The 103,278-nt window shown below is 35.8% G+C and overlaps 2 protein-coding genes across 7 annotated transcripts; one reads left to right on the forward strand and one right to left on the reverse strand.

Annotated features, from left to right (window-relative positions):
• Window positions 1-4,950: 4,950 nt before the first annotated feature.
• Window positions 4,951-80,275, forward strand: ohgt (E3 ubiquitin ligase component cereblon). Of its 4 annotated transcripts, none has more exons than XM_069837235.1 (11): window positions 4,951-5,338; window positions 19,480-19,592; window positions 36,377-36,579; window positions 52,502-52,645; window positions 55,722-55,984; window positions 56,402-56,559; window positions 60,888-61,084; window positions 63,767-63,959; window positions 66,642-66,852; window positions 73,881-77,092; window positions 77,336-80,275. In XM_069837235.1, exons 1-8 carry the CDS (start codon window positions 5,278-5,280, stop codon window positions 63,927-63,929), a joined length of 1,302 nt encoding a protein of 433 aa, XP_069693336.1. In that variant the 5' UTR covers window positions 4,951-5,277; the 3' UTR covers window positions 63,930-63,959; window positions 66,642-66,852; window positions 73,881-77,092; window positions 77,336-80,275. The 4 variants fall into 4 exon arrangements, with proteins under 4 accessions (XP_069693336.1, XP_069693339.1, XP_069693337.1 ...); XM_069837238.1 differs by having other exon boundaries at window positions 4,951-5,182; XM_069837236.1 differs by lacking the exons at window positions 73,881-77,092; window positions 77,336-80,275 and adding exons at window positions 70,237-70,535; window positions 70,636-71,270.
• Window positions 80,276-86,051: 5,776 nt separating this feature from the next.
• Window positions 86,052-102,579, reverse strand: LOC138707596 (ankyrin repeat domain-containing protein 16-like). Of its 3 annotated transcripts, none has more exons than XM_069837220.1 (5): window positions 102,495-102,579; window positions 99,906-100,030; window positions 97,323-97,586; window positions 94,901-95,293; window positions 86,052-88,586 (listed from the first exon to the last, which is right to left on the reverse strand). In XM_069837220.1, exons 2-5 carry the CDS (start codon window positions 100,024-100,026, stop codon window positions 88,519-88,521), a joined length of 846 nt encoding a protein of 281 aa, XP_069693321.1. In that variant the 5' UTR covers window positions 100,027-100,030; window positions 102,495-102,579; the 3' UTR covers window positions 86,052-88,518. The 3 variants fall into 3 exon arrangements, with proteins under 3 accessions (XP_069693321.1, XP_069693319.1, XP_069693318.1); XM_069837218.1 differs by having other exon boundaries at window positions 102,426-102,552; XM_069837217.1 differs by having other exon boundaries at window positions 86,053-88,586; window positions 102,076-102,554.
• Window positions 102,580-103,278: the final 699 nt, after the last annotated feature.

Consider the following 103,278-nt stretch of genomic DNA (forward strand, 5'->3'; position numbering starts at 1 on the left):
CATTAAGACTATTAATGCTATCATTTAGTGCATCGGGACGGGCTGAAATATACAATTGAACGTCGTCTGCATATATTTGATATCTGCAGTGCTTAAATAAGTTAGAAATTCCATTTATATAAATAGAGAAGAGCAATGGGCCTAATACTGATCCCTGAGGAACTCCTGTGTCTACAGTACGCCAGGATGAGAAACGATTATTAGATATGAAACGCTGCTGGCGGCCAGTAAGGTAGGAGTACATCCAGGTGATAGCACTATCAGAAAGGTGTAGTGTTTGTAGTTTAGTCAATAGTAGATCAAAGTCAACAGAATCAAAGGCAGTGCAGCGTAAAAGGTAAGCAAATAAAAGTAGTAATGGCGTTGTGATAAGCTTCATAATCTTATTTATGTTCAGGGTTGGTAAACTGTAGTCATTTTTATTTCATTAAGTTTTTATGGAAATCAGACTTGTTTATTAAAATTATTTTTTGCTTCCTTTTGTAATTAGAACTTTATCTGTGCATTAGTTCCTACGTGCTCGTATATTTTTAAGGTACTGATAATATTGCTTTAAGTATATCTTTAGTATGTTTACTCATAGGCCTAATTATAAATACAGTACCGGTACTTGAAAAGTTACAGCACCAATAATCTACACTTAATGATATTAATAATTAACTTACACTTGAGCAAGATATTATTCGAAGTTAAATTGTATTCTACAGAACAGAGTTAAACTAGGTTCTTAGATAGACTAGGCCTAATATTATTACAAATAAATTTATGAGAAGAGCTTACCATTACCCTTCAAAATAAATACGTCATAGTGTATTTAACATTTGTGCAACTGTTACTTTGAATATCGTTAAGGGCTACAGCTATTCATTTCAGTCCTCAGCATCATACCATGTGTTCTGTTGCTCCTTAGTTAGGAATATACATATCTTTTGCTAATATTTTTAAGAAGTGAGCAGAACAGCCATATGTAAAGACGTTTATATTTTCTTCTTTAGGATGTTCAATTCTCATATCAGTCATGTTAGATGCATATTTGAATGTGTGATTATTTAAGTAATAAAAATTATCTGACGTAATAATGAAAATTATTTGATTTACATCATGATTAAATCATTAATTAAAATTATGGCCAACCCTGGTTTGTATAATTTTTTCTAAAATAATAATAGAACCTTGATTGTAACAGGTACCAAATATGGGCAGCTGTGGCAGAAAATCCTTACTCTAAGAGAATGGCCTGTCTCTGTGCAAGCCATTTTCACAGCAATCAATTTGAGGATGCCTTCAGGTACAACTTACTAAGAGGGGCCATTCCATCAAGAGATGCTTGGTATCCTTACTTGGGAACTAGACACATTTCACCATCTGTTGAACTACCATCCACTTCATCAACAACCCTACCTTTTTCTTTACACCAACACAATCGTTTCATTCATTGCACTTCACCATGACAGTGATATGAACCTCCAGTCCAGATCGATGGCATTTAAGTGTGCTTAAATGCGACAGGCTCATGTCAGTAGATTTACTGGCATGTAAAAGAAGTCCTGCGGGACAAAATTCTGGCACATGGTGATGCTGATATAATCTCATATATATATATATATATATATATATATATATATATATATATATATATATATATATATATATATGTATGAAAAATTTCCTCTGATTTAGGTTCTGGCTGATGTGTACATTTATTATCAGGCAGTACATCTCACTTGACAATATGTGTCAGAGGAAGAACAATTGTTTGTATACATCTGAAGTCTGATTAGTGTAATATGTAGCAGAGTTCTGCATTTCATTAAGAACGACTGACAGAGAGTCATGATAAAATGTGCGATTGGTCACTCACTCCACAGGCTGGTTGCCACGTGTCCTGACTCTGCTGAAAGCAAAACACCCAACTGACCCAACTGAAGAATCATGGATGGCCAGTCGACCCAGCCATATGAAGGGTATCATAGAAAACTGTATTTGATCGATGTGTTTACAGTTATACGCTATGGAAATTATTAAACTGCCTAATGCCCTATCACCTGATTAGTGAACATATGTTGAAGAAACCAGGGAGGAAATTCTAGTTAAGATTGATAAAAAGTTATTAATTTTAAAACCTTTTAATTTTGGAGTAACTTCAGCACGAATTTTGTTTGCTCCATCCTTGACATTTCGTGATATGGTCGTTGAATGTGGAATAATAGAATCTGCATACACCTTATCATAAGTAGCTCCAATGTCAATCATTGTCTGCGATTAAGGATATCTTATTATACACTATTGTAAAAATGTTAAGCAAAGTGGACATGTATTTGGTTTATTTATATTAAATACTGTGATTGAAATAGATTATATCTGCTTTTAAAGAAATTTGAGATGAACAAAATCTCTGTTCTTTTTATACAATCACATATTTTCTACACTATATTAAATACTTTCGTTACTGATATAATGAGTTCGACAAGATCGATGCTGAATAACATTATTGACAATATAAAGTATTATTTAATTTAAAGAATTGTGTTGTTTAAAAATTATGTTTCCTTATTTAAATGTTCAAATACTTCCTAATTTTCGTGCTATTTGAAATAAAAACAGAATGGTAACCACCTTAGGTAGGCTGTTTTGGGTATCAGTAATTAAAAGGTGATGTAATTTTAGTGCAAGAATCTCGAGCACTCGAGACCAACCGAGTAAGCGTTTCAGCTGACCGGTTATAAATTCTCGACTGGATGCACTTGACTGCATCATTTCCCAACTGCCTTCTTCACAACTGAGGGCTGATCGACGAGATCGGTCAGCCGTTTTCAAGAGAATGCAGAGGTCTAATAGGTATACCTTGTTTTATTTCAAGGAGTGCAGTTCGGTGGCTCCTTTGAACACCCACTTACAGATTTATGACTTCCTACACAAACAACTCTGACAATTCCATCCTGTCCCCTCGTCCCAACATTGCACATTTGCCACAATCTTGGTGACCTTCGAAATTATGCAGTGAAACTAACAGGATTCTTGGAATTCAGAAAAGATGTGATAACTCTGCCTCCACGTGGATTTGACGGGAGCCTGTCAATTCTTCTGAACGAGGGTTGTGATTGGTTACTGACAGGAGAAGACAAGATTTCCGTCACAGTAAGGAAGACATTTATTTATGACAACCAATTAGTAGTGGGCAGTAGAAGGTCTGTCGGCAAAGTCTTTTCTATGAAACTGCACTCCATGAAATAAAATAAGGTTTAGCTAGTCAGTGATGTATGCAATGAAGGGGGAAAGAAACTGGGTATCTTAACCTATTATCTCCTGGCTTAGTTGCCTCATAAATGGTACCTTGTTGGTATCACTTGTGAGGTTCAGTCTTCGGATAGTTGACTAAACATATGAAAAATACTAGCAAGTGTTGATATAATGGATACCTGTAATACCGACCGGACTGCAATGTTGGTATAATGGATACCTGTAATAGCGATGAGGCTATGTAGCATGAAATGTTTCGATTTTTGCCACTTACGTTCCTATTGGCGCTTTAATAGTGTGTCGAAATTCTCTGTATTTGTCAACGAGTTGAACTCGTTGGTATCAAAGACATATATATATATATATATATATATATATATATATATATATATACACATATACACTACAATTATTCGTTGTGATAAAGTACAATTATCACTGCATGGTGTACCGAAGATTTTACTTCATGTTTTCATTAAATTGACATATCATGAGTGACGACAGAAAACAGCTGAGGGGAGCGAGATGCAGATATTACTAAAAATGAAATGGGGATCGGGGAGAGCAGATGGCCATGTGCCTATGGGCAAAAAAAAAAGTCCCTGAGATTCCTGAGATATTTGTTTATGTTTTGGGAAATGGTCAAATTCGAAAACAATTTCTAATCACATATATTGCAGACTAACTTCCTTATTAATTTAACTCTAACTCCTAATTTAAAAACTGTTAACACACACTAAAATATCATAGCATTTGCTATTACTATCCACTACAGGTTAATCAGTAAACCTATTAGATATTTATTTCACCATTGCAAGGTGTGCAAGAAAAATCGCGCAATTGTACTAATCATGTATTGTGACTGCTGTTTGCATTAGTAAAAATCATAACACTTCAGCATATCAAGATTTCAGGTATAACTCCCTGTAAAGTTGATTTGAATAATTTCGAAATTGATTTGCATAATACACGTCACTGTTCGTTAACAGAAAAACCACAATTTAAGTGACACGGCGTTAATGTATACTCGAAGTTGGTTGCTTGACGGTTGTCAGCCCACTTTGAGGTCTGTGGATATAGAGGGAAGAATTGGATCGGTGTTGAGTAGAGTTCTCGGATAGCTCAGTTAGTAGAGCGTTGGTATATTAAACCAAAGGTCCCGGGTTCGATGCCCCGCCTCGGAACAATTTTTCGCTCGAAATTATTCATAACACTTCAACGTCAATATATTTTTAAAAAGGAAAGGGATAAGTTAGGTCCACTGACAAATGATTAAATAATGAAGTCAGGGAAATGGAAGATATAATAATAATAATAATAATAATAATAATAATAAATGCGTGAAAAGAGTAGACTACAGTGTTCATGCAAAATAAATTATGTTTCATTATTTCCGAAAAGGTACGGTGTATGAATTGAACAACAGCCATTCATTTTAATAAAATTGAGACGTAGAAGTTTTGAAATTATGTCTATTGGCCATAAATTATTGTACGAAGCATTTAATAAGCAACGATGAATCCTTTAAATGTCCCAAATGTCAATGTCATTTAAATGTTCTGCTATGAATATCTAGGAACTAACAGCGCTCCGAGCGGCGGAATTGGCATGACGAGGGACCCATATTTCAAGCGCTATGCGCCAGCTTGTATAATCTCGTAAGCAACGGGTAGAACGTAGTTATTCAGTTTCTTACAGATACAGTAGGTCATGTCTGTTGGATGTGAAGTAGAGTTGTGTTACTATGTTACATCTCATAGGTTATGGTTTTAGTAGAGTCGGCAAAATTTCGGATCGGATCTTTCGGTGATTTGAAGTTTGTCAGTGCACTTAAGCTTTAGCTGCGAGATATTTGTATATATATATGTGACTGTGATTGTAGTTGCGATTTATTGAAAAGAGACCATGGAGGGTGACTATCTTGATAGTAGTTCAGCTTCAGGTATTAGATTGTTTTGTTGAACGTTCTGTCTCTTTCTCTCTATATATTTGGTTGGTCTTGTAGTTTTAATACATATAAGGACTCTACAACTGAAGATGGGAACGTTTTGGAGTAACGTCAGAGGACAAATGGCCAGATTTTTACATGGAAATCAAAGTACGAATCATGTTGGCTATTTGGGTCTCGTTCGCCTTTGTTTGACACCACAGTAACTATAAATAGTATTAGAAGATTGTCTGTAAATGCCATCAAATTATATTAAGCACGGAAATTTTCATGATTAAATCTTCACTATGAATGAACTGCGTTTGTATTTATTATGGAAATTATTGGTTGCTTTGGTTACGGAAGTACTGACAGTTTACTTCAATAATACTTTATAATTATTTCAGTAATATTTTAAAATACATAGCCTGTGTGAAAAGAAGTACTTGAATTAAATGTAATTGAATGTGTTAGGCTTACCGGCTTATATGTAAGTAAGATTACTGTGCCATGTTAGAATTAAGTTTTGTAGAATAGAAAATTGACATATAGGCTACGCCCACATTGTTGCACCCTTACTCGAAATAGCTATAGTTATCCACAGTAATGTTTACTTAAGCCGTTTTTACACAAATTTGAATGACAGTAAAATCATTTTTATTCCAGTTATATTACTGTATTTTTGGTCCAGGGAAAATAATTTATAGTAATATCTTATTACAAATAATTGTAGGCCTATGTGACACCTTAGGAACAATGAGTGCAAAGTTACGGAGAATGTGCTACAAATATGTCGCTGGCATGAGCTGTATTAAATCATAGTTGATCTCTGAATTCCGTACCTTACATAGTATAAAAGTGAAATTATACGTAGCAAAGCGACCTGTTAAGATGGTTGTTTATATGTAGTAACTGAATTGTATTAAATGACCTTGGATACAGACAGACGTAGCCTACATTTGGTATGATATTCTTCATCATCAAATGGAACAGTCTTGAATTTCAGAGTTGTTTCCGATATAGTCTCTTTAGAGTAGTGTTACCTATGAGTTCTGTTTTTTTCATCGACGATTTTCCACCAGATTTCACAATTATCTCGTGAGGATCACACACTCCCACAATAAGTGGTGCACTGTTTCTATGCTGCTTCTGCACGCACATGTGTCCTCTAAAATTTTTCAACCATGAAAATACGCACCGAATTTCCAGAGCCCTGTTAGAAATGCCCCGAGGTTACGACTTAGATGATCTTTGTCATTAATAGGCCTACATTTTCTTATGATCGGAATGCATGTATTCGTGATTTGCCCATTTTTTTTTTCTTTCCCATTTGATTTCCCATTTTTAGATAGTATTTTCCCTTAATTTGTTCTTCAATGCAATTGAGAATATTTATTCGAAACCTTGATGCGTGTGTGTATTTTATATGGTTTGCCGCATGCTCCATAAAAAGTAGTAACACAACATGCACTTGTGATACTAATTTTCACTGTTTATTTCATGTAATTACATTTAAGTTATTACATATAAACAATTTCTGAGAAGTTTGAATTCAGTCTGTGAACTGCGTCAATCTCTACTTTTCTACAAAGTTTTGAAAAAGCTTTAAATAATTAATTATGAGTTCTGTTTTCTCCACCGGCCGTCTTCCAGCAGATTTCACAACACACACGAAGTTTGGCTCTTTTTTTTCATCAAGATCACGCACTCCCACAATTTATGGTCCATTGTTTCTGTAACTTATCTGCACCCCCATGTTGGTTCAACTACAGTTCTGAAACAGTGAAAGTGGGCACCGAATTTGCCGTGTCCTGTTAAATCAGCAATGAGGTTATGGCTTAGAGCAATCTTTGTCCTTAATCCATTTCTAATGCTCGGTATATATGTCTTTGTGAATTCCCCTTTTGTGTTTCTTTGCCATTCTCTTTCCCATTTTGCGATATTTTCCGTTTTTATTCAATATACTTTGGGTTTTGATTTTGAACCTGTGGGTGTGTGTGTGTGTTTTTATAAAAAAATTTATTTGCTGCATGCCCCATTACAAGTACTAACACTACATGCATTTGTGATACTCATATTCACTGATTATTACATATAATTATATGTACCATATACAATTTCTATGGCCATTCTGTATATCTTTGTACTGCATCAAAGTCTATATTTTCAACAAAATTTTGAAAAAAGCTTTAAATAATTCTGTGGTAATATGGCAGAAGCAGATATGTTCATTTTTTTCATTTTTTCGGATTTTTATGCCGACATGTCATTAACACTAAAATTTTCAATTTGCAGAAGCATATATGGCTATGTGAACAAGAATCTTGTAAAAAACGAACATATAATAATAAGTCCAATAGATGCAGCCTGCAACTCTGCCAAAAGCAGATATGTTGAGTTACCAGTACTTATATTAACACTATGTCTATGGCAGAAGCAGATATGTCAACATATGTCTTTGGCATAGTCAAGAAATAGTCCATACACGCAATCATGGTGATATATGTTAAAATATCACTTCTTATATTAATACTATGTCTATGGCAGAAGCAGATACAGTAGCTTGCAAATTAATCCGAACAACGTAATTACTTATGCAAAAACACTCAAACGGGATAAAAAAAGGATCTAAGACATACCTCAGTGAGCAATGTGGCCTCCCTTGTTCCTAATAACAGCTCTGAGACGATTTGGCATGGATTCCACTAATTTCCCACAAATATTCTTCATTTCTTCATCGCGAAACCATACACCAATGAGGGCAGAAATCATCTTCTCCTTTGTAGAACAATCCATTTTTTGCATTCTTCTTTTGCAAATTGACCACAAGTTCTCAATGGGGTTGATGTTGGGTGAGTTGCCTGGCCAGGGGAGTACCTGAATATTCTTCTTGTTGAAGAATTCTGTAGTTTTTCGAGACTATGGCATGGTGCCAGGTCTTGTTGGAACACACCTCTGCTATCCGGAAATGAATTTTGCAGCTGGGGTACGATTCTGGTTTCCAATAAGTGAATATATTTGTCAGAATTCATCATTCCCTTGATAGGTATTAATGCTCCAGGCCCTTCATGTGTAAAACAACCCCAAAACATTACTTTAGGGGGGTATTTGGGTGCTTGTTGGAGATGAGCTGCTGTTACTTTTTCGGATCCTTTCCATACGTAAGAAACACGGTGGCCATGGACCTCGAAATGAGACTCATCGGAAAAAAGTACATTCTTCCAGTCATTCACTATCCAGTGTTGATGTAATTTTGCCCACATTAAGCGTTTTTTGCACATAACAGGGGTTAGCAGTTGCTTCTTAATAGGCTTACGAGCCCTTCATCCAGCTTCCAAAAGCCTATGCTGCACTGTTGTGACGTGAATATTCGCCCCAGTGGTAGCCATTAACTCGCGGGTTAAGTCGACAGTAGTTAGTCTAGGATTTAATTTACTTTTCCTGACAATTAAACGATCATCTGCAGGTGAAGTCTTCCTTTTCCGGCCACAGTTTCCTTTTTTTCTGGGGTGTGATGGATCCAGTCTCCCTGTATCGTTTTATGATCGAATTAACAGTAGCCAAACCGATGTGACATTCTGCAGCAATTTGCCTCTGTGTTATAGAAGAATGCTGTGCTAATGTTATAATTTTAGACCGTTTTCATGGAGTTGTATCCATTTGTGAAGACGACAGAATGTACACAGGATTGCAGTATTAAATCTTCAACACAACTGAAATGCTTATAAGTACAAAACGACAGGCAAAATGTCACAAATTATAAAAAAAATAATGACAGACCTTCAACAATGGAATTACACGTACTACAGATGTCAATTAAAGCGGTATGAGCAGCTGTGAGGCCAACAATGACAGAAAATGTAAAAATATGTCGTGTTCGGATTAATTTGCACGCTACTGTATATCAACAATGCTTAGCATTGACACCTGTCAAAAATGTGACAAATTTAGGATGAGGATGGAAAATGTTAAAAGTTCTAATCTGAAAATGCCAGACCAGAAATTCCTTGAACCAGGTCATACGAGACTTGAATGTGATTCAGATCACTCAAAAATTGAAAGAGACAAAAAAACATCATCCATTGAAATCAGAATTCTTCATGATTGGTTTCAGTTTGTAAGGACGGTCCGTGGACCATTCTGCTTCTTTTCCCAATGCGTGGGTCCCACATGGTCCAGGCATATGTCCACCTGCTGCAGTCCATCCTACTCATGTGTCCGCCCCATTTCCATTTGAGACGCGCCAGCATCACTGCATCCTGCATACTGCTTCTTATTCAGATGTCGGAGTTTCTTACCCTGTCTTGCAGTCTCAGCTGTAGGAGTTTTCTTTCCATTTTCCTCTGGCACACACGAAGGAGATTTTTCTGTTGCTCTGTCAGAGACAAAACTTGGCATCCATACAACATTACTGAGATTATGCGGATTTCTAGAACTTCAAATTTCAGTTTGATACTGATATTTTGGTTTTGCAGGATGAATTTCAAGCTCCAAAATTTTTTCCATGCCAAACATATTCTTCTTCGTATATCTCTTTCTCTCTCCTACAGGAGAGTGACACAATTTGTCCCAGGTATACATACTCGGCGACGTATTCCAGCATTATGTTGTTAATCGTTAGTTTTTTCTGGGTTGATTTGGAGCCCAACTTCTGAGCTTTCCTCGCAGAGTTCAGTCAGCATTTGTTGTAGTTCATGTCTTGACTTGGTGAAAAGTATTTGGCGAAGCTCCCACTATATATGGTCCGGTATTTCTGTGGCCCATGTGCACGCAATTCTGAAATGGTAAAAGTAGGCACCGAACTTGACGTGTCCTGTTAGAACTTCCGTGAGGTTATGACTTAGATCAATTTTTGTCCTTCGTTTATGTCTTACGCTTAGTGTATATGAGGAGCATCGTTTCAAAACGTATTATGTGCAACTTACAATTTTTTTACACGAACGACGAAAAACTGGATTACTCATAAACAGAAGAAGTTATCAAAAAACTACATGAAACCATTTTTAAGTACTGGTTTAACAGTTTACAAATATGACGATTTGGAACGATCAGACTTTCACAGCATGAAAGATAAATAAATAGAAAGTAACAAATTTAATTTCGTCCGCTGGGGGACTTAATACGTTTTGAAACGATGCTCCTCATATGTCTTCGTCATTTCTTCTTTTATTGTTCTTTGCCACTCTGTCTCCCATTTTCCGATATTATTTTCACTTGCCATTCAATATATTTTTGGGTTTTGCTTTTGAAACTTTATGTTTTATTTATATAAGAATTAGTTGCTTGAAATAATTTCTTTCTCTCTCATATTAATAATAGAAATGTTTTGCAGCTGTCTCGGAATGTCTGATAAAGGCATAGTATGAATGTGTAAATTAATTTGCCTTCAATTGAGCATGAAATACAGCTTTTATGTCTCAAAGAAAACCAAGTTGTAAGATTTGAAATTACCTTAAATGTTAGAGCTGAAACAAATATGGAGGAACACAATACATTTTTTAGCAGATTTGTGAACATGATATTTTTGGTAATTATGCATAACAACTACAGAAGCGATTTTAAATTTTATTCTTTCACAAAACCCTACATTTTTACCCCCCTTTTCAAAAACACTTGATAACAAAAGTAGGAAAACAACGTAAACTGCAAAAACTTAATGTAATATTTTTTTATCAAAAACCTTAATTTTCACTCCTTGTCAAGAGGACAAATATAAGCAGCAGTAATCTAAACTAACCTAACCTAACCAAAATAGCCACACAAAGACTGAATCAATTTCACAAATTCGTCAAACAATGTCAAACATGATGAACCTTACCTTAATAATTCGTAGGATACAGGGCTGCAGCTGCTTTAAAGAATGCACACATTCTCTCTTCCATTAGATATTTACACTTTAACATATATTCTCCCAAATATCCAATGACGCAACCAAACGAAAAACGTCCACAACACTAAGTTTACTACGTGCCAGAAAGGTACCAGAACGACCAACTTTTTTCCATTTCGCATACTTCTGGTATAATCTCCAGCAACGGAAGTTCAAATCCGTCTTACTTACTCTCAACTTATGGCAACACACTTCGAAAATCATGCAATCCTTAATAATACCGTGATTCACGAAGTAGTCTACAATATCCTCCTCTCTCAACTCTATACAGACAAAAAACGAAATTCTACATCCATTACAACTCACAGCGATAGACCACCTACAAGAGAAGACTAATACATGCACCAACTACGAAAAACTACAATCATACAGCCAACGACTTAGAGAAATTCTAGCTCGTAACATTCAGCTATCACTTAACCACAACCATCCAATCATACCGAAAAAATCATCACCCAATAACAACACACAACTCTTTATGAATTAACCACAACCATCCAATCATACCGGAAGACATCACCCAATAAGAACACACAACACTTCAGTCAATCAAATCACAATACATTAAAAGTTATGCACTCAACAACATAGTCTTCTAAACACGAGAAAAAAAAAACAAAGTTCAATTCTACTTCATATTTTAAAAAATCTACTCTACCTCAACCGTAAGTGACCTATGCATAATATACACATACTAATAAACGAAATTCAATACTAAACACTACCAGACCACCAAAAATAACGAAATCGCTTCTGTAGTTGTTCTGCATAATTACCATATTTTTATTCAGTTTATATTTACTTTCACCATGAAAGCATGTATATACATTGAAGTTAGTCTTTCAAGCAAGGCAACCAGGTTTTTAGACTTTCTGTAAAATCTTTTACTTGTATTTCATGTTTCATGAGATGTCATTTTTCACATTTCGAAAATGTTTAGTATCGGTATCTATGAAATAAGAAAAAAACATTAGTAGCATTAAGTATCTCTTCAGTAAAATGATGATACTGAAAATTAAAGGGTGCGCTTCCAAACAGGGGCAGCGACATTTCCCCTAAGGTTAGAGCTCAGTTTAGGTGTGTGTATTAATCGAAAATTAGGGACTAGAAAATATTGAAAATAGGACGCATGTTTATATGACATTTTTTTTCGATTAATACACACACACCTAAACTGAGCTCTAACCTTAGGGGAAATGCTGCTGCCCCTGTTCGGAAGCGCGTCCAAGTTAAATGATATATTATTGTTTCCATGTTACTATTTCCGTGCTTAATATCTTGGATTCTGTTACATGTGAACATTTGTATAATTTTAATGGACTGCCCATGAGAATGTAAAGAGAGCATCTCTTTGCTGTATTGTAAAGTTTATATGTTGAAGTTCACTAGAGAATGAAAGGAAATCATGGAAAGAAATGTTTATTGGGTATTGAATGATTGTAAGAAAGTTTGTTAAAGAACAGAAGGACTGTTTCAATTCTCTGAATGCAACTTTTCAAAGAAGATATTACGTTTTTATTTCATTAGAATGGCGAAAAAGGAAACTAAATTTATCTACATTTTCCTCATTCACTCTCGAAAATTTAATACTACTTGAGACGCAAATCACCATTACTTAATACAGGGTGTACAATTTCTGTAAAGTCAGAAGTTGCATTTGGTCAGGGAAAGGGAAATCTTTCTAATACTTGAAAAGCCAAGGAAATTTTACCAATGATGGAACCTGAGGGGAACTTTTTATTCTCAAACCTCCTGTAATCCAGGTTGTAGTAGCTTTCCCCCCCCCCCCCCCCCCAACACAAGTGAATTCGCGTTCACTTCAATTGTATAAATGCATTCATACTTAGGTTTCATTTATGCAACATTTGTTTAAATTGTTCATTGTTGAAGTTCGACAAGTAATATAATTATGTGTGAGTAGGCCTAGTGTACATTTTTCAGGCAGTGGCCATAGCGCCTTCAGAATAAGAAGGCATATGGCTTAAACCAGTAGAGTGCTAGCAGCAGTACGTTGTTGACATATGGTGCAGAAGTGAAAGACAGAGGCAGGAGACACGTGTGGGACAAAGTCAGAAAATTTCAGTTACTGGAGCTGGCTGTGCAAGCAATTTGTTCCATCATTTTGTGTTAAGTTTAAATACTTCGTAGTCCTGCGCCATGGCATCGTGGTCTAAGGCATCCTGCCTAGGACTCGTGTTATGGAATGCGTGCTGGTTCGAGTCCTCATGGGGGAAGAAATTTTCTCATGAAATTTCGGCCAGTGTATGGGACCGATGCCCACCCAGCATCGTGATGCACTTGGGGAGCTACGATAGGTAGCGAAATCCAGTTGTGAATGCCAGCTATAACGGCTGGGGGGATCATCGTGCTAACCATACGATACCTCCATTCTGGTTGGATGATCGTTCACCTCTGCTTCGACATGTGGGCGTGAGGCCGGCTGGTCGGTCTAGGCCCTTCACGGGCTGTAGTGCGACGGATTATTATTATTATTATTATTATTATTATTATTATTATTATTATTAAATACTTCGTTCTTCAAAAATACTAGAGCAACAAGACTGCACATCCCACTAGTTGCTTACAATATTTTATCCACAGCTGCTTAAAGGTAACCATTCACTACATCGTATCGCACTCCTCGCACAAATCGCATGCAACGGATATTTTGAGTGCAGTGCGTTCACTGTAACGGCTTCACCTCATCGCCTCATCAGATTCCCCTATCAGCTGTTTAAAACATGACGTACGATATTGACATAACTGAAAGCAGAGGAGTTGAGGTTAGGTCTATTACGTCTGTTACATCTGTAAGAATTTGTAATTGCTTCATGCGTCTTAATTGAAGAGGAAGAAACGAAAGAAATATTGGTTACATAATATATTTGCAAGAAATGACTTGATTACTGTAATGGGAACGCCTCAAATTATATAATTCTTCGCAATTTTCTACACGCAAAATAAGTTTTCCGTCTGCCATTTTGGCGCGACACTGAACATGGCACAACATAATAGTAACAGTTGACCAATTAAAATTGATTTATTAAAGAAGGCCATGATTGCACGCATCGGAAAAGTTGCCCATCCGAGAAACGTGGATGGATTTGCCGAGAGGCGATGCGTCCGATACGATGTAGTGAACGCGGTTACATAACAATTACAGCAAAGAGAGTCTTTTTCCAATCCGTGCGATTTGTCCGATGCGTGCGATATGATGTAGTGAACGCTTACCTTAATATTATTTTTGTTTTAAAATAGTAATTATTTTTAAATAAATATATTACTCAATATAGGCTAGATCTTGAAATCAATCATAGTAAGTTATTGGTTGCAATTCCAACCTCATAATGTTTATTATGTTTACAATTACAACTCAAAAATATTAATTCTTTTGCTGAAATTATTGATTCTGAAGAAAGCTTTCCTTCAGACATTGAAGAAGCAGCTTCAACTGTTACTACATCCCTTCAGTATCTTTCACATAAACTAAATTACAATCAGGGGAGTCATCTAAATTCCATTCTTTTCCTTGATTAAATTTAAATTTATAGGGTTTGTTCCATGAGTATATTTCCATTTCAGATTTCAAAATGTAATCATTTCTCAAAATCATTGGAATCTATAACCCTTCTATGACTGTAAAAGAATACATAGATTGATCTTAAAATGATACAAAACCATACTATCAACAGCTACTACATGACCATCAGTTGATGACAGATTTCTTTGATCTTACTTTGTCCATGTATCTTTCAGTCCTTATAACATATACTATTGCCTCCATATTACTACATTGGAGATTACATTGTCGTTAAATTTCAAAGACATCCATGGTAGGGAACAATCATTAACTTTACTCTGAGATATTTGGTCAGAATGGAGAATTGACCTACTTGGTGACTTCTCCCAACAGCACTCCATCATGCGAATTCAATTCAGAATGATGTCTACACTTAATTCTGATATGTCCAGTTCTACCACATTCCCAACAGGTTATCTGTGTCCTTGAACTATTACCCCTTTGCTAGATTTCCTAGATCTGGTTTAGCTCTGTCTCAAAATTGCCTTTCTTGGGGGGAACAGTCAGACATAACAATTCGCCTCTGATCTTTGGCAACCAATTATTTAATCTGTGCCCTAAGTCATATAATTCTTTAATAGAAGTCGTCTTTGATGAAAAAAATTTGAGCTTATAGAAGCACTCATATTATATGTATCACCAGCTCTGTTAATTCAATTTCACTGGACCAAACCTGGACAGCCACCGGTGTGGCTCAGTCAGTTAAGGTGCTTGCCTGCCGATCTGAAGTTGCGTTTGGGCGCAGGTTCGATCCCAGCTTGGGCTGATTACCTGGTTGGGTTTTTTCCGAGGTTTTCCCCAACTGTAAGGTGAATGCCAGGTAATCTATGGCGAATCCTCGGTCTCATCTCGCTATCACCAATATCATCGACGCTAAATAACCTAGTAGTTGATACAGCGTCGTTAAATGACAAACTAAAAAAAAACCTGGACAGGTAGGTTCAAACCTGTTTTCGCATAGTTGACTAAACAACATATATACAAAAAAATCCAGTGGACACAAATTGATAACATCTAATATGGAGTATTAGTTCACACAGTTTTTACAGATGACTCCCTAGTTTGAATTTCCCAGAATTTTGATTTCCTTTGTCAGACACAAAATTATAAAGTTCTAGGCTGGTTGAATAAAATCTTCCACTATTTATTTCTCTCCCATCATTACTTTTCTGCCATCTTTGAGTTCAATTTTATTTTTTCCAGATCAGTTACTTGTTCCTACATTCTATGTTGAATAAAATTCTAGAGAACTAGTTTTTTCTATTATTTCTGTAGTCCCTGTGTTCATTTGATCTATGTATATTCATTTATCAGACATATTATTAAAAAAATTCGTACTTTTATTCTTCTACAATAAATATCTATTTCAGGTTTACATTATATAGGTATTCGTTGACTTACCTTTAAAATCTTGTACTACATTTGAGGAATTTGCAAAAAAATAAAATAAATTCTAACTTGAATTTGAAGATAAATGGAATCTAAGAAACTTCATTTTTCTGAAGTTAGTCAGCAATATGAAAGGGAGCTTTAATCTCACCTTCGATTCCCTCCACCTCCCCCTTTCAAATGTTCGTATTCAATAGTAACATTTAACATTTTAGATTGAAACTAAAGATTTACATGTAACTTTTATTAGAAGATGATTTTCTGATATTTGATTGAAATTCAGGTTTCTTCCAAAATAACTTATTCAACTATGACAAAATTCGTAAATAGACATTTCTTTTGTTTGTTTTTCATTATTTCCATTCTACATTACTGAATGCATGAAAGCCAACATTTCAGCCATGTTTAATTAGATATGTATGTTTGTATATATACTTTGGATCATGATATATGTTTACCGACAGCATGAAAAATTACACGTATTTCGAAATTCATGTAGAATTTTTCCAATTTGATATGATCTAGACCTAGAAATTGTTGCTTTTCTAGTTTCGGAAATATTTAATAACACACTTGATTATGGGCAGTCCTTAAATGTAAAGTAATATAAATTAATGTTTCTTTAGAATAAGTATGGCAATGACAAATTCTAGAGATTGTAGTTGTAAGTTAACGGGAATGAATTAATATTATATTATCTCACTGTGATTGAAATGGAAAGGACGCAAATAGCCATAGTAGCTGACGCGCCCTTTTTAAACCCCACTAATTAATTTGAAATGGACATACCAGTTTACAGAAAGTGGCAAGAGTCTGTTATTTGAGTGTATCAGAAATAGGACTATATGTTTGATTGCATCGTGTGATGACAGTATTATTGTTACAGGAAATATGACATCACTGTTGGAAAGGAAATTCTTCAAGTTAAAAAAAGTCATTTACAACAATACTAACAAAGTCACTTTATTGTCTCAGACTGTTCACCATTCACATCCAAGCATAATCGGCAACACTTTGGGAAGTCATTCATTGATTTATGATAGATGTCCATTGGAATGACATGAATTTCTTACTCAATTGCAATTTTCAGCATGTTGAGATCTTGCAGTTTCTGAGCATAAACCTTCTCCTTCAAATAACCCCACAACCAATAGTCACAGGCTGTGAGATTAGGGGAACGGGCTGGCCATTCTGTCGGTCTTCTTCTTCCCACTCACCTGTTTTACAAATCACGATTCAAAATTTCCCTCGTTGCAATAGCATAATGATGGGGTGCACTGTCCTCCTGGAATAAGGAAAAGTTTGTGTTCAGCACTTTGCATCACTGGCACCACAATTTCATTAAGGAGCTTAAATGCGACAGGCTCATGTCAGTAGATTTACTGGCATGTAAAAGAACTCCTGCAGGACAAAATTCCGGCACATCCGGTGACGCTGATATAACCTCTGCAGTTGCGAGCATCGCTAAATAAAACATAACATAACATTTCATTAAGGATATCACAATACCGATCAGCATTAACAGTCTCATCCAAGATTCGCATTCCTAACAATCCTTTCCATCCTATCATAGCTCAAACTGTGACTTTTCCAGATCTTAAACGTGTCTCTTCAATGACTTAAGTATTCTCTCTAGCATAATAATGACAGTTGTGTCGATTAACATGTCCATTCACATGGAAGACTGTTTCATCAGGATGGTGAACAGTTTCAGACAATAAAGTGACTTGGTTAGTGTTGTTGTGACTTGTTTAACCCTCCTGCTACCGAGGGGGGCAATAGGATTATCCTAATGTTGATTTTTCAATATTATTTTCATTTTTCTCCATGTTTATTTTTTAAATTTCATGTATTAGTCCGTTACATGTCTACTAACATTTTGCAGTAAGAATAACATAATTAATCTACTTTAATCAGTAATTCGCATTATTTAAGTGGGGTGATTTTGTTACCCCCTTGGTAGTCTGTGTCATGAAAAAGTCCAGGATATGAAATTCAATTTGTAGATTGATTTTCTACATTTTTGAGTTCGTTTGCTTCCAAATTATTTTATTTTCTGTTATTCAGATCATGAGTATCATGACGTTTGCTTCCAATTCTTTTAAATTTTTATTTCTGTGTGTTATGGTTATTCTGAAAGTGATTTTGTTAGTAATTATTATTATTAGCAGAGCCTTTTTCCGACTTGTTCATTGTAGTATAGACGGTGTTCATATATTTGAATTTCAGCAAAAAAAATAAATAAATAATATTTATTTTCTTTGATTTATATTTTTATACATTTTTTAAATTTTTAACGATTTTTTTATGGATTTTATTTTATTATACACAAATGTCTTGAAGATGTAACCGAAATTATTTACAGTTTCTTTTATAATACTGTGATTTTCATTGTTTGTGGAAGATACAACCTCCAAATATTGGGAAGTAAGAAAGAGAATAACTTCACAGTTAACTCTTCAGCATTAGATACATATATAATGCTATATCTGTCTTGAAATCTGTGGAGGCAAATTTTACTTCTGTTGAATTCAGTTAGTCCAAATCGCCAGGTAAAAGATTGCACTCTCTCACATAGAAGACCACTAATAGGTATCGCCTGGATCTTGCATCGAGAAACCACTTGTACACAGCACTGTCCACTTTTCATTATCAGTACTTCGATCTTCTTCTTCTTCTTCTTCTTCTTCTTCTTCTTCTTCTTCAGGATGCAGTGCCATCAGAAGTACTCTAATTTAATCCTCAGTTTTGATCTTTGGGATATTTTGATAGTGTCAGTGCATTTATACCGTATTTTCTTGAAATGTCTGTTTTCTCTTCTCTGGCTACTGTTTCTAGAATTTTTCTCTCGTCTTATGAAAATTGTTTACATTTAATTTTTTCCATACTGTTCATACTTTCTCAAATAAATGAAACTACTATCAATTTGCATTACATTCAGTCTTCTTTCAAAGAATACATGTGATTGATATAGTTCTGCAATTGATTAATTAAAATATTTATTATATCTTTCTATCACCCATTATTGTGTAAATCAATCACAATCGAACAAATATCCAAATCACTGCTCATATATTTAACAACAAATTTACTGATGGGTAGAGATTTTTTATTTTTGTTCATTAATACAACCTGAGTACAGAATATACTAACAAACTGTGCGGTATAACATAGTGTAATTTCCAAATGCTTATTGTAAAATCGTTTTGTCATTGTGATAATTCTTTTGTAGTGGTATGAATTTTCATTATATTGAATAGAGAAGATGTTCGTTATAGTGATATTTTTTGAACTGAAAATTTTTACGTTAAAATGTAAGTAAATTAATAGGGACCAGAAAATAATTTCGTTAAACTGGAGATTCTGTTATTTCATTGTTCACTATAACGACATTTCACAATTTACATATTGACTAGCTGCAGCTTTTACAGATGTATAATTTCTTCTTGACAGATGATGGAGGACCTCCTAGTACATCATCCAGTAGCAGCCTTACCAGTGTTGATCTGGCACAGGGTGACACTTTGCCATTTGATTTTGATACGGCTCTGCCAATGGAACATAACGTGAGTCTGTGTTGCAGTCTGAGAAATGCCACTGTTTTCAGTACACACAAGGATAACCACAGTAGCTTCTTAACATATGTTAAATTGAATTATACATATTGTTGTACCACTACTTATTTTTTACACGAATCAGTGCATGTGCATCAAATTGTATTGTTAGTAACAGAGAGCTTTAAAGTTAGCATTTTCATATTGCTATTAGCTTTGACCTGTTCAATTTTATAGACTCATTTAAGTTATAATTAATTTTTAAGTTATAATTAATTTGAAGTTATAATTAAGGGTGATATATGGATATTAAGTTAATTATGCATAAAGTAAATATGCCATTATAAATGTGTTAAAGTGTTCCATGTAGTAATATGTGGAGCCCAACCAATCCAACTGTACCCTTTGATTTCATTGTCGATTCTGGATTGATCTTCTGACAATAGAAGGTTGCTACCTGAGTATATGATATGTTAATGAAATTAAGTCGAAGAAACATGCACTATAATCTTTTCGCTGTAAGAAAAATCCTAATGTAAACAATAGCACGTGACTGAAGTGAGGCTTCATTGGCCACTGTTTGGCGCCATAGATTCTCAGTACGTGTTCCCGCCTACTGTTGTACATTCTGTTTCATGTTAAACATTTCCCGTTACTCATCAAGTAGGCCTAACCTCACTACTATGCATTCGTTTGCTTAGGAAACATTTATTTTATAATTACTGTAATTAAATTATTTTTAAGTCTTTATGTCTTCACAATGGACAGTTGAGGATGCAAAAGCCATACTTCAGTACCACGTACTTACGTAAACAACTACGAGCTCAAGTGACGCCAGCTTCTTACAAGAACAGACTACCTCGGTATTACTATTGGTATTCATCCGCATTCGTAGTACATAACAAAATATGAAAGTAGCTTTTCTTTTACATAGCGTTTTACATATGAGTAAAGTTAAATGTTTCATCGTATTTAACAACTATAATTCAATACTTTATTTTCAAATAACAGAAGATTGTGGTTTCCAAATATGAACTATATTTTCCTGCATCATATGAGTGTTTCGACTGGGAGCCAATCACGCGTATGACAGCAACGTGCTTATGTTTACATTAGGATTTTTCTTACAGCGAAAACAGTATAGTAATGTTAAGTTCGATTTGAATTACTTCTTTAAAATAAAACATTAATCATCATTTGTTTAGTGGCACCTTTATTTTTAAACTGAAGAAAGGATTTTCAAGGTTTATGATGATCACTTGATTTCTTTCAGTGATGTGAATATACGAGGGTCAGTCAAATGAAAACGAGAAATAATTTTTTTTTCCGCAGGGAAATTTATTTCTCAAAATAACCTCCACTAGTGTTTAGGCACTTATCCCACCTGCTCACCAGATTTTTGATACCTGGTTCACAAAAGTCTTTTGGCTGCTGCTGGCACTACTGCTTCACTGCCTCAATCATGTCACCATCCGTCATAAACCGGCGTCCTCCCAGGTCACTTTTGAGCTTGCCAAAAATCTGGAAGTCCAAGGTGACAAGTCTGAGCTGTAAGGGGGTTGTTCGAGCACCTCCCAGCGCAAGTCCCGAATGGCGTCCATGGTGTGCTGAGCTGTGTGTGGTCTCGCATTGTTGTGTAACAAACTGAAACCTTAACGCAAATGTCCATGTCGCTTGTTTTTGACAACACGACGCAATTCAGTACAGAGGATTTTGGAGTATTGAGCAGAGGTGACAGATTCACCTCTCTCCATGAAGTGGCAGAGTAATGGACCCTCTGAGTCAAAGAACAGCATGAGCATCACCTTGCCTGCGGTTGTGAAATTTCTGTACTATTTTGGGTGTGGTGGTATGTCGTGCTTCCACTGCATGCTGTGTTGCTTGCTCTATGGTTCGTGTTTCTTGCACCATGTTTCATCCACTGTTACAATACGTCCCAAGAAAGCCTCCCCCTCCTGTTCATAACACATCAGATGTTGCAAACTCAGTTCCATTTGGTGTTGTTTCTGCTCATCTGTGAGACATTTTGGCACCCACTTTGCACACACTTTACATTACTTAAATCAGTCGTGGATTATTGAGTATGCAGATCCATGACTGATATTCAGGTTCTGAGCCACTTCGTCCACTGTAAGTTACACCTCCAATCTGCCCGGATGAGATTGTCTGCTGCAACATTTTCTTCTGTGATGACTGTGTGAGACTGGCCAGGGTGGAGGTTGTCCTCCAGTGATGTTCGCCCTTCTTGGTATCGCATTGTTCACTCATACACTCGGGAGCGCGATATGCAGTTGTCCACGTACACCTTCTTCATACAGCGATGAATTTCAATTAGTGAAATGCCTTTGGCGGCTAGAAACTGCACCGCACTATGCTGCAAGAATTTGGATGCTCCTGTTAATGTGAACGTCATCTTCGTCTTGCTGCTGCGCATCACTCTCTGTGCATGCAGGTTGGCCAACCTCGGACAATACAGCTCTCAATTAGTAGTATCAACTCCAAAACTTTTCCCCATGGCGGCGCATAACCTAATTGTTGGCAGCCAATTTCTCGTTTTCATTTGACTGACCCTCGTACATTAATGACCACATGGATTCAGACTTTTCTCATAAGAAATGCTTTATGTAACAAAATTTAATAAAAATATAGTAATGATGTTAAAAGTAAAATGAAACACCATAGCACATCAAGTACACTTCGTGGCATAAAGAATGGGCAGAGTCTTGGCCATTAGAAATTCCTTCATCATGGGTCATAGTTCCTACACCACTAAAAATTTGTAATGTTTGAATTTGAATAGTTTTATATCAATTTACGCAATACTGTAAGATATACACATTTCCTGCAGAAGATAACAAAAAATTTTAGGAGACTTCCCCATGTGATGTCCAGTGTCTTCCAAATTTTCGTCAGTGTACACAATATGCCGTCTTTTGAGTTCACCTGTAGTACTTCCTGTCTGGCGGAATTTATTCTTAGATTATGGATTGTTATAAGACTTGGAATGCTATTACCTGGGAATTACTCCTGACACGTAGTAGAACTACACAAGCTGAATTTGTTGGCACATAATTGAGGGGTGCTCAACAATAACAAGTTATGTGTAAGAAGTTGGGTTTTTGGCAGTAAGTAAAAGTAACATTGTTTTCATTAACAAAGAAAGGTCTCTGCAAATCTGCGTTTTGAAATTAGTATTATTGAGAGTTTAGATGTATAAGTTTGATGTATTATTCGTCAAACGCTCTACTGACTGAGCTACCCAGGAACTGTACTAGACACATACCTCAGAGTGGGCTGACAAACCATAAAAAATCCAACATTGAGTGCACACAAACTCTGTGTCTTGAATTGTGATTTTCTGTTAATGAACAATGACGTCTATTATGCAAATGAAGCTTTCTGGTATAGCTCCCTGTGAAACTTATTTGAATAATTTCAAGGAAAAAATTGTTCCGTGGCCGGGTTTCAAACCTGGGACCTTTAGTTAAGAGCGCCCATGCTCTACCGGCTGAGCTACTCAGGAACTCTACCAGACATGACTCAATTTTTTCCTTTATATACACATACCTCAAAGTGGGCTGACAAACCGTCAAACTGAGTGCACAAAAACTCTGGGTGACTTGAATTGTGGTTTCCTGTTAACGAACATTGACATGTATTATGCAAATGTAGCTTTTAGGTATAGCTCCCTGTGAAGCTGATTTGAATAATTTTTTTTATCTTTTCCGAATTTTCTATAGGCATATGTAACACTTTTGTACTCTAAGCAAATACATATTTGTGCATCAAAAAGCTTATCTCCACTTCACTCGAATTTGAGAAAAATAAGTCTGGTAACACACTTGGATTTACTTCCACATCACCATCACACTCTTCTAGCACTCTGCTGATCTGTTCTTACATTGTATAATCCCTCATTTCTTTGCCATGATGTTTGCATCTTTTGTTTAAAGACACCTCCTTCCTTGTCGCTTGCTGCTTCAACTTATTTGATGACAGCATCCAGCAGCTTCAATTCTTCTCTCATCTCCAATTTCTGTTTCCAGTAGTTTAATGGTGATTAAAAGTATGGGGTAGTTCAGTTTTTGATGCATGCTAACTTTTTATGCACTCTTGAAGCAGCCATGGCTCTGTTTGCCTCTGCAACTACCATACCTATTTTATTTTAGAGAAATAGTCATTGTAAAATGCAGCACCATTAATCCAATTCCCCATCTTATTGTTCTGGAATAGGGGAACATGTAACAAATTTTTTCTGTAGTTGCTCATTTTGGAACGTGTTTTCAAAAATATTTCTTTGAGAGAAGATATGACATTTTTTGCATCTTTCACTGTATCACATCACAAGTAGCAGCATCTCACATCCACTCTCTGGCCACAAAATGCTTTCAAAAAGTCCAATAATCGTATATGCCAGCTTCATCATTATTAATTCAGATGGATCAAAATTATTGTCATGAACAGATTATAATATTCACTCACAAAAGTTGACTCTAATAGCTGGATCCCCTTGCTGTAATTGGTGAACCACTGTCACTCTATAAGGATAAAAGTGCAGTGCTGATTTTAGTGACATGTCGCATTCTTGTTCTAATCAGCATGATAATTTCCTAGGACTTTGCTGCATTCTTGCCTGAATATCTTCAGTTTCTGCTCTGTCAAAACTCTTCCCTTTTTGTACTCTTTTTTCTACATATAATAGTCTCTGTTTCTCACAAACAGTTCAGTTATGCACTGTCTTAAAGGGACTGTAAGTCCAGAGAAACGATGTCGAAATTTACGTGCACAATTGTAGCAGATAAGACTCAACAATGAATATTCGTTGTTGGACACTATATCACACTATTGTGATATTGTAACTGGGTGAGTTCAACAAGAAGTTGGATATGATGCTGAGGAATTCACCTCCACAGTGTGGCATTTCACTTTCTTCCCCTGAGAGAACAATCAAAGAATGAAATCAGGCTAGTGCTGAGTAAAATTCCATATGGAAAGTTGCAAAAGATGTTTCAGAATTTTCTATATCGATGTCATTCTTTTATCCAGAAAGGTGGACATCATTTTCAACATACACTTTGAGGAAATATAAGATCAACATACCTGGTAATGTTTTCTTATTACCTCTTACCAGTGCATTATTTGTACGGGACTAATGGACTAAATAACCACCGTTCACTGTTAATTCGTTTTCCTCCTTTGGGAGAGAGCGATACGATCTCCCCACTAAACATTTGTGCTACAACCAGTTATTATGCCAGTAAGTTGTATATGCCTTGCACTGTAATTCTATGAATATGAATAGCACCTATAATAACAAGGGAACGAATCGTTATTTTTCTATGTCATGGTGAGATTAAACATAATTCCAGCCAGTGCAGTTCATACTGTTCTGTGTGAATTGAGAATAGTAGATTCTGATGGAGGATATCTGCAAGTACTCTTTTTCATATTCTTTTTGTACAAATATATGATAGATTGCAAGTAATTTTTGCAATACATTGAGATAATTCATTTGCGAGCTTTCATATCTTTTATCTGATGTGAACGTGTTGCAAGCTGGCAAGATTGAGCTACGGTCTTTAGGGTACCTTGACTGTTCAGCAGTAAATAATATGTTCTTCACTAAATGAATAAGATTACATTTGCATGATTTTAGTGTTTATGTTTGTGTGAGATAATAAGTAATGTTATTTTACAGTGTGAAGGACTGGATAATGTGTATGGTTAAAACCTTTCTAATGAGAACATCGAAATGCTGCATACAAAATATTTCTTACAGGAATGAGTGTTAGGCGAGGCCATTTATAAGTGTGTGTTTTTTTTAATTTTATATATATATATATATATATATATATCTGCGCAATCAGTGAGTGCTGCCTTCATGCCAAGCTAATGCTGGAGACCTTGAGTTGCGTCATACATGAGAAACCTGTTTTATTGCAACCAGTTAAAACTATCTCCATATTGCACAGTCTTCCAGGCTAACTCTTAGCAATTAGTAAAGCAATAGAACGGTGTATCAAACACAGAAGCACAACCCTCATATTTAATGACTTCTAAGTTGTGTTTCACAGAATAACCAATAAATACGAGGCGCATCCAGAAAGTAAGTTTCCCGATTTTTCCCCCTTGAAAGTAAACGTAATTAGTCGTGTCAATTGTGCATGCATAACAGATCTATGACGTATCAATCATATGCCAGCCAGACAGGTCCCGCCTGGTGCCAGTAGCGTGGCAGCAGTGGTCCGAAATGGAAGCTCTTATTCCTTCTCCTGCCACCTGCGAGGTTCGGTCGGTGATAAAGTTCTTTAATGCACAAAGCATTGCGCCAATTGAAATTCATCGGCAGCTCTGTCAGGTCTATGGGCCGAACATCATGAGTAAGCAGATGGTGCATTGCTGGTGTAGGCAGTTTCCCGAAGGTCGTCAAAGTGTCCATGATGAAGAGCGCAGTGGGCGACTGTCCCTCATCAATGATGATTGTGTTGAGCTGGTGCGGCAGTGCATCATGGAGAACCGTCGCTTCACGATTACGGAGCTGAGCAGCCATTTTCCGCAGATATCGCGATCCTTGTTGCATGAGATTGTCACTAAGCACCTGCTGTTCAAAAAAGTGTGTGCCAGGTTGGTGCCGAAAAACCTGACAAAATGCAATGTTTAGGAGCAACACTGACATTTCTGCAACGTTATCACGATGATGGCGACGAGTTCCTCAACAGGATCGTCACGGGCGATGAGACTTGGATTTCGCACTTCACCCCAGAAACCAAGCAGCAGTCAATGCATTGGCGGCATAGTGGATCTCCGATCAGGATGAAATTCAAACAGACGCTGTCGGTACGGAAAGTGATGTGCACGGTGTTCTGGGACAGGAAGGACATTCTGCTCATTGACTTCCTTCTAAGAGGTGAAACAGTGAATGCTGACCGTTACTGTGAAACACTGCGAAAATTGCGACGTGCCATTCAAAACAAGAGGCGTGGAATGCTTACTACAGGTGTTGTGCTCCTCCATGACAATGCTCGGCCACATATGGCTCGGCGCACAGCAGCTGTTTTGACGGAATTTGGCTGGGAGTTGTTTGATCACCCACCCTACAGTCCTGATCTTGCTCCCAGCGATTTTCACGTTTTCTTGCACCTCAAGAAATTCCTGAGCGTTTTGGCAATGACGAAGAGCTGAAGACGTCTGTCACATGCTGGTTCCATTCACAGGCGGGAGAGTTCGACAGAGGGATACAAAAGTTGATCCCACGATACGACAAGTGTGTCAATTCTGATGGTGGCTATGTTGAAAAATAGCTGAAACATTGCTGTACCTGTTGCCAATAAATGTTTTCCTGAAAGTGTGTGTTCTTTTTTTTTTAATAGGGAAACTTACTTTCTGGATGCGCCTCGTATAACACTCACTCAACAGTGATAGGGGCAAGGAAATTACTTCACAAATTCTTGAATCACGTATGCCTCACTTGGGTCTGTGACCTTCATGGCACAAGACGAAGTAAAAGAGCTGATGAGTTAGCCAAAGCACCTGCCTCCAGTAGTAAAACTTTCTATCCCTTGTTGAAATTAAGGAACAAATAAAGCAACAGATTCTTCAAAATTGGAACAACAGATGGACGACAAGAAAAACTGGATCACTAATGAGACACCTACTTTCCAATAATCTACGACCAACTCAAATGCCATCACCTGACACCTACATACTTATGAACTTAGTTTGAAAGATTCAACATCCAAGCAGACATCGACCATACATGTTCCTGCTGTGAAGACTTCAGGGTGGGAAACACCTTCTGTATGACTGCCCCAATTTGAAATCGAGAGACATGATCTATTAATCAATTTTCTGGACTACAATGTCGACTACAGTACTGTTATGTAAAGTGTTTCAGAAAGTTTGCTGCTACAGAGAATTTATAAATTTATTGCAATATATCTTTGAAAGACTGTAAAGAAATCACTCGCCATTACTTAAAGTGGGTTTTTTTTAGTTAATATTTAATAATAATAATAATAATAATAATAATAATAATAATATAATAAACATACGATTATCATTTCTTAAGTCATGGCATCTATATTCATCATCATTGGCCTGACAACCTATTGAGGGTCCTAGCCTTCCTCAGAAGTTTACTCCAGTCTTCTCTGCTTCTAGCCTTAACTGTCCACATTCGTGTTGCAATAATTTTTGTATCCTCAGTTACATTATCCTCCAATCTATTCCTAGGTCTACCCCAGGATCTACTTCCTCCTGGGTTAGGTATGAAGGCTCTTTTTGCAGGTCACGAGTCCTCCATTCTTATAAGGTGTCCTGCCCACTGTAAACCACCAATTTTTATAAATGGTATGATATCTGGTTCCTTATACAGATCGTATAGTTCTTTGTTATATCTGATTCTCCAGTTATTGTTTACTTTAAAAGGTCCATATATTGCTCTAAGAATCTTTCTTTAAAAAATATTGAGTCTTCTAATATCCTGTTTGTTCATAACTCATGTTTCCGATGCATATGTCAGCACTGATCTGAGTAAAGTTTTATAAATTCTGACTTCACTTTGAATAGTTAGGAATTTGGATTCAATATGTTTTAAGAGTCCATAGTAACATCTATTTGTTATTGAAATCCTTCTCTTAATTTCATTACTGGTATCGTTATTATGATTTATCAAGGAACTGAGATAAGTAAAGTGTTTTACGCATTCAAATCTATAATTCCCGATTACTAGATGGTGTACCATATTATTTTGTTTTCGGCTGGAAATCATATGTTTTGTCTTATTTTCGTTGATTTTTAAACCCATTTTCTCAGCTGCTGGGCAACTATATTATATCAGTCAATAAAGCTGGAGGAATAGAAATTCACTATTTGCGATTGAATGTCACTGGAATGTGCTTCCTAACACTGGTATCAAATTGGGTCCAAGTATAGGAGGCAATGGGTAAGGGAAATTGAAAAATGCGTAAATAGAAATCATTGTTTTATTATGCACAAAAGGAAAGAAAGTACATTACTCATAGCTAACGCCCTTCAAAATAATTCCCCAAGGCTTTCTCACATCTTTGCCAATGATGATGCAGGCGTTGAATACGATTGACTGTGTGTGATTCGTTTATGTGTACCACCTCTTGTCGAAACGCTGTTAAGATGTCCTCCTGTTTGCAAACTGCTTCCCACGCAGTGGCTTCTTCAGTTGTGGAATGAGATCGAAGTCACATGTACTGAGATCAGGCTAGTAGGGAGGATGTTCCAAGATCTCTCACCCCCACCGCTGCAAAAAGTTCCTGACAGGAGCTGCAGTGTGGGCTGTTACGTTATCATGGAGAATTATGGCATTGTCCAGCGGTGCTGGAAGTGTCCTCTGAATTGTATGAAGTCCACGTCCAACGTCGATTATATGCTGGGTACCTTTGGGTGTTTCATCTCGGCCTTATTTCTCCGCCATTATCGTCCTCATTATCATCAATATTGAAAGCAACAAAATTACCATGTCTACAGTCCATTTCCCTAGTAAAGTCTGGTAGCTATCAGATGTCTCAAACAATTGTTTTGGACAGGTATAAAAAGAAGGCTTATTTTGCTCCATTCCTGACTTATCAAGTATGTATTAATTTCTTCAATTGACAACATTTGTTCTAGGTGTTTTGTATTGAAATGTTTGAACATGTTTTAGACATTAGCTAAAATGTGATGATATTAGAAAATTAAGGTGAAGAATGGGTAGAATGGAGAAAAGTCCTCTCCAGCACCAGGATTCGAACCTGAGTTTTCAGCTCTATGTGCGGACACTTTATCCACTACCAGATTCTAGTTCTGATACCAGATTGAATCCTTCTCAGTTTAAGTTCTATCTCTTTGTTTCCCTTTGGTGGCCTACCCTCATGTGCTGTGTCACAGAATATGTGAAAGTGGCACAATGTCCAACATTATGTACATAGGTGCACTCATTACAATTGACTAAGTGACTGGGGTCTGACGGAACAAAGCGCTGTCTTGAATCATGAAGTGATTACTTATGCTTATCATATTGCAATGATGTACCGAAGTACATACAGTAGAACCTCTATTATCCATGGTAATGAAGGAGATGGACTTAACGGTTAATCGAAAAAATCGGATAATCCGTACCATAAAAGATTTTCTTAAATAAAGTGCATAATATTTAGATCTATAGTTTCGTAATTTCCTCCGTGGGTTGTGTTTAACATGCTAGTTAGTGGATCAGAAGTTCACTAATTTAAGTCTGGTCATCAATGACGGGTTGTAAGGGCTAAGGGAACTCCTTGTGATGGTTGTCTGCCGAAAGATAGGAGTAGAGGTCTCGTGTTGTAGATTTACACACTCGTACTTTATACAATTTACCTCCTTTTTTATTAAATCGCGCAGAGTTATAACGCCAATCTCATATTCTGATTCGATATGAGATTAAGTTTTTGCTTTCCCAAATCTCTCAATTATTTGCTCTTTTTTATACTTAGAACAACACGTTTTCTTTCCACACCCATGGAAGATATTTACATATGTTATACAGAACTTCCACTCCAACAGTAGAACAAGGACTGAATTGTACATGGATTTTGCAAGAAGTTCTTGGGGTCATTTCCTTGAAAGCAGGTAGTGACTATTTTAAAAGTTGGGAAAAACACACCCTCCAACAAGTAACTGTATAGGACTTCATATTTTGTCCTGTAAAAAGAGATAGAGAAATAGTCGGATAATCCGCCAATCGGTTAATAGGGTGATGGATAATCGGGGTTCTACTGTATGATATTTCCTTGCGGGAATTCTGCATTACCATGTGGTAGAGAATGGGTAGAATGGAGAAAAATTCTATCTGGCACTGGGACTCGAACCCAGGTTTTCAACTCTACGTGCTGATGCTTTATCCACTGAGCCACACTGCATTCTAGTTTCGATGCTGGATTGAATCCTTCTCAATTTTAGTTCTACCTCTGTTCTCCTTTGGTGGCCTACTCTCACAGAATGTAAACAGAGCTGTTGTACTAGTAACAGTGGCAGCTGGTACTGTGCATATACTTTGCACACCTATTTTGATATATAAGAGTACTTATTACTGTAATAACTTTATCATCCCCATCTTTCTCAGTAAAATGGTCCGTAAAATGTATACAGGGTTATTCACAACGAGTTACAGCTACTTACGGAGTATATTCCCAAAGACATTTTGAGCAAAAAATGTATAAACATGGCTCCTATTCTCAGTATTTTCAGAGCTACACTAATTTTAAGTTGTTAAATATCTTTTTTCTTCTGTTCTAAGGGTAAAAGAATGTTACAAATAGACAATGAAATATTCAGAAGTATAATTTCTTTAATTGGCTAGTATTCTGAAGCTAAAAGTGTGTTGTTAATTCCATAGTTGCTTTGTACAGAAATTTGTTTGAATTTTTAACTACAAAATTATATTTTTCTTACGCATTTATCACAGTAATTGTTATACACTCTTTAAGACTGTACATTACTTACTTACTGGCTTTTGAGGAACCCAGAGGTTCATTGCCGCCCTCACATAAGCACGCCATTGGTCCCTATCCTGAGCAAGATTAATCCAGTCCCTACCATCATATCCCACCTCCCTCAAATCCATTTTAATATTATCTTCCCATCTACGTCTCGGCTTCCCCAAAGGTTTTTTCCCCTCTGGCCTCCCAGCTAATACTCTATATGCATTTCTGGATTCGCCCATACATGCCACATGCCCTGCCCATCTCAAACGTCTGGATTTAATGTTCCTAATTATGTCAGGTGAAGGATACAATGCGTGCAGCTCTGCGTTGTGTAACTTTCTCCATTCTCCTGTAACTTCATCCCTCTTAGCCCCAAATATTTTCCTAAGAACCTTATTCTCAAAAACCCTCAATCTCTGTTCCTCTCTCAAAGTGAGAGTCCAAGTTTCACAGCCATACAGAACAACCGGCAGTATAAGTGTTTTATAAATTCTAACTTTCAGATTTTTTGACAGCAGACTAGATGACAAAAGCTTCTCAACCGAATAATAACTGGCATTTCCCATATTTATTCTGCGTTTAATTTCCTCCCGAGTGTCATTTACATTTGTTACTGTTGCTCCAAGATATTTGAATTTTTCCACCTCTTCGAAGGATAAAGCTCCAATGTATATAGTTCCATTTCGCACAATATTCTGATCACGAGACATAATCATATACTTAGTCTTTTCGGGATTTACTTCCAACCCTATCTCTTTACTTGCTTCAAGTAGAATTTCCGCGTTTTCCCTAATCGTTTGTGGATTTTCTCCTAACATATTCACGTCATCCGCATAGACAAGAAGCTGATGTAACCCGTTCAATTCCAAACCCTCTGTGTTATCCTGAACTTTCCTAATGGCATATTCTAGAGCAAAGTTAAAAAGTAAAGGTGATAGTGCATCTCCCTGCTTTAGCCCACAGTGAATTGGAAAAACATCAGATAGAAACTGGCCTATATGGACTCTGCTGTAAGTTTCACTAAGACACATTTTAATTAATTGAACTAGTTTCTTGGGAATACCAAATTCAATAAGAATATTATATAATAAGACTGTACATTAGGATGCAAAATTGAACTGTAAAGACTCAAGTTGCTAGAAGTCATGTGATCTGTAATGATTGTTGTGATAAGCGTATAAGAATAATGTAATGTTTAGTTAAAAATTGGAAAAAAAATTCTATACAAAGCAACTAAGGAATTAAGAATACATTTTTAGCTTCAGAATATTAGCCAGTTAAAGTATACTTCTGAATATTTCTTTCTCTATTTGTAACATTCTTTTATACTTAGAACTAAAGAAAAAAGGTATTAGTGTAACTCTGAAAATATTGAGAATAGGACACATTTTTTGCTCAGAATGTCTTCAGAAATAAGCACTATAAGTGGTGGTAACTCCACATGAATCACTCTGCATACATTTTATGGACCATTTTACTTACATGGGAAACTTTTCATTGCTCCCCTTCAGATGACAGCTTATTTTATTGCTCTGGGAGACCTGAATCAGAATATAAAATCAAAACATGCCGAAGTTGTGATTAAGAGGGCCTAAATAACGTTACAAGAATCATGAAAAAGTTATATGGACATGGAATGGCTTTGGAAAGACATTGAGTTAGCTCAATGGATAGCTTGTTAAGTTGTTAAATAGGGGACCCATGTTCAAATCGAGTATATATTTTGTAATTTTTTTCTTATAATGTTTTGTTTTCTTGTGTAATCCTTTTTGTTAGTTTTTTATTATTCCATTATTTGGATTCTAATGACAAAAAATCGGTATTAGTACTCTAAACCAATAAAATGAGAGTATTTCTTACTCATTTTCTTGTGAACAAAACAACTTAATTCCACAATGAATGACGGTGAAAGGTTCCATTACTGAACAAATGATCAAAACCACACATATTGTTGGAAATGCTACAATAGATAAATGCCAGTGTGTCACACTTTCAACATTTGTACTATTAATTATTATTAAGTGTAATAAGCTCTTATACAAGTACTCGGCAATAGTGTTGTCTCTTGGGGAACTCGAACACCTAATTTTTTTCCGAAATTAACATGCACTAGTTTGCAAAAGTCACGAGCTGTATATAACGAATTCATCTAGCCACCAAAATCGTCTCCAATTCAAGATCTAATGCATTGTGCGTAATAAACAAACTGAAAGATCAAGTAGATGCACAGCAAGAATCTTCTTGCCCGTTCAGCTAGAAGCATCTGGGGGATCTGTATATTTCTATCAGTATTCAGAAGTCTTGCCCTCTACACGTTTTTGTTTTTAAAAGAACAAAAAGTAAAAAGTCGCCGTGAATCGAATCCATAACTTCTACTTGAAAGGTGCGTCACTAACCGGTTGAGCTACACAAACGATGGTAATGATAAAATATTGTAATATGTCTATTGGCATGTAGTGACTTTTAACTAGGATTTACGCCCTTTAGAAGCAACTTCGGCATATTTTCAAGGTTGTTTCTTATTCTCGTTTTCATGAGTTTCGAAATGAGCTGTATTCCGTTAATATGTAAAAAGTCTGTGATGAAAAGTTTCCATTGTGAGAAAGACGAGGACGATGGTAAAGTTATTACGGTAAAAAGTACTCCTATATACCAAAATAGAAATGCAAAGTATATGCACAGTACCAGCCGCCACTGTTACTAGTACAACAGCACTGTTTACATTCACGATCCTGGGCATACCTTACGTTGAGTCAATGCAAGGGACATGAAGCAGTCAGGATGCTAGTAACCACCACCTCCGTATTTGTTCGCACCTTTTGAGCACGAGTTTGACAGGCATGGCCTAGAGTTTCTCGATAATAATTGAATGTAAGAGTTGAGACACAGGATTCAAACATTACCTACCTTGTTTCATAATCCAGTAAGCATTTACAACTGCTTTAGTGATAAATTAGCTATAATAATAATTTGTGTATATTATAAAAATTAAGTATCAAATTTGTTTAATATCTGTAAACTGTGTGTGTGCGTGCGCGTGTGTGTGTACGCGTGCGCTCTTTCACTTTGACATCATAACTTCTTAATAATATCGTAATTCAAACAAAAAAATAAATTATAGACCAAAATCTGAGGTAATCACCTACCTCAATGGACTCTTCTAGGGACATGGGACACCTCTGCCGAAACTGGGACGGTCCTGGATAATTCGGGATGTATTGTAGGCTTATTATTTGGCCCCAGTTGTATGTTTGCATCAAAATTTCTGATATATTTAGAAATAATGCATAAAGTCTCACAGTACATTTATTTGCCTTCACCTTATCCTTTTTCGCTGACATTAATAAGAATGGATATGAAATATTCCATATTTACGATGTAAATATGTTGTGAAAAATATGCCTGAGAAATCTCTGGTGCAACCCTAGTACAAGGCAAAGCATTTCACGAGAACTCCTTTTAAAATGACATAAACACTTTAAAGTGAATAGGTACTTATTTAAAAATTCATCATCTTATTTTCTTCAAACATTAGAATTTGCTCTAATTTCACAATTGATGTTACTTAAAAAAATTACATCGTTCAGCTGACCTGCACCAGTTGCATTACTCAGCTACAATCACAGAAATTCACTGTGACACAAACCCGTAACTCTGTTATCAACTTCTCACCGAATCTTGTTCTTCAACACCTGAGTATTATTCAGTCATAAGTTACAGTAGATGTTCCTCCTAGTGGTAATATAACTGTGAATGCAGAATGATATTCACAAATATTGGAGAATTTCCTTATTTCCACATTAGAAGAGCTACAGTACCAGCCAGAAAACCCGTGATTCAATAAGATAGGGCAGTTGCCTTTACAGCTCATTGCAAACTTTGCTCAGATTGTTCTTTGGGCTCATCATTTCTTGATATGGTGACATAGTGTTGTCTTTCCGACCACCCACTCTTCCAGCTCCAGATATTTTATCGGGGTATTTGAAAGAAAGACTATTCTCTTATAGACTGATCAGTAGACCCCGGAGAAAGTATTGCTTACAGGGAAATGTGCGATGTAGTATAGCTAATATTTATGAACAGAGGACTCTTGCACGCATCACTGTGCAGGTAGAACTTGTGGCGGGGTAGCTTGGTACAACGCAGTCAAAAGCAGTCGACACGTGTCTTCAGAATACCTAGACCAAAAGTACGCAAGTTAGAAGCACTAAGGAAATATGTTCCTCAATATGGAGAAAATGTGTTTTCCATCCATGGTAATGAACTGTTTTGTATGACAATTTTGAATCTGTGAAGAACGTGATTCAGTCATTTCCTTCAAGTGATGCCGCAGCAATCAAGGTTTCTCAAAAACTCTTTAATAATACAGACATTGAACATGATCTAAAGTATATTACGTCAACTTTTGGGTTTTTGCCAGCTGCTATTGAAGCTTTAGAAGAATCTAGTGCAGAACTCTTGACTCAAATACACTTGGTAACAAATATTATTAGTAACTTGAATCGCGTTGAAAATGATGTTGGGAAACGTGTATCTGCAAAGATGAAAACAATGTTGGACGCAAATGATGGAGACCAGACCCTTAGTCAAGTTGCTAATGTTCTGTCAAATAAAATGTTCTTCTAGTAGTGTTAATATAAGCTGTAGTGATATAAAATATTTTTAATATGCTCCGGTTATATCTGCAGATGTGGAGCGTACATTTTCTATATATAGAACATTGCTGTCAGATAACAGAAAGGGATTTTCTTTCAGAAATTTGAAAATGATATCGGTAGTTCATTGCAACCTTTTAATATGTAAATAAAATTATTACCAGTATGTCAAGTGCAATGAAATATTTAGATCTCTTAATGAGAATAAATTAGAATTGCACTTTGTAAGCTTCATAGCTAATCACTGGAAACTAGTCAAAATTACGTACAAATAATGAGACTTTCATGTATTACTTCATTTCTCATGAACCAAACTGTACTACTGACAGCGTCACGCTGTCTATCGTTATTTACCCCATCCCTCTCAAAGCAGGTATGCTATGTTGCATACTAAGCTGATAGCAATACTTTTCCCGGGGCCTACTGATCAGTATCCGGGTGTTGGACAAGATTTGATGTGAAGTTAGCGACATTGATCCAGAGTTACAGGTTGTGTTATGGCGAAGTTTTGTGAGTGACTGCAGTGGTGTTTTGCAACTGGGGGAGCATAAATGAAGGATGTAGTTTTTAAAAGTTCTTTGCTTAAAATGTCACACATTATACAAATTTTCTTAGATCAGCCATAATTCAATGGAAAGACTAATGTCTATATATATATATTTTTTTTCAGTATCTGGGTGACAACCTAGAGGAGGTGAGAGGGCGAAATTACCTTGATGATGGATCATACCAGATTCTGCCATTGTTGCCTCAACCTGGCTTAGTTTTAGTTCCTGGACAAACATTGCCACTAATGGTATTCTACGCTCCAACAATGAGCATGTTGCGGAATATAATATCGACAAGTGGCACTTTTGGTGTTGTTTGTGTGAGGTAAGATTTCATTATCAAATTCTGCACATATCTGTCCAAAGAAATAGAACTGCTGTTGCCCAAACAAACACAACTGCTGTATTAGTCCTCTGTTTTGTTCATCATATCCTATTTCTAAGTCAGAAATGATGTTTGACATGTTTTTTTTTTTTAATGATTATTGCATTGCTATGATGTAAATGGCCCTCTCATTCTCAAAGATACAATAAGACAGGCATGTCAAGCGCGGGAATTTCTAGCCTTTAAACGAGGTGTAACAGTGACGTAGAATCTCATTTAAGTGTATGCTTGCATTCCATTCTGTAAGCAGAAGGTCATTAGACTCCCTGTCAAAGGCTACAATATGCCCACACTTTACATCACTGCAGTAAGATGTTAGTTTGTGTCACATCCAGAAACACATTTTTGCAGTTTCCATAAAGAAAAAAAAAATTTATTTGCTGCAGAATGTAAGGTGCGGACAGAAACTGCCGCAAAATACGTGGATTCATTAAGGATCTGTCAATAAGTAATTTGATGATAGGAAGATACGTTCTCAGAATGATGGTTATTTAGATAAATAAAAAAATTATATTATCAGATGGAGTAAAGTTCGAAATAAAAATAAAACTGCAGTGAAAAACACTTGAGCCTGTAATACGATCGCCAAATAAATCTCCAGATACGTAAACTGCAATTTTGCTATCTGAAAGATAAATATTATGTTCTGTACTACCAACGGATTTTAACTGCAGGATTGTTATCCGTAAGATATAGTAACATTTTTATTATGTTGACAATGAAGCTACTGAAAATACTATAGTGAATTTGATTGCGTTGGTGTACATTTCCTTGCGTATTTCATGTTAATGTTTCGTGTTTGTATGGTGCTATTTATTTTGAGGTTTTATTCTAAGCATTATTGTTATAATATGGAAGTTGAAGCCAAGAAAAGAACAGAAAATTGCACATATGACGAAACTTTTCATGGAAGCAAAAGGTAAGGTTGTAAAGGTTATGTTTCTTTTCAAATAATAATAATTTGTACCATATTATAGAATTTGGTTTTAATTACAGTGTGATCGAAAAGTCTCTCCACAACTCCATTAGTTCTAATAATCCTATAGAAAGTTGGCACTTTCCCATTAATTCCAGTTTGACAACCTTACATCCCCAGTCCATTATATGCTTAGCGGCTAGTGCATGCTGCCACTTGAATTCTCTGCCTAGTGGATTCTCAGCTACACAAACACTGCAGAGAGGCTTCTCGATCGCACTATAGTTAGTAGGCCTAATCAGGATGGATGCGGATCATAAAAGTGCGTTTGTCTTAATAATCATTGTCATAATCATTTTGTTTTATTTATGTGTAATTGTACATCAAATGTAGGTGACATTTATATTTGTTAGAAATAGTGCATGTTACTTCACTGATATAAGCTTCAAATCTTGTACTTGCTATTTGGGAAAAGGAAATTGTACCAGAACAATGGAAGGAGTCCACAATTGTGCCTATTTTTAAGAAGGGGGACAAGACTAATTGTAGGAACTTTCGAGGATTATCACTTTTGTTGACGTCGTACAAAACTTTGTCCAATATTCTTTTGAGAAGATTAACTCCATATGTAGATGAAATTATTGGGGATCATGAGTGTGGTTTTAGGCATAATAGATCGACTATTGATCAGATTTTTTTGTATTCGACAGATATTGGAGAAAAAATGGTTGAGAAGCTTTTGTCATCTAGTCTGTTGTCAAAAAATCTGAAAGTTAGAATTTATAAAACAGTTATATTACCGGTTGTTCTGTATGGTTGTGAAACTTGGAATCTTACTTTGCGAGAGAAACAGAGATTAAGGGTGTTTGAGAATAAGATTCTTAGGAACATATTTGGGGCTAAAAGGGATGAAGTTACAAGAAAATGGAGAAAGTTAGACAATGCAGAACTGCATGCAGTGTATTCTTCACCTGACATAATTAGGAACATTAAATCCAAATGTTTGAGATGGGCAGGGCATGTAGCACGTATGGGCGAATCCAGAAATGCATATAGAGTGTTAGTTGGGAGGCCGGAGGGAAAAAGACCTTTGGGGAGGCCGAGACGTAGATGGGAGGATAATATTAAAATGTATTTGAGGGAGGTGGGCTATGATGATAGAAATTGGATTAATCTTGCACAGGATAGGGACCGATGGCGGGCTTATGTGAGGGTGGCAATTAACCTGCGGGTTCCTTAAAAGCCATTTGTAAGTAAGGAAGTAAGTAAATGATAGAGGAAGTTCTACATCTGAATTTATTTTCAAATCACTAAAGCAATATTCACATTCATATTTACTGTCTGAAATAGCCGATATCGTGACAGAATATTTCAGTGCTCCTTTTGTTGGTGAGAGGGTTTCATGTGAATACGATCATACAACAGATACCTCTACCAAATCCCGAGCAAGTAAGTCCAATTTTCTTTCTTACAGGGTACAAAGTGAGTCTGTTCGGTGTTGCTTGTGAGCCATTAAACATAGTCATTCTATTATATGTGATACCTGAAAAGGTAAAAATACAGATGTATCCCTGTTACTTTAACTAGGCCTACTTGAATTTTTTTTACTAGATGAAGAAAATTTTGAGTTCCATGCAGACAACTGTGTGGGTCAAAATAAAATAGCGCTGTAGTGAGAGGTACAACACGTGGCAAATGATGACAAACAAAAATAAGAGCTGCAGAATTTCCTTAGTTCCTATAGAACATGAGAAGTTCCAACCTGATTTTTATTTTGGATGCTTTAAAATTTTATTTAACAAGAATGCATGTTCTGCCATTGATGATGTTATGGATGTGGCAAGAAAAATCTGTCCATCTACCAGTTATTCCATTGTCCCTACAGCATTTGGAACAGAAACAGTTTTTTACAATTCATTTTAATATATCAATATGCCTGGTAAATTATTAATAAGTATTTAATGAATTTCAATCTCAAGGCATATAAACTTGCAAATGTTTATTTGCTATTTAATAACAATATATGAACGTTTTCGCCGTTTAGGGCATCTTCAGATATAACAAAACATATTATCTGGACCTATAATAGTATATTATGCAAATAACAAGGAAAATAGAGAACAATATATGTGATACATGAAATTCATGAGCTTTATGTAGATATAACATGATACAGGATGAATATTGAGATAATCTTTGAATTTGAACTTAGACTGGACGAATGTTTTATTTTATACATATAGCTCATGTTACAATTAATATACAATGTTTAAAATTTGTCAATGATGTTAATTTTAAAATTTACAATGATGATAATAAAATATTTAAAGTAATCATGGCTGAAAGTTGTCGTAAGTTACAAGATAGTATGCATAGTTAATGTTCGTGTGTTTTGTAATTATTTCACTTAGAGAGGCCGTTGGCATTTGAATGAATGTTGTTTGACGTTGATGACTACTTTACATTAACATTGACTAATTTAATCACTGTATATCAATTGTAAAGTAGTCATCAACGTCAAACAACATTCATTCAAATGCCAACGGCCTCTCTAAGTGAAATAATTACAAAACACATGAACATTAACTACGCATACTATCTTGTAACTTACGACAACTTTCAGCCATGATTACTTTAAATATTTTATTATCATCATTGTAAATTTTAAAATTAACATCATTGACAAATTTTAAACATTGTATATTAATTGTAACATGAGCTATATGTATAAAATAAAACATTCGTCCAGTCTAAGTTCAAATTCAAAGATTATCTCAATATTCATCCTGTATCATGTTATATCTACATAAAGCTCATGAATTTCATGTATCACATATATTGTTCTCTATTTTCCTTGTTATTTGCATAATATACTATAATAGGTTCAGATATTATGTTTTGTTATATCTGAAGATGCCCTAAACGGCGAAAACGTTCATATATTGTTATTAAATAGCAAATAAACATTTGCAAGTTTATATGCCTTAAGATTGAAATTCAATAAATACTTATTAATAAGAAACAGTTTTTGTTTCAATTTACAAATGGCAGAATAAACTACAGGCAAGAGTGAGAAATATGTCTAATTTGACACAAATGCACTGTTTTGAATTCAGAAAGGATTGTCCCAATATGATGTGCATTAAAAATTCATTAATTCAGAAGAAGTAATATACAGCATTATTAATAATGACTAGCCCTATGACTTCAGAGAGCCTACTGAAATTATTAGAGCTGCAGAACTTTGAACTGACAAATGTACTTCTTCGAAAAAAAAATATGGTATTCCGCACCATCTGTGGCTACTGTAGGAGTTAGAACATCGGGATCAGATAGTAAAGGGACATACAATGTGCCCAAAATGCAGACTTGAGCAGAAATAACATGACTAGGCTATGGGTTGAGTTATATAGATAATTCACTACACCAGTACTTTTGATAGAGGTCTCGAAATGGAAGAACTTAAACTGTGCATTTATGATTTCAAATATTCATTATATATTTTATTTGTGAAGAAAAAATATTAGTAAATATGAAAAAATTGTGAACAGCGTAACTTCCAAGTAGAGTAGTAGTTATTTGCATTCAAACGTAACAGATCTATTAAGGGCTGTACTGTAGAATTGACTTTTTTACATAATAAAAGTTCTTGTTGATTTTAGACTTCTAAAATGCATTGGAACCAGATTCATCTATTCCTACTACTTCAAATACTTATCAAGAAATACTAAAGCACCGTTAACTCAATACCAGCCAAGTGCTCCCCTTTCATGTGCATATACACATTTGGTATACAAATTATTAAATATTAAGCAGAGAAAATGTTATAACATTATTTTGAAAAGCATTATACTTTCAATTCTTTTTCTTTTCACTTATTTATCTATTTATTTTTTTCATTTATTTATTTAATTATATATATATATATATATATATATTCATTCATTTACTTATTTATGTATTAATCCATTTATTAATTTATTAATTAATTTTTATTTATTTAATTATGTAGTTAGTTATTTAGTTTTTTATTTATTTATTGTTATTTATTTAATTTTTTTTTCGGCTGAATGAGGTTAGTGTGTGTTGGTAAATGAGAGCCAGAAGAAGAGATGATGAGCTTTACAGATGAAGAAAAAACTAGATTCTTACAAATGGTTATAAAAATTTAATTTAACATTGTATTCGATTATAGTCCTATTATTTATTTTTTATTTACAGTACCAATCAGATGTTTGTAGTGGAACTGGATGTGCCAACAATATCTCCAGGTAAATTTATTTATAAATACTACAAAAATTTCTTTCACAGTCTATGTATGATGGTAACTTTTTCAATCTGAAATAACTATAAAATATTGATACATTTTCAGCCAACATGTTCAAAATAAAAACTGATACACACACAGAGACCATATGAAATCTGCAGCAAGCAGTAGATAAATAAGATGTAAAAGTTAAATAATTATCAAGTTAAAACATAAATTGTACATAATGAAATGGTCATAAGAAATGGATATCATAAAATCTAAACATCTTTGCATTATAATATTACATGGGATTTGAGTGGGGATTTAAAATTTCTGTGTAAAAATGAAAAGTACGCTAAACTGAAGTCCTTTATTATGAAATTTTGCTGTAATAGGTTTGTACTCAGATTGTCACATTATGTCAAGTTGTAATTCAACTTTTCTGTGAGGATTTTCACTTTGAAACTTGTGAACTTAAAAATATCATTTCATAAAATAAAATAGGAACTGACTGCAGTTGCAGTTTATTTACAATACAACTTTCCTTTTATTTTTTATATTGGAGCTTCAATTTCTCATTGCTAAAAATACAATACAGTTACAACTGCTGACTTTGAAGTGTCCACACATTTATAATAAAACATCTTCTTTTTCCACAATTACAATAAATACTGTAATCCTTCTGCATCAGTGAACTATAAGTTTAATGTAGATTTAATTATATTTGAGATGTCAGAAATACATGAACTTCAATAGTATTACAATAATTCCTATAAAATATATTAGACTAGACGCTAGTTCGGAAGGCGGCCGGCTGCTAGCGTTTGCGTCGAGAGAGAGACAGATAGTGAGAGAAAGGCAATGTACAGCATTGCCACATCGTACTTCACGCGTGCGCGCAATACAAGTAGCTGAGGAGAGAATTTCAATTTTAAAAAGACAATAATGACCTTAGCCGTTGATTACTGCAAGCATGACAAACCTTTTATCAGAACATTATCAAATCTTATGTTCTATTAATAATGTTTATACCAAGTTTTATGATTTTTATGTGCGGTATATTATTATTATTATTATTATTATTATTATTATTATTATTATTATTATTATTATTATGTTATCACACAGTTTTAATTCGAAATGTATACGGTGTATTACTAGAAAAAAAAATGATACACTATTTAAGTTGAAATTGTATTTAGGTCTATTTCTAGGCGCAAATAATTTTAGCTAGTTAAAGACCCTAAAACAATAACTACGAGTACCATGTTATATTGTCACATTTCGGTCACATTTAATATAAATTAGGATTTAATGAATATTCAGTACCTGGTTTTAATTGAAGTCGCTGATTCCCTCATCAGTCCCGTCAGATTTTTCAGAGTCGGATTCTCGAAGGTACATATCTAATACTGTACGTCGCAGCACACTTTTATTAAAATCATCTAATTCAGAGACTGTTTTTTCACGACGAGGATGTTTTCCAGGGGAACGAAACGTGGCAGTTCCGCTCACATTAAAAGATTTGTTTCCTTCACTAACAATTCTTTGCACGGTTCGCAAACCCATACCACATGCTTCTGCAGTCGTCTCCTGTGGGTTGGCAACGTTGCGGCCAGCACCATGATGCCCGGCAGAGTTCTGCTCGTTAATGTTTTTAAAATAATTATACACCTTAAACACTATTTCCCGCGCCTGCCTGTACAGTACTTGTCTTTTTATAGCATCTCCTTCCATTTATTTATCTTATACATACACAGTATATGTTAGTTTTACTTATTCGATGTTTTGAAACACTCACACGTGAGCAAAGTAACTCGAGAAGCACTTGTTACTGACTGATTCTGATTGGTTCTCCTGTTCAAGCTTGTGACGTCACATGCCATACAGGCTATGGCGCATCCGCCTTCCGAATTGCCGTCTAGCCTAGTTGAAAGTTGGATGCTCATAATGTACTAAAGAATGATTAGAAATAAAAGTAAGTCATGCCATCATGTTTGGAAAGAGATGGGATTTGGCATATCAAAATCAACATTTGCGGTTTTTACATTACATTTTTTTCCTCTTTAATAGATGCCCATTAGAAGGATGTGTTCAATTAGTGACAGAAACTACATTTGTGGTTCACAGAGCAAACTTGTGTAGCCACCCTACAGTAGGAACTGTTAAATAAACAATTTGCCCAGAGGAAGAAGAGAAAGTGTCTATGACATAGAAATAAGAAAAAAAAATTTGAAATAAAAAAAGAGAGCACAACTTTTAATCTTAAAATTAGACATTAAAATTAAAAGAAATACTAAAAAATCTGGCTAAATGATATTAACATCTTAAGCAGTAATTTACTAATCCAATATAGTAGCATCATTATCATTAACAACAAAGATACCTTTGTCTCCATAGCTTTGATGATTAAATTCTTGGAATTCCTCTGTTTCAGGTCCTGATTTCAAGGCAGGTCAGAGTAAGAAGATGAGGAGTCTTCTCGTAAAAGTCTAAATGCAACAATTTTATTCTAAAAGTATTAGTGTGATTGTGTTCATTTTCTATAAATGGGCCTTATAGACAAAGTTAGTCCGGCCTGTAGTTTTCTAAACTAAAATTGTTCTGAGTTTTATGTACTTCCATTTGTATTTGTGTTGTGTTTAATTATAGTTATTATGTACTCTTATGTATTATATAAGTATTAGTTTGTAAATCATATCATATGTATATATTTGTAATGATCTAGTGGATGCAATAAATGATTATTATTATTGTGCCTCCTGTGAAATGTGTTACTATACGAGGCCTGTCTAAAAAGTATCCGACCTTTAGCCAGAAAAAATATTTCAAATACCTGACGGGGTTGGGACCCTAATCCCCTTCAAAGTAGGCCCCTTGTGCTTGCACACACTTAGCCCACCGATCCTTCCACTGCCGGAAACATCTCTGGAAGTCTTCTTTTGGAATGGTGTTCAGCTCCGTCGTCGCGTTATGCATTATCTCTTCTCTACTCTCAAAACGGGATTCTTTCAGTGGTGTCTTCAATTTTGGAAACAACCAGAAGTCGCAAGGAGCCAGGTCTGGAGAGTAGGGAGGTTGGAGAACGGTTGTAATTCCATGTTTGGCCAAGAAAGTGTGGATCAATTGGGATGAATGTGCGGGGGCGTTGTCGTGATGCAAGTGCCAGTTGTTCGCCGTCCACATGTCTGGTCTTTTGCGCCGAACTGCATCACGGAGTCGCCGGAGAACATCGTGATAGTACTCCTTTGTCACCGTTTGTCCTTCCGGTGCGTATTCGTGATGCACAATTCCACGGACATCAAAGAAAACAGTCAGCATCACCTTGATTTTGCTTCGCACCTGCCGTGCTTTCTTCGGCCTTGGAGACTCGGGATGCTTCCATTGCGACGACTGTCTTTTTGTTTCTGGGTCGTACCCGTACACCCATGACTCATCTCTAGTTATCACGGTGTTCAGAAACCCAGGATCAGTGTTGGCAGTGTCCAGAAGGTCCTGTGCAACGTCATGACGGAGGTCTTTTTGTTCCGGGGACAACAACTTGGGCACGAATTTCGCAGCCACTCGGTTCATGTTCAAATCATCACGCAAAATTGCATGTGCAGAATCTTTACTCACGCCAACCTCTTCGGCAATCTCCCGCATGGTCAAACGACGATCTGCCATCACCAAATTTCGCACCCTCTCAACAACAGCTGCACACCGAGCAGTTTGGGGCCTGCCACAACACTGCTCACTCTCCGCTAATGTGCGGCCATCTTTGAATCGGTTGAACCACCCCTTAATTTGTGTTACACCCCTCGCATCTTCCCCAAACACCTGCTGAATCTTACGAATTGTTTGACTTCGAGAATCACCAAGCTTTTGACAAAATTTGATGCAGTATCTTTGCTCAATTCGTTCAGTCATCTTGCGAGAAAACTAAATCCGACAAACACTTAGAACAGCACCTTACTTGGCCACCACCAGCCAGTGACTGGCACAAGCGAATGCGGTGAAAAAATTCAAGCATGCGCATTACGGTTCCTCCTTCCACCGTGCGCAGTGGCGCCGCCTTAGAATCACTACTTTGCGCGGGAAAATTTAAGGTCGGATACTTTTTAGACATGCCTCGTATTTTGTTTATACAAAATAAATAAATTTCAAATTGAATTGCAGCTATAGTGTATCTTTGTTGTTTTAATACACATGCAGTGTGTCATTATGATTATTGTTCCTCCTGAGAAATGTTGTTTTATCATATTTTGTGTATGAAAAATAAATTTGAATTGCAGCTACAGTGCATCTTTATTGTTTTAAGTACACATGCAGATTAACTGGTCATAATTTTTTAAATGTATTTATCAGGTCTTTATGTTTACATGACAGGTTTCAGTTATCCTAGACCTTTAAGGGATCACTGCGAGGGATCCAAGCAATAAAATATATTTAAAAAGTAACAATAAGGATATATTTGCATACATGAATCACTAGACTTAGCATGAATTGAAGAGCTTCCTTGAAAAATGCAAATGTCAGTCCCAAAACTTTCAGAAAATAAAGAGAAACTGTCACGTTGAAAATTCAATAAATTGTCTTAGTTTGTTAAATTAATAAAAGCACTAACAGACATATCTTAAGTCTTATTAGTGAAGTATATTAGGCATACTAGTCAGCAATATATACAATGGAAGGGAAAGAAACTGGCCACTCTACCCCATTATCTCCTGGCTTAGTTGTCTCGTGAGTGAACTGTATTGGTGTTCCAACCTATCTTCGGATAGTTGATTCAACAACAACTAGCAGGCACAAAATGAGACAGTTCTAGGAAAACTTTAATGAAGACCTATAATACGAGAGCGTATCGGAAAGTAATGCACAACCATTTTTTATGGAATACGATTTTGGTTAGGACGTTCAAAGTTGGCAGATAGTTTGAATCTTGCACTACAAACAGCAATGGCTTGATCAGGTGTCACCCTGACAGAATGAGTGGTAACTACTGAGTAAAAATGGCACATGTGCTAGCATCACCTACTTGTAAAGAGCAGCGAGGTGTAGTCTGTTTTTTGTGGACGAAACGTAAACATTCGAGTGAAATCCACATCGAAATGTTGGAGGTGTGGTGCTGATTGTCTGGACCATAGCAACATCTCCAGGTGGTGCAGATTCTTCAAAGAGGGCTTCCAACAAAGCATGTTCTGGCCAAACTGTGACTGCTGCAATACCACCCAATGTCAGAGGCATTGAGGTGGCAGTCGTCCACCCTACAGTCCAGACTTCGCACTGTCTGACTTTCACCTCTTCGTACCAATGAAATTCCTAGGAGGCCAACACTTTGGTTCAGATGAAGAAGTGAAATCAGTCGTGCTTATGTGGCTGTATGCCAAGAAAATGGCGTTTTATGAATGAGATTTATTGAATCAGGTGTTACGATTGGAGAAATGTGTTGAGAGACTTGGTTCTTATGTCGAAAAATAGGTAAAACCTATAGCTTTCTTGTGCATTATTTCATTTTTCTTATCTATTAAATATGTTGCTACAAAAAATTGTTGTGTTACTTTTCGATCCTCGTATGTATATAAAACTGTATTAAATACTATCCAGGAGTTTTCATAACAACATTAAAAAAAAAAAAGCAGAGAGAGAGAGAATCCCTAGAAAAAATACAAAATCAAGCCTTGCGTTTAATAACTAGTGCAATTAAAACTACACCCATTGAAGCATTACAAGCCATCACTTCAATTAAACCAAGTAGCAAGCGCAGTACTAGCTTGATTGACAACAGTTCTTGCTATAACTTTGTGAACATCATAAAAATCTCCTGCTGTTGTCGGTGTTCCTCCAGTGCCAGTAGTTATAATTGGTCCACTCGAGGTAGACCATTATTTCTGGAAAAATGTACAAATAATTAGATATGGTTACGCCTTTACCATATAAATTCATATTTGTATATATATTATGTACTGTTATTATTTATGTAAAAGTATTATTTAGAACTGATAATATGATAGCTTGTCATAAAATATTATGTTAGATCACCTTAATACAACAGAAAATCTGCATGAAGCAACATTATAACCTCACTTATGCTGTATTACAGATTACTATATTTCAGAATAATTATTATAGTGCAATCTACACAGAAATATTATTGCAATACTGATATAATTTATTATTAACCGTGTACTCACTGAAACTTTTGTTAGATATGTGTGCAGGAACATAAATTTAACACTTTTTGAAGGAATTAGAAGAATCAGTTGTAATTTGTAATCATGTGTGGCTACAATGCAAGTGTGCTGGCCTTCCATTCAGATGGTCCGAGTTCGATTTGTATTATATTCCAGTTGACATTGACTTCATCTAAACACGAAGTGTAGTAGGTTTCATTATTCAGAATTTCCTCAATAATTCCTAGTCATCTCATTCTTCAAGATTATTTGGACGCGGCCTAATTTTTTCCACTTTTCTGACATCAGAAGCATCCTCTCCAGAATTCGCCATTGGAATGTCTCAAAATTAAACTGGTACATCAAATCTTCAGCTATATGATGTGCAGCCATTTTGAACTCAACACATCTTTGAACCTCCAGATTGTACAGACTCAGAAACAAAATTCAGGTGGCCCAAATTTTGTTTCTGGGTCTGTACATAAACGGAAGTCGTACACATTTACAACCCAACTTCCGGATAAATATCCTATCTGCTGGATAAGTTTAAACCAGACATTTACACATGCCATTGCCTGGCAGGAAAAAGTTTTCTGTCCTCAAAGTCAATGTTAATCTCATATTAGAGCTGTGGTCCCATGATGTTCACAACAGTATACTCGACACTATTAAGTCTCGCAACTTAGCTGCTCTAGAATTTCATACTACTTATCGGAGGTCCTTTTTTTGACCCCCAGGAATATTTGTTGTTAATAATTAGGATATTTTGTAGCTTACTGAATTTTTATATACACTACAAGGAAATTGAAAGTTTTTATTGCACCTAGACTTACTCATTAGGTTTATCAATGAATTAATTAAATTAGTTTAATGGCAGATTATGTGTTTTTATTTTTTGAATTATCAGAGAACACATTCACTTTCCTTGAAATAAAGCACAAAAAATAAATTATTGCATAAGTGTTAATTATGTTTAGACAATTAATTAATGTAATCTCATCTGCTGCAGTAGAAGGAACAAGAAGCTAATTTTACAAATACAAATAATTACTCATGAACCTAAAACATTTTACCCATAGCCTACATGGCAGTTTACGCTATATTTGTTTCATTTGTTCACTTTTCAAAGTACATGTTCATTTTGCTTAAAACAAAACACTATCACTGCAAAACAATTCTAACTAGAAAATAAAGACGTGTTCTATATTTGGGGCCATCCACGAACCCAAGCAATAAACATGAAAAAGAAAATCAATATATATTTATGAAATAATTTTAATTGTAAAGGAAACCAAAATAACCAAGAATAGCATATCAGGTTACTGGAATGTTCCAGCGTATATGGATGTAGATGTTAACAATAAAAGATGTGGTGTTAGAAAAGACCCCAGCTAAGTGTCGAGGGTTAACTGACTGTTGTCACACCAGTTCTTTGTCTCATCATAAGAAATGCTATCAGCCTGGGTAGCGTAGTCAGTATAGTGCTGGCCGCCTGTGCTCGAGGTTGCGGGTTCAATCCCGGCCCAGTTCGATGGTATTTAAGTGTGTTTAAATGCGACAGATTCGTGTCAGTAGATTTACTGGCATGTAAAAGAACTCCTGCGGGACAAAATTCCAGCACACTGGTGATACTGATATAACCTCGGCAGTTGGGAGCATCGTTAAATAAACCGTAAATTTTTTTTTCAAGAAATGCGAAGGTTTGAAATCTGGAGATCTCAGCAGCCAAGGTATTGTTCCATATTCAGTGATCCACATTTCAGTGAAACAATCTATTGAATTATCCTCTATCTGTTACATGGTAATGAGGAATTTCTCCATTATTTTGAAACAGCATGTTACTCCTAATCATTGAAGAGAATTACTTCCAACAAAACAGGAGGGGACATGTCAAAGCAACTATTCTGTCTGTTGATGGTACCTGACCAGTTAGTGCCATGAAGCTTGTCACCCAATGTGATCTCCTGGATTGATTCCTAGTTTATTGGGCGCACAATGGGCTATTCATGCCTAGGTATTTTAGTAGAAGTTTATTCCATTACTGAGGAGGAGGAAGAAGAAAAAGAAGGGTTCCTGGAAACAGATATCTTCCTACGAATTTGGTTCATAGGATATTGATTCACACACATTGTTACTTCATATTCCCTCTCTTGCATTAACATGTTGAATTTTCATGGTCCTAAACATGAATCTTATGGGAATGTAATATCCTTTGTCAAGTTTACAGTGCTTTATCTGTCCAAAAATTTCACCCTATCAAGTGTATTGCATCGAACTCAATAACATCCTACAATAGTCCAAATCCCAAAGTCGATCTTTTGACACCAAGTGATGCACAGCACAGGGCTATAAGGATTCTTGAGCATTGAGTAATGATTATGGGCTGTATTCTGTCCCAGAGCATATGAAGATAAGGTTAGTTGTTCATAGACAGCTTAAAAGATAACCTTATTAACATTTCACTCCAATCATACTGATTTAAACTATCACTGACTACATTGTTACTTCTTTCTTTAGACATCATCCTGATAGTGCTGTATTTTCAAAATTGTCTCATAATAATCTCTTTCTATTATCTAATATTATTTGAAATATATTAACATTCTATGTATTTTAGCTTAATTCTGCTACACAGTTTATTTCAGTGTTTAATTAATAGTTCATAGTATTTTGTTGTTTAATTCGTAAATAATTCTTGTATACATGTAACTCTCATCTAAATCAAATTGTTGAATTCTTTGTAAGTTCATGCATATATATATATATATATATATATATATATATATATATATATATATATATATATACTTTTTGCTGGTTGAGTGGAAGAGAAGGCCTTACGGCCTTAACTCTGCCAGCTAAAATAAATCATTATTATTATATTGGCATGACTGACCCCAAGGCCATACACAAGCTGCCTTGGAACATAGTATGTAAGTTCTAGTACAGTGAAGTGCCATAAGTTCACATAGGCAGTGGGGGGGGGGGATGTCCTGCTTCTGGATTCACTGGTGCTTACTGCATATTTGAGTTACGTTCTTTTGCAACTAAGCATAAACCATAACAGTGCATTAATATAAAAATGCAAAAATTATTGAAGAATAAGGATATTTAAAAGGATGAAAAGAGAAGCAGTGAGAACACACATACTAATTTCTGAATATATCCATGACACTATGAAGGTTCTGGCAGTTAAGTGAAATTTATGTGCAATGACAGCACTTTTGTAAATGTTTAAGTCTTTCTTATATTTTTGGGAATATGATTAGGGCCTCCTCGGAGCACTTCCTCCTCTCTCTCTCTCTATTTTTTTATGTAAAAGTGGAACAAGATGCATGAGCAGTTCGTGTATCTCCAGATGACGTCATTGACCGCGACGTTTGAATAAACATCTGTTACAGCTACGATATTGTGTCCATCTCCGAGGAAAGGATGTCCTTATTACCGCAAATGTATGAAGAAATAAAAGCTTTTATAGGAAAAGTGAAATTGTGGGAGTCGCAAGTTTCAGTGGGTAACTGTTACCACTTTATTAATCTAAAATTGTTACCTAATTTGAATCAGGACCAGTATAACAAATATAATGAAGTACTGAAGGACTTGAGAAAAGAATTTGAGACCAGATTTAAGATTGTTTGTGAATTTCTAAGATGTTTTGGTTATTTTTAATTATTGAAAACATCACGAACTATATTATTTAACTATTATTGTAATTAATATATTAATACTGACGTATCATAAAAATACGTAGTTTAACAACCAACAAGTTTAATTGTAATTTTGTTATTATTTAATTGAATTTTATTTCATTAAATATAGTGTAAACTTAAAAAAAAAAAGAGAGATACCAAAAACCATTTACTAGAAATGAAGTATTGTTGTTGTTTATTCAACTGTCCGAAGACAGGTCTGAACCTCACAAGTGATACCAACAAGGCTCCACTTAAAGACAACTAGGCCAGAAGATAATGGGATAAGGTGGCCAGTTCCTTGTGCTTAAATAATTACGTAATATGTATGGTTCTTCATGCTTCGGATGTCTTATTTTTACTCATTGATATACCATTAGAAAATAAATTTATTATTATTATTATTATTATTATTATTATTATTATTATTATTATTATTGCAAACTACTTAAGAAATTTTATTCCTTCCGAAAATAACCGTCTATTGTGACAGTACAACTCAAAAGTGCAACTTTGTGGCATTTCTCCCGCGACAGTTACAACTTAGCTCGCTCATGCTTGTAATATGAATCAGCGATCAGCTATCTTCGGATATTGCGCTTATCTCTTCAGCTGACTACGCTATCTACATTTGCTCTCTGTAACAACTTTCATGCATTGACCTTGACATGCCTGGTCTAAGCATATAACAGATGTTTTTTTTTAATTATTTAAACATTGTAATTTTGTACTCCCCCGATTTTTGACAAAATTATAATGCAGTGGAGATATTTTTCTAAGATAAAATTTTGAGGTGGTTACTTCATTTTCATGTAAAAATGTAAAGATAAATTTTAATACAAGTATGTATTTTAAGGTACTTTGAGGCTTCAATCCCAAGAATGGCCCACATTGGAACGACAGCTGAGATATATGAATATCGTGATGAAGAAGAGCTTCGCATAAAAGCAAAAGGCAGACAGAGATTTAAAATAATAAATTCAATGCGTCAGCTTGATGGGTGAGTACTATTGGATTGTACAGACCCAGAAACAAAATTTGGGTCACCTGAATTTTCGAAGTTCCAGTTATAACATATTGCACATACTTGTTCCTTACTGAGCATGCACAGTATGTCATAACTGGAACTTTGAGAATTCAGGTGGCTCATATTTTGTTTCTGAGTCTGAATGTGCAAGAAAAATGATTGAATAAATGCGTTAAGATTTTGAAATGTTTTACTTACATTAATGATGTTTGTGTAAGTAATAAATTAATATAAATATTCTTCGAAAACTGGGATTTGTTTAATATAAAATGGTGGTGGTGGTGGTGACAGCAGCAGCAACAGTGATATTTGTAAAGTTCGTGTGGATTATTTTAAGGTCATAAAATTCTTGATTCATAATACAGTTTTATCCCGTGGCGCTACAGCCCGTGAAGGGCCTAGAGCGACCAACTGGCTGCTGGCCTCACGTCCACATGCCGAAGCAGAGATGGACGATCATCCAAACAGAATGGACATATCGTGTGGTTAGCATGATGATCCCCCCAGCCTTTATAGCTGGTATTCGCAACCAGATTTCGCTACCTATCGTAGCTCCCCAAGTGCATCACGATGCTGGGTGAGCACCAGTCCCATACACTGGCCGAAATTTCATGAGAAAATTTCTTCCCCCATGAGGACTCGAACCAGCGCGCATTCCGTAACGCGAGTCCTAGGCGGGATGCCTTAGACCGCAACACCACGGCACGGGACATAATACAGTTTTAGCATGTGGTGAATTTTATTTAATTTTATTCCGTAGATCTTCCATCTGCATTGAACTTCTAAGTTCTAGAACAAGTGAAATTTTATTTATTTTCCTTTCCTTTTTTTTTTTTTCTCTTTTCTTTTTTTTTTTAACCTGACATTTGCCTTACGTTTGTGGAAAACCTCGTAAAAAAACCCGACCAAGTAATCAGCCCAAGTGAGAATAGAACCCAAGCCAGAGCCCAGCTCTGGATCAGTAAGGGAGTACCTCTGCCAACTGAGCTAAGCTGGTGGCTCTACAAAAATATAAAATATTTGCAAAACAGATTAATTTAATTTACAGGCATAAACAATTCATCAGTTGAGTAGAAGGTATGACTATGTAGAAATTTGATTATTTCTGTTCTGAACTTTTTTCTTTTGAGACTTCCTCTGAGTGCTCCTGTTTCCCCTCACATAATTCCACCATTTCACAATCACTGTCATCCATAAAATTGAATAGATTGGAAATGCTTATGAATGTGATAAGCCAGTGGCAGCACCAGGATTTCATAGTTGCGGGTGCTATAAATATAGTGAAAGGTGCTATAAGTAATATTATCTAAGTCGAAAATGTGCCTTAATATTGTATGTTGCTGAATCGACAAACAAAACAATAAGCAACATCTTTCACTAACAATCCAATATGAGCAAATGCTGGGTAACTTTTAGTGTTGGACCCCAGACTCATTCCACCGGCATTATCACCATCTCATGCAGACGCTAAATAACCTAAGCTGTTGATAAAGGTCTTAAAATAACCTACTAAAATAAAAATCTTTCGCTAAACTATATTCTAGCCAAGCATAAGATTTGTACCAGTTTGTCTGAAAACAGCTCTTTTCATTATCATACTCTCTTTTGGGCAACACTTTTAAGATAGGCTGTCGAATTCCAACTGAAATATAGTCACAAGGGAATGCTAATTCATGAACACTCGCCTCTCTAATATCACTCTCCGCCAAATCATCCTCGAATTCTAAAACAATTTCACATTGTTTCAAAGATGCTTATTAGGGATTACTTTTCATTTTTCAGAATGCAAGACCTAAAAAGTGAGCATATCTAATCTAAAACTTATTTCACTTCACCACAATGAATATTTTATTCCATTAGACCTATTGTATGGTTGAGCACAAGAAATTGAACGGAAATTATCACTTGAAAAGCTCAGAGGAGACTGAAATATAATTTGGTACCAGGTATTGATTCAACACTAACGAGTTGGGAACTGGAATTGGCACACCTACTTAAGGCTTGAAACACAAATTATTAATAAAATGGCCACCGGCGTGGCTCAGTCAGTTAAGGCGCTTGCCTGCCAGTCTGAAGTTGCGCTCAGGGATACGGGTTCGATTCCCGCTTGAGCTGATTGCCTGGTTGGATTCTTTCCGAGGTTTTCCCCAACCATAAGATGAATGCCAGGTAATTATGGCGAATCCTCGGCCTCATCTCGCCAAATACCATCTTTCTATCACCAATCTCACCGACGCTAAATAACCTAGTATTTGATACAGCGTCGTTAAATAACGAAGTAAAAGAAATTAATAAAACGACAGTCTACAAAATACACGATAATTTTAAATCATTTTTCTCCCATTGTCGCTTTATAATATTCCTTTGCAACATACAATACACAGCCTATCTAGTGTTTAATTGATAGAAGTTACATGTTCTTTTTAGAGTTGTCTTAGATGAGAACTGAAAAAAATAACTTATCAAATTTTTAACGAAACATTTTAAACAATGTACTACAGTTATAACTTATTTTGAAAGATCGACAATAAAACTTTAGAAGAGTATAGGTGTCAGTGGAATACCTATACCAAAATCAATTTAAATAGCACTCCTTTAATGATGCGTAAAATAAATAAACTTTGAAGGAATCTCTCTTAACGTAAAATTACATTTAATTCATCAGCATCACTCTATACAAAAATAAACGCTATAATACTAAGATTATACATTATAGGTTATTTGGAAGGGATGCTGAAAGGGGTGCAGGGATTCCAGAAGGGGTTTGCAAGCCCCCTGGCGCCACCCCTGTGATCAACAGCAAATGCAACAGTGACCCCATCAATGAGAGTATTCGTGAACTTCGTCCAACAGACAGAGGGATAATTGTAAAACACACATAATATTTCAAGAGTTCTGCAACAAAGTCTGAAATTTGACTCAGGTTTGGTCTTGGAAAGTGAGGAGAGAAAAGAATGTGTTAAGAGAGGGAGAAACACAACTATCAGTTTCATATAATTTTTAGCTTGTATATGCTCTTTATAGGTGAAGGAAATTGTTTTTGTTTCAGAAATGTAAATGCGACAGTGAAAATCTTGCCAGAAGTCATCCTTCCCAGCTCTCTACATGGATCGAGACTTCTGTCCCTAGATCGCTACCGAAGTGAACCATCAGATAAGGGATCACCAGCAAACAGCCTGAGGTTGAAGAAGCTGGAAATGATAAAACACCGAGATTCTATGATGACACCTTGGCCGTACTGGGTCCACAAACAGTACTGTTCCTCCAGACTAGTACGACGTGCCCAATTTCACCTCTCATACCTAAAGCTAGGTATGTGTTTCCTAAAGCTAGGAACGTTAAGCTCCAAGGGTCGTCAGCTAGGTATGTCTTTTGTTCAGTGTGATGCATATTGTTAATGTGTACTTTGTCAAAATTTCGAACCATATCTTTTTTTCTGGCATCATATCTTTACTCCCATATTGAAAAAGTGAAATACAGTACAAAAATACACACTACGGAGTTTTGTTTTGGAGCATGAAAAACTGTTATTGTAATTGTTTAATATTTTTGTACGAACTTAGTATCAGTATTATATAAAAGGTAAATTAGTTTCACTTCACTGCTAGTAAATGGGTTCCAGCTGTTTCTGTCAGTTATTTTGTGGAGAGGAATTCTTTAAAGAAGAATGATGTGATGATCAGAATTTGTTTGTGGTTCACATTTATATCATAAATTCTTGATTTCCAGGTAGTACATCTGCCGGCCTGCAGTTGCCAACAGATGCAACAGAACTGTCATTTTGGGTTGCACAAGCATTGCCCCTCGTGGACGAACAAAGGTTATTGTTACTGAAATTAAACTCGCCAATTCAGCGTTTGCGCTGGGAATTGAGTGTTTTGGAAAAGGTATGAGAAATGTAGTATTTCACATTTTATCTACTAATTAGAAATGTACACAGTATGCAGAGAAGTCTATTGTAGTGGTGGGATGTGATTTGAAGATCTGTGATTTTGTCGCTGGTTCCCACTGTGAATAAAGTTCGAAAATCACAGCTCCGAAAAATTTTCATCTCCAACCAATATGACACATAGCGATAGTGACCGATGGTCATACAGAGTGGTCCAAAAAATGTATATTCTGTTAAATTGCCAATAACTTTCAAATTAATGGACGGAAACGTCTCATTTTGGGTGAAAATGTAGCTTAGTGTTCAAGGATTGAAATCGTTGTAGGTGTTCGAAGTGATCACCATTAACATCCATACATAGGCAATGCCACCAAACTGTTACATGAACTACTGACTGTAATGTGTCCAATTGAATATCTGCACAGGGATGTACGAGTCGCATCCAGAAAGTAAGTTTCCCGATTTTTTCCTCTTGAAAGTAAACTTAATTAACCGTGTCAATTGCGCATGTGTAACAGATCTATGACGTATCAATCACATGCCAGCCGGACAGGTCCCGCCTGGTGCCACTAGTGTGGCAGCAGTGGTCCGAAATGGAAGCTCTTATTCCTTCTCCCGCCACCTGCGAGGTTCGATCGGTGATAAAGTTCTTCAATGCACAAAGCATTGCGCCAATTGAAATTCATCGGCAGCTCTGTCAGGTCTATGGGCCGAACATCATGAGTAAGCAGATGGTGCGTCGCTGGTGTAGGCAGTTTTCTGAAGGCCGTCAAAGTCTCCATGATGAAGAGCGCAGTGGGCGACCGTCCCTCATCAATGATGGTGTTGAGCTGGTGTGGCAGTGCATCATGGAGAACCGTCGCTTCACGATTACGGAGCTGAGCAGCCATTTTCCGCAGATATCGCGATCCTTGTTGCATGAGATTGTCACTAAGCACCTGCTGTTCAAAAAAGTGTGTACCAGGTGGGTACCTGATACCCGAACACAAAATGCAACGTTTAGGAGCAGCACTGACATTTCTGCAACGGTATCACGATGACGGCGACGAGTTCCTCGGCAGGATCGTCACAGGCATTGAGATTTGGATTTCGCACTTCACCCCGGAAACCAAGCAGCAGTCAATGCATTGGCGGCATAGTGGATCTCTGGTCGGGATGAAATTCAAACAGACGCTGTCAGTACAGAAAGTGATGTGCACGGTGTTCTGGGACAGGAAAGGCATTCTGCTCATTGACTTCCTTCCAAGAGGTTAAACAGTGAACACTGACCGTTACTGTGAAACTGCGAAAATTGCGATGTGCCATTCAAAACAAGAGGCATGGAATGCTTACTGCAGGTGTTGTGCTCCTCCATGACAATGCTCGTCCACATACGGCTCGGCACACAGCATCTGTTTTGACGGAATGTGGCTGGGAGTTGTTTGATCACCCACCCTACAGTCCTGATCTTGCTCCCAGCGATTTTCACGTTTTCTTGCACCTCAAGAAATTCCTGTCCTCTGGTGAGCGTTTTGACAACGACGAAGAGCTGAAGACGTCTGTCACACGCTGGTTCCATTCACAGGCGTCAGAGTTCTATGACAGAGGGGTACAAAAGTTGATCCCACGATACGACAAGTGTGTCAATTCTGATGGTGGCTATGTTGAAAAATAGCTGAAACATTGCTGTACCTGTTGCCAATAAATATTTTCCTGAAAGTGTGTGTTCTTTTTTTTTTTTTTAATAGGGAAACTTACTTTCTGGATGCGCCTCGTACGATGGATTCTCGTAGCTCATCCAATGTGCGTGGCTTTTGTCGATAAACGACTTCCTTTAGTGTCCCCCATAGGTAAAACTCCAGAGGTGTTAGGTCTGGAGAACGTGGTGGATATTCGACAGCACCTCTTCAACCTATCCATTGTGCGGGTAGATTTTCGCTGAGATATCCCCCTGACAAGATTATGGTAGTGGGATGGGGCACACTGTCTCACAGACTTCTGTGGTGAGCGAATGAATTGTTGTAACACAGCATGGGAGTTTGCTGAACTTGTTGCTGTTACAGGTCGTCCAGAACATTGTTTGTGCACATCTTTAACACAGCCTTCGGCTTCAAGTTTGTCTCGAATACGCGCAATTGTTACACGTGGTGGTGCCTGTGTTGGAAACTCATTTCACCATTGGCATTGAACCTCATTAATGTTGCCGTACTTAATGTACCACTTCAAAACTGCCTTTCTTTCATCGATTGTCAGCCTTGCACCAGCCATATTTACTCACATAACCAACAACAGCGGCGGTTGCTATCTAACCTACAACAAAACAAAACAACGCTTATGTGGTAAGTGCCATCTAACAACAGAACATTAAGCTATTAAAATATAAAAAATTAGACGTTTCCGTCAATTAATTTGAAAGTTATGGTTAATTAAGCAGTGTATACATCTCAACCACTATAGACAAAAATGGCTTAACCATGTCAATAGGATGGACTCTTCCAGACTCCCAAGACAAATTCTCCGCTATATACCACATGGAAGACGATCATTGGGACGCCCCCTGAAAAGATGGACGGAGACCGTAACAGGCCACTAGGCCTAATACCTGCAAGGACGATGATGATACTTTTTTGGGCCACTTTGTATATGTGACAGCTCCAAACAACTACAAGTCAGAAGATACTAACTTTAAGGACAAAATAACTGGGATCTAATTCATTATCATTCCATTCAAAAGGTTAACGTCGGAAACTCTTTGATACACAAGCCACGCCAACATTGCCGAATGTACCTTGTATATTCTTCCATGAATGATTCACTGAATCAGTTATTGTTAATATAATACGGTACCTGTACATCAAGTTGCAGAAGAGCTGTAAACATAAACATCTGTCGACTCGTAATGAGAAATATTTGCAATTGCCAAGAATCATCCAAACATAAAAATCACACTGTGACAAAATCGCTATTATGTCACAGTGATTTTTCCGAAGCTGTGATGGAAAAATGCTGTTGCAATCCACCTCTAGTTTGTTTCATTAAAATTACTCTAATGAGCATTATTTATTCTACAAAATGTTTCTCAGTCTACAGTTATGTTTGATGGCACAGATCTTTAATTGAAATTCATGGACTATAAAGTGTGTTATGATTATTCTTGATGTGATACCATCAGGATGTTTGTTGCAATGCCTGCAAAGTGGGAGAAAATGCGTATGATCTGGATCTGTCTGTTAATACCTACTATTTACTATCTTCGAGAGAGAGAGGGGGGAGGGAGGGAGAGAGAGAGAGAGAGAGAGAGAGGCAGAGAGAGAATAATTATACAGGCACTGGCAAGTAAAAAAGTAACCTGCTATTTACTGTCTTTGAGAGAAGGGAGAAAGGGGAGGGGGAGAGGAAGACAGAGAGAGAGAGAATAAATATCAGTCATTGCAGTTGTCACGGATGTTACATAATTACTACTTTCAAACTGCATACTGTATTGAAAATGAAATTATTCTTGTCAACTTTTATTATTAGAATCAATTTAGAAGATCAGTATCATTTTACAGAAAATAAGTTGTTTGAATAAAATGTATTATTATTCCAAAAAATAAAGAACAGGTTCCGTCATGGATGTTACAAGATTTGTGAACTCACTTTACATCTTATTAACAAAAAGTGTAAAACACAGGTCTCTGCCTCAAGCTAAAAGAGATTCATTCTCATAATGTCCATGTGAAAGCTATGCAAATCAAATGGCATCAAATTAGTTCACAAAAACATAACCGGTAAATATTTTATAGCTGTTTCTTCCATGTCACAGATGTTACACAACTATTATCATGGATGTTACAGATGAGTTAATGCCCCTCATTTTTCCAGTTTCCAGTTACATTTTCCTGAAATCATTTTTGTATGTTTTTTTATTATACAGTATTATGTCTGTGGTACTTTCTGTTTATTGTATCTGTGATTTCATTTTCCATCCATAAGTATCAAATAATTATTTAGTCTTATTATATAATTAAAAAAAAAAAAGAGAATATAAAACTTAATGAATCAGGTTTGGAGAATAACATATTGTATGATAATTATGAATAAAGTGACTGTGGAAGAGAGATTTAAAAGAAACTTGTTTCATATTTTATCTGAGTAGTAGGCCTAATTGGTAGGATGGAAGCATTGAAGAAGCAAAAATGAAAATTGACAAGGAATAGGTTGCCTAATATTTGGATAAAAATATAATTTAAGAACTGTCTGAAACAGAAATAGACATAAATATTGAGGAAAGAAGTAATTATTTAAAAAATTTCATGATGATTACTGGACAATAAATTTTAATGAGGTATTTCTTGGCTATTGCAGTGTCAGATGCTGTGCTGTAGAGACTGTGATGCACATGTTGCTGATCCTCGCGACACATTTTCGATGTCAGTGGAGGGGCCTCAAGGCACATATGTCAACCCTGGAGGATTCGTGCATGAAACACTCACACTGCATAAAGCTGTAGGCCTTCGATGTGTGAATGAAGATCCATCAACCGAATATTCTTGGTTTCCAGGGTAATCATGATTTGTATATTGTGTGTGTGTGCATGCATGCGTTTTTTTGTAGAAAATGTATTTTATTCCAAGTCATATGGTGGTCACAACATCTGTTTACTAATTCAAAGAAACTCCCTTTCTTAAGTACTGCTACTATTGTTAAAAAATATCTGGGGGCTGTTTGGTATCCAGAAACCCTCTCTAGCTATTGACCTATGCATTGATATGTGTGCACCAACTATTTCATTATTGTTTTCTATTTCTCTTATGTGATTAAATATTATAGACGCTTGGTTATTTGAATTGCAAGTGAAATTCGTTTGAAATGAAAGTACCATATTTCATCTCATAATCGTCACATTTTAATGCCTTTTTTTTTTTTTCCGAGTTAAATTATACGATGCAATCATTATGTGTAGAGTGCAATAACGACTTTTGTATTGCTGTGTTGAGTGGAATACCCATTGTTGTACTTACTTACAAATGGCTTTTAAGGAACCCGAAGGTTCATTGCCACCCTCACATAAGCCCGCCATCGGTCCCTATCCTTATTGTAGGGATTCGTAACAAGCTGTATTTTACGGTGATGGGTTGTTAGCCCTTCACCCAACCCCCAAGCTGGAGGACCACCCCTTATCGGCTTTCCACGACTGCTTATTCAATATATTCGCAGCTACCCTCCATATCTGGAGGCCGTCTCCTCTATCCGCAACCTGAGGACGCGCCATGCCGTGGTGATAGGGACCCACAATACATGGATACCCATTGTTGTAGGGTGAATTATTAAAAATAAAAGTCGCATTGTTATGGGTGCATGATGGTTAAAATAGAAATAAAAGTCACAATATGCTGGTGGCACTATGAGGTAACATATACAATAAATTTAAATTTGTCTCCCTTCCATTTCAAGACAACTCTTCAGTTCTATACAGGGTGTTTCAAAAATACGGGGCATAATTTCAGGTATGTATTTCCCACATGTAGATAATCAAAATAGTTCATTACAACATGTGTCCGGAAATGCTTCATTTCCGAGTTATGGCCTTCACGACATTGAAATTCACTGGAATGTTTTTCTTTCCGCAGGTCGTTGTCATTACAGAAGATGTTCAAAATGTCCACCTCCTGCTTGAATACAGACCTCACATCGATGTCTCATTGACCTGCGAACACGATCCCAAACTCCAGGAGTATTGCGTATGTCCTCAGAGCATGCCACAATTCGATTCCGAAGGGATTCCAAATCAGGCACCGGAGACGAATAAACCAATGAATTTAAATGGCCCCACAAGTAGAAATCGAGAGGGTTCAGATCAGGTGAGCATGGAGGCCAAGCAATTGGGCCACCTCTACCTATCCATCGATCAGGAAACCTTCGATCTAAGTACCTGCGAGCCGTACGACTGAAGTGTGCAGGAGCGCCATCATGCAAGAAGTGAATGTGTTGACGATTGATCAGTGGAGTGTCTTCTAAAACATGAGGTATGGTGTTTTCCAGGAAGTTTGTGTACGCCTGCCCCGTAAGTCTGTTTACAAGTACATGGGGTCCAACTAATCGATCACCAATGATACCGGCCCACATGTTGAGGGAGAACCGCACCTGGTGATGAGATGGAACAGTTGCACGTGGGTTTTCATATGCCCATACATGCTGATTGTGGAAATTTGTTATGCCATCTCGTGTGAACTGTGCTTCGTCTGTAAATAATACTAAGGCAGGAAAGTTCGGATTTACACCACACTGCTGCAAGAACCACTGACAGAACCTAACTCGTGCAGGGTAATCTGCTGGTGACAGGGCCTGTACACATTGCAAATGATAAGGATATAATTGATACTCTTTCAACAGTCTCCAGACAGTCATATGAGGAACATTGACTTGCAACGCTACCCTTCGTGTGCTGATAGAAGGAGTCATGTTCACAGCCTCCAGAATCTCCTCCTGTACTTCTGGAGTTGTAGATCTTGGTCGTCCCCTTCCCAAACCAGGAGAGTTAAATTTTCCATACTCGCACAGATGGTAATGGAGATGTACAAATGTCTTCCGATCTGGACATTGTTGCTGTGGGTACCTCTCCTGGTACAAACGTCGAGCCAGTGCAGCATTGCCGTCCGCCTTACCGTACATGAAGTGTATCTCTGCCAGCTCTTGATTGAATACATGTCGCACAGTCTAACGCATACACAACACTGAATGTAACTTTCGCCTCAGAATGAACTGTCAGAGTGCCCTCTTAATGTCTCCTTTGACAGCAACGACCTGCGGAAAGAAAAATGTTCCCGTGAATTTCAATGTTGTGAAGGCCATAACTCGGAAATAAAGCATTTCCGGACACATGATGTAATGAACTATTTTGATTGTCTACATGTGGGAAATACATACCTGAAATTATGCCCCGTATTTTTGAAACACCCTGTATAGTTTTTACATGGTGGAAAAAACAGTTACAAGCAATGAAAGTCGCAGTACTATAACATAAATTGGAAATTATTTGAGTTAATTCTTGAGATTTAAATATTCGAATATCATATGCAATCATGAACATCTCAAAAACATTTGTTTATGAGAAATATAAGAGCCAAAAAAATTAAGTAATAAAAATAAATAAATAAAAATGTAAACATAATAAAACAAATTTTAGTTCTTACTCTAAATATGGTAGAACAAATTTTCATATGAGTGATTATTTTTGATTTTAGGTATGCATGGACAATAGCCGAGTGCAGGCAATGTCATAAGCATATGGGCTGGAAGTTTACAGCAACTCATAAAGCCTTGAAGCCTCAGAAATTCTGGGGTGTGTGCAGAAGATCAATTACGAACAGACTTGTTGCAGGAGACGAAATGGAGCATGTGATATAATGTATATAGTTCACGCCACAAAATGAACAGGTATACTTCACTAAAGGTTTTTAAAAATTTTGTTGTTTGCTTGTCAAGGCAACTAAGGAATTCATTAGGATATTTATGCACAGACACTGCTCGAAATATGTAATATGTACCTTATATAGGTCTTCGTCCTAAGTTCTATCACATAAATTGTTAGAACTAGAACATATACTAAATGACAAACGAATCTGGAAGCCTGACCCTAATAACTGAGCAGTAGTGACACTCCTGTCCTTCGCAAACCTACCCCACACCACTCATACTCAGCTCATTAAAGGGGCCTATAGACACGGACAGCAAAGGAATAGGTGTTGCCACATTTCATATCTTCATAATTACTCTGAGCAATTCTTATATCATTCTAAGGCATTATCACAGTCCAGCAAGAGTATTCATGCACCATAAATCTCAGCTGGATTAATCATGTTGGTCAAGTTAAATTAACCATGCCTTTCAATTGGGTAGATTAAAACAAGAATTGTTCGGACTTTTTTCTTGTGTGGAATTTAAATAAAGTGAATTATTCCTGTATTCTCCAGAAGACATGTAGATATAACAATTCCGGCATTATATCAATAAAATATATTATGATGACGACTTAGTGTTTCTTAAACTATAAAATTCTTAAGGGTATTTTACTGAATGCAGGTGAGATGCGGTTATTGAAACTACAAAAACCCTTTCTTTCAAGTTCGCATCCACCATTATTATTGTTAGGTTTTCGGCTTTTCACCATGTTAGACCAGACATGGATTGGTTGGTTATTTAATGGCAGTGTATCAACTACTCGGTTATTTAGCATTGATGAGATTGGTGATAGCGAGATGAGGCCGAAGATTCGCCATAGATTACCTGACATTTGCCTTGCAGTTGGGGAAAACCTCGGAAAAATCCGCCCAGGTAATCAGCCCAAGCAGGAATGAAAAACATAAGAAGGACCACGACATGGACAAAGATGAGGACAATGACAAGTGCCACAATAATGATCGTGATATGGACCACGACAAGCATCATGATGTGAATCACGACTAGAACCAAGACCATGACTTGATAAGGACCATGACTCGAAAAGTACCACGATAAGGATCACAATAAAAACAACAAAAATCGCGATAACAACTGTGACAAAGACAAGGACCACGATAAAGATCACAACAAGGATAATGGTAAGGACCATGATAAGTCTCACAACAAGAATCACGACAATGACCAAGACATGATGTAAAGGCGCGTCTCCACTATTAAACATTTAACAACAACATGTTGAATGTTAAATTGTTTACTGTTAACATCCCAACGTGTTGATTGAACATGTTAATGCTAATTTCATTTAACACTTTGTCCACACTGTTAAATATGTTAAACTTGACTTTCTTTGCGTAGTCCACCATAAACAGTCTATGAGATTTTAATATAGATAGTGTCTTATTTTCAAACCTTGGACAATGGACTCAGATGATGATCTGACTTTTGTAGTTGCCTCTATTGCTTGTTACAAGGCTTTGAAAAGGAAGAAAATGAGAATGTGGATGCGATAATATCATAGTAAAAGACACTATGCAGGATACATTCTAAACGAGCTTAAAGTTTAATACAGTAACGCTTTGGATTCAAAAACTTGCTGAGAATGTCAGAACACGATTTTAATATAGTGCTGCAAAAATACTTCCTGTTACATCAAAGAAATACATAATTTAAGAGCAGCCATTTCATCTCAATTTAAAAAATTACAGCGCGATTGATTATCATAGGACCTACGACATGATAGATGTTAAAGGAGCGGGTAATATCGTATAATTCTTTCTGAAGTTTTACAAACTACGTTAACATACATCACCAAATACGACCATTACTGACGTCAACATAGCATTAACGTTTAGCATACGACGAGAGTGCAAAAACTCTATTGTATTCTCGAGAACAATTAAATAATAATTCCAGTTCTCTAAAACAGTCAGCCTTCTTAGTTTTGCCTGTGTCTTTTTTTGCAGACACATCCCACAAACAAGGTCTTTCCATCAGTGCATTAATTTTATTCTAATGTATTTTCTTTCATCCACTCCATTACTTCGAACAACTTACAGCTAACACCAAGGACCAATGATAGTATAAAAATGATCAAGATACTCACCACAAAATCGGAACTTATAGTTGTTACTATGGAAACTGTACGAACTTTGCCGAACAGTACAGACGCTGCACGAGCAAATGAATTGACTTGACATGTTTTCCATTTCTGCTGGAAAACATGCCAACATGTTAAAAGTGTTAAATTCAACATACTTAGTTAACATGTTAAGTCAATTGAGACTTGAAATGTCCATATACATGTTAAATTCAATATGTTGTTGTTAAATGTTTAATAGTGGAGACACGCCTTAAGCTGCTGCTGCTGCTGCTTCTGCTGCCGCTGCCGCCACTTGTAATCAGACTGGGGACATTTTCTACACTAATCCTCCTTAATGGACGTCAAATAATTACAATAATTTTTTTTAGATATGCTACAAAGATGAATGAACAAATATACCTATTGATACTGGTTGTGTCAATTATGCAATAGTTTGAGACAGAGTAATTGATAGTTTATTGTAAACTCCATACAAACTCTATGTCCAGATTTATATTATGATTATTGTCCGAGTGTTGTACTTTACCTGTGTATGATTATAGTATTTTGTATTCCAGGTGAAATTAAATTCATGGTCATACATAGGGAAGGTGCTTAATCAAGGGACAAGTTGTACCAGCACCTAGGAAAAACATCTACAACTTTCCGTTTATTTATAAGAACATTTTATTTACTCCACATGGAGCTCAAATTCCTGCCCAAAATCATTGCAGACGGCTGTGAGCTTTTGTTTTGTGAAGGAACAGTTTCTTTTTTTTTCCAGGCACAGTAAGTATATTACCCATAGAGTTACTAATACATACACTTGAGTCAAAACTGACGCTACTGTCTATGGGAGTTCGCAGATGTATGATGTTGAAAATTGAACATTCATTTGTTTTGTAGTTTGTATGGCAAGATGGCATTGTCTGCTATGTTATTCAGTGGAAGAATGTATTTAATAAATTATTTCTTTATTCGTGATTATACAGAGAATTATTATTATTACGTGATGTGAGAAAACAGCGAGTTACTTGTGGCCCACTGTTAGTGTGGTTTCTGGTGAGCGCATAACCATTTCTCTGGCACTTCTACAATACCTAACAGTATTAACAATAAAGTTCAGTAATTTGGACTTACCATGCTTACAGTCGTTGCTGAAAATGGTTCCCAATCTTCCACCAATCTCATCTAATGTTTCTTCTGTAAGAATACGTTTTCTGTTTGATTTTCGATTGTTCACTGAGCCTGTATCATTAAATCTTTTATGCTCGACCATGCCGAAATGTAGTAATTTTACACCTGGTAGCAGCCCTTTAATGGACCTCATTAAAGTACACATATTCATTAAAGTTCAGGTGTTCCACCAATCAGAAAATACCATTGTAGCAATATGAAAGCGCAAGTATCGATTATTCTCGGATATGCAATCGGAAGACAACTAGCACGAGATTAAATTAATAATTAGCGCGAGATTAGATAATAATTAGCGTTAATTGTAAATAATATTCAAATAAATTCAATTTGTCATCTCGTTTCTTAATGTCTAATTCAATTTCAAGACTATATGAAGATTAATGTTTATTTTACTCTCTAGATTATATCAAGGTCAATGTCGACATTTGTTTCTCGGAAAAAATCAATATTTTCGCGTCTGCGCACATCTCACAATTTACGACGTATTGCACAAGGTTAGTTCCGCTCCTGAGTCAGATAAGAATGACATGAATACTTATGAATAATTTCAAGTTAGAAATATGGTCGAGCATAAAACGTCGTATGACACTTGACTATAATGGTAATTAAGGTGCTCGTATGAAAATTATGAAACTCTCGCTCGTTTCATAAACATACTCGCGTCTTAATTACTACCACTATAGGCTCGTTGCATAATGTACTATTAACGAGTCTTGTAATTGTTTCGGCAAAAGGCACAAGTCTGTTTGGAAACTATTCGAAATTTACGTCTTGTTTTCGTACACGACCTTCTGCCTTTTATGTACGTATTGTATATATATATATATATATATATATATATATACATGTTCATGCAGTGGGAATTTGTTGGTAGACATTACCTAAATACACAATAATCACTAAACTTTATACACTTGAAGAATCAAGACTTTTGTAACACGACTTGTGACTACAGCGAATGTCATATGATGACTGAAGATCTACTATGCCACAACTCTCCTGCATTGCAGACTGTGCAGGGAGCGTGCCACCAGTAACCTGCCATTTTCTGGCATCATGTCATAATAATGTATCTGTATATAAAATCTTATTATCACTTTACCTTTATAGCCATTATATTATTTATGATAAAAATAATTTGTACTGAAACAAACACTAATGGAATTTCAACAGAAAGACAGTCAGGATTTCCCCAGGGTTCGGTATTGTGTCCATTGCTTTTCTGTCTCTAAATTAACGATATCGCCAAGTCATTTAAATATTGCAGATATCATATTTATGCAGATGACGTTCAATTATACATTTCCACCAGTTCTGATAGACTAAGTGACTGTATTAATAGACTCAATAAAGATCTCGAATCTGTTTCATCTTGATCTCAACAATTCGGATTTAACTTATATACAGATAAATCACAGACTATCTTATTTTCGAATAAAAGATTAATCCCCGATATTAATAAGCTGAACCTTCCTCCTGTGACTCTGAATAAAGTGATTATTCCATTCACTTCAACTGTAAAAAACCTGGGAGTTCATTTTGAATCTAACCTTACCTGGGACACACATATCAAACACACATGCAAGAAAGTATTTTCCACTCTTCACTCATTAAAAAGATTGTACCACTATCCAGCTAAATTAAAGCAGATGCTTGTACAGACTCTTATTATGCCTCATTTCGATTATTGTGACACTTTATTCAGTGATCTCAGGGTGGGTTTATCCCAGAAACTGCAACGTGTTCATAATGCGTGTGTTCGTTTCATTTGTAATGTTCGCTACTATGATCACATTTCGCCTTCTTTCAATAAATTATTGTGGCTCAGGTTAAATAAGAGGAGAAAGTTACATTCCCTTTCTCTCTTATACCGAATTTTGCACACCTCTACTCCCTCTTACTTATCTGTCCAATTCCACAGTCTTTCTCGGTATCATAACTTAAATACTCGGCCACAATATGACAACATGCTAGAAATACCACTGCACACATCATCTCTCTATTCTTCATCTTTCACTGTTGATACTTCTCGTCACTGGAATTCTCTGCCACCTGAAGTCAAGGGCTGCCAAACTTTAATTTCCTTTAAATGTAAATTAGAAAAATATCTTATGATGAGTTACCAGACCTAACACGTTGCAAATATTTAATGGAATGTGTTCCACTGTATTTATTTTTATTTTTTTGTTTCTTATTTTTATTATCTAAATCGTGTTTATTTATCACTTAACGCCAATATGTATCCCACTGTGTTGTTTTTTTTTATTAATCTATTTTTTGTGTACATTTTATTCAATTGTCGGTTTCTGGTTTAATTATGTAAATCCTACTTAATTGTAATCTAATACTAATATGTATACTAATGTGTTTATCTTTATTTTTACTGTGTACATTTTTTTTTATTGAATTATCGGCTTCTGTTTTTATGTGATTCGTATTTGATTCTAACAACATTAATATGTATTTCACTATGTTTATTTTTATTTTATGAGGTAAATTTTATGTAACTACCTCTTTTGATCTCATTATGTACCTAAATTGTATCAGTATGTAATTACTTAATTCCGATCCAGTTTTATGTTCAACTGTGTAAGCAAGTTTTAATCCTGGTTGAGTGTAAGGGAAGGCCTTACGGCCTTAACTCTGCCAGGTTAAATGAAGCCATTATTATTATTATTATTATTATTATTATTATTATTATTATAAAGGAAACGGTTGAAATCTGGAATGGTTATGAACATTACTGTTTAAATTAAACGTTTATGTCTAAAATTAAAGCTCATTAACAACAGATGGAAAAATTGTCCTCTGCCAATTCTGTGACAAAAATGTGAGTTTAATGTGATTGTAACTCTTTATTTTATTAATATCAATATATTCTGCAGTGAGTGATTTTGTTATAGTATTTACAGTATGTTTAATCTTATTTAATTATTTATTTATTTATTCATTCATTCATTCATTCATTCATTCAAGGTGCCCTGTGGCAAAAAAATTCAGATTAAACAACATTTACAAACAGCAGCTCATAAAAATAATGCCTCCGGAAAAACCATATCAAGGGTTCAGACAATCTTAATGTTGGCATTTTCTGCAAGGAATGGTGGAAATGATGTTTTCTCAACAGATCTGTGCAAGGCATTAGTGTCAGCTAACATTCTATAAAAAAAATTAAACAATATAGAATTTTGAGGATTCTTGGAAAAATACTGCGGGCATAAAGTTCCAGTGAGTCTACATTAAGGGACAATTACATTGGCTCTCTTTATGAAGAGGTATGTTTATTTAATTAAGAAAATTGTCACAAAAACAGATAACATTTTATAATGCTGTGTAATTTAAGTCAGACTTTATATACTTAATTTTATATTTTAGGTGCTCCAAAAAATCAGAGACAGCATTGGTGATTCAAAAACATGGCTAACTGTAGATGAAACGACAGATTCATGTGGATGGCGCATTGCCAATGTCTTCATGGGAAAACTTACAAAAAATGAACCAAGAACACCAGACCTTATTATCTCCAGGGTACTGGAAGAAACAAAGCACTCCATGATTGCATGGGTTGTTCGTGATGCAATGCGTGTTCTATGGCCTGTTCAGGAAATTGAGGAAAAACTCCTGCTAATAGTTACAGATGCAGCAGTATACATGATTAAGGCAGCTAAGCTTTGCAGATATTTTATTCTAAGACAGTGGATGTGACATGTCTATCACACAGTCTTCACAGCAAACTTTCTCGAAGTGAATGCTTTAACTCTCCTGCTACCAAGGATTTTCACAACTTACTACTACCAAGGGAGGCTAAATACAATTACCCCTATCAAAATCATATGTCGATCTGTGTTAAGCATTTTGAATTTAAACAATTTATGTATTATTGACTATATACTTATAAAAAATGTAAAATATAAAATAATCATCCTATTTTTTTAAAATACAAAGTGATTCAAAAGGTCTGCTTCATTTTACGATAAAATAGTAATGGAACGGAGAAAAATTCTCTCCGGCGCCGGGATTTGAACCCGGGTTTTCAGCTCTACATGCTGATGCTTTATCCACTAAGCCACACCAGATACCCACCTCGGTGCCGGACAGAATCGTCTCAGATTAAGTTCCAACTCTTGGGTTCCCTCTAGTGGCTGCCCTCTGACGATTCTGTCTGTCGCCGGGGTGGGTATCCAGTGTGGCTTAGTGGATAAAGCATCAGCACGTAGAGCTGAAAACCCGGATTCAAATCCCGGCGCCGGAGAGAATTTTTCTCCGTTCCATTACTCTTTCATCGTATGATGACGCAGAATATCTGCGTGGAAATATCATATGTACTTCGGTACATTAAAATAATATATATGATATGCGTAAATCACTTCGTGATTTAAGATGGCGCTTATTCCGTCGGATCCCAGCCAACTAGTCACTCATAACGAGTGCACCTCAGCACATGTGTGGACTTCAGTCCTACGTTCGTAGACATCTATGACGTAGTGCAGAGGGCGGCCACTAGAGGGAACCCAAGAGTTGGAACTTAATCTGAGACGATTCTGTCCGGCGCTGGGGTGGGTATCTGGTGTGGCTTAGTGGATAAAGCATCAGCACGTAGAGCTGAAAACCTGGGTTCAAATCCCGGAGCCGGAGAGAATTTTTCTCCGTTCCATTACTCTTTCATCGTATGATGACGCAGAATATCTGCATGGAAATATCATATGTACTTCGGTACATTAAAATAATATATCTGCTTCATTTTGTTGAAAATATATACCACATTTAATGAACTTTAGATATGTTACTGGTGACACTATGAGGTAACATATAGAGTAAATTAAATTTGCCTCCCTTCCATTTCAAGACAAATAACTTAACACTATATGGTTTTGACATGGTGGAAAACACATTTACAAGCAAAGAGTGTCACAGTAATATAACATAAATTGGAAATAATTTCAGTTTATTCTTGAAATTTAAATATTCGAATACCTTCTATACAACCATGAGCATCTCAAAAATATTGTTTATAATAAAATAGAATAAAAGTTACGTTCTAAAAGTAAATAAATAAATATATAAATCTAATAAAATAAATTTCAATTCTTCATTGAAATTCAAATATTCGAATACCACCTTAATACAATGAGCATCTCGAAAAAAGGCTCCACTAATAATTTATCATTCCTAATAAAACCACTTTTAGGAAAACCATACCTCAGAGAAATAAAAAATTGGAAAAAATACGTCATGATAATATAAATAACAATTAAAAAAATGTTATAAATATCACAAAATAAAATAATTTGGAAGTAAAGAAACTCACACACAAACGAAGGAAATTAAGCCACAGGTTGAATTTTAAATCCTGAAATTTTCATGACACAGACTACCGGGGGGGGGGGGGGGGGATAATAAAATCACCCCACATGAATAATGTGAATTACATCTTAAAATAGATTAATTAATAATGTTATTCTTTATTCAAAGTTCAAACTGTTAGTAGGCATATAACGGACAAATATATGGAATTTCAAGAAGAAATATGGAGAAAAATGAAAGTAATATTGAAATTCATCAGTGGGGTAATCCTATTACCCCTCTTGTTACTAGGAGGGTTAATATTCTCTGTGAAGAAAGTATTCGTGAAGGCTTCATCAAGAGTTCAGTTATTTTCTGAAATGCTGCCAGAAACTCGTCTATCCCCACAGCCTATCCTCACAAAATGGAGTACATGGATAGAAGCAGCACTATTATTGTGACCATCTAGAAGAGGTAAAATAGGTGCTGGAAGCTTTGCATGAGAATGAAGCAACAAGTATTCAAGCTGCAGTGAATGCTTCCAATGAGAAGAGCCTCCAGGTTAAATTAGTGTGCTAGAACCTATTTTAGCAAAATACCAGCTGCACTCACTTGTCTGGAAGAAAAAGGGCTGCCACTAACTTCTGTCATGCAGGTTTATGAAACTGCTATCACCCAAAAAGTACCTGGAGAAATTGGAAAGGGTCTTCGTCACAAAATTGAAAGAATGGAAGCCAGGAATCCAGGACTAACGTTTCTTCGGGATGTCAACAGTGTGTTTTTTGATGAATGTGAAAACATTTCAATTTTTATTCTGCACGTGACATAGCCTCTTTGCGGTATTGCCCTGTGACTTCGTGCGATATGAAGAGGTCATCCTCTTAATACAAAAAACATTTTAAGTGACAGAAGAAAATTTTTTCTGCCAGACAATTTAGAGAAATATTTGGTTGTTTATTGTAACAAAAACAATTTTGATGATAAAATGATCAGTGAATGATATTTAATATTGTATTAATGACAATTATGTAATAAAGTATAATTTAATTGCTAAATAACATCAATGAAAGAATAACACTATTCTATCTTTATCATTACATTTATTACAAAAAAAAACAGTAAAGTTATGAAGATAATTGTGAATTTCATTAAAAACAAAATACTTTTTTGTGCACATTTCTCAATTTTTAGAGCATATTTCCAACTTTTTACTGCATAAATGCATGTATATGTTCGCTAGTTTTAGTCCATATAAATCCACCCTCTAGTTATTAGTACTGATCCTTCTAACTCCACAGTTTATAGTGATCATGATTTTCTCTCATTTAATGTGACAGATAGAGATCTTCAGACATCAGCCGCTCAAAGCGATTCTTCCACCACAACATCAGCTGAGTTATCGGCAATGAATACTACAGTGACAACCCCTCTGCCAGTCCAGAAATAAACACAAATGCAAATCCTCAACAGACATTTTCATCAGTGTCCAATGAAATTCAAATAATAACACCTGAATTTATTCGTCCATTCTTAATAACAGGGGAAAGAGAATCAAAGAATGCGAAAAGGAGAACATTAGGAAAAGAAATGTTTGACTGACCACAAAGAATGGAAATTAAAGCCAGGAAAACAAACTCAGTGCCAGGAAAAGAAGTTTCAAAGGAAAAACCATCACCAGCAAGAAGATTGTATGAATCAAGCAGTGAAGAAAATGTGGATGAAGTTTAGAACTACAGTATAGTTCAGATTCTGATTATGATATAAGAGATTTATTGGCTAGTGAATTACAACAGCAGATTGATTTTGAAATCATTAGTGAAGGGAATTCTCTGCCAGTTCAGTGCACAGAGAAGAATAAAAAGAAACCTTTTGTAGCTTAAATCTGTTCAATATCAGAAACTAAAGAACAGTGTGAAGTCAAGAATCTTAGATGAATGATGAAATCTTAAAATCTTAGAAACATTCTTTTACCAATGGCAATTCAGAATTGAAGGGGTAGATTCCAAAGTGTCCTAAGTTTTTTTTTAACTGAAGGTAGGTTCAGAAATATTGTTTCACGTTCTTTCAAAGTGATATAAAAATAAATTCAGTAATGCTGTAAATCAGGGGTCGTCAGCTCAGAATACCCTGGAGCTCGCCTCTCTTACCCGCGGAAAACGCAGTGCACCATGGTGCGCTCGTAGCTGCTAGCAGGTATGCTCTCTATCTCTTGCTGCTGCACGACAGCACTGCTTACCCGTTGCACATTTCAGCGAGTGCTGACGATCACTGCTGTAAATCATTCATTACCTGCCATGAGAAATATTAAATTCATTCCAAATGATCCTAAGTATTCTGTTCATTGCTTCCAAAGAGACCTAAGTAAGCATGCTTGCACTACACGCAGTACAGACTACGCAAAGAATTAGTGCTATTTGCACTGTTGGTAAGGATGCACATAACTGTAAAATACGAGTGAAATTAATATTCAGTAATGTAGTGATGCCATTTTACAGTCTCGAAGAGGATATAAGAGAACAAGAAAAGAGTTTGGTGTGCAAATTCCAGTAAGTTGTGGGGCAACGTATCATAACCTGTTCTCATAAAGAAACACATGGGTGTAATGCCAGTGATTTGATAAATTACAACGTAAAATATTTTTAATCAAATTTGCAGTGTTACAAATCAGTGTCTGAACAGGTTAACTATTTGATTAAGTTTGTGTGTTCTGGTGAAATCAAAACAAAAGACCTAGAAACGAAAAACCAAGAACTCGTATTGCAGTTAAATATTCTGTTCGAAAGGTTAATATCCTAGTTGTTTCTGTTGTGTTTTAAAACATTCTTATTGATCATCCAAGTTAGAACTGAATGAATACTTTGTGTCGGTATTTTGTGAATCAAGGTCTCAGTAGATCAGAAAGAAGAAGGTTTAGTAGACAGACTAAGAGGAGATTCGATAATTGCTTTTATTTCGAAAATTAAATGTTGGGAAAGCCATTATGGCAGGAGAAATACCCTCCCCCCCCCCCAGTTCAGTGTTAGGCTTACAGACATAGGCAAAAGAATTCATACACAGTCATGATTCAAGTATAATACCTATTATTTCACACAATCATGTTTATTAGTGATCAGTTTTACAGTAAAATATGTTATCATAGTATGTATTATATAAATTCTTCAGAACTGGTTGTTGCTGGTCTTGGTGCCGTTTGTTTTGTTTCTTGTGGGGGTGTGTTTGTGTAGTGTAATGTGGAGTCAAAGAGTATGTGTGTGTTCTGAAATTGAGTTGTGTGTTGAGAATTTCATTTCGATGTGTTTTTGTGTGTCTGTATATTTCGTATTGTTCTAGTGTGTTTAGTTTCTGGCTTTTTGGTTGGATGTGTAGAATTTCCATGTCTGTGTTCATGTCTCTGTAGGTGTGGTTAGCATTTGTGACGTGTTCTGCATATGTGGATGTGTTTTGTAATTTTGTTATGGCTGTGATGTGTTCTTTGTAACGTGTTGGTTGATTGGTATGTTGAGTAGTCTGTGCACCATTGTTCGGAATGCAGCTTGTTTTTGTTGTGTGGGGTGGTTGGATGTGTTGTGTATGTGTGGTGTTGTTGTTGTGGGTTTTCTGTAGACTTTGAATGTGTCTTTGTTGTCGACTTTTGTTATTGTGATGTCTAGAAAATTTATGGATTTGTTTTCAATTTTTAGTGTGTAGGGTAGCTTTGGCTGTATTTTGTTTGTGTTGATGCAGGTTTTGGATCTGTCTTTTGTTTCTTTTGTATAGTATTATTACGTCATCTACGTATCTGTGACAATATATGATGTTGTCTGCGTGTTTGTTGTTGTTGTTGTCTTTATTTAGTACGTATGTCTGTTCTATGTGGTGTAAGAATATTTCTGCTAGTATGCTGGAAATGAGTGAGCCCATGGGTAGGCCTTCGGTTTGAGTGTAATATTTGTTATTGTATGTGAAGTAGTTTTCTTTAGTGATGATGTCTGTGATGTGGATGATTTTCTTAATGTGTTCTTGTGTTTTTTTTTTTTTTTTTTTTTTTTTTTAGCATTTGTTCTAGTATCTGTAGTGTATCTTTTATGGGTATGTTTGTGTATAGGTTAATTATGTCGAAAGTTGCTAATGTTGTACTGTGTGGGATATGTTTGTCTTTTATTTTATTCACTAGGTCTATGTTGTTTTTTTTTATTGTTGTCTGTTTCTCGAATTTTATGTTTTTCTACATTACACAATAAAGTTATAACACAAACTTGTATTTGTTTACAACGATTTTTTGCCGGACAGAATTATTCGTACAGTGCAAGTTAAAAGGAATAAATGAACTAGTGAACAGTAGCCACTCCTACTCAGTTGTCTCAGTTGAGTACTACATGCTCATAGAGAAGGTCTCGTGGCCTGGAGAGAGACTGTTCTGTTGAAATGGGGGTGGGGGGGGGGGGAATAAGGAAACGTCTGTTGAGGAGAGGCGAATAATTCTCTCACCTCAAAATGAAGAAAAATCATATTCCAAGATATCAAAAACAGTTTGAAAGAGCCAATCTATTGTCCAAAACATAATAAATAGGTTAAAAGATGAAGAAAATGAAAAATCATATTCCAAGATATCAAAAAACATAATAAATAGGTTAAAAGATGAAGAAAATGAAAAATCATATTCTGAGATATCAAAAACAGTTTGAAAGAGCCAATCTATTGTCCAGAACATAATAAATAGGTTAAAAGATGGAGAAAATGAAGAAAAATCATATTCCGAGATATCAAAAACAGTTTGAAAGAGCCAATCTATTGTCCAGAACATAATAAATAGATTAAAAGATAAATCAGTGTTAGAAAGCAACCGAAGAAGTAGATGTCCAGAGAAACTTTCTTCAAGAGACGAGAGGTACATAATGAACTTAATTAAGAAAAGCCCTAAAACAACTTCATCTGAAATAGCAGCTAAAGAAGAATATTTTAACAATACAGTAACTTCACGAACAATAAGACAAGTTCTACATCGTGCTAGGGCATCAAGAATGAAACCCCACATAAGCAAAATAAACAGAAACAATGGGTAACAACTTTCAAAAGAGTATGTAGAAAAAATAATAAGTTTTGGGAGAATATAACGTTCACCGATTAAAGCAAATTTATTATTTTTCACAATGATGGACATATTTTGGTTTGGAACCAACCTAACACGGAGTACAATGAGAAGACTATAGGTGGAGGTGTTATGATATGGGGTTGTATGACCGCTTCAAGTTTAGGAGAGTTGGTTTTCATATAAGAGAAATATGGATAAATTCCAGAATGGAGGTGGAGGTGTTATGATATGGGGTGTATGACCGCTTCAAGTGTAGGAGAGTGATTTTCATATAGAAGAAATATGGATAAATTCCAGTATTTGAAGATCTTAAAAGGAAATCTTTAAAAAAGCACAGAAAAACTAAATCTTGGTAATGATTTCTATTTTCAAGACAATGACCCCAAACATATGGTGGGCATTGTTCTTCTGTGGTTCCTTTACAAAACTCTTCACACGTTGAAAACACCTCCACAGTCTCCGGATACAAATCCTATAGAGCAGTGGTCGTCACACGCGCTGAAATGGGTAAAGGGTAAGCGGAGCTGTCCCATGTGCCCTGTTGTGCAGCGGGCGGAGGTAGAGAATATACTCGCTAGCAGCTATGAATGCACCATAGTGCAGTGTGTTCTCCACGGGTAAGAGACACTAGCCCCAGGGTGCTCTGTGCTGATGACCGCTGCATCTGTTGAGTGAGTTAAGAGTTCAGGATGAGAAAACATGTAACAAGCAAGTCGCTATTGAAAAACCTTCTGCAGCAGAAATGGAAAAACCTTGGATCAAAACAAGACAAAAGCTGGTGCATTCAATGCCAAATAGTTACGAGAAATTACATACAGGAAAGGCCAACTCGCTATTAAATTCAAGTCAACAATATTGTTTTCCTCTTATTATTGAAGGTATATGAATACTTATGTCCAGCTATATATTGTCGTGCAATGAGTATACATATTTATTTTGTATTATTGTGTATTTTCATTAAAGTTTTTAGTATATATTATACATTGGTGTAAAGACTATAATTTTGTTTGTGGCAGTTTGTGCAATCTTAAATATGTTTATACAAATATACAAAAAGTTCTTTTCAACTCTTCTGTACGAATATTTTTGTCCATGTCTGTATGTGCAGATACAGAAGGAATGATTCAGCATATAAGAAATTTGCTCCTTCTCAAAAGGTTTTTTTTTTTTTCATTCAAGTTTTAATGTATCCTTTTCAAGACCATGCATACTCGTGTAAATTTATTTTTCAGACTTTCCCAACTCTCGACTTAGATTCGTTTGAAAAGACAAAGTTCATTAAATCTATATAAAAAGCAGAGTAATTCTAAATAGACTACTTCAGAGAAGTGTCAAAATAAATTCAACTACCTAATGAAATAAAGTATGCAGGCACTGAGGGTATCAAATTTATTTAATCAGTTTTTCTCATTTTCTCGTAACTTGGCATTTTGACTTATGTCAGTTTGGAATCCACCTCTTCAATTATTTATCCATTTTTCTGAAGATATTGTATGCAAATTACCTCTCTCTGAAATAGGAGGAGGGAAGTCAATGAGGAAAATGTTACAGTTGCAATTATCAGTGGATTTAATTTAGGTTAAATTACTGAGACTGAAATCTTCCTAAATTTTATGATGAGAAAATGACTGGTGTAGTGTTAAAATAATTTTTTGTACGATCATGTTTTTTTTTTGTTGTACTTACAGCTATTGCTGTTAGGTCTTAAAAGTTAGAATTCCCATATAGAAACTTGTTGCTAAGGAAACCATTCTTCACAACATAAAGCTATACTGAAATAGACCCATTACAGTGCACTTATTGTTACTCAATTACCATTACAGTGCAGTTTTGCGAAAGCTTTGGAATAATATTGCTCTAAATTTTCAATGCAAAATATATTGTATTTGCAATTTTAAAAATATGATCGTGCAAAAAATGTTATACAGTACACGTTTGTGAAGTGTATTACAAAATCTTGGAAATTGAAAAACTCACTTTGCTCATTTTTCAAACTTTTCCTCGATTTTGTAAAAGCACTTCCCAACCTTGTATTGTAATATACTATTAAATTAATATCAAACTAAGACTCTACTTTTGTTCTTTAGTTACATGAGTATATGATGATAATGTTAAAAAAAAAATAGTTGTGTCCCTTGGTCCATCCATCTCACTTCCTAGGTACGTCATATGGTTGTACTTAAAGAGACAAATTACATTGATACAGGTTATTCATCTCTAGACCAAGAAAGTTTACAGATAACAGACTGAAAAATGTTTAATTATTACTTAATATATGGTTGTTGAAAAAAGTTAATAAGTAATCCATTTAAACATCTTGTGATGCAGTAAAAAGTGTCCCTATGTAGAGCACCTTTCCCTTAAAATAGATATCATGTTTATGATACTGAGCCATGTCTAGAGAACTGATGCCAGTTTTTGTACATGTAGTATTTATGGAGAGAAGATGTTGATACATGTCCATGAACTGAAGCACCTGTTGTGTATATAGAGAAGAAGTGACATGATTGTGATCAGCAGGAGAAAATGGAAGACTGTAAACATTATCACATTTATTAGCTAAAAAAGTACCTGGCATTAAAATGCTATTGAATTTTCATCTGTTCGAATTTGCAACTACAGTTCAAGCCCTTAAAGTAATAAATTTTGTCTTTTAAAGTATTGAGTTGTTATTCTAATCACCTAAATCCCAACTCAGGTCATCCCAAACAAAGAAACCAGCAATAAATTTGCATGTTGCTAACATTTCGAAATAATGAGTTGTTAGGCTTTTGGGTATTCTCAGTCATCCAAATTAGTCTGGCATAACAAGCCCAACAGAATAGGCAACCTCTCTGGTCTTACCTTTTGCCCTGATGATGGAACATGTATGTAGTTCCGAAACGTTGGAAATGTTCCAGGAAACAGTGGAATACCCAAAAGCCCAATTTTGATTTCGAAAACATGTTTTAATAGGTCTACCTTGCTGTTCAATTTTATATTATGATTTGACAGTATGTGAAGTCTATTCTTCTTCTTCTTCTTCTTCTTCTTCTTCTTCTTCAGCACGTTGGCCCGTTTTCGGGTCATGGCCTCCCCAGTTGCACTCCACCAAACTTGTCGATCCTGTGCTGCAACTCTCCAATTCTGGATTTTGAGGATTTGTAGTGCATCCTGACATACACCATCTTCCCATCTGTTACATGATCTTCCCACCGGCCTTCCTCCTCCGAAATCTCCTAAAAATACCTTCTTTGGGACTCGATGTTCTTCCATCCTAATTAGATGACTTCTGTGAAGTCTATCATTCTTTGTTATTTTGATGCTACTGTAGCTGCTGCTGTTGCTATAACCACCACCACCAATATTAGAACCATTACCACTATTACCGTCATTATTTTACTAATACCAGGGGCGTAGCATGCATGGATGTGGGTGATGTGTTGCATCCCCTGAATTTTTCTGAACAAAAAATATATTTATTGTTATTTACTGGTACTTTATTTTGTGTGTATCGTGTTATACCTGTTACACATAATAATTGAAAAGTCCACTGCAAGAATGATGGATGTCACTTTGTCGAAAATGAACCAAGACTGTCAATGCATAGCTGAAGACATATAGAATGTACATAGAGAGTTATATGGCATTAACACTGATAGTCATTGTGCAGTAATGATCGGAAAATCACAGTTAAGCTTTGAGCGCTAAGCATTTCAAACTTTCAATTGCTTCTCCTGAAAAATGTATTCCACATGACATCCATCATTCTTGCAGTGGACTCTTCTTCAATTATTATTTGAAGATTACATTCAAATTTTAAATGTCGCTGCTACAGCAATGGAAATATATTACACGAAGTGACAAAGGTGTGTGCCTGAGCCAATTTATTAACAGCGAGTTCTTACTCCCAAGAAATGTGACTGTGTATGTTGCATAGGCAGGGCTATGTGAGAGCGAGGCAATGTTCAACTGCTGAGTGGAAGAATGTCACTTATACCAGTGTGCAGAGGATGTGATTTAGATTATGCATAACCTGCATGCTGTGCCTGCGTGGTAAAATGTGATGGTATCCTTTGCATCAGTTGAGCTATATGAAAACAAGCAACTGCTGAGTGGAAGAATGTCACTTACACAATGTGCGAGGGATGTGATTTAGGTTCTGCATTTGACGATGCGCGTGTGCTTACATTCAATTTTTCTGTGTGTTTTATAACTCCTCTGCATGACATATTTTGTTAATACTAATACTTTAAAAAAGTATTTGTGGGAGCTATGCTTTATTTATAGTTATTTTTAAGTTAACCTACAATATTCTGTATAACTGTAGGCCCTAAATGTGTAATTTTGTATAGTCAGTCTCGTTCTATGCACTTTCGTCTTTCGTGTTTTATGTAAACTCGGCCAGGCTTCGGTCCAGTAAATATCCTTATAACCCCAGATCACATATAGATTGCTCTTTCCTATGTTAAAATCAGTTGCACTTTGAAGAGAACAACCACCAGGATCACCACCCGTCTGCTGTAAATGAACACGAGAGGCAGTACAGTTGCTAATGGAATTCAAATGGGAGTTATGACGTGACTCCTTATGTAACAACTAGATGGCAGCATAGTAAACCTGACAAAAGTTGTTAACGTCAAAACCTATAATGCTGAGCAATCTGGGTATATATATGATCTAGGTTATAACTTATGCTACAAGGAAATTATAAAGAAAATTTGAAAATTCAACTCAAACATTCCTCAATAAGCGGCTGTTTCCAAGAATGCAACTCCCGAATATAACGAAAGCAGACTACTATATTTTAACAATTTAAAAAATCGCATCCCTATGTCAAAATGTCATGCGAAGCCACTGACTACTACTACTTCTACACACACACACACACACACACACAACTACTACTACTACTACTACTACTACTACTACTACACACACTACTTACTACTACTACCCCCACTACTACTATTAATGTAGGCACATATCAACAAAAGCAAGTGGACAAGGTTCTCGCAATTGGCTCTACCCCAAAGTGCACCAGTGCACAGTTAGAAAACTAGTCTCTCTGTATAAATGGTTTCTCATTTTTTAAAATTTGAAATATTCTGATTGACAAGTACTAAACGAAATCTTAGCTACTAATCTATAATCTGTCTATATTATTACAACAAAATGTACACTTATTTTCGTAAAAAATAAATGGCCTCCCTGAATTTGCTGAATTCCAGATTCTTTGCATTGCATAGAGTGTAAGAGAAGGCCCTATGGCCTAAACTCTGCCAGTATAATTAAAAAATTATTATTATTATTATTATTATTATTATTATTATTATTATTATTATTATTATTATTATTATGCTCTGTGCTCCAAAGCAGTGCTACACATGAAATTGCTTTGGTAGTTATTGAAATTGATTTTACATCGATTGTTGTCATAACCCGAAAAGTATTTAAAAAGATGCAATGAAAATTGATCTGTTTTTAATAGTAGATGAATATTAATCAATCATGCAGTAAAATAGAATGATTGTAAACAAAGCGAGCAAGCATGCTAGCACAGAGTTATTGGAATGCTTATGATAAATTATCATAATTACTTTTGTCATACTGTATCATGTTTGTTTACATGATGACTCTTAGGCATTGTTTTGATCTTATTTTCAGATTAATTTCGTGATTTTTGCATTAGTTGTGAAATACCTTCCTCTAATACTGTTCAATTAATACTGGGTTGAAAACTGTTGTTGAATGTTTATTGTGTGAATTGTGCTGCATAAGGAGCTTCAAGAGTCGGGCCATTTTTTTAGTTTCTGGGACTGTATATTCCGATCAGATTAAAGTAAGCATTGTACAGTGATAGAGATCTAATGCAACTTTTTATAATGAAACACATTTTCTGATAGATCCTGTATGACATTATTATTCACGATGAGGTGGCATACATTTCATGCATGGCATTATTCTTCATGATGGCATCATTCAAAATGCAATCATTCTTTAGCTTTGTAGGATATAAACTAAATTTTTCTGTGATGAGATTAAATAACCTTCTGTCCACATGTCCATTTTTCAACAAAGAACGATTAGAAAATGAATTAAAGACCTCCTGCAGACCACGTGAAATTCATAATTAGCAAAATGGTCTTCAAGCCATCTATAAAGAGGTAACACGACTCATCTAGTTGGTCTTGCCATTCGCTGTTACTACAGCTTCCTCCGAAAGAAGTATGAGAACATTGAAAAGGGTTAAAAAATGATCTTCGTAATTCAATGAAAGATTAAGTTCTCTCAGTACAATCGACATTGAAAAGAAACTGGTTATTAAACAATTGCAATTGATCAGAGTTTCAAGGAACGAGTAATTGATACTTTTGCAACCAAGAACAATGAATACCTGGACCTGCTGTATAAAAATATAAGATAAGGAAATTTTTTCAGCCTACCAAGTATTTACACCTTAGCTTTGCCACTGTAATCTACTAGTTGAAAAGAATGTTAAGAAATTCGAATTATTGAATTGAAAAATTTAAGGTGAGTTTTTTTTTTTGTATCTATTAAGTTTGCACAATAACAAAGAACACACACACATATATATGTGTGTGTATATATATATATATATATATATATATTAAATATCACTACTCTTATAATTTTAAACTATGCTGTTGAAAATGATCACTTCCACAGGAACGATTTTTCACTTTCTTTTTCCACAGAGATATACTTGTGTAGTTTTGAAATTTGTTTTATAACTTTCTTCATATTGTTTATATTCTATCAAACCTCTTATGTTGAAATTCATAAAGAAATATATTTTATGCTCGACCATGCTGAAATGTAGTAATTATACACCTGGTAGCAGCCCTTTAATGGACCTCATTAAAGTACACCTATTCATTGAAGTTGAGGTGTTCCACCAATCAGAAAACACCATTGTAGCAATATGAAAGCGCAAGTATCGATTATTCTCGGATATGCAATCAAAAGACAACTAGCAAAACGTCACAGAGGCTGGAAATCCAATACTGTCGCAGAAGGTTATGTTCCGTTACTATAATAATTAGCGTTAATTGTAAATAATATTCAAATAAATTCAATTTGTCATCTCGTTGTTCAATGTCTAAATCAATTTCAAGGTTATATCAAGATTAATGTTTATTTTACTCTCTAGATTATATCAAGGTCAATGACGTTTGTTTCTCGGAAAAAATCAATACTTCCGCGTCTGCACACATCTCACAATTTACGAGATATTGCACAAGGTCAGTTCCGCTTCCCAGTCAGATAAGAATAACATGAATACTTATGAATAGACTTCGTGGAATTGCCACAAGAATCGTAAGGTTTACTACGCACGCAGTATAGACTGTATGAGAAGGGGACGTGCAACGGATGGAGTATGCCTCTGATGTAAACACTGAGCAGTATGCTGCGGTTACAATAAAACCTGTATCCTGCAGTCAAGAAATATAATGAATGATCATTGAAGTAGGAAATGTCTAAACATGTAAACACACAATTATTCTGTAGTGAGATATATTAACTCTTAAAATTTAATATAATATACTCTCATCAACATTGAATATGTGCATTGCAGTGAAGAGTTACGTACATTTTTAGCGACTGCAAAGTGAACCTCCGATGGTCACTCTATTGGAAAAATGTACGTTCAACATCACACGATGTAATAGGTGCATATTTGAAGAACGGAAAGTCACTACTTTTTAGTACACAAACTTCAGACATCTTGTCGTGACCTGATAGTATATCATTTATAATAGAAAGTTGTGAATAGGCAGAATTTTCAGCAATAATGTTTCTCAACTTACATTTCACTTTTTTCTGAAATTAGTGAATTGTTATTTTGGATAACGGTTTGTGATACTTTATCCACTATATTAAGGGCTTCTGAGAGTTGTACTGGCTCCAGGGGTAAGGGTATTCCAGGGGAAATTGTTTGGAACAGCAACAATCTCATTGTAGTATGTTTGATTGAATACTTGTCTGCACTGAACAAATGTTAAGCTTTGACTATTCCAACCACAGTAATGTAAAAACAAGTGCTTACATAGGTATACAATAGCTGTAGCTGCTCTATCTATTTGGATCTGTCACATTTCTTAACATGAACTGCTTATACTACGAGACTGGGCAGTCGCTCACCTCTTCTATACTACCATACATCGGCAACCTGATTGCTGCTTGCTGCGTGTGGCAATTCAACGAAGTCTACTTATGAATAATTTCAAGTTAGAAATATGGTCGAGCATAAAAAGTCGTATGAAACTTGACTATAATGGTAATTAAGACACTCGTATGAAAATTATGAAACTCGCATGAGCTTGTTTCATAAACATACTCGCGTCTTAATTACTACCATTACAGGCTCGTTGCATAATGTACTATTGTTTGTAATGACTCATTTTTTTGTCCATCATCACCGTGCGAAACCTGGGAAATGAACAACCAGTCAAAAGAACTGTTAATATTTAATTGCTTTTTAATCTGGTTGAAGATGTTTATTTCCATATGCAGTATAATTTAACATAAAAAATACAATACAACAGAAACTCAACCATTTCTATAACAACTGAATATTATTCATACAAGATAACACAATAGAAAAAATGGCACACCATTATAGTGAGTATACTTTCTGACAAATTCCAAAGACAGAGACGTCAAGGAAACATTGACAGACATGTGATTGGGTTAAGGGATCAGCTATAACATGAACATGGAACATTTGTGGTATAAACCATGTCAATTTTTTATGTAATTTAATCTGTGTTGCCTTCACATTTCAGTTGATCCTGTTTCTTAATGAAATCTAAAGAAAATTACTTCCAGTGATGAATAAATCTGACACATATTTGTATGTCCCTGTATTATTATATCAGAAATGTTGTTTTGGTTAATGCATATTTCGATCGTATTTCTCTATTATTGCTGCTCATGCACTTGCATCGATTTCCATTGCAGTATTCAATACTTCTGTGAATGACCTGTAATTATTTTAATATTCATTTTGTTACTCTGCTAAGCTATTATTACAATTTCTATTATTCACATGTGCATATTACATTTCCATCAAGAAACTTATCATTAACATGTGGTTTGTAATATGCCAAAATAAATATTAGAAACAAACTTTTTCTGCTAACAAATCAAAAAATCATGCCCAGTCAAAATGGTTAAAGAACTTAAATAAAAATGTACGAGTACAGGTATATATAAAAAGGAAAACAATTTTAAAATATGTACTACATATTAATGATAAATTATTTGATGGAAATGTAATATACACATAAGTGAATAATAAAAATTATAATTATTATTTAAAATATTGAATGCCAGTCAGGTAAAAATAACTAGATATTACTTGAACACCAAAATTAAATTACATGACACAATAGCTAACATTTGATTTAACAGAAAATGCATTGAACATAACATACCATAATACCATAACAAAAATTTGAGCCCAGTCAAAATTGATAACAATGAAATTAAATGTTATAAAAAAGATGAGGAAAAATATTAACAACAACCTGCCATTATTCTCGAAATCTTATTTACAAAAAACACTGCACAAAGGATCCAGATTAATTGCTGGTACATTTTTTTTTTCATTTTTTATTTACAATGACATTGATGATTTTAATTCCTAAATAATTTTGTCAACCATTCCAAAATGTGAACTGTATAATATTGATATAGACCACCTTATTTATTTGGCTCACATGAAAGTATCTTGGTGCAAGATTTTCAAGATGTTATACTTTGTCTTTGTGTATAAGCATCCAGTGTTTCGAAGCTATGAGGCGTGTTCAGAAAGTAAGTTTCCCTGGGGCCGTTTAGAGAAAGAAAACACAATTTCATGAAAAAATTTATTAGAACAGATACAGCAATTGTTGAGCTATTTTTCAACATATTCTCCACCGGAATTGAAACATCTGTCATACCGTGGGATCAACTTTTGTATCCCTATATCATAGAAGTCTGCCACCTGGGATCAGAACCAGTGTGTGACAGATGTCTGCACCTCTCTGTCTTTGTGAAAATGCTAACCGGACAGGAATTTCTTGAGGTGTAAGAAAAGATAATTGCTAGGTTCGAGATACAGGATGTAGGGTGGATGTTGTAAACCTCCCCAGCGAAACTCCTATAGAAGATCTGTTGTCCGCCAAGCCATATGGGCTGAACGATTACCATCATTTCTTACACCTCAAGAAATTCCTGTCCGGTCAGCATTTTCAGTGACAAAGAGGTGCAGATGACTGCCACACACTGGTTCTGATCCCAAGCAGCAGACTTCTAAGACACAGGAATACAAAAGTTGACCTCACAGTATGACAAATGTCTCAGTTCCAGTGGAGAATATGTTGAAAAATAGTTCAACAATTGCTGTATCTGTTCCAATAATAAATCTTTCCATGAAATTGTGTTTTCTTTCTCTAAACAGCCCCAGGGAATCTTACTTTCTGGACGTGCTTCGTATATAGTGATACCACCGTGACAGTTATTTTACAGCACTGGTAAAGGATTTCTGTTCCCTTGGCTTCCCTGTTGATAGCTCTACCTATATGACAGAGTACAAGAAATCCAAAAGTCCGACACTATTGTGAACATTGTAAAAGTCTTAAATCACAGTGAAAAGTGTCCTATTATCAAGGTCTCAGGAACTTAATATGCAGTTCATACTCAGCCATCACCAGAAACATGAGTCTCTCTTAGTTTGTCACCACTTTTCATTCCATATCTTCTTGTGCAGCTGCGTGGATCTTGACTCAGCAAGTCCTTGCGTTTGTTATTAAAAATGACATAAATTATCGACTCTGCTGATTTGAAGTTGCAGCAGTGATCGTGAATGTGATAGTAATACGAAATTTTAATACCCATACACCAATTTCTTGCCGATTTCACTGATACTGAGTTAGAAGATCCCGTACAGCCTTTCCATTTGCTCTGTCATTTGTCATGTCATATGCTGAAAAAATACAGAAAAACAATTCAATAATGTAATAATAAGAATGCATCTGTATTGACTAGCAGCATGCAGCATCCTTTACAGAGGAAGTTTCTGACAGTACAAACAATTATTTGAAGACAATATCACTAATGTGTTAGAAAAGCTGTTGGCAAGGTAAAACTTGCCAGTTGGTTTTCTGTGCCTTCAGATATGGTCAATTAAAGATCTTTCTGGACTCCTGCCCAGTTTGTGAAACATGATCAACCAATCAATAGTTGACAGATCGATAAGTTAGAGGCTGTGATGTTCAAGAAACATGACAGAGATTTACCAGATCAACAAATTTAACAAATCAATAATACCAGGCAGAATAAAATATTGTTACAGCTACTTAATTTCACTATAAGTTTAACAAATAGGTAGGCGTAAATTTGCCGTACTATAAATATGGTACCGGTACCTTTTTTTTAAATAAATGTAAATGGTTGAATAAAAGCATAATATTCGACATTAGTAGGCACACTGAACCAACTTCTGGTACTAGCAAAGAGAGATCTTGGGGCAGAACAAGGAGCCTTTTTTTTTTATTTTAATCTTCTGAAAGGTCTAAGAGAAGGAAAGCTAGAAACACATTGCAATCCCAAAACAAGGAGGAACTTTCCTTTCTCTCACAGATGAGGTTAAGAGATCAGTAAAAGAGAAATGCTGCTGATCTTGTCAAGGAAATTACAGATACCACATCAAGACATGCCACAAAAATGAAAAGAGTGTACATGTCACTGCCAAAAATCCTATTCCACTAAGTCCTGAGAAAGCTTCGGCTCTTATTATGCAAAACAAATTAACTAAGCATCAATATTTATCAATTTGAAGAGCAGCAATTAATTGTAATGCAAACATATATCGCTCATTTGCTGCAACAGTGACACATCTAAAAAATTTCAAGTATTTTAGTTGATAGTATAGAAAGAAGCATTATGTCATAACGATTCTTTCTGCACTTTCAACTCAAAAAATTGCCATTTTTGAGATGTGTCACTGTTGCAACAAATGAGCGATATAGGCCTATTCTCTGTACTGAAAAATTGTACAAGCAAAGGAAAACTGCTATCATCCTGAAAATTCCATAAAATTACAGACAACTCTGCCGAAATTCAATTACGACATTTATTATATAAAACTGTAAAACAACTAGCAATAATAATTTAATCAACCTTGTTAAATTACACACAGTCCGAATTAGAAATAAAATTAGAAACAGTTCATAAATGGGAGTGTGATGAAAGCAGTGGGCAGAGTAATTATAAACAAATGCTTCCGGGCGAGGACCATCACCACCATGACAGCAATTTATTTACCATTTCCATTGTACCAATAAAATTCCTTACCTTAAAGACTGATGATTAAAAGTTATTATTATTATTATTATTATTATTATTTAGCAAAATCCAAGCACATCTTCTACAAGGTACCCTAGACCAGTACATTTCCAGTTCAGTTATGTTACACAGGAGAAAAGTTACTAATTTTTGTCAAGATACACCCATTATAATAGGGTAGTTCCTCTTACAAAAATGTAATGAGAGTTTATAAAAAAAAAATATGTTATCTGTAACTACTGCACAAAGTTTGATAAAAATTTGTAAAATAGGAGAAAAAATTATTGATTTTGTCTAAATTCATCCATCTAATAAGATAGTTTCCTTTACACAAATGCAATGACAGTTTATATACAAAACAAATATGTTATCCGTCACTACTGTATAAATTTTGATGAAAGTCTCTTTCATATGAGAAAAGTTACTAATTTTACCTAACTTCACCCCTATAATGAGGTAGTTTTTTTACACATACGTAATGAGAGTTTATATATCAAACAAATATGTTACCTGTAACTACTGTATAAAGTTTGATTAAAATCTGTTAGAAGAGTTGATAATTTTATCTAAATTCACCCCCTATAATATGGTAGTTTTTTTTTAACAAATGAGAGTTTGTATACGAAACAAATATATTACCTATAACTACTGCATAAAGTTTAATTAAAATTTGTTAGACAGGAGAAAAGTTATTAATTTTGGCCAGCTAGATTTGTGTTTTGGACCACTGTGCTGCGGTGGCTAAGTGGTCAGGCCTTCACGCATGTGGTCCGGGTTCGATCCCAGTCAGGTTTGAGATTTTTCATTGAAAAATCGATTGAGACACTTGTGGCAAACAAGGTCGCAGTTGGGGTTTTACTCAGGGGTTTTTCCCCATTTCCCCATATTAGATATCTACATAATTCCGTCAACATCTCTATATTCCATTATAATTCCCATAACATTCCCCGAAAGCCAGCTGGCAATGCATGGAGAGGGCTGCCATAGGGACAAGTGGAGTTGCCTGCTAGAAACCTGGGTGCGCAGCGAACCTTAGTGTTGTCAATTAATATTTGAGGAGAAAAATTCGCTCCGGCACCGGGGATCGAACCCGGGTCCTTGGTTCTACGTACCAAGCGCTCTGACCACTGAGCTACGCCGAATTCAATCCACAGCACCGGAGCTTCCTCCTTCAATGTTACCCTTTGTGGCCTGACTCCAAGTTAGGCATGTATGTTGACGTATATGTCTAGTGTCAACTGCCATTATACTAGAGCGCACTCAGTTGAGTGACTTATTTGGCCGGGATTCCGCAGTTATGATGCACTGCTAGCTGTGAGAATATTATGGATTTATTAATTTGTCCTACAGAATAATCTCTGTAATGTTGACAATTAATATTAGAGGAGAAAAATTCGCTCCAGCGCCGGGGATCGAACCCGGGTCCTTGGTTCTACGTACCAAGTGCTCTGATCACTGAGCTACACCGAATTCAATCCACAGCACCGGATCGAATCTTCCTCCTTCAATGTTTCCTTTTGTGGCCTGACTCCAAGTTAGGCATATATGTTGACGTATATGTCAGTGGTGTATACTGGTTTAAGGGCCTGGGCTACCACTGACCCTATTATTACACAAAATATATTTTAAAGTCCCTATAATAAAATTCCTTACCTATTTATATATGAATTCCAGACGTCTTGATTGGGACGAAAATACGTTGATGACTTCGTCATTGAAATTACAGTTGGGCCGCTTATGAAGTTTCTGTAGAAATGACTTTTCAATGGACATCAGTGCCAAGCCGGATAAACGTTCTTGTGTATGAGTTGATCTACAGTAGGATTTTATTCTCTTCAACGCAGAAAATGTTCTTTCTACTGATGCTGACGTAGCTGGTATTGTCACAATTAATGTTGCCAATTTAAGGACTTCAGGAATAACTTGGTTCAGCTGGTTTTCATATATGGCAGATAATATTTCATGGATAGGTTTGTTCGAAAAATCAAAGACTTCTGCTGAATATATTACACTTAATTCATTTTTCAAACGTACTTGATCAAAGTGACTGTTATAGGACTGAAATAATTTGTTTAGTGCCTCAATAGGGAAGTTTTCTCTATAAGCAGAAAATTTTTGAGAATCTAGAAGATATGTGAACTGAAGCTTTCCATAATCAGAAAATCTGTTAGTAATTTCCATGTGCATATGATCTAGTATGCTGTAGTACAGCTGCCTGTATTTCAATTCATCATCTCCTTTTCTTCGCTTTAATGGTGGTTCCATTGTATTGGCTGAAGAATTTTCATTTTCCATATTACTCCATATGGACGGAAACCCACTACGTCTGAACTCGAATATACTATTTTTTAACTTTGATACCTCTTGCAAGCAGTATGCTATGTCTAGACTTTTTCTCTGAAGAATATTGTAGAGCACATCTGTATGTGCGTACACTCTAGCATAGACCAAGAAGAAATATATTCTGAAACTGTGTGAAAAAAAATACAAATATCCTTGAGCCTGCACAATTACATCATCATCCCAGTTTTCTTCAGAGTCATTACAAATGATATTTTCAAAGAAAGCAGTCAGTTGTTCTCTGTATTCCTTTACTGTATTTACAAGCCGAGATGTAAAATTGCATCTAGTTGGTGCTACTTTTGGGAGTTTCTTTTTCATAAATTCTTGAGTTTTTCTGATCTTTTAGGAGATGATGAGAAAAATGCAGCTAAACCCGACAGTGTTTTGAAAAAAAATGCGGCATTCTGGAATGGATGAAGTAGTTTGTTGCAAAACTAAATTGAGAACATGGCTGTAACAATGGACAAATAGTGCTTGAGGATACTTTCCTTGAACTTTTGTTTTTAAGCCATTAATATTTCCCGCCATAACTGAAGCACCATCGTATGTCTGTGCAATTAACTTATTGCCGATATTGTATTCTGCTATAACACCTTCCACATGCTGAAACCAAGCAACAGCAGTTTTGCCCGAACTGACATTTGTGAATCCTATAAACCGTTCTTGAACATTGGCAGTACTATCGACGTATCTTAAAACAGTGGACAATTGACTCTGATTAGAGCAGTCACTTGTTTCATCAACAACAATGGCCGCAAAAGGTGCTTCTTCTATTTCAGATTTTATGTTCTTTATCATAACCCCACTTATAGCAAATATTAAGTCATTATGAATTGCGGGAGAAGTACCACGAAATACTGTTGAACTCTCAAGATGATTGGGCAGTAAATGGTCAAATTCACTTAAGCAACTTAAATATTCAATATAATTTCCTCTATTGTCTGATTCCACACCCTCATTATGATCCCGAAAAGCCAATTCTTGTTTTCCTAGAAAGCAGACTGCGTTAATAAGACGCAGTAAAATCTCCCGATTTTTTTTCCACAGGAGCATTGTGTTGGTTGATATATAGAGCTTTTTGCTTATCTAGCTGTAAATCAATTCTTGTCTTCCCAAAGTTTGCAAAGTTCATGCTACTACAAATGTGAGCTTTTGATTTGTCGTGTTTTAGGACTGCCGTTCGAAGGGAGTTGATATTAGAAAACCCTCTTTTGACCACACATTAGTTTCGCGGCTAAATAACAAACATGGCCAGCAAAATAGTTTAGACAGTTTAGAACTACCACACAACCAATTCCACTTACCATATGATGTTGAAGTGAAATGGCGTGTGTACTCACGCTGTTTTTCTTTTACGTCCATGGACAAATTTAACTCAGGAGTTGGTCTTTCCATTTTCACAATTTGAACTTCCTCGTTGTATGTACGACGGTTAAAAGGCACTTTTAATAAACCTTCTATTACACAGTCATTTTCAACACAAACCTCTCCAGAAACTTGTTCTGCCATATTTTTCACACTATCACTTAATTAGGAAATTAAAAACTTAATAATTCACAATTAATATAGCTCTTAGACACTCGAACAAATCACAAATTTAAAATACTGCACTGCAAGAACACAATTACATTCATGAGCTAGCGTGCTAAGCGTATTGTTGCTTCACGCCTGCGAAGAAACTGATCACGAGAGCGGCAACTCACCCGTCCTACACTGCACGATGGAAACAGAAGAGAGCGGGGGGATGGGCAGTTGTGCGACAGGACAGCGTGCGCGGTACGGTCACAGGCTACCTCATGTAGCAAGCGGTTTCTCCAGTGATGCCGCCTTGACAACTTGTTTCTTTTCGAGAGCAGAGAGCGCATATAAATCTAACAATTACTTTAATTTTAATTACTGTGGTAAAACTAATAATACAAAATTATTACATTATGTTATATTATAAACTTTTTCTTTTGTAATTTCCTTGGGCTACCACCGGTAGCCCGCAAAATACGCCCCTGGTATATGTATATGTCAACTGTCATTATACTAGGAGCGCACTCAGTTGAGTGACTTATTTGGCCGGGAGGAAGATTCGATCCGGTGCTGTGGATTGAATTCGGCGTAGCTCAGTGGTCAGAGCGCTTGGTACGTAGAACCAAGGACCCGGGTTCGATCCCCGGTACCGGAGCAAATTTTTCTCCTCAAATATGTTGTTGTTGTTGTTGTTGTTGTTATCTAATGCCGGGCTTTGGCAACGAAGCCATTAGCGTTCTTGCTCTCCAATATTTCTCTGTGGTGGATCCATCAGGTAGAACTTCACAGGTTTGTAGATGATCTTCAGTCATATTCTCCTCAAATATTAATTGTCAACATTACAGAGATTATTCTGTAGAACAAATTAATAAATCCATAATATTAGTGTTGTCAGCCACTGTGGATTTGGGAATGTGCCTAACTTGAGGGTTAGCACAATAGATCTTGAAAGGTCGCAGTGCTTGGTCATAGTGTCCCCTCCAAAAATTCCATTCCATTTCCCCTTCAGTCAAACTCCAGACCTAACAGCGAATATGAACATCACCCTGGATGACTGCCTGACTGCTGGGATGATAATGTGATAGTACATACCACAGCGTCCATTGATGTCTATGGACCTGGTGTCTGCACCCATCTGTAATAGAATTCTCACAGCTTCCAGTTGTCCAGCTCTAGCTGCACAGTGCAGTGGGGTGACATTCATGAATTTGGCCGGTATGTTGATGTCGCTGATGAGCTTGTTGTCACGAAGAAATTGTATGGTTAAACTATTGCCAGTCTGAGCAGCCAGGTGCAGACATGTTAGCCCCATGGCATCTGCTTCAGACGAGGATGCACCACAACGAAGAAGATGCTGTATAATGCAAAGATTTCCACCCTTACAAGCTTCCAGCAGGGGTGTTGATCCACAGTCATCACAGGAAGAGACCAGAGTTGCATTAGTATCCAGAAGCAGATGCACTATGTCTTCATGTCCATTCAGGGCTGAATGAGAAAGGGAACCATCAATATACAGCGTGAACCGTAAGTAATGTCATTAATTTCCTTGGGATATTTCAAACAAAAAAGTTCAATACAGTTTTGCTCGTTTTTACTTCCTTTTCGAAATAAAAATTGTTTTATATGAAATATTTCATAGCATGTTTTGGGAAAGACATTGATTTAATTTCCGCAATTGCCATGGCTCACTGGACTGAATGGAAACAAATGCTGTGTTCTTGATAAACGAATCACTACTGAAAAAGAATTAATTGAAATGCTACTGGGAGCTTACAAGTACCTCCTTGCCCTTGTGTTCTCAGTGACGTTTATGCTAATGTAAATATACAACTCAGCTGGTGATAAAGTATTAAGTTAACACACTGAAGGCATTCTTAATTACCAAAGTTAAGCAAATAAAATTCCCATGATTTATTCAATTTGTTGAAGGAGAATAAGAAACTTCTTATACAAATTCATCACCAAAACATAATATGTCCAATTGGAGTGTTATGAATGTGCTGTAATTTTATGTTTTGCATTATGAGAAATGTAATTTTGTTCTGTTTTTGTAATTTAGGTATGTATTATTATTATTATTATTATTATTATTATTATTATTATTATTAATATTATTAAGTTATTTTACGACGTTGTATCAACATCTCTGGTTATTTAGCATCTGAATGAAATGAAGGTGATAATGCAAGTGAAAGTCCACACCTGTGGAGTAACAGCGTGTCTGGCTGCGAAACCAGGTGGCTTGGATTCAATTCCCGGTCAGGGCAAGTTACCTGGATGAGGTTTCTTCTGGAGTTTTCCCTCAACCCAAAATGAGCAAATGCTGGGTAACTGTCAGTGCTGGATCCCGGAATTAATTCACCGGCGTTATCACCTTCATCTCATTCAGAGGCTAAATAACCTAAGATGCTGATAAAGCGTCATAAAATAACCTACCTATCGGTCCAACACCGATAGTTATCCAGCATTTTCTCATATTGGGTTTAGGGAAAACCCTGGAAAAAACCTCAACTAGGTAACTTGCCTCAACCAGGATTCAAACCTGGGCCACCTGCTTTCGTGGCCAGACGTGCTAACCATTACTCCACAGGTGTGGACTTTAGGTTTGTGTGTGTGTGTGTGTGCGTGCATGCTAAATCTTAAAGAGTGTTAATGTCTACACTTTGTTCACATTATTTAGAATTAAATTAATTAAATTTATATTTCCAGTACTGTTACATTCTTTATTTATTTTATTGGGTTATTTTACGACGCTGTATCAACATCTCAGGTCATTTAGCGTCTGAATGAAATGAAGGTGATAATGCCGGTGAAATGAGTTCAGGGTCCAGCACCGAAAGTTACCCAGCATTTGCTCGTATTGGGTTGAGGGAAAACCCTGGAAAAAACCTCAATCAGGTAACTTGCCCCGACCAGGATTTGAACCCGGGCCACCTGGTTTCGTGGCCAGACACGCTGACCGTTACTCCACAGGTGTGGGTAGTACCGGTACGGAATGTTGTATGACTAGGATAGGGAGTTTTCTGCGAAACTGTAACATTAGTAAGTTCCATGTAGGTGAGAATAAATTAACGTTTTTTTTTTTTTTTTTTCAGTTAACAAAATTAATTGTAATTTTATTTACAATGCATAACGTCTTGGTTTCATTGTTTAGCAAAGCCATAAACAAGCTCGTCTGCTCGTCTCTTATTTTTATGAGACTATAAAAGCTAAATATTTTAATATTTAAAGTTCAGTTCCCACATTATTTCATCAGCAGCAGTACTCAATTGTAACATTTTAATCTCAAACTCGAGGAGGGGCGACTGACCTACTCTGTCCACCCCCCTCCCAAATGATGCTTTTGGCACTATTAGCTATTGAATACACCGTATCCGACAATATAAACTCACAACTTGCTGATGCTAGATAGTAGCCTATCGGTAATTGTGAATTGAATAAAGAACTATGCATTTTTGTTGTTCTGCTGATTAGGAAATTCAACCCTGTCTGCCACATTGTTGAATACACTAACCTGCTACATGGAGAGGGTAACGACCATTGTTTGACTTGACATTCGCAAGTAATGGCTGTCCATCAAGTAAAATCTTTGTTATTTCTACATCTCCATACTTGGCTGCAACATGAAGAGCAGTCCATCCATCTTTGTTTCTCAGGAATCTGTCAGCGTGGTTCTCGAGCAAAATTTTTACACACTTCTGAGCATGACATCCCTTCTTTGTGCTGGCCAACATTAAAGGCGTCCAGTCACTCCCTTTGAGTATATCTGTATCAGCTCCTAAAAACAAAAATCACGCAGTAAATCTCGTGCATAAAAAATTCTATGGGACCAGGACTTATTTTCATTATGGACACGATTCTGCTATTTCAATATTTTGCAAGAAACAGAATACACATGCAACTCATGTCTATATTAAAAATGGATTATTGATATAGTAGAAACTGGTTTATGATTTTTTTTTTCAGAATAACAATTTAAAGTACTTCAATCAGATCCAGTTTTGAGCTTAACTTTCTTCCTTACTGATAATTAAATAAGTACCAGTACTAGTAATTAATATTTTTTTTTTTATATAAGTATGTCTATTCTTTCAACATGCGACATTAGCGATTATTGTAACAAATATTTTTAATAATATACTTTATTAGGTAATCAAGGCGTTCAATCTGAACTTGAGAACATGTACAATATGACTTGAATGTCGTAGCAACAGATGGCGGTCTGTATGGTCTGTGTGCTACCATAACCTCTATCGAACTGTGTTTTGCTGGGGCAAGTCGTACGCAGGGTATTTGTTATCATCAGTTGCGTACGGCATCATTCCACAACACAAATCAAATGCTCTGTGTCCATGTTGACAGTCAAAGTTAATGTCAACAAATACTGTACGTAAGTAATCGTCTTAACCCTCTCCCCATATCCCGACAGTAAGAAAAAACTCACCCCAGTACATGTTTCCAAACAGTTCATATTCTTGCCACTACTGGAGTTACGGTACGTATCGGTAAGTACTCTTAAGAATGAACGCCGTACTTGCTAGGCAACATCTCTGGCACGTAGGTAATACACCTTTGTGGAAGTGTAGGAAGATTGAATTGTCTAGGCTCATCTGCTAGCCACATGACGGCATACAGCGAGCCATGACACACTTTGAACTGAACACGCAGTATTTATTCTTTAATATCATTAGTATTATTCATTAAGGCTAAATCTGTAGTTTCAAATATAAAATCTTTGCGAAAAATTTATAAGTACCGGTAGTCGATAGTGATGTAACTGCTCTATAATTCTTCAATTCCAGAGGGTCTCCTTTTTCATTTAATGGACAAATCACTCCAGTTTTGCATTCCTCTGGGATCTCTTCTCTAAACCATATTAATTTAAACAATTCATATAACAATAATATTAAATTCCGCCCTCCATTCTTCAGTAATTCTGCCAAAATATCGTCATTACCTGGTGCTTTATTATATCTTAATTCTTCCATTCCTCTCCAAATCTCTTCTATTGTTGGGGGGTTTTCACCAATAAAGTTAACTGTGCAAATATCATCTGATATGTATTCTATTGTGTCTTCTGTTAAAACTCCATCAACTTCATTACCACCATCAACTTCATTATCATAAAACTCCCATCTTCTTAAGACACTATCCTTTTGTGTTACTATATTTCCTTCGTTATCTTTACAAATTTCAAGTTTTGGTTTATATGTTTTCCTACCTCCACTTATCATCGATATTTATATATTCCAAAATAATATTAATAATTTTCCATAGCATTTTTTTATTTAATATACAATTTTTCCTTAATGAATTTCTCATTCCTGCAACGTTTTAATGAGAGAAAACGAAATTTAGGACAAAAACACGGCACTTGTTCAAAATAACTTAAATTTACACTTATCACTTAAATTTATTCAGAATTACTGGTGTAATTTTTTATTGAACATAGGGCACATATAACTTGTTTCATGGAGAGCTATTTGTATACATATTCTTGATAGTTCGTGCAAACTTTCCTGGTCTTCACATAATGTTTTCCTGGACGCATATAGCCTTTTCCAGAAAATTTATAAATAAAAAACAGTAAAATAGTATAAAATTGCAACGAAACTGGCCAAGTCAAAATTAAAACAAGAAAAATACGTATGTAAACTACGAAATAGATTTTAAATATGAAGGGAAACTAAATGTACAACAATTAACTATGTAACAATTAAGAAACAACTTTTTTAATTATCACTGGTTCGTCTCTGGAAGTTTTTGCTTGATACTGAAAAAATTTTCCTCCAGTGACTCGGCCGGTTTTGATACTATATGCCTCATTTAATGCTTGAGTTCTTGGACACATGGATTCTTGAATATATCCGCAAGAAATAGACATCACTAAAAGAAAACATGCGTTTTTTATTCAAAAGAATTATCTTAATTTTTTTCTATTGGTTTTTACATTTGTCAGAGTTTATTGAAAGATCACATTTGTCTTAAATTTTGAGCAGGTAATAGATGTACAGAATGCTGGAACAGTAAATGAATTTTTTTAAATATTAATAATTTGGTCCTCACATGATAGCTGTCAATTTAATTCACACTTTACCATGTTCAAGAAGAAATTGCACAGCTGAAGGTTGACTGGCTTGAGCAGCTTCATGGAGTGGAGTCTTCCCAAGACGATTGCATTGGTTGACATATGCAGCTGCATTCCAATGATCAATCATATACCTAAAATTCAGTACTGTATTAATGTTAACATTTTGGTGTCTGTACACTTGAAAAGCGAAATGCATAATTCCAGGAGCTTATTGGATTATTAAAATTTGTAACCTCGCAAAATTTCACTTTTCATTTTTCAGCTTTTGAAAAGTGAAAAGTCTTTCTGTTCCTCCGTGAATTAGAGACTGTTTTGCACCTTTCACTTCATTCTGCAAAATCTTTGCATATCAAAAGTCATTGTAACTCCATGTTGTTGAGCTCTATTTCCTAGCGAAAGAAAATTTATGGGTAATTTATTGTTCTTTAGAAGAAAGAGGTAAATTTCTTCTTGTTTTTGGTTCTAGAATAGGCCCAGTTCTTTCAAGAACATGATCTGCTTGAATTGGCATAATTCGAAAACAGTCACAGAATTGAGACAAACTTAAGTAATGAAAATTTATCCTGTTTTTATACACTCTTTTTTTAGTTCTCCGTCACTTGAATCACTTAATATTAAATTTTCATTCCTTATCATATTTCTTCTCTAAATTATTTTGAATCCAAAACAAAAACATACAGTAGGCCTACTGAATATAATGAATTTAACTTTAGTGGCAAACAGACTGGTTCTCTGCAAAAATCCCATTCACATTTCAGCATATGTCTTTGCACTTTTAAAATTATTTAATGGTGGAACAAAGTAATAATATAGCTGAAAAATTTCTTCTACTTTTCCTTTTCACTTTGAGAACCAGTTTTGAAAAGTGGTAGTGGAACAGAAACTGCAATGAAAAGTGTAAAGTGAAAAGTTGAAAAGTTTAATGATGGCATAGACCCTAGGTCAAGAAGGCATTTTCCACTAGCATGTAATTATTTCCATATTAGGGTAGATTGTAAGTGTGATGATCAAGTCAACTGTGGGAATCCCCCCTGTAACAGCTTAACAGTTTACAAGAATTAATATAACAAAATGGTTTGGAGTAGATCCTAGTCATCCAAGTTTTTGCAGATAGTCTGTATTATTTTAATTTTGTAATGATATTGCCATTTCTAGTACTGCAAAGAAAAAAAAATAATCATGATATTTAATTTACCACAGTTGGTTTTCAAGTTTTTTTTGCTGCCAGAAAATGTTAGGGTACAAATGTCTACAAAATTACAACTAAAATGTATGTACTCTTAGTCTTCAGTGTTTTGAAAATTATTTAGCGACAGCACTGGACTTCGAGGGTGTACTATATGTAAGTGACGAATTTTCCAAAAATAAATACATAAATACACCAAGGAAAAAATTATGGTGGCAGCAGCAGTGGTAGTAGTTGTAGCAGCAGCAGCAGCAGTGGAGATGGCAGTGACAGTGACAGTGACAGTGACAGTGGTGGTGGCAGTGGTGGGTCAACTCATTAGTTATCTTTAAATAAAATAAGATAGGCTTAGTTGTCGTATGTGAAAAGAAGGGGCCTCATGAAAAAAAAAAAAACTCTGGGCCTTTGAAACTGTAAATCAGGCCCTGAAAAAAGAGCAAACAACATCAATATACCACATTCAAAGCAATGCATGAACGCATATTAACGACTCAATAGAGTGATTGACCAGAAATAATAATAATAATAATAATAATAATAATAATAATAATAATATTTTTTGTCATCATAGTCATCATTGAAAGTAGAGTTATTCCATGAAAAATATTATTGTTCCTTCAGTGAATGTGAAAATCGAGAAGAGTATTCAGAGCTATAAAAAATTATAGCGGTGTTTATTGCATTTGTTGATATTCAGTTCTTGCATTTTTATTTAGGCCTGGATCAGATCTGGTTAAATATTTTAACGAAAAGTATTCAAATGCAGTTGTTGGAAAGCGCGGGAATTCCAGGAACGTGAGGGAAATTTTACAACTTATGGGAATTTCTGAGATATCCGGCGACACTGCCTGAAGGGGGAGAGTGACGATCGTGGAGTGTGATCGATGGTATAATAAATATTAATCTCTCGTTTATTTTCGTGAAGAGGACAGAGAAGGATCAGAGAACGAAAGAACTATAGTATAATTATTGCAATCAAAATGATCTTACTTTAACAAATCAATTCTCCCGTATCGAGCTGCAATATGAAGAGGATTATCACCACACTTCGAAATGCAGTCTGTCCATGTTTTAGGATTCTCTGTCGCATTTAAAATTAAACTAAGTTCTGTCACGCTTCCGGATTTACACACCGGAAAGACAACTTCAACCAAGGACATTTCGTCTTCCTTTGCAAGTTGTAACTTGCTACCGCCGCAAAGAAAACTTTAGTTTCAGCATTAACAGAAAATTGAACACATACGTAGTGCCTTGGAGAATGAAATACTGTATTAGGAGATATTATGTATAGGTACTGTTTATTCGTGATACTTAAGTTATACGTTACAAAATGAACACACTGTCATGACCCCCTTTTTTATGACAATATTACAGACATGCCACAATAGTACACATATGTGCTACTACACGCAATATTGGACAACACGCTGACAAGTATGTAGTCTCTTCTCCTCTCCTTCGTTTGCAGGATTGCCAATTCGATAATGAGTCACTAGAATCCGTGGACTAGAACCGATATTAGGACGGATTTAAACACTATTCCTATTTTTAATTCAGAAGAAATGTGGAAACGTGATTTCGGTGACTCGTTCGTTTGCAACAAAATGTACCAATATCTTGCATACAGAGAGTGACGTTTTTCTTTACACTTCAATTCGGGTTGGAAATTATATTTGTTTCCTGAAAATTACATATTTTAAGTGATCTCCACGATACGCAACCAGAGCCTTCTGCACGCAACGCATTATTTGTAATCCAGCCGCCTGCCCTGAGTTGTCAATGACGAGTTTCAATACACATGCATCATTTGCTAAAATTTCATCAATGATGCGTTATTCCAGTACCCTCAGGTGCGAGGTTTGTTCACATAAAATTTGAATTTAAAGTATCTCCGTAAAAAAAAAAGAAAAGAAATCGGGCGTTGTCAGATCAGGAGGACCTTGGCGGCGGATGTTTGCAAATCGGAAGAGGACGTGATCCGAATATGTCGCAAACGTCCAATTGACCCTGCGGTGTACCCCATTCTGCTGAAACCACAGCCACAATTGATGTCCTCGTCACCAGTAATTTCCACTGTTAATGGCATTTCTGAATATCGCTCAGAATATACGATAACAGTGCGGTCACTTTCTTCAAAAAAAAAAAAACGGATTAACAATTCCACATGCCGACGCACAGGATCAAACTGTATCT

The sequence above is a fragment of the Periplaneta americana genome, chromosome 10 (assembly GCF_040183065.1).
Source record: "Periplaneta americana isolate PAMFEO1 chromosome 10, P.americana_PAMFEO1_priV1, whole genome shotgun sequence".
NCBI lineage: Eukaryota > Metazoa > Arthropoda > Insecta > Blattodea > Blattidae > Periplaneta > Periplaneta americana.

Bases quoted from the DNA above. Each gene is read 5' to 3' on its own strand.
- LOC138707596 (XM_069837217.1), bottom strand. From the start codon at position 102,245: ATGTCCTTGGTTGAAGTTGTCTTTCCGGTGTGTAAATCCGGAAGCGTG. The intron at 100,031-102,075 runs GTAAGATCATTT...ACTGAATTTTAG, and splicing joins GGGAGAATTGATTTGTTAAA to GTATATGATTGATCATTGGA. The intron at 88,587-94,900 runs GTATGTACTATC...GTATTTTTTCAG, and splicing joins AGACATCAATGGACGCTGTG to CATATGACATGACAAATGAC.
- ohgt (XM_069837235.1), top strand. From the start codon at position 5,278: ATGGGAACGTTTTGGAGTAACGTCAGAGGACAAATGGCCAGATTTTTA. The intron at 36,580-52,501 runs GTAAGATTTCAT...ATGTATTTTAAG, and splicing joins TTTGGTGTTGTTTGTGTGAG to GTACTTTGAGGCTTCAATCC. The intron at 56,560-60,887 runs GTATGAGAAATG...TGGCTATTGCAG, and splicing joins AATTGAGTGTTTTGGAAAAG to TGTCAGATGCTGTGCTGTAG.